This window comes from Salvelinus namaycush, chromosome 18 (genome assembly GCF_016432855.1).
Source record: "Salvelinus namaycush isolate Seneca chromosome 18, SaNama_1.0, whole genome shotgun sequence".
Taxonomy (NCBI): domain Eukaryota; kingdom Metazoa; phylum Chordata; class Actinopteri; order Salmoniformes; family Salmonidae; genus Salvelinus; species Salvelinus namaycush.
In genome coordinates, this window is record NC_052324.1 from 8,679,170 (window position 1) to 8,823,348 (window position 144,179).

The 144,179-nt window shown below is 42.2% G+C and overlaps 2 protein-coding genes and 1 long non-coding RNA gene across 6 annotated transcripts; 1 reads left to right on the forward strand and 2 right to left on the reverse strand.

Moving 5' to 3' along the window:
* Nucleotides 1-19,910: 19,910 nt before the first annotated feature.
* On the reverse strand, nucleotides 19,911-29,895 carry LOC120063056. 2 transcript variants are annotated; one of them, XR_005478456.1, is made up of 6 exons: nucleotides 29,500-29,895; nucleotides 28,621-28,658; nucleotides 26,247-26,321; nucleotides 25,616-25,740; nucleotides 21,001-21,368; nucleotides 19,911-20,715 (listed from the first exon to the last, which is right to left on the reverse strand). It is a non-coding gene; the product is annotated as an uncharacterized LOC120063056 (long non-coding RNA). The 2 variants fall into 2 exon arrangements; XR_005478457.1 differs by having other exon boundaries at nucleotides 29,332-29,895.
* rasa1a (RAS p21 protein activator (GTPase activating protein) 1a) lies at nucleotides 29,026-82,901 on the forward strand. 2 transcript variants are annotated; one of them, XM_039013178.1, is made up of 26 exons: nucleotides 29,026-30,396; nucleotides 65,655-65,807; nucleotides 71,157-71,292; nucleotides 71,595-71,665; nucleotides 72,241-72,358; nucleotides 72,652-72,683; nucleotides 75,136-75,188; nucleotides 76,210-76,360; nucleotides 76,681-76,759; nucleotides 76,885-77,008; nucleotides 77,256-77,412; nucleotides 77,647-77,734; nucleotides 77,827-77,907; nucleotides 78,302-78,459; nucleotides 78,638-78,714; nucleotides 78,854-79,026; nucleotides 79,275-79,434; nucleotides 79,609-79,751; nucleotides 80,252-80,367; nucleotides 80,558-80,662; nucleotides 81,029-81,115; nucleotides 81,245-81,312; nucleotides 81,428-81,516; nucleotides 81,710-81,787; nucleotides 81,875-82,009; nucleotides 82,138-82,901. In XM_039013178.1, the coding sequence occupies exons 1-26, from the start codon at nucleotides 29,867-29,869 to the stop codon at nucleotides 82,219-82,221; spliced, it is 3,246 nt and encodes a 1,081-aa protein (XP_038869106.1). In that variant the 5' UTR covers nucleotides 29,026-29,866; the 3' UTR covers nucleotides 82,222-82,901. The 2 variants fall into 2 exon arrangements, with proteins under 2 accessions (XP_038869106.1, XP_038869107.1); XM_039013179.1 differs by lacking the exon at nucleotides 80,558-80,662 and having other exon boundaries at nucleotides 29,029-30,396.
* Nucleotides 82,902-83,094: 193 nt separating this feature from the next.
* On the reverse strand, nucleotides 83,095-90,654 carry ccnh (cyclin H). Of its 2 annotated transcripts, XM_039013180.1 has the most exons (10): nucleotides 90,402-90,654; nucleotides 90,024-90,153; nucleotides 87,518-87,640; nucleotides 87,357-87,430; nucleotides 86,918-87,131; nucleotides 86,538-86,701; nucleotides 86,268-86,338; nucleotides 86,006-86,114; nucleotides 83,523-83,586; nucleotides 83,095-83,446 (listed from the first exon to the last, which is right to left on the reverse strand). In XM_039013180.1, exons 2-10 carry the CDS (start codon nucleotides 90,138-90,140, stop codon nucleotides 83,411-83,413), a joined length of 972 nt encoding a protein of 323 aa, XP_038869108.1. In that variant the 5' UTR covers nucleotides 90,141-90,153; nucleotides 90,402-90,654; the 3' UTR covers nucleotides 83,095-83,410. The 2 variants fall into 2 exon arrangements, with proteins under 2 accessions (XP_038869108.1, XP_038869109.1); XM_039013181.1 differs by lacking the exon at nucleotides 87,518-87,640.
* Nucleotides 90,655-144,179: the final 53,525 nt, after the last annotated feature.

Consider the following 144,179-nt stretch of genomic DNA (forward strand, 5'->3'; position numbering starts at 1 on the left):
GTGTTAGTCTCCACAATTCAGAAGTTAAATGCCTACTCTTCGCAGATGACCTATGCCTGCTGTCACCCACCCACGCACATGGCCTACAGCAGAGCCTGGACCTGCTAGAGCAGTACTACCAGACCTGGGCCCTGGCAGTAAACCCCAAAAAGACTAAAATAATGATTTTCCAGAGAAGATCCAGATCTCAGGAAATTAGACCAAAGTTCTCAATTGGTACAACATATAGAGAGTACTGCACACACTACACTTACTTAGGTTTTTGTCAACTGGACACCTTAATGAGGCAGTGAATGAACTGAGAGAGAAAGCACGCAGGGCATTCTACGCCATTAAAAAGCACATTCAAATTGAAATACCTATTCAAATTTGGCTAAAACGAATTGAATATGTCATTGAACCAATTGCACTTTATGGCAGTGAGGTGTGTGGTCCACTTGCAAAACAAGATTTCATCAAATGGGACAAACAACCCATTGAAACCCTGCATGCAGAGTTCTGTAAGATTATCCTACATGTCCAGAGGAAAACTACAAGAAATGGCCATAGATCAGTGTCTAGGTGCAACTTCACTCGACTCAGCAGCTGGCTGTCGCACAGTGTATGCCACCAGGCCAATCATATCCCACTGTGCGGATGAGAAAGGTAATCGGCGTAGTCTCGCACCTGGCCTGCTGTACCTGTCAAAATGTATCGCACTCTGCCTTTAATCTCCCCTGTGCCTCTACAGCTCTCTGGCTCTCTAAATGTAATATAATCAAACAGCCAAGTGTACAAAATATGGTGGGCTAGCCTCGATGAGGCTGAGGTGTTATTTGAAACAAAGCATAGTTCACAAATCATGCCATACACTGAGGACTGATAATGTGGTTTCTTAACCACGATAGCAGGGTTGGCAGGGTTTACAGTGTTTAAATAGGTCATGTCTTTGGCTGGGCGTTTTGCGACCACCTACTGTCCAGGCCAACACAATTAAGTGCATGACCTAAACCACATGGTACACAGACATTTAGCTAATGTGTATTGGTGAGATCATTAGGAGGAAACTAGAGGGGGAGTTTGCAGTGTTATCCGATCAAACACACCGGTGGAGAGGGATGACACACAGATGTACTCGTAGCAGCTCTCCGGTTCCCGTGACCACATTACGTTTATGGTTATTAGTCACATCGGGAAACATCCACTCAGGCATGGTCAAAGAGAAAGAGAAACTCACTGAGATGACTTTTGAATATATTATTCAGTATGTACAGTGCCATCAGAAAGTATTCAGACCCCTTAACTTTTCCCACGTTTTGTTGTGTTACAGCCTGAATTTAAAATGTTGTTTTTTTTGGCCTACACTGGCCTACCTACACACAATACCCCATAATGTCAAAGTGGAATTATGTTTTTGGAAATGTTTACAAATTAATAAAAAATTAAAAGCTGAAATGTCTTGCATCAATAAGTATGCAAACCCTAAAAAACTTCAGGAGTAGAAATTTGCTTAACAAGTCACATAATGATTTGCAAGCAAACAATAGTATTTAACATGATTTTAATTTGACTACCTCATCTCTGAACCTCACACATACAATTATATGTAAGGTCCCTCAGTCAAGCAGTGAACTTAAAACCACAAAGACCAGGGAGGTTTTCCAATGTCTCGCAAAGAAGGGCACCTATTGGTCGATGGGTAAAAATAAACAAAAGCAGATATTGAATATCCCTTTGAGCATGGTGAAGTTATTAATTACACTTTGGATGGTGTATCAATACACCCAGTCACTACAAAGATACAGGCATCCTTCCTAACTCAGTTGTTGGAGAGGAAGGACACCGCTCAGGGACTAGTGGCTTAGCCAGTCTCCAGACCTGAACCCAATAGAAAATCTTTGGAGGAAGCTGAAAGTCCGTATTGCCCAGCGACAGCCCCAAAACCTGAAGGATCTGGAGAAGGTCTGTATGGAGGAGTGGGCCAAAATCCCTGCTGCAGTGTGTGCAAACCTGGTCAAGAACTATAGGAAACGTATGATCTCTGTAATTGCAAACAAAGGTTTCTGTACCAAATATTAAGTTCTGCTTTTCTGATGTATCAAATACCGGTACTTATGTCATGCAATAAAATGCAAATTAATTACTTAAAAATCATACAATGTGATTTTCTGGATTTTTGTTTTAGATTCCGTCTCTCACAGTTGAAGTGTACCTATGATAGAAATTACAGACCTCTACATGCTTTGTAAGTAGGAAAACCTGCAAAACCGGCAGTATATCAAATACTTGTTCTCCCCACTGTATATGTTAATATTGTGTTTCCCTTTCTTTTAAAAAATGATGCTGTATATAAATAAATATATCGAAAGCATACTATCTGTCATAAAGCATGATAGCAATGTTATATGATTAATGTAAAAGCCATCATCACTCCTATAACATGAACCATATACTGTACATTGTACTAATCTTGGTCAGTGTAAGACAGCATTGTGTTTAATACAGCTGAAATTAATTTAATAGATTTTAAAGAATACTTCTGACAAAAAATGCCTGGGGCATAATTATTGAAAGACTAGATAGACTAAGCCTACATTTAATGTATATTATGAGAACAATAATAAACTATTCTAGATTAGAAATAGAATAGAATAGAGACCGCCAGGGTTAGATAGTACAGAAGTGTTGTGTGCCAAAGCAGTGAAGAGAGTAGAGGAAGATGGATATAGGGTGAGGGATACTGAGAGGATTCCTGTGAGTTGGCAGAGACCAAGAGAGAGTCATTGGAAGAATATGTGCTTCTTTGGTAGTCAGTGCTGTTTATGATGAGGGAGGACCATTTTTCTTCTCATGAGCATGGCCTTACTTCTATTACAGCATATTGGATCACTGTCATTCATATTCCATTCGCCCAGTTCAATGTAACATCGATAGGTTTAGGCTACTACATGATACTCGAATTTCCCCTATACCTATCATGAGGTTGCTACAAAGAGAACCATTTGAGGTGACAGACAGTGGACAGACAGTGACATATTCAATACCGCCTTGCACACTCTTGCCTGCATCTAGCTGTTATAGGTATAATCATTTGTCCAACCTTTGCAAACAAGAGTTTATATTGGTCAAACTCAGGTATGTTTATGCCTGTTTCGTTACATTTGCTTCAGTTTAAGAAAAGTTTTTCACCAGAATCGGCAGAATGAATACACCACTGAGCACACGTAAAAACAGTTCAATTTCATAGCAGCCACGTTGAATTCCTTCTCGCGTCTATGTGCTCTCCTCCTCTTCTCATCTTTTCCCTTTCGTTTGTGGACTTCAATGCACAACACATCAGCTGTATGTGACCAGGCGAAAAAAACATTCCAAGCAAACCATATCGTAACCGCTACACAAGGCATACATCGTTGCCACCATATTATCTAAAATAATGTCATAGACAACATAGCTAATAGAACTAACTCATTAGCAAACCCGCTACAATCATGCAGTAACGTTTCAGTGTATAGTCAGTAACCAGTTTAGCAGTTACACCGGTGGGCCCCAGTGGCAATAAATGAGTCAAACCAAAAGCTTACACTACCTTGACTTGGAAGATTTCCAGTGTTGTGTTGAATAGTCATAGCCAGCTAGCTAACATAGCATCCCTCTGTTTGAGCAGGGTGTTTGAGTAGGCTAAACTAGCTAGCGGCATTTGCTAGCTAAGTAAGTGAGACTGAAACTGAAAAAATCGATCGCTCTCTTGCTCTTGCTTCTCCTTCATTGTTGAAGAAAAGAATTTGATCAAAACTGTTCAACTATTGTCTTTCTCTCTCTTTGAGTCAACTACTCACCACATTTTATGCACTGCAGTGCTATCTAGCTGTAGCTTATGCTTTCTCTGATCCTTTGATTGGGTGGACAACATGTCAGTTCATGCTGCAAGAGCTCTGATGAGTTGGAGGACGTCCTCCGAAAGTTGTCATAATTACTGTGTAAGTCTATAGAAGGGGGCGAGAACCATGAGCCTCCTAAGTTTTGTATTGAAGTCAATGTACCCAGGGGAGGACGGAAGCTAGCTGTCCTCCGGCTACACCATGATGCTACCCTACATAGTGCTGTTGTTCATTGCAAAACAGTGTGTTTTAATCAATTCTTCGGGGGACGTGACTATATTTAGTTTTTATGAACTTCACTGAGGAGGATGGTCCTCCCCTTATTCCACTGATGTGCTTCAGTAAGGTGGGCTTTTTAGCATTTATAGACATGTTTGTCAATTGTACTGCAGAAATGGATCAGAATTTACTGAAGATAGAGGTTGTGGTGGCTGTGGTAGAGAAGTACTTGGGATGGCGAGGATTTAGCCTACTGCAGAACAGTTGCAGGGGGTGTTGAGTGGTATTGTTCTGTCCTCTCAAACTGTTGGTCTGGAGTAGGATTAGATAGGGATGAATAGTGGAATGGGTGGTGCTTTTTTTTTTATAGAAGGCCAATATTTGGCAAGGCAATTTTCCCTTTTCCCAATTTGTATTACTGTATAAATAATTTCATGTAGATAGGCCATGAATTTTCTCACACACCAGTACATTAGGTGGCGGCATATGCAACTAAAAGTTGGATGCGGTCTGCCAACCAAATCGTAAAGAAGATGAATAGAGTTACAGCTTTGAGACCCCCCGATTAGACTACAATCATCTCATTAAAAGGTGGAAATCATCATACCAATCACACCATTCATATGGGGAATGTGGTACCCCACACGGCACGTGTGGTAAGTGTTACCTTTGAATAGTGATTCAGATTGTACTGTGTGTACTGTGTGATACGCAACCCTTTCAATGGTGATTTTGGACAATTTCAACTAAGACTGAGTGTGCATGTTCATCAAAGAAGGCCAAAGTTCAAATTCGTGGGTTTTTCAAATTGTCCATTCTCACCAGCAGCAGCGTAGGGCAAGTGTGTGTTAGCTGCCCCCCCAACTTGTAAGGATCAACGCTGAAGACGAGAAGCAAGTACAGGGAGAGAACATTTACTGGAAAACGGACATCAAACCAAAACAAGAACAGCGTCTGGACAGGGGGAACAAAACGACATAATGACAATAATGCTGACACGGGCAGGCTGAGGCATGGGCGCTGGACAAGCTGGCTGAGGCGTAGAAGCCCAACGAGCCGGAAGAGGCGTGGCAGCCTGATGGGCCAGCTGAAGCATAACATGCGGTGGGCACCTGCCGACCTCTCGAGCCAGCTGTTCTTGACATAATATGGACTTGGTCTTTTACCAAATAGGGCTATCTTCTTTATACCACCCCTACCTTGTCACAACACAACTGATTGGCTCAAACTCATTAAGAAGGAAATACATTCCAGAAATGAACTTTTAACAAGGCACACCTGTTAATTGAAATGCATTCCAGGTGACTACCTCATGAAGGTTGAGGTAATGCCAAGAGTGTGCAAAGCTGTCATTTGTTTAACACTTTTTTGCTTACTACATGATTCCATATGTGTTATTTCATAGTTTTGATGTCTTCACTATTATTCTAAAATGTAGAAAATAGTATAGTAATAGACTGGTACTTTATATGTATTTTATCTGATTCTTCATAACTGTCTTTGTTTCAGAAATGAATACACCACTTTTGAAAAAAGAAAATGTTATCCTGGCAAAGGAAATTCAATTTAGAGGTAAGGCACTAAGGCGAAAGAGGTACATTGTCCCTCAGTGCTGACCTCCGGCTCAGAACCTCCTCAGGTCCAAAGGCAGGACCAAAGGGAAGACCATAGTCCAGCTACAAGTAATACCCAGAATAATAGTGCTCAGAGAAGGAAAGGGGAAACAGTGGCTGCCTGGAGAGAAATGAAGGAGTAGCTGCACAACATCCTTGTGGAGAACATGCCCCCCCAGTAAAATCCATCTGCTCCGTGTGTGGGATCGAGCCAGAGATAATATGGCGGTCCACTGACTGTGGGGCTGAGACAATATTTTGTCCTAACTGGTTGGTGGCCACCCATAAAGACAAAAACATTGTGCACTACTTGGAGATCTGGCAGGTAATTATCATTGACAATGTTTCAGCATGTGTCCAATTGACAAAGAAACTAATTTCTCAAACATAAGTTATGTGAAACGGTCAGTGTCTGAGGCCTTTGCAGTTGCACTTAAACTGATATTCTGTCTTTCTCTCTCTATCTGATACATATTTCCACCCACAACTTACTTATTTTCACCAGGTCATGCTTTTTAGCCATTGCTAAATCATTGAAACCAAGCCCAAACTCTTAACCAATACTTTTCCTCTTAAGGATGGTCAATTTATAAGGACCCTTCCGTTTGCTTTCGAATGGCATTGGAGGCGGAGAGAAGGCCATAAGTGCTCACTCTACCACAGTAGACTTCTGAGGGTATTTGATGACTTTGGTAAGTAATAAATAATTTGTAAGTAATATCAAATCAAAATGAAATCAAATGAAATTGTATTTGTCACATGCGCCGAATACAACAGGTGTAGAAATTCCAATGAAATGCTTACTTACAAGCCCTTAAAAAACAATGCAGTAAACAAAAATCATTCAACTTAATCTCTACATAAGCTTTTAAGTGTCTTTCAAGGCATTTTTGTTCAAGGCAATTTTGTTTGCATTTTTAAATGATATACACTGAGTATGCAAAACATTCCAGTTCTTTCCATGACATAGACTGACCAGGTGAATCCAGGTGAAATATATGACACCTTACTGATGTCACTTGTTAAATCCACTTCAATCAGTGTAGATGAAAGGGAGGAGACAGGTTAAAGAAGGATTTTTAAGCCTTCGGACAATTGAGACATGGATTGTGTATCTCTGCCATTCAGAAGGTGAATGGGCAAGACAAAAAAAAATGTAAGAGCCTTTCAATTGGTTATGTTAGTACATTCACCCAACTTGACACAACTGTGTTAGGCTGTTCTGAGGTGTTTTTAATGTTTGGTTGAATCAGTGTATACCCCTTGCTTATTGCTTGTGCCTTATTTGTAGTAGCGTAACTGTAACGGCTTTCGTCGGTGGAAGGAGAGGAGGACCAATGTGCAGCGTGGTACGTATCTGTCACGTTCCTGACCTGTTTTCCTTTGTCTTGTATTTATTTTAGTTGGTCAGGGCGTGAGTTGGGTGGGTTTGTCTATGGTTGATTTTCTATGTTGGGATTTTTGTGTTCGGCCTGGTATGATTCTCAATCAGAGGCAGCTGTCAATCGTTGTCCCTGATTGAGAATCATACTTAGGCAGCCTGGGTTTCACGTGTGTTTTGTGGGTGTTTGTTTCCGTGTTTGTGTTTTTCACCACACGGTACTGTATCTGTTTTCTGCACTTCGTTTATTTGTTTTGTATTTTCAGTGTTCAGTTTTTCCGTTATAATAAATCATTCATCATGAACACTAACCACTCCGCGTATTGGTCCGATCCTTCTCGCCTCTCCTCGTCCGAGGAGGAGGAATATGACGACTACCGTTACAGTATCCATATTTATTTGAATACTTTTCAATATTGAACAAAACAATAAACAGACGAAAACCAACAAAGCTACAGTCCCGAACTAGTGAACACAGACAAAACAGGAACACACGAACAGGAACAATCACCCACAAAACACACTACAAAACAGGCTACCTAAATACGTTTCCCAATCAGAGACAATGACTAACACCTGCCTCTGATTGAGAACCATATCAGGCCAAACAAGAAACCCCACATAGAAACAGAAAACATAGACTGCCCACCCCAACTCACGCCCTGACCATACTAAAACAAAGAAAAACCAAAAGAACTATGGTCAGAACGTGACAGTAACTGTGTTATGATATCATTGCTAGAACAATAAGAAACTATTACTGGATATAGTCATTGGGATAGTTGTTGTTGTCATGGGACACTTTAACTAAACTCAGCAAAAAAAGAAACGTCCCTTTTTCAGGACCCTGTCTTTCAAAGATAATACAAAAAATCCAAATAACTTCACAGATCTTCATTGCAACGGGTTTAAACACTGTTTCCCATGCTTGTTCAATGAACCATAAACAATTAATGAACATGCACCTGTGGAACGGTCGTTAAGACACTATCAGCTTACAGACGGTAGGCAATTAAGGTCACAGTTATGAAAACTTAGGACACTAAAGAGGCCTTTCTACTGACTCTGAAAATCACCAAAAGAAAGATGCCCAGGGTCCCTGCTCATCTGCGTGAATGTGCCTTAGGCATGCTGCAAAGAGGCATGAGGACTGCAGATGTGGCCAGGGCAATAAATTGCAATGTCCGTACTGTGAGACGCCTAAGACAGAGCTGCAGGGAGACAGGACAGACAGCTGATTGGCCTCGCAGTGGCAGACCACGTGTAACAACACCTACACAGGATCGGTACATCCGAACATCACACCTGCGGGACAGGTACAGGATGGCAACAACAACTGCCCGAGTTACACCAGGAACGCACAATTCCTCTATCAGTGCTCAGACTGTCCGCAATAGGCTGAGAGAGGCTGGACTGAGGGCTTGTAGGCCTGTTGTAAGGCAGGTCCTCACCAGACATCACCGGCAACAACCAGACAGGACTGGCAAAAAGTGCTCATCACTGACGAGTCGCAGTTTTGTCTCACCAGGGGTGATGGTCGGACTCGCGTTTATCATTGAAGGAATGAGCGTTACACCAAGGCCTGTACTCTGCAGTGGGATCAATTTGGAGGTGGAGGGTCCCTCATAGTCTGGGGCGGTGTGTTACAGCATCATCGGACTGAGCTTGTTGTCATTGCAGGCAATCTCAATGCTGTGCGTTACAGGGAAGACATCCTCCTCCCTCATGTGGTACCCTTCCTGCAGGCTCATCCTGACATGACCCTCCAGTATGACAATGCCACCAGCCATACTGATCATCCTATTTGTGATTTCCTGCAAGACAGGAATGTCAGTGTTCTGCCATGACCAGCGAAGAGCCCGGATCTCAATCCCATTGAGCACGTCTGGGACCTGTTGGATCGGAGGGTGAGGGCCATTCCCCCCAGAAATGTTCGGGAACTTGCTGGTGCCTTGGTGGAAGAGTGGGGTAACATCTCACAGCAAGAACTGGCAAATCTGGTGAAGTCCATGAGGAGGAGATGTACTGCAGTACTTAATGCAGCTGGTGGCCACACCAGATACTGACTGTTACTTTTGATTTTGACCCCCCTTTGTTCAGGGACACATTATTACAGTTCTGTTGGTCACATGTCTGTGGAACGTGTTCAGATTATGTCTCAGTTGTTGAATCTTGTCATGTTCATACAAATATTTACACATATTAAGTTTGCTGAAAATAAACGCAGTTGACAGTGAGAGGACATTTCTTTTTTTGCTGAGTTTAACTATGTGGTTGGCCACCCCTTTACAACTCGGAAGACAGGGTTTTGCAGATATTAAAAGTGAACATAACAGTTTCGGTAAGCTATTGCCCTCAAATCATTAAAGGAGAAAACATAAAACATCAGTTTGAGTTACAGCAGCGGATGTTTTTTATTTAATGCTGTTAGTGTCAGCCCTGAGATTGGAAGGTTGGGTTCGATCCCCAGTTTTGTCATACCAAATACTCTAAAAAGCGGGACCTAATGTATCTCTGCTTGGCACTCCACATTAAGCAGATGGATTCGGGGTAAGGCATTGCGGTAGACTAGCATCCTGTCCAAGGGGTATACTTGTATATCAAGTTGCCTCACACTACTGAACAGGAGATAGGCTTCTGCCCCATGGGCTGTTATGACTGGGACAATGCTAACGATAATGCACTCAGAGGTAACGTTATTTCTCCATATATTTTTCACCAACTAAACTTCTTAAGCTTGTTGGTTATGCAAAGTTTTCTACATTGTTGACCATGAATGATGGTAAAACTGAATTCCTGACCACGGATTGTGCCGTTACGCATCACAGATATGTCAAAGAAAACAATTTATATTTGCATTGGAAAATTTGTAATATTTGCTCCATTCTTTTTATTGGAACATTTCATGACTAACTATTTTTGTTCTTTCAGGCCGAGCGCATGATCTGCGAGTAGAGCTTTGCCAGTGTGAGCGTCATAGGTCAGGTACATGCTTTGGCATTGCACGTCTCGCCAGCCTCAGACAGCAGTGGTCTGCTCACTACTCAAGCGGATAACCAGCCTGCAGCTTAAGAGTGATGTTTAACAGAGGGCTATATGCCTGTCATAAAATGTTCCTCATAGGACAATAAGTCATCACTGATTCTATACTATGTCTACTTTGTCTGCAAAGTTCATAACCAAATTCCTGTTTTGATAAACAGATCTGTTATAGAAACCATGTGCTACTTGTATGTGAAGATGAATTTGCTGTATGTGTTGATGTCCTACTCTGATGGAACGCAGCAATGAGTGTTTTTAAGTGACTCTGTATATTCATTTCAGGGAAGGGACTTGTATGCTGCCCTGACAAATGAGACCTTTGAGGAGTTCCGACTTGCTATGTCGGCACTTGATATGTTGCACAGTCTGCCCCCAGAAACTGCAGATGGAACCCAGTGCCCGCGCTGTCTCAAGGTTTGTTGTATTTTTTGGGACTATTTAATTTTTTTATCACCCCAAAAAACACATTTAAGGCATAATATATCAATTGTGATGTCTCCCTGTCACGGTCGTCGTAATGAGCGGACCAAGGCGCAGCGTGATTGAAGTTCCACATCTTTATTTAGGTGAAACTTTAAACAAAAACAATAAACCAATAACGAAACGTGAAGAAGTGGTGCACAAACATAAAACAATATCCCACAAACACAGGTGGGAAAAAGGGCTACTCAAATATGATCCCCAATTAGAGGCAACGATTACCAGCTGCCTCTAATTGGGAACCATACATACACACCAACATAGAAAATTTAAACTAGAACACCCCCTAGTCACGCCCTGACCTATTACACCATAGAGAAACAAGGGCTCTCTATGGTCAGGGCATGACACTCCCTCTTTAATAAACAGAAATGATCTATTAGAAACATCTCTGTTCCATTTTTGTCAAACAATTATACAGACTAACAGACCTCTAGTTTTTCATTTTATTTGTTTATTGGGATCCCCATGGTCTGTTACAAAGCAGCAGCTACTCTTCCTAGGGTCCAAAAACTATAAAGCAAGTATATTTGACATCTCTTTACAGGACAATGGAACAGTGGTGGTAGCAGCGAAAGGGCTTTTAGGTTTGCCTAGGAAAGAATAGTCTGGATCAAGTTATCAGCCACCAAAACATAAGGAAAAGTACTTTGCAAACCAAGCTGATGTGGATCGATTCGTTTGTAAGCCCATATCACCAACAGGGGTATTGTCCGAACGTAATACGCACTGCATTTTAAGGATACCTTCCATTGTTACCTTATGCACGACTGGAAGAGAATGTGACAAAATCTAGAATTATTTGAACTCATGATATCAAAGCTCGCCACTAATTCATATTTAAATGAGGCAGTTATCCCTCCACTTCATCTGTTTGACTTAGTTGTCTTAAGGTTGGAGACAGTATTTTGATATTGTGTATGTTGAATGCAATATAATCGGTTGTCTCATGCGACATCTATTTAGGCACTGAACCTGGCACCACTGTGTGTGATCTGCTTCAGGCAACAGCCCCAGTGCGTTATACCTGTACTATACTTGATATTTAAAAAAAAAAAAATAATGTTTAGGGTTGCCATGGATTTCAAGCAGACAACGCCATCAGGTCCAAACCCAAAACAACAGAATTGGACGAGACAGGTGTATTGGGGGGTTTCCTGCGAGCATGAGCACCCGCTTCACTTCTTGAACATGAAAAAGGGTGAAAGGTGGGATGCAGTAATGAGTTTTTTAATTAAATTTTTTTGTATTTTTTTCAGTGTTTGATTTATTTAGCACGCAAATAGGATATATCTCTTCTGTAGTTTGTCAAATACAGTCTACCTGCTGCGAGTGATGAAGGAGTGGATGAGAGGCAAGAACATCAATCTCATCTTAATGTATGACATTGCATGCAACAAAAAAAGTATATTTCTAGATGAAATTCAACACTAGATATGTTGAAGGTGCTGGCCTGGCAGATGGGGAGCAGATGGAGAGGCTGTGGTCTGATCTGAGGCGCTTTGGGAAGGTCACCAAAGAAATGACGCCGTCCCATCGTATTGACCTCCTGACTGATGCACTTCTCCACCATGGGAAAAAGATACGCCAGAGGAAACGTTAGTACACCTGAAATTGTTATTCATTTACTTGATGCTGGTTGACTCTAGCGATGCTCCTAACATTTCCTATTTTCTTTGTTTTAGTGGACTCTGCCGCGAAGGCTTCCCCGAGCAACAGAAGTTGCAAAAGAGGCAGAATGGTAAACCATTATATTGACAATCTAAGAATATCATTTCATTATTGATTAGAAATGTTGTCACATCTGTCACTGTTGTGTTTTAGGAACAACACTGGACACCATTAGGAATTGGGGCAGGAATGTCAGTGTCAACCTTGAGGCAAAAACCTGCTCTGTGCTGGGAGGAGCGATATGTTGCAATGCTACAGCAAAATACAATTGCAATGTATGTAATTAATTTCAAATGATTAAACCAAGTTATTTTTAGGCATGCATTATTGTATGCCCTCTCTAATCAAATGTTTTTTTCAGTGTGAGCATGAAAGTGGAGATGGAACAGCTGTTTGTCAGCTTGTGCAGATCGAAAGGTAATTCCTCAGTTAACAGTGCAATTGTTAGATCAATGAATATAATTGATCTCCCTGCTCAAAGTATTTAGAACCAAAGTATTTAGAACCTTTCTGATTACAGAAAACTCAAGATGATGGAGAGGAAGAACAGCATCCTCCATCGATGGACCCTCACCAGCAGTCGCTTCCACGGACTGCAGAGTATCAGGGCACAAGGTGAGACCCAAATGCAGACACAGGAGGCAGATGGTTGGAGTCTTACAATGTTTATTAATCCTAAGGGGTAGGCAAGAGAATGGTCGTGGACAGGCAAAAAAGGTCAAAACCAGAACAGAGTCCAGGAGGTACAGAGTGGCAGACAGGCTCATGGTCAAGGCAGAATGGTCAGGCAGGTGGGCACAAAGTCCAGAAACAAGCAAGGGTCAAAACCGGGAGGACTCTAAAAAGGAGAATGCAAAAAGCAGGCAAACGGGAAAACCACTGGTTGACTTGGAAACATACAAGACGAACTGGCACAGAGAGACAGGAAACACAGGGATAAATATACTGGGGAAAACAAGCAACACCTGGAGGGGGTGGAGACAATCACAAGGACAGGTGAAACAGATCAGGGCGTGACAGCGGAGTAACAGATTGAGGATCAATCTGGAGGGAGCCTTCAGTCTGGTGCTAGAACGGAGGTTCCTCTGTGGCCTGATAAGAAAATATGCTGGTTATATACTGTATATATATATATATTTTCTTTTTTCAACAATATGACTTCTATTATATTTCTGGGTGGGCAAACACAATTCTAATTTTTTATTTTTGGCTGTTCTTGAACTTGGTTTCTGTTGCTTATGATCTATTGTTGGATGGTAACAGAGGAATTGTATAGCAGCTTTTGTCACTTTCAAATGTTTTATCGTTCAGATTGAATTACCTTCAACATATTTTGCCACGGGCGATAGTAAGAAAATTGTGAAGGACTACAACCTGAGGAGACAAGGTTCGTCCTCAGAGCTCCCACAGGCCCTGGTGTATGAGCATGCAGTGCAGGTGGACAGCACTGTTTGTTAATGGAGAGCAGGAGGAGCAGAGGATGATGGGGAGTTTCACCTCAAGCAAAGGCTCTTTGTGCTCAATTCCATCAGAAAGCGGGCGTATGAAGAGAAGCGGTACATTGAGGAGTGGAGAACTTTTTATAAATAGGTCATTAGGCTTTTAGCTAGGGTTGAATATACTCCTCAGTAAACTTGGGAAACAGCTTGATTGTACCACTAGAGACTTTTAATGATAAGAATAAGCATATATTTGATTGATCAGAGAGTTTATGTCCACATGCCAAGCCAACAGGCTTTAGGCGAGAGCTTAAAACGCATCAGTTTTCACTATCTGAACACCTGAATCACTTTTGGGCTAGGGTTAACTATACTCATCATATAGGCCAGGCTACACATATTCATATACAGCATACATAGGCCTACAAGTTGTTGAAATTGAAATGAAATGTTCCCGCTTTCGTGGAGACTGCATTCATGGTGAACGCTGCAATTTCAATCTGAAATTACCTTTACATTTCTATAGCCTATGTCTCAGCTGTGATTCTTTCAGAATTTTCTGATGAATCGATTCTTGTTGCTCTATCGTTCTTTCATTTGAATCACAACTACGTTTTCGTATATAACGTCGGATTGTTTTAAATAATGTATGTAACAAATAGGCTAACAACTGACATCGTTACAGAAACCAGAAGAGTTGTGAACTACAAATATGGTGCCATATTTTGTCGTTTTCTTCCTAACCCTAACCCTTGCTCGGTTGATCTCCTTTATCAATATCTTCACCAATATCATTCCAATTGACGTGTAACACGACATGTACCTTAATTAATACCTAAATAAAGCTGTATTACATCAGCACATGCCATTTCAATATTTTAAGTTGTCCACTTTTTTAAATGTGTTTTTCGGTTACTAAGATTCAAGCTTGAAATGTGGGGCTGACATGATTTAATAGGTGTCCCTTAGTGAACCTTCATGTTCAGCTACGTTATGATATGTCAATCTATTCATGATTTACAAATCATTAAAGCGTTAAAATTGACCTTTAGGGGGCACCACTGAGCCCCCCCATGTGCACCAGGGTTTTGGGGTAGGAGACAAGAAAATCTGAAACATCCCAAATACGTATTTGTGCCAAACCCCAAGTCTAAGCTACAAAAAAGACAAGAAAGTCTGTCTTTGCAAACATGACCAGATCTGGCATGATAAACACATGGGTTTTAGGACGTCAAAAGCTGAATAATAGGTCAAACAAGTATGTAAATGTATATATAAAACTGAAATTATATCGACATTAGAGCCTCAAAAAATACAAATAAATATATAATGTGTGGCCATTATCAAATCAAATCGTATTTGTCACATGCGCCGAATACAACAGCTGTAGACCTTACAGTGAAATGTTTACTTACAAGCCCATAACCAAAAATGCAGTTTGAAGAAAACTACCAAAAAAAAGTAAGAAATAAAAGTAAGAAATAATTCAAGAGTAGCAGTAAAATAACAACAGCGGCCCTATGTCTATTTAGGATATTGCTTGACAATGATGCACTGAATTCATTATCATGCAGATGGCAGGGCCATGATGCGTTTTAACTTTTGATGAAGTTTGCCAAGGACAAGTAGGGCTCCAGCAGATGGACACATCTTATCCATCCACATATATTGCCTATATGCTGCAGCACCACATGATGCAAGCAGCCTACCACCATACACGTTAGAACATACACTTATTTGCATGGTTTTAATATAGGCTATGTTGACATATAAAGACATAGGTCAATGTCAAGTAGTAGCCTATAGAGCCTAAGCAGATAGATGCACCTGTCACATCCTTAAGCCTATAATAAACTCCACTATAAAGACGTGCTTAATATTGCATAGGCCGATAGGCTATCGAGTAGGCGATTTGAAGGAAAGTCGGCCATATAACAACATCGACTGTTGTTCTCTCTTACGAATCGATTAAACATATTGGCCTTAGGTAGACTACAATTTCTACAAGTAGGCTAATATAATGGAAAGTGGACTACCAGTGTTTCATACTGTTGAGTAGCTGCATGTGTTGGATGTTAGGCCGATAATTTTTCTTTATCGTCCTTTTTTGACGTTGCTTACTTACTGTATATTTCTCTGACTTCTCGTCTGTCTGTCATACAAATTCACCAGGAGAAAGTAGACCCCTGTCGCCTAGGCGTAAATGGTGCAACATTCAGCCCCTCCAAAACTCCCTAATTAATTTGACACACCCCTCGCGCAGGTCCACTGATGTTAGGATCACTATTTCAATTTGCCTACAGATTCAATAGTATTTGCATTTCAAAAATGCAATATTCTCATACATTTTGATCATTTTTTCTGTTTTCTCAAGAGACATTTACTAAGAGACTATAAGTTGTTCAGACCAATGTGTTTCTCTAGCATATCAACATAGTGCCATGTGACTATAGCCTTTAGCCTACCACTATAGCCTACTGTAAAATCATATCCTGCTTTAGGCTAAAAACTATAGTTTTCTGTGTACTTCAATAGGACAAATGGAAAGAGTACCTACTGTATGTCCTACCATTCGAAATGGTGGTGTTGTGTACCTACAATGCACTGCTTAAATGTATATGTTGGGTAATATAGCCTGGTTCCTCTCTAGGTTTTGGCCTTTCTAGGGAGTTTTTCCTAGCCACCGTGCTTCTACACCTGCATTGCTTGCTGTTTGGGGTTTTAGGCTGGGTTACTGTACAGCACTTTGAGATATCAGCTGATGTAAGAAGGGCTATCTAAATAAATGTTATTTGAACATTCCACTCAACAGGAGTGAAAAGGTTGGATAGGCATTACTAGTGTTGGATCTGGAAAGTCACATTTTAGAAAGGTGTTATTGTAGTGTTGCAATGGGCAGAAATGTCTTTATACAGCAAAATAATTCACACACACTTGTGAATGATGTTTCCAGTCTAGGGCCGGAAACTACTTGGTGAGAGGCATTTTTTCCTATGAGCCGTTCTGGCTCGCACCATCCAAGGCTCCTGCAAGGCTTCTTCTTACTTACAAGGATGCATTGGAACCCTGAAGCACACTCCACCACTCCCTGTGCTTTATCTGGTGAGACGTGAGATATTGTAGATCATCATCTACAGCTCATAAGTTAACATCCTAAATCAGGGATCAGCAACTAGATTCAGCCGCTGCACAATTTTCTTCTTGAGTGTATGGTCAGGGGGCCCGGAACATAATTAAGCAATAAGGCCTGAGGGGTGTGGTATATGACCAATATACCATGGGTATGGGCTGTTCTTATGCAGGACGCAACGCGAAATGCCTGGATACAGCCCTTAGCCGTGGTATATTGGCCATATAACACAAACCCCCAAGGTGCCTTATTGCTATTATAAATTGGTTACCAATGTAATTAGAGCAGTAAAAATACATGTTTTGTCATACCCGTGGTATACGGACTGATATACCAAGGCTGTCAGCCAATCAACATTCAGGGCTCAAAACACCCAGTTTATAATTACAAATAATTTGTAGACTGCATATTGACTGCAAGAAGCCCAAAGAGATATGTTTGACTATAGCATACACTGCTCAAAAAAATAAAGGGAACACTTAAACAACACAATGTAACTCCAAGTCAATCACACTTCTGTGAAATCAAACTGTCCACTTAGGAAGCAACACTGATTGGCAATAAATGTCACATGCTGTTGTGCAAATGAAATAGACAAAAGGTGGAAATTATAGGCAATTAGCAAGACACCCCCAATAAAGGAGTGGTTCTGCAGGTGGTGACCACAGACCACTTCTCAGTTCCTATGCTTCCTGGCTGATGTTTTGGTCACTTTTGAATGCTGGCGGTGCTCTCACTCTAGTGGTAGCATGAGACGGAGTCTACAACCCACACAAGTGGCTCAGGTAGTGCAGCTCATCCAGGATGGCACATCAATGCGAGCTGTGGCAAGAAGGTTTGCTGTGTCTGTCAGCGTAGTGTCCAGAGCATGGAGGCGCTACCAGGAGACAGGCCAGTACATCAGGAGACGTGGAGGAGGCCGTAGGAGGGCAACAATCCAGCAGCAGGACCGCTACCTCCGAAAATCACATTGTATGATTTTTAAGTAATTAATTTAAACTAACATACTACCTCAACTAACCGGTGCCCCCGCACATTGACTCTGTTCCGGCACCTCCCTGTGTATATTGTTACTTTATTTTTTTACTGCTGCTCTTTAATTACTTGTTACTTTTATCTCTTATTCTTATCCGTATTTTTGAAACTGCACTGTTGGTTAAGGGCTCATAAGTAAGCATTTTACATGTGACTAATAAAATTTGATTTGATTATAGTCTTTTATGTCCAACAATGAAAATGTCAAAAAATAAAACTTGAGGGGTTGCCAGTTGAGGAACCCTGTCCTTAATCATTTCAGAAACTTGCAGTTTAAAGTCATTTGCCAATGGATTGGGAAAGGAAGGTGCTACATCCATCACAATAGATCAACACATGATTTGTATCTGGATTTTGTATCTTTAAATATATTGTGACATTTTCATTGCTTTCACAGCCCTTTAATTCATGACAATAACGACAGTGACCGGAGAAAAGGTAGCATGCATATCTGCTATGCCTACGGCTTCCAGAATGTATAAGATAAGAAACATTTACAATAAATGTAATTATATCCGAATCATGGATGACAGAGCAGACAGTTTTAAATATATGGCTCAGTTGGAATGAGCAATATGAATACTTACAGTTAGGATCACCACTTTATTTTAAGAATGTGACATGTCAGAATAATAGTAGAGAGAATGATTTATTTCAGCTTTTATTTCTTTCATCACATTCCTAGTGGGTCAGAAGTTTACATTCACTCAATTAGTATTTGGTAGCATTGCCTTTATATTGTTTAACTTGGGTCAAATGTTTCGGGTAGCCTTCCAAAAGCTTCCCACTAAGTTTGGTGAATTTTGGCCCATTGCTCCTGACAGAGCTGGTGTAACTGAGTCAGGTTTGTAGGCCTCCTTGCACGCACACTTTTTCAGTTCTGCCCACAAATTTTCTATAGGATTGAGGTCAGGACTTTGTGATGGCCACTCCAATACCTTGACTTTGTTGTCCTTAAGCCATTTTGCCACAACTTTGGAAGTATGCATGGGGTCGTTATTCATTTGGAAGAACCATTTGCGACCAAGCTTTAACTTCCTGACTGATGTCTTGAGATGTGGCTTCAATATATCCACATAATTTTCCTGTCTCATGATGCCATCTATCTTGTGACGTGCACCAGTCCCTCCTGCAGCAAAGCACACCCACAACACGATGCTGCCACCCCCGTGCTTCACGGTTGGGATGGTGTTCTTCGGCTTCCAAGCCTCTCCCCTTTTCCGCAAAACATAACAATGGTCATTATGGCCAAACGGTTCTATTTTTGTTTCATCAGACCAGAGGACATTTCTCCAAAAAGTACAATCTTTGTCCCCATGTGCAGTTGCAAACCTTTTTATGGAGGTTTTGGAGCAGTGGCTTCTTCCTTGCTGAGCGGCCTTTACGGTTATGTCGACATAGGACTCGTTTTACTGTGGATATACTTTTGTACCTGTTTCTTCCAGCATCTTCACAAGGTCCTTTGCTGTTGTTCTGGGATTGATTTGCCCTTTTCTCACCAAAGTACGTTCATCTCTAGGAGACAGAACACGTCTCCTTCCTGAGCGGTATGACGGCTGCGTGGTACCATGGTGTTTATACTTGCGTACTATTGTTTGTACAGATGAACGTGGTACCTTCAGGGGTTTGGAAATTGCTCCCAAGGATGAACCAGACTTGTGGAGGTCTACAAATTTTTTTTCTGAGGTCTTGGCAGATTTCTTTTGATTTTCCCATGATGTCATGCAAAGAGGCACTGAGTTTGAAGGTAGGCCTTGAAATACATCCACAGGTACACCTCTGATTGACTCAAATGATGTCAATTAGCCTATCAGAAGCTTCTAAAGCCATGACATAATTTCCGGAATTTTCCAAGCTGTTTAAAGGCACAGTCAACTTAGTGTATGTAAACTTCTGATCCACTGGAATTGTGATACTGTGAATTATGAGTGAAACAATCTGTAACACAAACATATGTATTAGGACTCATTAAAACCAACTGCATATTTAATGTAGAGTTATGAAATTGACTAAAATGTACAGCCATGCAGTTAAATACTATCATACAGATAAACAAAACTATTTATTTTACTTTCATTCATCTTTCTGTCTCACAACTTATCCTCATGAGATGGAAGCATTTCATTTCAATATACTGGACACTTAATTTCAACATATTTTTGTGACTCAATCCGCACCATTATGAAACAAAGCAAACAACCACATTTTTACCACTCACATCCGACACCAGCATGGCCAAGAGTGTCAGTTATGGGTCCCACTGACCCAGCACCTGCGGGACCTGGGGGCCCGGGGGGGTACAGGTAGAGACCCTACCCCACAAAAAACATCTTGATTTTTGTACACTTCATTTTGGCCCATTCTACCCCTCACCTTCCCATGCATGCAAATTGTCCCAAGTTTGTTGCTGTAAAACAGTTTGGGTTCTCAGTCAACTTGCTTGGTAAAAGAAGGGCCAATAAAGAAATATAAACTTCTGAAAGATGTCGTAAAGGACAAAATAGCTAGAAAGGAACATGTCAATTCCTAGGTTAGACAAAATACAGCTAGGAATGTGATCAGCTCGACATTAGCAAATTCTTTACACGCAAATGGACTTCAAGTGCAAATTGCGCTCCACTTGGCGATTCGGACGCTGTGGGCAACTTCAGTCAAGGTTTGGTCTTGAATACAAACATCTGTAATGGGTTCAGGGTTTTTTATACGAGTGACAGGTGTAGTGGACTACTAGCTGAACCAGCAAGGATGATGAGGAAATATATAGAATTTTGGTTTTCAGTGGAGTGAAGAGAAGTGGACCCACCAGAAAAGTCTCCAAGGCAGGATACCCAGAAAAAAACACAAAGGTCTGAAACAAAGAATGTAAAATTGCTAATTATACATCATACCAGTAATATGACCCATAGCCTTTCCCCTGCATTCACAAACAGGTAGAGGCTACTACTTTGTAGTTCAGCCCCCACAACACCTCCCCTACAGTAATGTAGCTGAAATATGATTGGTCTCAACTGAACATTTTGGTGTTAACAACCCTATTTTTGTTGTTGCTTCAGGGTCTTCGCTAGTTGCAATGAATGTGGTTGCAGAAGCATATTTTGGACAGACTTTTGAAAATGGAAGAATGTAGACCCACCGGCTGATCAGGTGACGATGCAACAAGGGGTCTGGGGGGCCCCGGAGGTCCGCTGAGGCCAGTCTGTTCCTCACCACGTCTGAGGGGCACTGGAGGTTCACTGGAGCCCGACTGGCCCTCGCCATGTCTGGATGGGAGTGGAGTTCCACTGGGGCCAGGCTGGACCTCGCCGTTTCTTGGGAGGACTGGAGGTCCACTGTGGCTCGGCTGGCCCTCGCCATGTCTGGATGGGAGTGGAGTTCCACTGGGGCCAGGCTGGACCTCGCCGTTTCTTGGGGGGACTGGAGGTCCACTGTGGCCCATGCCACTTCTTGGGGGGACTGGAGCTGCACTGGGGCCCGGCCGACCCTCGCCACGTCTGGGGGTGACTGGAGCAATGTGCAAAAGGACTATTGTTAAGTTACACTAATAGACTATCAAGAAAGATCTGAAAGATTAATATCAAGGAAAAACCATAAGCTACAGAACATGAACTGCCATTAATAAGGCATTATTCTACACATGATCAGAGAGGGAGAAACATTAACCCCTTTACCAAAAGAGCAACTTGATCTACAAAAATATATTATGGTGCAGCGCTTCCCTTACTTTTCACACAATAAACCATTTGCATACAGTTGTTAAGAGTAATTTCGGGGGCTGTCCTACACTATCTATTCAGTTATGTCAAGTATAAATTTCATTGGAAAATTGAACAAAAACAAGATAGAATGAGACAAAAATTATTTCAAATTTGAGGTCCCCTGCCTTCGCCAGTATGTCTTCCAGCGGTTTCTTTCCAAAAGATGACGGTCGCTTGATGGTTAACTCATGCCCCAGACATCGAATTACGATGGTCCTATCCTCAAAAGAGCAATAGGGGAACCAACCTTTTTCACCACATTCATCTAACAGGGAAGACACAGAGAGCTTGGCGTGGATAACATACACTACCGTTCAAAAGTTTGGGGTCACTTGGAAATGTCCTTGTTTTTGAAAGAAAAGCAAATTTTTTGTAGATTAAATTGATCAGAAATACGTTGTTAATGTTGAAATTACTATTGTAGCTGGAAACGACTGATTTTTAATGGAGTATCTACACACAGGCGTACAGAGGTCCATTTTCAGAAACCATCACTACTCTGTTCCAATGGCATGTTGTGTTAGCAAATGCAAGTTTATCATTTTAAAAGGCTAATTGATCATTAGAAAATCATTTTGCAATTATGTTAGCACAGCTGAAAACTGTTGTTCTGATTAAAGAAGCAATAAAACTGTCTTTCTTTAGACTAGTTGAGTATCTGGAGCTTCTGTGGGTTCGATTACAGGCTCAAAATGGCCAGAAACAAAGACCTTTCTTCTGAAACTCGTCAGTCTATTGTTGTTCTGAGAAATGAAAGCTATTCCATGTGAGAAATTGCCAAGAAACTGAAGACTACTCCCTTCACGGAACAGCGCAAACTGTCTCTAACCAGAATAGAATGAGGAGTGCTGAGGCCCCGGTGCACAACTGAGCAAGAGGACAAGTACATTAGAGTGTCTAGTTTGAGAAACAGACGCCTCACAAGTTCTCAACTGGCAGCGTCATTAAATAGTACCCACAAAACACCAGTCTCAACGTCAACAGTGAAGAGGCAACTCCGGGATGCTGGCCTTCTAGGCAGAGTTCCTATGTCCAGTGTCTGTGTTCTTTTGCCCATCTTAACCTTGTATTTTTATTGGCCAGTCTGAGATATGGCTTTTTCTTTGCAACTCTGCCTAGAAGGCCAGTTGAGGACTTGTGAGGCGTCTGTTTCTCAAACTAGACACTCCAATGTACTTGTCCTCTTGCTCAGTTGTGCACCGTGGTCATCAACTCTTCTTGCCCTAACGTCTTCAGTCATCTGTCCTTTATCCCTTGACTCCCTGAGCTCCTCAGCCATCTTCTGGAATTTCCTCCTCTCCATCTCACCTAAACTCCCCCACCTGCCACTGAGGGTTGTCGGGTCACCTGAGATGACAATATTGTATACTGATGTCAACTATAACAGAGGATATTGTCGTGGTGAAAGTGTTGTGAGCTATTGGCTTACTTGACCAATACAGGATCACCTTCAAACTGCTAATGCTCACCTACAAAGCACCCAATGGACTGGCGCCCTCATACGTTACTGACCTTCTGCACCCCTACATTCCGACCTGCTCACTGCACTCCTCTAACAATGGCCTCCTCATAATTCCTTGCACCAGGCTCCGCACCATAGGAGACGTTGCATTTAGCAGTGCAGCCCCTCAAAATAGCACACAAAAACGTACAAAAACTGTCACAAATCTCCGGTTTATTGTACCGATGCGGTGGTACAAGACAATGGGCGCTTTTGCTCCAGTGCCACGGGACACAGTTCTACCGTGACAAAGCTAAGGCGAGCACACCTTGTTCTTTCACTATTTAATCAGATATTCAACTGATTAACAGGCCAGATACAGTAGGTTATAAACACACAATAACACACGTGACCCATGATGTATCAATATTATAAAGCTATTATAGTCCCCACATAATATACGCCATTAAGCAGACACTTGTAAGCGACTTAGTCATGCAACTTAGGCATGTGTAGCTTAACCTCTTTCTAAATATGTTGGAAAACAAATTGCTTTATGTAATGAAGAGCACAAGTGTAATGAAACAATTCACTTTTAAATTGTTCTCTAATTGAACATCACGGAATACCCAAGTCGAATGTTTCATTGGTGTGACATGCGTCACCTAATTGTGATTGCGCCTACTTGCGTCTCGTTATTGGTGGGTGGGGTTTTCCCTATACATTTCCAGTGTTTCCCAGTGGCTAGAAGATTCCCATTAATTGTAAATGTTGGAGTGCCTTCAGAGGACAAGAAAGGTGAAGGTGACTTAGACCAAATTTCCAGTAATGGCAGGCTGGTAGTATGACCTCCAGCACTTGGAAATGAATTAAGAAACTTGGCATCACTTTGTACTTACTGCTATGTAATTACAGTCAAGCAGTATTGGTTGTTAGATAACAGCACAACTCCAGCCAACCTGTTTCAGAACAATGTTGATACTGCATAAATTATTGTGTACTAGTTATATAGGATTGAGGGCAGCTTGATGTAGCGTGAATAGATACAACGTCATTACCACTTATTGTAGGCATCCCATCTCACAACTGCTGAATTATTATGGATTGACAAGTGATTTGTAGTGAGCCACATAGTTTTAAGTAATAGATTTCTGAATACATTTCACTTGTGATTCAAACCATGGACCTCATTCCTGTAAATCACTCATTAATGTGCAAAAATCTTCCTCAACCATGAACGCTTATTGTCAGAAGAATCCATATTCCTCCTACCCCTGGGCAAGATCATGCAACATCACAAAGTTCACTTCCACTGCTATGCTGATGACACCCAGCTCTACCTCTCCACCAAACCCACCACTCCCCTGCCTTCACAACATCCAGAGCTGGATGAGCATGAACCTTTTCAAACTCAACAGCAACAAAAGAGGTCATGCTCATCAGCGCCAAATCCACTCTTTCAAAGCATCACCAAAGATGGTTTCCTGGTCCCTCTCTAAAACACAAGTCAAAAGCCTCGGTCCCTCCCTGGATAGTTCCTTCTTCCCACATAAAAACCAGCACCCGGACAGCATTCCTCCACCTCCGCCACTACAGCACCGAAACCCTCATCTATGCCTTCGTTACTTCCCGACTAGACTACTGTAACACTCTCCTCACCAGATCCCCACCAAACTCATCAATAGACTCCAACTGGTTCTGAACTGCTGACAGAACTCACACCAGCACCAGATCAACTGAACACGTCAAACCAATCCTGGCTCCCTGTGGTATCCTGTATTAACTTTAAAATCCTCCTCCTCACCTACAAAGCCCTCCACAACCTACCTCTCTGATCTTCTCCCAGTCTATGCCCCCTCCCGCTCCATCCGCTCCTCCTCTGCTGGTCTCCTTGTCTCCCCCCATTCCACCATGTGTGCCCGGGCCTTTAGCTCCTATTCCAAACTCTACCACCTTAAACCAAACCTTTACCCTAAACTGGGTACCCTACCACCGTAAACCAAACCCTTACTCTAAACCTGGTAACCCACCACCTTAAACCAAATCCTTACCCTAAACTGGGTAATCTACCACCTTAAACCAAACCCTTACCCTAAACTGGGTTTGTATCCTCTTCCCACCCACTCCCTCCTCTTTTTATCTGTCCTATTTTGTCTGGTCCTTTGATTTTAGATTGTTTCTATTTTAAATTGCACTGTTGATTGACGCACTTCATTTTATGACTTTACGTACCGCATTTCATTTTATGTAGGCCTACTTTTAATGTAAGATGTCTTTGAGTGTCCCGAAAGGCGTCCGCCAAATTAAAATGAATTAATACCATTGTTTAAATAAAACTCTTACTTAAAACCCCCTTTAAAAACATCCAGCAGGAAACAGTCTTATTTGAAATGAGGAATATATCATATTTTTCTGACTAAAATAGGACTACTGTGGAAAGACGCATTATGGAATGGAGAAGTGAAAGTGATAGAGCAAATCTCAACATTTCACATCAGAATGTAGGACTAGATGTTTTATGTTGGAATAAACATTAATCTGAGAATACATACATTTCCCCTTCAGCAGCTCTGCGCAAAACAAGTTATAGGCAGACACCGCGCTTATAACCAGCAGCTTTGCGACGCCGGGTGTTGCAGGAGGTATTAAGTGAACACCCATAGTTACCAATCCAGTTCTGTAATTTCAAAAGGAAAGCATTGTCGTTAGATGTAAGTCAACTAAAAACATTCAAGCATAACACTGTATAACTTCTATGTTGATAAAATGCTGTTTACAGTACAGTAATTAAACATGATTTTACACTGTTGCCTGATCCTGCCTAATCTGCAGTGTTTTAGGTAGTGGATTGTTCTTTTTTTCACAATATTCTAATAATACAGGGGGTTAGGAAAGAAAAGAACTTGGCCTGGGGTCAGTCAGTAATTTTGTGCTATGGTGGAATGTCTCCCCATTATGCTCGTACCAATCCAATGCTTTTAGATGCAGTGGGTGAAATGAAAGTGTGAACACTTCTGGATGCAGGGTGTCAGAACACAGCCTATTTCTTTACCCACTCTCCCCGAAATCAATGTGTACCCAATCCCCTCTTGCCACTAACCCCTCAAAATCCACCAACCCTAGTCACGTCTCTAATTCCACCTCCCTTCCTCTCTTGCGCCACCTCTTCCCTCCATTTCATACCTTAACTAAAGACACAGGTAGTCCTGTACCTGCAGCAGCCTTCGTCACCAGGGCTAAGGACCTCCTTTTCATACCCTGTTCATGATAATACACAAGGATGCCCCTGATGTTAGCTAACAACAACAACAAACAACAACAACAAAGATATATGAAATATTAAATTGTAACATGGCTATATATAAGTGTTTCCTAGTCTTTGAATAAGAGCCTTCAAGCCATTTGGTCTAACTGACAGGGGATTAGCCTTTGCCAGCAAGACCAACAGCCCTTGGTCAGGGTAGTTGGAACCAGTATTTTCATTGTACTTCACTCACATAGATAGCCTACTGCAGGTTACAATATGAAGCAAATGAAAACCACTAAAGCTGCGATTAAGTTTCTTCCATGTCTCTGTTTTGGTAAAAAAAATATACACTGCTCAAAAAAATAAAGGGAACACTTAAACAACACAATGTAACTCCAAGTCAATCACACTTCTGTGAAATCAAACTGTCCACTTAGGAAGCAACACTGATTGACAATAAATTTCACATGCTGTTGTGCAAATGGAATAAACAACAGGTGGAAATTATAGGCAATTAGCAAGACACCCCCAATAAAGGAGTGGTTCTGCATGTGGTGACCACAGACCACTTCTCAGTTCCTATGCTTCCTGGCTGATGTTTTGGTCACTTTTGAATGCTGGCGGTGCTTTCACTCTAGTGGTAGCATGAGACGGAGTCTACAACCCACACAAGTGGCTCAGGTAGTGCAGCTCATCCAGGATGGCACATCAATGCGAGCTGTGGCAAGAAGGTTTGCTGTGTCTGTCAGCGTAGTGTCCAGAGCATGGAGGCGCTACCAGGAGACAGGCCAGTACATCAGGAGACGTGGAGGAGGCCGTAGGAGGGCAACAACCCAGCAGCAGGACCGCTACCTCCGCCTTTGAGCAGGAGGAGCACTGCCAGAGCCCTGCAAAATGACCTCCAGCAGGCCACAAATGTGCATGTGTCTGCTCAAACGGTCAGAAACAGACTCCATGAGGGTGGTATGAGGGCCCGACGTCCACAGGTGGGGGTTGTGCTTACAGCCCAACACCATGCAGGACGTTTGGCATTTGCCAGAGAACACCAAGATTGGCAAATTCGCCACTGGCGCCCTGTGCTCTTCACAGATGAAAGCAGGTTCACACTGAGCACGTGACAGACGTGACAGAGTCTGGAGACGCCGTGGAGAACGTTCTACTGCCTGCAACATCCTCCAGCATGACCGGTTTGGTGGTGGGTCAGTCATGGTGTGGGGTGGCATTTCTTTGGGGGGCCGCACAGCCCTCCATGTGCTCGCCAGAGGTAGCCCATTAGGTACCGAGATGAGATCCTCAGACCCCTTGTGAGACCATATGCTGGTGCGGTTGGCCCTGGGTTCCTCCTAATGCAAGACAATACTAGACCTCATGTGGCTGGAGTGTGTCAGCAGTTCCTGCAAGAGGAAGGCATTGATGCTATGGACTGGCCCGCCCGTTCCCCAGACCTGAATCCAATTGAGCACATCTGGGACATCATGTCTCGCTCCATCCACCAACGCCACGTTGCACCACAGACTGTCCAGGAGTTGGCGGATGCTTTAGTCCAGGTCTGGGAGGAGATGCCTCAGGAGACCATCCACCACCTCATCAGGAGCATGCCCAGGTGTTGTAGGGAGGTCATACAGGCACGTGGAGGCCACACACACTACTGAGCCTCATTTTGACTTGTTTTAAGGACATTACATCAAAGTTGGATCAGCCTGTAGTGTGGTTTTCCACTTTAATTTTGAGTGTGACTCCAAATCCAGACCTCCATGGGTTGATAAATTTGATTTCCATTGATCATTTTTGTGTGATTTTGTTGTCAGCACATTCAACTATGTAAAGAAAAAAGTATTTAATAAGAATATTTCATTCATTCAGATCTAGGATGTGTTATTTTAGTGTTCCCTTTATTTTTTTGAGCACTGTATATATATTGGACAGGGCTGGAGAAATGTTTCCACTCTCAAATTCTTAGACAGAGCTATGGAAGCAAGGACTGACCATCCATGATATAGCTTGAGGCTATACAGTGTTTGTTTTTCATTTATTTTGTTTACAAACATTGGAGTAAAACAATCTTATATTTGGGGTTCTGGTGGGGTATGACAGTTGAACTAAGCTCATAAGGCATGTATAAGTTATATTCTTCAAGAATCAAATGGGTACATATAATTCATTTATAAGTCCAAAGATGTATGTAGAAACTGCTGATTTCCCAATTAAAAGCCTAATGACAAGTAGCTAGCTAATCTGATTATATATTTCACCTGTCAGTGTTTTACTTATTATTTTCAGACAAACATTGAAAGGAATTGTTGAACACACCTGAGTGATTGGAGAAGTCATCATTGAGTGGGAACAGACTAGAGTGGAACAGAGAAATTACATGTAACGTTAGCTACACAACGTGACGAGAATCCGTTAGCTAGCTAATCTTTTTTTAAATTATAGCTAGCTGCTGTAACTAACATTATTTTGTCAATACTTGCCAACTTGGCTAGCTCAGAGACTACGCAACTATTAAAATCAGGGTCTAAACAGCTCACCAATTTATAAATCAAGCATGCTTTTATAAGAATCATGCTTAATCTAAATATGAAAACCCAGGAAGTTGACAAAAAAATCCCGGGAAATGTTTTGGCTTCTATGGTGAACATGCGCACGCGGTCTCAGTTAAAATCACCATTGAAAGGGTCCAGTATCAGACAGTACTATGTGTGGTTCTGAATTACTATTCAAAGGTAACGCGTGTCATACATGTGGCGTGCCACATTCATCATATGAATGGTATGACAATTCCCTCCTTTTAATGGAGTGATTGTAGTGTAATCCGGTGTTGACACTGCTTTTCACTTCCTCACCGATAGCAGATATAATGGATGCAGCTCGCGCAGTGAATTTACTCGGTACTCTCTTGGCTGGGCCTGCGCGTTAGCGAGCAGAGTGGGGAGAGGGAGGGAGCGAATAGCGGCGGCAGCAAGCCTCCAGCCCCGTAATCGAGAAAGAAACGCGAATTTACGCAAGAGCTGTAATTACCTCAGTTGGTGGGCTACATCGGTTAAACGAAGTCCACCAGGGGTTCAGGCGACAGAGGGGGCCGTTTGTGGTGGCATACTAAGACATTTGGGATCTCCGTAGGAGCAAAACAACAACAGCACAATACAGGATTTCACACACAGGCAGTGACAATAAAACAATACTTACCGACAAGTAGACTGGTGGCTGCCGAGGGAGCAGGCAGGACTAGGGAAAAAAAGGAATAAAATACGTCATCTGCCTCTCCCTTCAGGTATTTAAACGTTATTTTCAAAACCGCAATTCTAGCAGAACTTTAAACTCATGAAAACTCGTGTCTTCATAGCTAGCTAATGTAGGTAACTAGCTTTGGCTAGAGTTTAGCTAACGAGTTTGCGTTATTAGCTAAGCGCTAACTGGCTACCGTAAACGTGTTGTTTTCCAATAAACTTTTGGTGTTGTTTTTACCAACCCAAACAGTGAGGGGGTGCTGCAAGACTAGAGGGGAAGGGCAGGTTCCCTTCTCGACTTATTCCCCTCTACGTATTTAACGAAAATGATGGCTGCGGAGGTCAGTAGCGAGGATACGGGCTCTGTCTCGGCAGGGAAAGGGGTGGCGGGCGGCGGAGGCCCAGAGACGGCCCATTTTCCGTTTTATCCCAACCCGACCAGAGTGCGGGTCACTGATTTGGGCCAGGGAGCTGCAACAAACCTCCGCCACCCGTTGAACACCTCCCCAGACTCCCCCCCTGATATAAGTATGATTTACCCCGTGTCTGGAGGAGATATTGCCAGACCTGCCTTGTCCGCTACAGGGAGTGGCGGACATGCAATTATTCTAGGAACAAGTTCAGGGACCATTGGCAGTGTGTGTTACTCCCCCACCTCGGAGGGACCCGGCATCCGGATGTCACCCACATCGGTGGGTCCCGACGGGTCAAGTGTCTTCCCACCTCTGCCACCACCTCCCCCACCGCCCCCAGGCTACGGGGGACTCGGAACTGTGGATGAAAGCGACATGCAGGATGGACCTGAATACGAGGAAGAGGAGGTGGTCTTCCCCCTCTCAGCGCCGCCCACGAACCAGTAAGGATTTGTTTTATATACACTCAAATTGTTCTGTGTATTGTTCATTGACACTTAGTTAGAAAACCAAAATAGTATTTTAAAACGACCGGGGTATATTTCCTTCCTGCTGCGGCCATCACCAGTGCTCAAGTTTCTATTATACTTGTTGCAGCTGATGTCGCTAATGGCAGCAAGTCAAATTAAGAAGGTAGATGTCAGGGTGTTCCAAGTAACCTAGGTTGTTGTTAATCATAAATCTAGTGAAGTAATGAATAATGTGTATATACCTGAGAACAATTACCATTAATCTCTCAATGTAGAGAAATATTTGCATACTGGTTGCCTTATTTTCCCAACTCAGCCAGTTCACTTGCTTACAATTATGAATGCAATATCATTCCCGGAATAATTGTAATGCATTTCTTTCAAGGCCACACTAAAGTTATTTGGCCAGCGTGTGGCAGGTGTAGCAGATGTGAAACCTATCTAGCACCTGTCAAAAATCATTTTGCTTCATCATTCTGAGCACCAATTAGGATCTTCTTTTAATCCACAGAATCATGTGGTCATAATTTATTTTATTTTAAATTGACTTTGGTTTTCTAATTGGTGTTCTCAGGAAATAATGAATCTCATATGTCCCTCCTAAATAAGGCTAGCCCATGCCTAGCCAAGAACTCCACAATGATTTCATCCACAGAGTTGGGCTCAGACTACACTAAAAATTATATTTGGATCGACAATAACATTTTAGGACAGTAGTTTACACCTAATGGAAACAGATCATTTAATGTAAAAATATCTACTTTTTTAAATTCTGTTATTGAAATACAAACAATTGAGAAATAATAATTTGAAATGATTGTCCGATTGATTAAATGTATTCAGGTAATCATGTTTCAACTCAATTAGAACCAGTACCTCCCAAATGAATGTTGTCAGTTTTAGCACTGAGTTGTTTGTCCTAACTACTAAATGAAAAATGCACTTTACATTCAAAAGTTTTATTTCCAAATAACTGGTATAGTGAAGGGAGCTTTGTACACCCATCTGCTTCTTTCTCTTCTATGAGCTTCTCTGCCAACTCCTAAGCCAGCAGTAAACAGCGTAGTACAGGGAACAGACCAGTTTAACTACAGTGACGGTTATATAAACTTTCAACTTTTTACATGTGGTTGTTTATTTAACTTAGTTGAATGCATGTTTTTATTGAACAACTTCAGTGTCTGCTAAATGACACATGTCAATGTACAAATGTACGGTTGCAAAGCATGCTCTTTGAGCTCTCTAATGAGCCCCCCCCCTCCCCCCCCCAAATATATGTTTTTGACAGAAGGAAATTTGAATAGTTAATTTCTACATGAATTAATCTTTCTGCACATCAAGTTCCACTGAGTTAAAGGGATAATCCACAGCCAGAAATAAGTCATTACATTTTTTTACGCCTAGGTTCTATCCCTATGATTTCACTTCTAAGTGGTCCATTTGTGAAATCAGGAAATTGTGTAGGAACGCGTCATAGCTACATGGTTCTCGTCACTGGAGATAGGGGATAACACACTATCACATTTCAAAATGCTTTTAAAACAATTACCTGCGCTACAGATCGCCAAATCATCCAATAGATGGTATGGGCGTACTTGTCTTAAAACATCTATCTGTCTATATCATCTTGACAAAGTATATATTTCGCTTAGATGTGCTCAATCTAAACGGTGTCTAAACGGTTTCTCCTTCAAGTACCATATCGCACAGCACCCTGTGGGAAACCTGGGAAAGGGCCATTGTTGCATTAGCTGCATATTCTGCACTTGCTCTGGGCAGAGGCGAACTGCAGTTGAACTCTGTGAGATAGACGCCTAAATGGATAGTCCAGTTTGTTTAGGCGATTTTACAGCTCGATAGCTAGCTACTTCACATGCTGATATTGACTATGGTATTATTGTGCGTAGCTACGTTTGGTTGCCAGCTAGCCATCCAGCACAGAGAGAGCATTGCATTTTGTAGTTGAGCTGCAACAGATTTCCACTGATTTTCACATGTTGCTACCAACTTTATATAAAGACAAAATGAAGAATTTCTTCACAAATAATTATTTTCACATATTAGTGCTCTTTACCTGTTAATCATAGGAATTAGTGGTTTGTGGTGGATTATCCCCTTAAGTAAATTCTACCACAGACAATATAATTCCGCCATGAAACATAAATTGATCGTGTAAAGTAACAAAATATGATGGAGCAAAAGTAACTTTTTTGTGTGTAGAGTTTAAAATTAAAATAAACTCTGACTCCTTTGAGTCGATATGCAGTCGATACTTAAAATGTAAATTCTTTAAATTTACTGTGTACCTATGTTTGTTCTCTGTTGCGTGTCTTTGTTTGAAATCCACATTTCTTAAATAAAACGTTAATCAAGTAAAACCACGGACTGTTTCCTTCTTGTAATTGAATTGGCATATTCGCTGAGTTGCTGTCTTAGAGCAACAGCAATAAGGAAACAGTCGGTGGTTGTATTTGATTAACGTTTTATTACATTTCAGCAAACAAAAAAGCACGCTACAACAGAGGACAAACATTGGTAGGCCTACATGGTAAATGTTTAAGAATTTTAAATGTTTAAGTCTGAGGTAATTTCAAAAACTCTAGTCTGTGCTTCAACTCCGTGGAGAAATCATCATGGAGTTGAGGTATTTGGCTAGCCTATGCCCTCCTACTGTAGGCTTTTGTGTCCGTGTGCTGCAGTAGGACTATCCATTGTGGGAGATGGAACTTATTGGGTTTCCCTACACAATCATATAGGCCTATGTATATTTTCTTTGTAGTGTGTGTGCTTGTGGCACTCGCGTTTGTCACAGTCTCATTAGAGAAGTGCTGAGCTTTTATCATTTCTGGCCTCACGCTGTGAGATATGGAAGTGACTGGGGCTGAAGTGTGGAATCAGCTCTTATTTTAGGAGCTACATATCTCCCTGTCAGATTGCAGAGGAAGGGGGAAGGCCAGCTTTTTAGCTCCCATTCGTTTCTACATTTGTGATGAACAACGCTTTGGAAGCAGCCCAACTGGAAATCCACTGCTTACAAGCAGTGAAAATAAATGTTTAGCCCAACGTCAGTGGTTTCACCACGATTTCCTTTATATCCCTTTCTGTAGGGGCGCCAGGCAGTGACACAGATGTCACATGTGTAATGAATGGGACACATTTTTTTACACTTGTTATTTTTCCCACAATGAGAGATGTCAGAATTTTTTTTTTGAATGTATTTTTTAATCAACTATAGGGACATTTCACACAACTGGAATCTGCTGCAACACAAGTCCTCTTTATCTGGTCTCCTGGTCTGTGGGTTGAGTTGTGGTGACCTGGCCACTGTAAACTAGCATGTTCAGACTTAGTGCCTGGTGTGACGTGCTGTGCCAAAGGTTACAAATTACCCTACCGTACGCACACAATGTTGTCAGACAAAACAAAGTGCGTTGCAATTCAACATCAAGACTCAAAACTATTTTGTATGAAGCATTATGGCTTCTTTGGCTGATTTCATATTTATTGTTGTCAATGTAGCATAGCACTACAGATCTGCTACAGTCAGCAATTTTACATCATCACTTATTGTTGACACATTATAGTTGAGGCCCTAACACATTTTTGCTCATGACTTAAAAGTCTCAAACAGTTATTCTGATAAAACATTATATGCTACATGACCAAATGTATGTATACACCTGCTCGTCGGACATCTCATTCCAAAATCATGGGCATTAATTTGGAGTTGGTCTCCCCCCTTTGCTGCTATAACAGCCTCCTGGGAAAGCTTTCCACTAGATTTTGGAACATTGCTGCGGGGACTTGCTTCCATTCAGCCACGAGCATAAGTGAGGTCGGGTACTGATGTTGGGCGATTAGGCCTGGCTCTGAGTCAGCGTTCCAATTCATCCCAAAGGTGTTCAATGGGGTTGAGGTCAGAGCTCTGTGCAGGCCAGTGAAGTTCTTCCACACCAATCTTAACAAACAATTTCTATATGGACCTCACTTTATGCAGAGGGGCATTGTCATGCTGAAACAGGAAAGGGCGTTCCCCAAACCGTTGCCACAAAATTGGAAGCACAGAATTGTCTAGAATGTCATTGTTTGCTGTAGCGTTAAGATTTCCCTTTACTGGAACTAAGGGGCCTAGCCCAAATCAAGAAACAACCCAGACCATTATTCCTCCTCCACCAAACTTTACAGTTGGTACTATGCTTTCGGGCAGGTAGCGTTCTCCTGGCATCCATATTTGTCCGTCGGACTACCACACGGTGAAGAGTGATCAATCACTCCACGGAATGCATTTCCACTGTCTAGAGTCTCTAGTTACGGTGAGGTTTACACCACTCCAGCCGACGCCAGACATTTTGCATGGTGATCTTAGGTTTGTGTGCGTCTGCTCGGCCATGGAAACCCATTTCATTAAGCTCCTGACTAACAGTTCTTGTGCTGATGTTGCTTCCAGAGGTAGTTTGGGACTTGGTAGTGAGTGTTGCAACCGAGGACAGACAATTTTTACGAGCAACCTTCATCAGCACTGTCCCGTTCTGTGAGCTTGAGTGGGCTTACCGCTTTGCGGCGCTCCTGTTTTTAATTTAAATGTGTCATTATGAGGAGGGGGGACTATTTAATCAATTTTAGAATAAGGCTGTAACATAATAAAATGTGATAAAAAGTCAAGGGGTCTGAATACATTCCGAAATCACTGTATAGTGTGTTTTTCCCCCCTAAAATTTAAACTGGTTTTTCTCATGTTCAACTACCAGGAAGTCTGAAAAGACAGACTTGAGTTGGTGGTGAGCTAGTAGGCTGAGTGGATGGGGAGCTCGCCTTGACTGGCGGTTCTTTGAAGCAACATGGATGCAGTGTTGCAGTGACATTTTCTCAAGCAATTTTGCCGATACACAAAGCAACTCGAACAACATTGAAATTGCATGCAACATCCAATCCTGTCATACATCGCATCATGGTTTCACCAAATATTTGTTTCCAACTGTTTTGTTATTGTAACAGCATTAATATTGACAACATGTTGTCTGTAGGCTAATTTAGCTATCTAGCCCAGGTGGAATTGTCAGCACTCTTTATCAAGCTAGCAAGCTTGGACAATTTCAGTTGACTTTACAGGGTGAGTTCTGGGTATTTTTCCTTAAATATATATATTGTCTGACAATGTTCATATATCATGACTATGTCAAGAAGTTTATGAATTGTCCATTTGGCATGTATCTTGATGTAATGATTGACAACTAAATCAGAGTTTTGGGCAACCCTTTCCCCACTTCTGTTCTATTCTGACTGAAGACTTAGCTAGCCAGTTACTAGCTAACAATGGAAGCGGAAACTTATCTTTGCCTTAGATGAACAGGGCAAACCTAGTTATATTTGCTGTTATGCTGCAGTCAAATTTTGGCACTAGTAGACTAGCTACCAAGCTAAGTAAACCACGGCCATTTGCGATGTTGGTTACAAGGTGGTACTTATTTTAAATTAGGTACGAGAACATGACTTCACCATTAGTGTATTAAAATTTGACTTTTTGTGATGTCACAAAAAGCCCTTAATAATTCCGCCTGCTGAATCAGTGTTTGACATGCGGGAGGGGACCAGTAACTTTATGATCGAACTTTATCAATGTAGAAGCAACCATCTTTTTTTCATTCTTTGAACGTCATACTTTGATCTGGTTTCATCCAAATATCATCACATTTCCTGAAAAATATGATTGACTTGGGACCTTCGCTGATTGAAGTGCACACACTGTCGACCAGGGCCTTAGAGTGGTGACACACCATCCGTCCATAGGCGACGCCTTACAATGTCACTCTCAGGGCTGGACATCCTAACATCCCTGGCAGCGTAATGGACGCCTCTTGAGGACAGTGTAGTTGAGAGGATTCCGCCCTTGCCACGAAATGATGACCCAGTTAACCTCTCTAGGGTATGTGGGACGGTAGCGTCTAACTTCGTCAACAGCCAGTGAAACTGCAGGGTGCCAAATTCAAAACAACAGAAATCCCATAATTAAAATTCCTCAAACATAACAAGTATTTTACACCATTTTAAAGATACACTTGTTGTAAATCCAGCCACAGTGTGCGATTTCAAAAAGGCTTTGCGACGAAAGCACACTGATTGTTAGGTCAGTACATAGTTACAGAAAAACAGACATTTTTCCAGGCAAAGAGAGGAGTCACAAAAAGCAGAAATAAAGAGAAAATTAATCACTAACCTTTGATCTTCATCAGATGACACTCATAGGACTTCATGTTACACAATACATGTATGTTTTGTTCGGTAAAGTTCATATTTATATACAAAAATCAGAGTTTACATTGGCGCGTTATGTTCAGTAGTTCCAAAACATCCGGTGATTTTGCAGAGAGCCACATGAATTTCCAGAAATACTCATAATAAACATTGCTAAAAGATACAACTGTTATGCATGGAATTTTAGATGCACTTCTCCTTAAAGCAACCGCTGTGTCAGATTACAAAATAACTTTACGGAAAAAGCACACAATGCAATAATCTGAGTACAGCGCTCAGAGACCAACACAACCCAAAGAGATATCCGCCATGTTGTGTAGTCAGCAGATGTCAGAATAGCATTATAAATATTCACTTACTTTTGATGATCTTCATCAGAATGCACTCCCAGGAATCCCAGTTCCACAATAAATGTTTGTTTTGTTCGATGAAGTCCATAATTTATGATCAAATACATCCTTTTTGTTCACGCGTTTAACCCAGTAATTAAAATTCATGACGCGCGATCACTAGCTGCAGACAAAGTCAAAGTTCCGTTACAGTCCGTAGAAACATGTTAAACGATGTATAGAATCAATCTTTAGGATGTTTTTAACATAAATCTTCAATAATGTTCCAACCGGAGAATTCCTTTGTCTTGAGAAATGCAATGGAACGCGATCTAACTCTCTCACGTGAACACGCCTGGTCAGCTCGTGGCTCTCTGGCAGACCTCTGACTCATTCCCCTTTCATTCGCCCCCACTTCACAGTAGAAGCCTCAAACAAGGTTCTAAAGACTGTTGACATCTAGTGGAAGCCTTAGGAAGTGCAATATGACCTCATTTCCACTGTATCTTGGATAAGCAAAGAGTTGAAAAACTACAAACCTCAGATTTCCCCGTTCCTGGTTGGATTTTTTTCTCAGGTTTTTGCCTGCCATATGAGCTCTGTTATACTCACAGACATCATTCAAACAGTTTTAGAAACTGCAGAGTGTTTTCTATCCAAATCTACGAATATGCATATCCTAGCATCTGGGCCTGAGTAGCAGGACGCTTTCCATCCGGACGTGAAAATACTGCCCCCTACCCAAGAGGGATTAAGACGCGGGTCTTATCCGCATGTGCCACTAATCCACTGTGGAGAGGTGACTGTCTGAAGCAGTGGTGCCGTCCCATGGATGATGCATCATCTGATAAACAGGCAGACAAGTGCACATTTAAGATCCTATAAAATCGCTTATTCTGTTTTCTCTGTTTTTAGTTTTTCCAGGTTAACGTTCGTCCCAGTTTTTTTTTTACAGGTTTTCGCGCTCAAAATGTATATTTTTTGGGGGAAAAACTAAATTGTTCTATTAAGTCCACAACTATGCTTAAACCACATCAGCAGACCAATTTTGAGCCCTGGGAAAATATAATGTTGGTTGTAGTTACCCTTTTAATGCAAGTGTGCACCAGCAAGAAACCGTTGTTTCTGTAGTGTCATTGATGCAAAATTCATGATATAATTCTGCCAAGCAGGCATAGACTACTTTGTAGTTACCATATTAATTGAGAAGGTTTTTGGTAGAGCCTGACAAATATGGGATTTTTGGGTCCTATGCCGATTATATCTGAAGCTATATTGTGGAATGAAAAACACACTTTTAACACATTATGCTCCAAAGGGTTAACAAATACTCATGCAGGAAAATGCTTTCTGCTCTCGTTTTAGTTACACACATTGTTTTTAGCAAGCTAGCTAAATTAGAATCTTATCTCATCATGAACACAATCACATGGTCCCAATGATAGATCTGCCCCAACTGTCTTGCAGATTGCATATTTTGGAAAACTAAAGAAATAAGTCCACTAACATAATAGGCCCAGATAGCAATGGTGTCTTTGTATCAAGTACGCGTGTTCACTTTGGCACCAGTTCAGTGTTCGCACATAGCACTGGCTAGATGGAGACTAACTACATTCCTATACCGCCTTATGCGGTGGGCTCTGATTGTACAAGGATACAATGTACAGATTCACTATGTGAAGGGTTTGGCGAATGTGGTTGCCGATGCTCTATCACAGGTTTAGTAAACTGAGGATACGTGTTGGGTTTTGTTATTGCAAACTGTAAGTTTGCAGGTTTTGGGGTGGGCGTGTTAGGTTCCCCAGTTTCTGTGTTGTTGGTTTGTATTTGTGTATATGTATTTCAGGAAATGGCTTCCTGAAAGCTGATTGGTCGGCCCCATTGCAGATTGGAGCTGACCCCGCCCTCTCGTCAGGGGATACAGCTGTCTGCAATTACAGAGTCTTTCTCCAGCTGTATAAAAGCCAGTGTTGCTTTGCTCAGAGAAATAGCTTATTAGTATGTCCTGTGTTGGTTGTTGCTCAGAGCTTATTTGATGTCATGTGTTGGTTGTTGCTCAGACAGTTTTTGTAAAGTATTTTGTAGCCGGTCCTGCTGAGGTATGTTTTTGTAATAAGGACTGTGTTTTGATTATTGAAATTGTTCACGTTAAGTTACTATTATTCTGTTTTTATTCCCAGGGGGGAAGGGGAAGGCCCCTTGGGAGTGTTTAGGCAAGAGGCCTGCAGGCATACATATACCCGTAGTATGTACTCTGTCTATGCACCCTAGGTAAGACCTGGGCGGACCATCCCCTGTATTTTGGTTAGTGCGCCAGGTGGTGCTAGTTAGGTAAGTTGTGGGTAGGTAGGAGAGGGGGCTCTAACTTCTACTTTCTTTGCTTTGGTTCCGTCCAGCCCCTTTTCCCCCAAATTACTGTGTGAAGGAATAAATTCCCTGTTAATGGTAAAATTCTCTCTGTCATCCTTACCCGCAACTACAGTCGCATACCTCTTTCACTCCATGGGGAGTTGCGTGTAGCAGGGTGTTGCGTTCCCTCCAAGAGGCGTGCATAACACTGATATTGACTTTGGTATTATTGTGTGTCGCTACGTTTTGGTTGCTAGCTAGCCATCCAGCCCAGAGAGAGCATTGCATTTTGTAGTTGACTTGAGCTGCAACAGATTTCCACAATGATTTCCACATGTTGCTACCAACCTTTTATAATGACAAAATGAACAATTTCATCACAAATATTGTTTACGAAGTAAGAACGTGATGAGGACAGGGCTGCTTGCTTGGTGATGTGTACTTTTGATTATTTACTTATTCAAATACACTGTCTGTCATGCCTACTCTCTTCAACGTTGTGACTTAGGGCTGAATGATGTTCAATGAACAGCTCGTAGAGCACCCTCTTAAGGCAACCTTAATAAAAAATATAAAAAATAAATGACCGCAACTGAGCAGATGTATTTGTTCACTCTACGTATATAATGGTGCTTTACCTGTGGAATAAAAAGTATTTCTGTGAAAGGCTATCGGTCAACTGATTTATCGGTTGGGCTCTAGATTTTGGGAAAGCCTTTCCATCTCTACCAGAAGAAGGTTATCATTGGCATCAACGTGTAGACATATGCACGTGCGCACACAGACGGGCATTCCTGTGCCGTTGCAGGAAAATACAAACGTTTAAATCAACACATTGTGTGATATCTTAAGCCTCAAGCACGAAGAGGCAGTGCCTTAGACCGCTGTGCCACTCGGGAGCCCCCAGTGCCACTCGGGAGTCCCCAGTGCTTTCTCTCTATATGCAGTAGGCTTGGGCGATAAACCGTATACTGGAGTATTTCAGAATACCCACGGTATGATTTTCAAATAAATTATAACCAGCCCAGGGCTCCAGCTATGCATTTGTCAGTGGCGCAAAGTACTTAAGTAGTACTTTAAAATATTTTTACTTAAGTATGTTTTTTGGGGGCTATCTTGACTATTTAATATTTTTGACAATTTATACATTTCTAAAGAAAATGATGTACTTTTTACTCCACACATTTTCCTTGACACCCAAAATACTTAGCAGAACAGGAAAATTTGTCATTCACACTTTTCAAAATAACATCCCTGGTTGTCCCTACTGCCACTGATCTGGCGGACTCAAACACAAATGCTTAGTTTGTAAAGATGCCTGAGTGTTGGTGTGGCCCTGGCTATTTGTAAATTTAGAAGAAAAAAAAAGAAAATGGTGCCATCTGGTTTGCCTAATATAAGGGAAATTATTTATTTTTACTCTTGATATTTTAGCAATTACATACACTTTTGATTCTTAAGTATATTTAAAACTAAATACTTTTACTCAAGTAGTATTTTACTGGGTGACTTTCACTTTTACTTGAGTCATTTTCTATTAAGGTATCTTTACTTTTACTCAAGCATGACAATTGGGTACTTTTTCCACCACTGGCATTTGGTTTGCTAACTAAGTTGCTAGATATCAAGCTTCTAGGTTACAACAGAGACATTCAATCCCCTCCTGGATCAAGAGCCCTGTTGCCTAAAATAGTTTTCCATAACAAAAAAAAATATTCTTAATTCTTTTGTAGGATTTTGAAAATCATACCGTTGGCATTTTGAAGTACGCTGGTAAACGGTATATCACCCAAGCCTAGTCTGGCCGGTAAAACAGTAGATCACCCAAGCCTAGTATGGCCATGACCAGATTTAAATCCTTTGAGTCCCCCCCCTTCCGTCCACAATATGGCTGAACCAATCAACGTCCTCTGATAATCAACGAGAAGCACCTGTACTGGGCACTGAAGTCAAATTATAACAATGGCTGCTATAGGAGCAGTTAATGCAAACATGTTTCTATTGGACAAATTCAAGTAAGTCCCTCCCTGTTTTGTTCCATTTGGTTCTTAAACGGTTTTCATAATGAATACGCCCCGGGTCTAGTGAGGGGGACCACAAAAACAAGACCCCTTCTTCCTGTCCAACATGCAGGATGCAGTAAAGGGGGGAGATCGGGAGATGTTGAGGTTATACGCTGTAGCTCTGTTCTACAAGGCCTATGGTCAAAGCCATTATGCCTACAGTACCCTTCTACTGACCTTGCAAGTCTTTGCCCTTGGTTGGCACAGTCTTACCTGGTTCTAGAATGGGAAGGGAAAGAATATCACTCTTGACTTACACCTGGAACACCCCAACAACTTTTTTAAAGTCAATTTTGAAGAGCCTGGGTCTAAACATGACTGAGCAAGCAGCAGACAGGATTAGCAAGTCCATCGGTGTACTCAAGGACTTGATGGACAACAGATGTTGAGTTAGTCATTCATGTCTAGTGGCATCCATTACAATTGTACATTTTAGTAAATTAACAATTAGGGTTAAGTGCCTTGCTCAAGGGCACATACAGATTTTTCACCTAGTCTGCTCAGGGATTTGAACCAGAGACCTTTTGGTTAATGGCCCAACACACTTAACCATTAGGCTACCTGCTGTCCATCATGCTGCTTGACAGACCAGGGACATTTTAGCTTTTGTGGAGGTTGTCAGGGAGGCAGAGCTGTTCAAAACCAAGCCAGGCAGAGTTCACAGCATTTCCTGGTTTTAACAGAAACATTCTCTCAGTGAAGTACATTGTGGATGTGGTCCAACTTGGAGTGGAGAAATGCTCCCGTTTTTGATTTGAAACAGCTTAGGTGCCAGGCTAGCTTGGGATGTGGTTGGCTTAGTCTGACCGTCAAACCCTGTCAGGAGTGAACTCAATCAACTGTTGTCACTAAATATTTCTTATTCTGTTTGTATTTATCAGTACAACTTTTTATCTGTATAACTTCCATGTATCATTGTTCTACTGTAACAAAGTAAAAATACAACTTTTATTTTTGCTTCTTGATGAACTAATAATTTGAAACACTCCATAATGTTAATAACAATTGAAATTAAACACCACTGACCTATTTTTTTTTTTTATTCTGTTGCATTTGGACATGTAACAAATATACAGATAGTAATAGCCTAATTTCTGAGCAGTCATTCTTTCATGTCCCTCACACGGCGATTAACCCAGCAAGACATAGAGATATTGTCCTGTTACATGATGGGAAATCAGCTGGCTAGGCTTCTTCTTGAATTTGCTTGCTTCAGGATAGGGTTAAGAATGAAGTGAAAATTACCACAGCCCATATTTAGGAAGTTACAAACAGGGGGGGGGGGGTCTGATTCTTGATCAGCACTCCTACGTTAAGACGCTTTAGGAATATGTATCCAGGAGATGAGCTGGCAATGATTTCATTCAGTGACAATGTTTACTCATCGTCGTTGGAAAGCTCTCTTTGGAGACTGGCTCTCCCCTGGTTGAAATAAAATAAGATCCAACATAAGTCTATAAAAGAAAGTACAACAATATCCATATTTATGGACTTGCAAAACAAAGTAAGCATACTGTCCATTACTGTCTGTAACATTGTAACGTTAGAGTAAGGCTTATAGCTAGCTAAGGTTAGCTAGCTAGTTGAGAAGGTCTGTTACTTATGCACTATTGGCTAGCAACGTGGCCCTTAGTTCTGCACTGCCTGTCGTCAAGCTTTCCAATTCTGAGGTGACCTGCTATTTGCAGCTTATCTACTGTTCCGTGGTCTGTCACATTCTACGATTCTTAGCCTCCCCCCTCTCTGAGTCCTGTGATCAGGCTCCATGACTGGACATGTAGGCTATTCCTCTGTGTCATGTTAGCTGGCACCAACAAGCAGGCCGTGAGTGAGGTGGTAATCATTCAGAGTTGAACATGGTTCCGTACTCTTTCTTCCAGAGTGTGAGTCTGCTAAACATAGCACTTTGTAGTACGCCATGGAGAGGGCGACACAACCAGCGGCAGTCAGACCCAATCACACCTCTGTACAACAGAGGCTTATTCATTAACAATGGTGGGATCAGTGTTTCACGCTAACAACTGCTTAACGAAGAAGGCAAGGAAGGCGTCAGGAGCCCTAATGCTGCACTCCCCACCTCCGAGAACACCGTCCATGTGCCTGAACTAAAACAAATAGGGCACTAGGAAACAAGCCGTTGATTTTCAGTTTCCATGAAGATTAAAGGGGATTTTGAGTCGGAAACTGTTTCCCTGGGGGGGTTGTACAGTGCCTTCAGAAAAGTATTGGTACGACTTGACTTATTCCACGTTTTGTGTTACAGCCTGAATTCAAAATGGAATTCAATTTCTCTAAACCATCAACACACAATACACCATAATGATGAAGTGAAAACCATGTTTTTGAAAATGTTTACAGATGAAATGCAGAAATATATATTACCTAAGTATTCACAACCCTGAGTTAATACTTTGTAGAAGCACCTTTGGCAGCGACTATAGCCGTGAGTCATTCTGGGTAAGTCTCTAAGAACTTTCCACACCTTGATTGTGCAACATCTGCCCATTTTATTATTTTTAAAATTCTTCAAGGTCTGTCAAATTTGTTGTTGATCGTTGCTAGACAACCATTTTCAAGTCTTGCCATAGATTTTCAAGCAAATTCAAGTCAAAACTGCAACTCGACCACTCAGGAATATTCACTGTCTTCTTGGTAAGCACCTCCAGTGTAGATTTGGCATTGTGTTGTAGATTATTGTCCTGCTGAAAGGTGAATTCTTCTCACAGTTTCTGGTGGAAAGCAGACTAAACCAGGTTTTCCTCTAGAATTTGCTTGTGTATTCTTTTATCCTGAAAATCTCCTGAGTCCTTAACGATTACAAGCAAACCCATAACATGATGCAGCCACCATTATGCTTGAACATATGGAGAGTGGTACTCAGTAATGTGTTGTATTGGATTTGCCCCAAGCATAACTTTGTTTTAAGGACAAAATAATTTTTTTGTCACATTTTTTGCTGTATTACTTTACTGCCTTACATGATGCATGTTTTGGAATATGTTTCACTCTGTCAATTAGGTTAGTATTGTGGAGTAACTACAATATTGTCGATCCATCCTCAGTTTTCTCCTAGCACAGCAATTAAATTGTAACTGTTTTAAAGTCACCATTGGCCTCTTGGTGTAATCTCTGAGCAGTTTCCTTCCACTCAGGCAACTGAGTTAGGAAGCACACCTGCATCTTTGTAGTGACTGGGTGTATTGAGACTAGAGGTCGACCGATTATGATTTTTCAACGCCGATAGCGATTATTGGAGGACCAAAAAAAGCCGATACCAATTAATCGGCCGATTTATTAAAAAGAAAAAAAGTGTGAAAATATATATATATAATAAAAATTTAAGCAAAAAATAATTTATAATAAAAATTGAAAAAATTTGTATTTGTAATAATGACAATTACAACAATACTGAATGAACACTTATTTTAACTTAATATAATACATCAATAAAATCCATTTAGCCTCAAATAAATAATGAAACATGTTTAAATAATGCAAAAACAAAGTGTTGGAGAAGAAAGTAAAAGTGCAATATGTGCCATGTAAAAAAGCTAACGTTTAAGTCCCTTGCTCAGAACATGAGAAAGCTGGTGGTTCCTTTTAACGAGTCTTCAATATTCCCAGGTAAGAAGTTGTAGTTGTTATAGGAATTATAGGATTATTTCTCTCTATACGATTTGTATTTCATATACCTTTGACTATTGGCTGTTCTTATAGGCACTTTAGTATTGCCAGTGTAACAGTATAGCTTCCGTCCCTCTCCTCGCTCCTACCTGGGCTCGAACCAGGAACACATCAACAACAGCCACCCTCGAAGCAGCGTTACCCATGCAGAGCAAGGGGAACAACCACTCCAAGTCTCAGAGCGAGTGACGTTTGAAACGCTATTAGCGCGCACCCCGCTAACTAGCTAGCCATTTCACATCGTTTACACCAGTCTAATCTCGGGAGTTGATAGGCTTGAAGTAATAAACAGCTCAATGCTTGAAGCACAGCGAAGAGCTGCTTGCAGAATGCATGAAAGTGCTGTTTGAATGAATGCAGACTGCTCTATCAAATCATAGACTTAATTATAACATAATAACACACAGAAATACGAGCCTTAGGTCATTAATATGGTCGAATCCGGAAACTATCATCTCGAAAACAAGACGTTTATTCCTTCAGTGAAATACGGAACTGTTCCGTGTTTTATCTAACGGGTGGCATCCCTAAGTCTAAATATTCCTGTTACATTGCACAACCTTATAATTCTGGCAAATTATGCGGCCCAAACTGTTGCATATACACTGACTCTGCGTGCAATGAACGCAAGAGAAGTGACACAATTTAACCTGGTTAATATTGCCTGCTAACCTGGATTTCTTTTAGCTAAATATGCAGGTTTTAAAAATATATACTTCTGTGTATTGATTTGAAGAAATTAATTGATGTTTATGGTTAGGTACAGTCGTGCAACGATTGTGCTTTTTTCGCAAATGCGCTTTTGTTAAATCATCCCCCGTTTGGCGAAGTTGGCTGTCTTTGTTAGGAAGAAATAGTCTTCACAGTTCGCAACGAGTCATGTTAGCAGGCAATATTAACTAAATATGCAGGTTTAAAAAATATATACTTGTGTACTGATTTTAAGAAAGGCATTGATGTTTATGGTTAGGTACACATTGGAGTAACGACAGTCCTTTTTCGCGAATACTCACCGCATCGATTTTATATGCAACGCAGGACACGCTAGATAAACTAGTAATATCATCACCAATGTGTAGGTAACTAGTGTTTATGATTGATTGATTGTTTTTTATAAGATAAGTTTAATGCTAGCTAGCAACTTACCTTGGCTTCTTACTGCATTTGCGTAACAGGCAGTTTCCTCGGAGTGCAATGTAATCAGGTGGTTAGAGCGTTGGACTAGTTAACTGTAAGGTTGCAAGATTGAGTCTCTGAGCTGACAAGGTAAAAATCTGTCATTCTGCCCCTGAACAAGGCAGTTAACCCACCGTTCCTAGGCCATCATTAAAAATAAGAATGTGGTCTTAACTGACTTGCCTAGTTAAATAAAGGTGTAAAACTTAAATAAAAAATCGGCCAAATCGGTGTCCAAAAATACCGATTTCCGATTGTTATGAAAACTTGAAGTCGACCCTAATTAATCGGCCATTCCGATTTAATCGGTCTACCTCTAATTGAGACACCATCCAAAGTGTAATTCTTAACTTCACCATGTTCAAAGGCATATTCTGCGTCTGCTTTTTTTTAGAAATAGGCGCCCTTCTTTGCAACACGTTGGAAAACCTCCCAGGTTTTTGTGGTTGAATCTGTTGTTTTTTTTTATTCACTGCATACAAATATCTGTGTGTGTAGGGTACAGAGACGAGCTAGTCATTCAGAAATCATGTGAAACCCTATTGCACACAGTTATGTGTGACTTATTATGTGACTTGTTAAGCACATTTTTACTCCTGATCTTATTTAGGCTTGCAATAACAAAGCGGTTGAATACTTATTCACACAAGACATTTCAGCTTTTAATTTTTTATTATTTTGTAAAAATGTCGATCATTTCCTATTTGACATTGAGGTATTGTGTGTAAACCAGTGACATTTAAAAATGTATCCATTTTAAATCCAGGCTGTAACACAAAATGTGGGAAAAAATCAAGAGTGTGAATACTTTCTGAAGGCATTGTAGATCAGCGGGTGTGTGAATGAGTTTGCCAGATAAGCAGTTGGTCATGAAAACGTTGCTTGCTGAAGGGCTAATTGAGCACCGACACTCTCTAATTGCCTTTTTGACACGTGGTGCCAGTGGAATTCCTCACGGCGCGAGGATCCAGTCACATACCTATCCCCTTGTTGAGACAGTCCTTTATAGCAATTCACTTTTTTATTGTCTGTCGTTGCAAAGATTTGGTGACTGGTAATCCCAACCATTAGAATTAGTGTAGGCCTTGGAGAGCCTTATTAAGAATGTAGCCTAATTTCCTGGGCCTTAGCGTTTTGAAATTTCTGCAATGCCACAACTGAAAAGCCACAAGCCGCCACTCTAAAACTAAATGCAGCTTGTATTGCAGTGTACAGCTTTATCTGGTTTTGCCTGGATGCTGGTTGAAAGTTCTTTAGTTGTTGCTAAATTAAATTTGTCGTCTTACTGCAATGATGTATGCATTAGTTTGTAACGGTAACATTCATATTAGATCACATGCTCTGTTCTGTGCATTGGTAAGGCATACGGTTTCCAAGCATTTTCTGCATGATACGCAATGTCCTGTCATGACTCTCCAGTACCCACACGGCCCTGCCTTGTTCTCCTGCATCCTGTTAACAAGACTTATGAGCTGCTCATTGTGGCCTCCATAGGATCTTCTACAATAGTTTGGGATTTTATCTATACTGAACAAAAATGTAAACGCAACATTGAAAGTGTTGGTCCCATGTTTCATGAACTGAAATAAAAAGATTCCAGAAATCTACCGTACGCCCAAAAAGTGTATTTCTCTTAAATGTTTTGCATAAATGTGTTTACATTCCTGTTAGTGAGCATCTACCTGACAGCTGTGGCATATCAAGAAGCTGAATAAACGGCATGCTCATTACACAGGTGCACCTTGTGCTGGGAAAAATAAAAGGCCACTCTAAAATGTGCAGTTATGTCACACAACACAATTCCACAGATGTCTCAAGTTGAGGGAGCATGCAATTGGCATGCTGACTGCAGGAATGTCCACTAGAGCTGTTGCTAGAAAATGTCATTCTCCTTTATCTACCATAAGCCACTTACAACGTTCTGTTAGAGAATTTGGCAGTACGTCCAACCGGCCCCACAACCGCTGACCACGTATAACCACGCCAGCCCAAGATCTCCAGATCCGGCATCTTCACCTGCGGGATCGTCTGAGACCAGCCACCCAGACAGCTAATGAACAGTCAACAGCCTGATAAACTCTATGCGAAGGAGAGACAGTGCATTCGGAAAGTATTCAGACCCCTTGACTTTTTCCACCTTTTTGTTAACTTACAGCCTTATTCTTAAAATGGAATTAAAAAAAAAAAAATTGTCTTCCCTAATCAACACAATACCCCATAATGACAAAGAGAAAACAGGTTTTTAGAATCTATATACAGTACCAATCAAACGTTTGGACACCTCATTCCAGGGTTTTAATTTATTTTGACTATTTTCTACGTTGTAGAATGATAGTGAAGACCAACTATGGAATCATGTAGTAACAAAAAAAAGTTAAAACAAATATATTTGAGATTCTTCAAAGTAGCCACCTTTTGCCTTGACAGCTTTGCACACTCTTGGCATTCTCTCAATCAGCTTCAAGGGGTAAGTCAACTGGAATGCATTTCAATTAACTTGTAACAAGGCACACTTATTAATTTGTGGATTGGTAAAAGACCAAGCCCATATTATGGCAAGAACAGCTCAAATAAGCAAAGAGAAACAATAGTCCATTACTTTAAGACAGTCAATCTGGAAAATGTAAAGAACTTTGCAAAAACCATCAAGCGCTATGATGAAACTGACTCTCAGGACCGACACAGGAAAGGAAGACCCAGAGTTACCTCTGCTGCAGAGGATACGTTCATTAGAGTTACCAGCTTGAGAAATTGCATCCCAAGTAAATGCTTCAGAGTTCAAGTAACAGACACATCAACTGTTCAGAGGAGACTGCGGGACGAATTAGAGACTTGCTTGGGCTAAGAAACACAAGCAATGGACATTAGACCGGTGGAAATCTGTCCTTTTGGCCTGATGTGTCCAAATTTGAGATTTTTGGTTACAACTGCTATATTTACATATGTTTTCAGACCCTTTGCTATGAGACTGGAAATTGAGCTCAGGTGCATCCTTTTTCCATTGATCATACTTGATGTTTCTACAATTTGATTGAAGTCCACCTTTTTGTACATTTAAATTGATTGGTCATGATTTCGAAAGGCAGACACCTGTCTATATAAGGTCCCACAGTTGACAGTGCATGTCAGAGCATGAGGATGAGCATGAGCCATGAGGTCGAAGGAATTGTCCGTAGCACTCTGAGACAGGATAGTGTCGTAGCACAGATCAGGGGAAGGGTACCAAAACATTTCTGCAGCATTTGAAGGTCCGAAGAACACATTGGCCTCCTCCATTCTTAAATGGAAGAAGTTTGGAACCACCAAGACTCTTCGTGGAGCTGGTCGCTCGGCCAAACGCAGCAATCGGGGGAGAAGGGCCTTGATCAGGGAGGCGACAAAGAACCCGTTGGTCACTTTGACAGAGCTCCAGTTCCTCTGTGGAGATGGGAGAAACTTCCAGAAGAACATCCATTTCTGCTGCACTCCACCAATCAGGCCTTTATGGTAGTGGCCAGATGGAAGCCACTCCTCCAGTAAAAGGCACATGACAGCTGCTTGGAGTTTTCCAAAGGCACCTAAAGGACTCTCAGACCATGAGAAACTAGGTTCTCTGGTCTGATGAAACCAAGATTGCATTCTTTGGCCTGAATGCCAAGCGTCACATCTGTAGGAAACCTGGCACTATCCCTACGGTGAAGCGTGGTGGCAGCATCATGCTGTGGGGATGTCTTTCAGCGGCAGGGACTGGGAGACTAGTCAGGCTCGAGGGAGCAAAGTACAGCGCGATCCTTGATGAAAACCTGCTCAGGACCTCAGACTGGAGCGATGGTTTACCTTCCAACAGGACAACGACTCTAAGCACACAGCCAAGACAACGCAGGAGTGGCTTCGGGACAAGTCTCTGAATGTTGTTAAGTAGCCCAGCTAGAGCCTGGACTTGAACTTGATCGAATATCTCTGGAGAGACCTGAAAATAGCTGCGCAGCGATGCTCCCCATCCAACTTGACATGTCAAGCTTGAGAGGATTTGCAGAGAAGAATGGGAGAAACTCCCCAAATACAGGTGTGCCAGACTTGTAGCGTCATACCCAAGAAGACTTGAGGCTGTTTTCGCTGCCAAAGGTGTTTTCAACAAAGTGCTGAGTAAAGGGTCTGAATACTTGTGTAAATGTGCTATTTCAGTTTTGATTTTGAATGAATTTGCGTGTGTGTGTGTGTGTGTGTGTGTGTGTGTATATATATGACACACACACAGTTGAAGTCAGAAGTTTACATACACCTTAGCCAAATACATTTAAACTCAGTTTTTCACAATTCCTGACATTTAATCCTAGTAAAAATTCCCTGTTTTAGGTATGTTAGGATCACCAATTTATTTTAAGAATGTGAAATGTCAGAATAATAGCAGAGAGAATTAATGATTTATTTCAGCTTTTATTTCTTTCATCACATTCCCAGTGGGTCAGAAGTTTACATACACTCAATTGGTATTTGATAGCATTGTCTTTAAATTGTTTAACTTGGGTCAAATGTTTCGGGTAGCCTTCCACAACCTTCCAACAATAAGTTTGGTGAATTTTGGCCCATTGCTCCTGACAGAGCTGGTGTAACTGAGTCAGGTTTGTATGCCTCCTTGCTCGCACACGCCTTTTCAGTTCTGCCCACAAATGTTCTATGTGATTTAGGTCAGGGCTTTGTGATGGCCACTCCAATACCTTGACTTTGTTGCCCTTAAGCCAATTTGCCACAACTTTGGAAGTATGCTTGAGGTCATTGTCCATTTGGAAGACCCATTTGCAACCAAGCTTTAAACCGGTGTATAACACTTGTATGATTTATGAATTATTATTATTATATAGTATTTCTGGTTTTGAATTTGGCGCGCTGCTATTTCACTGGGTGTTGTCGCGCCAAGGGATCACTAAGAGGTTTTAACTTCCTGACTGCTATCTTGAGATTTTGCTGCAATATATCCACATAATTTTCCTTCCTCGTGAAGCCATCTGTTTTGTGAAGTGCACCAGTCCCTCCTGCAGCAAAGAAGCCCCACAACATGATGCTGCCACCCCCGTGCTTCACGGTTGGGATGGTGTTCTTCGGCTTGCAAGCGTTGCCCTTTTTCCTCCAAACATAAGGATGATCATTATGGCCGAACAGTTCTATTTTTGTTTCATCAGACCAGAGGACATTTCTCCAAAAAGTACGATCTTTGTCCCCATGTGCAGTTGCAAACCGTAGTCTGGATTTTTTATGGTGGTTTTGGAGCGGTGGCTTCTTCCTTGCTGAGCGGCCTTTCAGGTTATGTCAATATAGGACTCGTTTTACTGTGGATATAGATACTTTTGTACCTGTTTTCTCCAGCATCTTCACAATGTCCTTTGCTGTTGTTCTGGGATTGATTTGCACTTTTCGCACCAAGTACGTTCATCTCTAGGAGACAGAACGCGTCTCCTTCCTGAGCGGTATGACGGCTGCGTGGTCCCATGGTGTATATACTTGCGTACTATTGTTTGTACAGATGAACGTGATACCTTCAGGTGTTTGGAAATTGCTCCCAAGGATGAACCAGACTTGTGGAGGTCTACAATTTCTTTTCTGAGGTCTTGGCTGATTTCTTTAGATTTTCCCATGATGTCAAGCAAAGAGGCACTGAGTTTGAAGGTAGGCCTTGAAATACATCTACAGGTACACCTCCAATTGACTCAAATTATGTCAATTAGCCTATCAGAAGCTTCTAAAGCCATGATATCATTTATGGAATTTTCCAAGCTGTTAAACGGCACAGTCAACTTAGTGTATACCTAGGATAGGATAAAGTAATCCTTCTAACCCCCCCCCCCCCCCCCCCCCTTAAAAGATTTAGATGCACTATTGTAAAGTGGTTGTTCCACTGGATATCATAAGGTGAATGCACCAATTTGTAAGTCGCTCTGGATAAGAGCGTCTGCTAAATGACTTAAATGTGTATGTAAACTTCTGACCCACTGGAATTGTGATACAGTGGAATAATCTGTTAACAATTGTTGTAAAAATTATTTATGTCATGCACAAAGTAGATGTCCTAACCGACTTGCCAAAACTATAGTTTGTTAACAAGATCTTTGGATTGGTTGAAACACTAGGTTGGAGTCATTAAAACTAGTTTATGTAAACTTCCAACTTCAACTGTATATCTCTGTCACACACACGCACACAAATTCAATGACGTGATTCTCTGGCAATAATTCGATTTAGAGGATTGGAGGATTTTTTATTAATTTTAAATTATTGGCGGAGAGTCACGCCATTGAAATATATATATATATATATATATATATATATTTCGATATACTATAGGCCTACCGTATGCGACATGAGTCTCACTAGTGTTGAATAATGGGTCTTATTTATTTAAAAAGCATATTTAAGTTATTATTATTTATTAACCTTTATTTAACCAAGTTAGAAGGAATATGATTTGAAGCAATAGCCTACCTGCTGTGGTCAACTATTTCAGCACCGTTTCGTGCTGCTCTGAGACAAGCATGGGGACTGGTCTTGATAAATCAATGAGATTTTTATTTTCCCTCAGTCTCCGTTTGGGTATTGGTTGGACTTCAATTAGGGTGTGGAAATGTTTGGATTATTTTGCTCTTACTGTAGTACTGTAGCCTACTCCTGATTGGTCACGTTGTACAGTGCCATTATGGGCTATTAGCAGGACAATAGATAATTTGCAAGGCAGTTAATCAGCATTAACTTTGGATGGGGCCTCTTGAGTGTGCGTTGCTACAGATGCTGGTTCGATACCCTTGACGGCTGCGACCGGGAGACCCATGAGGCGATGGTGGGTTTTTGTTTCTCTCCCTCTAAAAACAGAAATAATTAATTCTAAATGTTAAACTGGCTTTATTTTCAAATTTAGTAAATGTCTCACCCCATTTTCAAGAATGGCCTTTTCTTCCTTACTTTAGGTTATTTGAAAACGAAATCTAAAAATATTATTATTTTTAAGCAAAGTGATTATTATTACTGTGGGACTTTATCATAGTCCTTTATCATAGTCCCACAGTTCCTTCCTTTTCTAACAGTACTAAGCAGGTATTGGTAGGACTTGTAGGTTTGAAACCGAAATATACTTTGAGGGTAGTATACAATATTCTGCGTTGTTTAGAAAATGCCATCAAAGTGGGTCAGAGTTTAACCTGTCTCGCCCAGGCGTTCCGCTAGCGGAACTCCTCCCACATTCCACTGAAAAGGCAGAGCGCGAAATTCAATTTTTTTTTTTTTTGAAATATTTAACTTTCACACATTAACAAGTCCAATACAGCAAATGAAAGATACACATCTTGTGAATCCAGTCAACATGTCCGATTTTTTAAGTGTTTTACAGCGAAAACACAATATAGCATTATATTAGCTTACTACAATAGCCAAACACACAACCGCATTCATTCATCAAGGCACGTTAGCGATAGCAATAGGCACGTTAGCGTTAGAGAATAAACCAGCAAAAGATATTAATTTTCACTAACCTTCATAAACCTTCCTCAGATGACAGTCCTATAACATCAGGTTATACATACACTTATGTTTTGTTCGAAAATGTGCATATTTAGAGCTGAAATCAGTGGTTATCCATTATGCTAACGTAGCATCTTTTTCCCAGAATGTGCGGATATTTCTATTAGACTCTCACCTATTCTGACCAAATAGCTATTCATAAACATTACAAAAAAATACATGTTGTATAGGAAATGATAGATCCACTAGTTCTTAATGCAATCGCCGTGTTAGAATTCTAAAAATAACTTCATTACCACATAAGGCTTACGTTATGTCGACCGAGTGCCCAAAACCTGGGCGCAAAACTACTAGTACACAGTTCGACAGATATATGAAATAGCATCATAAAATGTTTCTTACTTTTGCTGATCTTCCATCAGAATGTTGGACAAGGGGTCCTTTGTCCAGAACAGTTTGGATTTAGAACATCGTTTTTCCCTCTTGAATTAGCAAGCACACTGGCTAAGTGGCTCGAAGCTCTCCTTTCTGAACAAAGGCACACAACGCAACACGCCTAACGTCCCGAAAAAATTTCAATATTCTAATAAAACTATATTGAAAAAACATACTTTACGATGATATTGTGACATGTATCAAATAAAATCAAAGCCGGAGATAGTAGTCGCCCATAACGACGGCTTTTCAAAAGGCAATTCCAGGTCCATCTGCGCGCTCTCCAGAAAACAGGAAATTGATGACTCGTCGTGCCAAGATGATATATTCCACCTCAGACCAAGATAAACACTTCATTTTTTCTCTCACTTCATCTTGACATCTAGGGGAAGGTGTATGACGTGCATGTATACTCATATGTGTCATGCCCATTTATAGGCAGGCCCTTGAACAGAGCATAATTTTCAGACTTTCCACTTCCTGGTCAGAAAGTGTGCTGCCAAATGAGTTCTGTTTTACTCACAGACAAAATTCAAACGGTTTTAGAAACTAGAGAGTGTTTTCTATCCAATAGTAATAATAATATGCATATTGTACGAGCAAGAATAGAGTACGAGGCCGTTTAAATTGGGCACGTTTTTTCCCCATAGTGTAAATAGCGCCCTCTATCCTCATCTGGTTAACAGGTTAAATCCGATGGAACATGATTGCTAGTCATTTTGGAGGAGCAAAGCAGTCAGAACTCCCATAATGGCCCTCTGATTAAATGGGTCAAAAGCTTTGAGTAGCTTTGTAGGGAACCTGATTGGCAACCATAAGGTTGGAGATTTGTTCTCCGTGTGGGCACTGTGATGGAGATGGGGCAACATTCTGACTGGGCTCTAAAGTCTTGGATGATGCCCTTAGCCCTCCATCTGTGTGCGTCAAGCTAGTCCCTGTGTGCTGTCACTCTCTCCCTGACTGAGGGTAACAAGCTGTGACACTCCATCTGTGAATAAAAATAGAGCAGTAATAAAGCCTTTGCTTATTCTAAATGTTTTGTATGTGAAGTGGTTGAAAAATGTATATGCCTTAATTTCTAAAAAGTATAGACTCTTAGCTTTCATTTGACACTCAATGTGACATGCTCCTTTAAACTTCTCATGTTGGTGCACATGGGTCATTTTAGATGGAAATACTAATATCAAAATTTGCATAATGATCCGGTTGGTACATAAACCCATGTAGTGTTTACATTTTGAAGCTGTGGTGTTTTTGTACTTTTACCAAAATAATCCTGGAGTTTGTAACCAATATGGAATTTCAGGGTGAGTGTGTCTTGAACCACGCACACAGCTAGTTACAGGTGACATGTGGTTGTATGTAAGACCCCCACAGAAGCCCCCCCAGAGGTTATGGCAGCATGTTCAGGGCTCGACATACAGGGCTGCCCACCGTGCCAGTGGAGGTTTTGGAATCCCTCTGAGCCAGTCAATCATCCACATCAGTGGCCCACTTGGGCCAGTGAAAAACAATATTATAATAATGCTATTTTTAATCTGGGCTATATCATTTATTTAAAAAAATATAAATGAATTCCCAAAGCTGTTCGTTATGTAGATTATTTATCACATGCGCACACACCCTAGTTTGAGAGGAATAAGTTTAGTCTTAAGTCATCATGCGCCGTTTGAATGAAACTTTTTATAGGCTTTCCCTGAAAACCTTAACAATTTAAAATTGTTAACTGCAAAGTAGGCCTACCTGGCGGAGTGATATCATGTGGATTTGTATCAATTTGTTTTGCAAACTACCATCACACTAAGCCTACGCTGTACATTGTACAGAAACGCTGCTTGCCAAACCCAATTGTCTCTTGGTAAGTGCGCAAATTAATTAAAGGGCAACTTTTTTCAGACCTCATAAGTGGTCTCCTGATGTGGTATAAGTATTGTTGTGAACTTAGAACATCAAATGTGTATTTAAAAAATATATATATATATAAACAAAAAGTGTGAGAGTGAACTTGAAAAAACAAGAAACTCGGAAACCTGGAAAATAAAAACCGTAAAAATTGAATTTGGCAAAAATCTAACTGACTTTATAGGGCCCTAAAATATAGACGGCTGATTTGTTGAAAATCGCTAACAATAACACCCTTTTTTTAGATTGTTTGAGGGGGGGAAATAAAACCTTTGATGGTGCAATGTAAATTATAATATTGTCAAGTTAAAATGTTATTATTTGAGAATGGAGGCTAGGTCATTATAGGCTACGGGCTACTTGCTCAGCCTGCAAAAAGAAGCATTGAAATTATGTGTGCGTCACCAGCTTTCTTGGGCCAGTATTTTCATTCTGGCCAGTAGCATTGTTGGCACAGGCCCAGTGTGCAACTGGCAAATTTACCTGGATGTCAAGCCCTGATGTGTTGTTGCTTTCCAACCTCACTCGTGTGACGTTACTCCCTATCCACACTGCCCCACTTCTCCTAAAGCCAATTGGCTGCGTGATCATGATGCGTGGCTTTATTTTAGACTCCAGAGAAAGAGAGGGAAAGAGACATTCTTTCTGCTTGGCTTTAAGATGGAGACTGACTCAACCTCCTCATCCTGTAAGAAAAAAACTTTCCCTCAAACCTTCTGGACGATAACAAAACTGGACAATTTATCAGAATATTTTCAAATCGCTTGGCAAGGATTCCAGCATATGTGAGGTCTGGTCCAGTCCAGCAGCCCCCTTCGGTTGCTGCTCACTAACCCTAGAGTGCGGACTGACTTTATCGGGACAGCAGGTTTATAGCATCATGGCACAGACGGATTTAGAGTTGTGTTTGCGTTGCTTTCCGTGCCGGAGCATTCAGACCCTAGTCACTCCGACTCAACATTCTCCTCAGCAGCAGAATAAGTAGCATCAGTGGAGTGGGCACACCTTGTGAGAGAGCGGGACAAACGACAAGATGCAGCAGAGAGCCAACTCGGCGTAAGTGGGGCACCTAGCCAGCCAGCCCTCCTTTTACTCTCTTAACAGGCTAGTAGGACAGGATACATAGAACATGCAAATCCTATCTCTTTATCTCTCTCTGTTTATTAATCTCTCCCAGACCATTGGGTTTTGGAATTACCCATACCTTTTTTCCATAAATATATTTTCGTAAGGCTTTGCTTTTGTTTGGAGCTGTGTTTGGGTGAGTTATTGCTTTGATTCTAGTTTACATTCATATACTTGTTGTTTGAGTCCACATTAATTGGCTCCATTGATATAGATTAAAAAGCTGGTGTGTGTGTATATAATGGTGTAGAAATGTGTTCCCAATGTTTTCCTCCTGTAGTTACAACTAGATGTTCCTTTAGAATTTTTGTAGGCCAGTGTCAATAAATATTAGGACAAGCTTCATTATCTCCAATTTAGGGCTATTTGAATATGGCAAAAAATATCACAGCTTTTTACAAAATTGCACATGAAAAACTTCAGGTTTTGCTTGATTCCCCTTGATTCCTCTAAGTAAAACAATTAAGACTCAAATTCATGACCACCTGAGGAAAAAAACGATTGATGTGGAATATACATTTAAATATGGACTGTTAGGCTAAACATTGTTAGTGACAGAGGGCAGTCCTATCCGTGCAGAGAAGACACGATGAGCTTCGTTTCCCCTCTGACAGCTGGCAGCTCCGCCGAGGCATATTGCTAATGTAAAGTGGTGGTGCAGTTTCATTACTTGTTGACGTTGATGAGCAGTGACTGGACGACTTTGGAGATGTTTTCGCATGGCGGGGGGGGGGGGGGGGGAAACAGCAGAGGCAAATGCACAAGGGAGAACTAGTGAGCGAGAGAATAAGACTCAGTCCTCATTCAAGCAACAACAAGCCAAGTGCCCTCTAAGCCCTAGAGACGTAGCCCTTGCAAGTCGAGAGGTCTCGGTCCCGCTCTCTCCCTCCATCCCTGCTCGCCAGCCGTCCAGGTCTAACCAGAGGTCACGTCCTGAATACTCAAATACAGAAGCATTTCTGCTTCATCTCAGGTCAGGAGGGGGGGGGGGGGGGGGCAGTACATAGTATATAGATCTCCGCATGTGAGATGGTTTGGGAAGAGTTGGACCGCAGAGTGAAGGAAAACCAGCCAACAAGTGTTCAGCATATGTGGGAAATCCTTCAAGACTGTTGGAAAAGCATTCCTCGTGAAGCTGGTTGAGAGAATGACAAGAGTGTGCAAAGCTGTCATCAAGGCAAAGGGTGGCTACTTTGAAGAATCTCAAATATAAAATGTTTTGATTTGCTGAACAGTTTGTTTTTTTGGTTACTACATGATTCCATTTGTGTTTTTGCGTAGTTTTAAAGTTTTCACTTTTGTTCTTCAATGTAGAAAGTAGTAAAAATAAAGAAAAACCCTTGCATGAGTAGGTGTCAACTTTTTGTGTGTGTCTACAGAACATTAAGAACACCTTCCTAATATAGAGTTGCACCCCACTATTTGCCCTCAGAACTGCCTTTATTTGTCGTGGCAAGGACTACGAGGTGTCGAAAGCGTTCACAGGGATGCTGGCCAATGTTGACACCAATGCTTCCCACAGTTGTCAAGTTGGCTTGATGTCCTTCGGGTGGTGGACCATTCTTGATGCAAATGGGAAACTGCTGAGCGTGAAACGCAGCGTTGCAGTTTTTGACACACACAAGCCGGTGCACCTAGCACCTACTATCATACCCTGTTCAAAGGCACTTAAGTCCTGTCTTGCCCATTTACCCTCATTCATCTACACTAATTGAAAAATGGAGGCCCTCTTCTCTCATGTTGTTGTAGTGATTGTGTCTCGGTTGCCTTCTGTCATGGGGTGAATCTTGGTCCATTCCTCCTGACAGAGCTGGTGTAACTGAGTCAGGTTTGTAGGCCTCCTTCCTCGCAAACGCTTTTTCACTTCTGCCCACATATTTTCTATAGGATTGAGGTCACGGCTTTGTGATGGCCATTCCAATACCTTGACTTTGTTGACCATTAGCCATTTTGCCACAACTTTGGAAGCATGCTTGGGGTCATTGTCCATTTGGAAGACCCATTTGCGACCAAGCTTTAACTTCCTGACTGATTTCTTGAGATGTTGCTTCAATATTTCCACTTAATTTTCCATTCCTTGTGATGCCATCTATTTTGTGAAGTGCACCAGTCCCTCCTCCAGCAAAGCACCCCCACAACATGATGCTGCCACCCCCGTGCTTCACTGTTGGGATGGTGGTGTTCGGCTTGCAAGCGTTCCCCTTTTTCCTCCAAACATAACTATGGTCATTATGGCCAAACAGTTCTATTTTTGTTTCATCAGACCAGAGGACATTTCTCCAAAAAGTACAATCTTTGTCCCCATGTGCAGTTGCAAACCATAGTCTGGCTTTTTTATGGCGGTTTTGGAGCGGTGGCTTCTTCCTTCCTTATCGGCCTTTCAGGTTATGTCGATATAGGACTCGTTTTACTGTGGATATAGATACTTTTGTACCGGTTTCCTCCAGCATTTTCAAAATGTCCTTTGCTGTTGTTCTGGGATTGATTTGCACTTTTTGCACCAAGTACGTTCATCTCTAGGAGACAGAACACGTCTCCTTCCTGAGTGGTATGACGGCTGCATAGTCCCATGGTGTTTATACTTTCATACTATTGTTTGTACAGCTGAACGTGGTACCTTCAGGCGTTTGTAAATTGCGCCCAAGGAGGAACCAGACTTGTGGAGGACCACATTTTTTTTTAAATCTGAGGTCTTGGCGGATTTGTTTTGATTTTCCCCTTGACGTCAAGCAAAGAAACTTCTAAAGCCATGGCATAATTTTCTGGAATTGTCCAAGCTGTTTAAAGGCACAGTCAACTTTGTGTATGTAAACTTCTGACCCACTGGAATTGTGATACAGTGAATTATAAGTGAAATAATCTGTAAACAATTGTTTGAAAAATTATTTGTCCATGCACAAGTAGATGTCCTAACCGACTTGCCAAAACCATAGTTTAACAAGAAATTTGTGGAGTGGTTGAAAAATGAGTTTTAATGACTCCAACCTAAGTGTATGTAAACTTCCGACTTCAACTGTGTGTGTGTGTGTGTGTGTGTGTGTATCTATCTATCTCTATCGTTTTTCAACCACTCCACAAATTTCTTGACCAAACTATGGTTTTGGCAAGTCAGTTAGGACCTCAATTTACTATATATATATATATATTTCACACATACACACACGCGTGTGTATGTTAGTGCGATTGCTGTAGCCTATGTTTACCATGTTGAAGCAATGCAATTAGAACAATGTTGACTGCAAACAAAATATTTAGCTAATATGGTGCAGGCTATTTAACGAACTAGGCCATAACGGACTAAAATTATATTTTTAGTTGATGATAGCACACTACATTAAAGACCGTAAATACACAACTTGAAGCAACCACCTATTTAGCCATGGAGCACATTCTGATTTGCCAGTGAGGGGCTCCAGACACACCCACAACTTGTTTATTCAACAAAACCCAGCTCTTTCGCGCTACTCCACCCATTATTACGGTTGTGAAAATGGCACAAATATTGTGGACACCCCCGAACCTGTAACGCTACTGCCAGGGCTAAGATTTAACATTGCGTTAGGGCTTTATTTTAACAAACCTACGTCAGATCACGTCTGCATTGTATGTTTGTGCAGAAGTTTGCTTTGGTTTTTAACTAGCCTATTGAATGAAATATGTTTTTTTGCAGCATGACCAATCAGTTTTATTGTTGACAAGTTTCGGTTGTTGCTCTTTTGAAGTGCACACGGCACAGTATGCAGGATACAGAGGGAGCATCCTTATTTCAGAGTAGTGCTTGAGGGTTATTAAACTAGTAGCAGAGCAGAATAGAGCGTCACTGCTGCTCTAGGTTCATGCACCGACACGACATTCCTCAGACTGATAAAACCAGCGTGTCCTATCGCTGCTGTCGTGGGTTATGGTCATACTGCACATATCACAACACCCTGGCTAACCCCTCCACCCATCCTCCAAAATGTATTGAAAATAAGCTTGTACATTAGTGAGGACTGCGTTGCTCGTAGCCTTCAACTTCTTTTAACATCTTGTTTGGTTGCCATGTTTTTGTTGCTTTTAAAGTTATTGTGTGCAGTAGCTTGTTGAGTAACCTTTAGCTGGTTAGGGATATTGCACATAGGTCGGTGGAATGTTTATAGACGTTTAGAATTTTAAGTATCGGAAATAGAAAGTGTTTCTATGCACTCATCTCACTGCAATTCATTAACTTGCACACACAAGCGTTTTCAGACATGGTGGGGTTGGAACGCTTATGACGGGTGGTGCAATTAAATATGACAAACATCTCAAATTATTCAGTAAAATCACATCTGCAGGAGTTGCAGTTTTTGAATGTATGCAAGAATACAGTATGAGCCAAGAAACGTTCACAGCCAGACTCAGCTAGACTCACACATCCTCTATCAGACACCATAGTGACCAACAGCTATAGACAGTTCTGATCTAGGCTAATTCAATTCACTCGGATGCAGTTGCAATATGATTTAGCCCATCAGTTGATACTGTAGCCTATACCTGGACATCTGTACAACCTATAGCAGGCCAGTACACCTGAGCTCCGGAAGACAAACACAGCCGGGGGGAGTTTCTCTGTATGGAACTCATCTTCTGCTGCCTTAGCGTTTCCACTCTACTCACTGTAAATCTGCACACCGTTTACTGTGGACCTTCTATAGAACTGGGCTTTGACCCCCAACCTTACTGGAAGGTTTAATAGGGAAGCCCATAAGTGCACAGCGCTCTCTCTGCTGCCTCAGGATGGACCCCCACTGTCTAAGTAGCCTAGGCCTACTATGCACACATCTCATGGTGCAGCTAATGTGTGAGTTCCCTGTACAGGCTGGTGTAGGATATTTGCTGCAAGCAAAAGTTGGGTGAATGTAGCCTAATATGGTTCTCTATACTGGATAGATGTATTTGATGCAATTTCTGCAGTACTTTCAGAGTTCAAAATTGCAGTAGGCCTAGGCTACCACTTGACAAACCCGACTTTTCAATCAGGCACATAGTGTATGTTCCAAAACAACCAAAATACCCCTTTACATGAGGCAGAAGTGTTGGGAAGCAAAACTCTGACTGACGGCTGTGACGGCTGCCTCGTTCTCTCGGCTGTTTGGAGCGTCTCGTTAATGAGCCTGAACTCCAGGAAAACCTGAACCTCCAATTCAGCAGCAACACTGTTGGTTCTGGCCAACCTGGTTTGTATGCGAGGCACTCCACTCCGCTGTACTACATTCCGTCTCATGTTTTGTCCATGCTGACAGATATAGCTGAGGACTGAGAAGGTGGGAGGAGAGGCCCCCTTCCGCCTGTGCCCTCCCCCAACCCCTTGCCCATTAACCTCTCTTGGGTACGTGAGACGTTAGCGTCCCACCTCTTCAACAGCCATTGAAACTGCTGGGCGCCAAATTCAAATACAGAAATACTCATTATAAAAATTCTGAAAACAAAACATTTTACATAGGTTTAAAGATGAACTTCTTGTTAATCCAACCACGGTGTCAGATTTAAAAAATGCTTTACGGCGAAAGCATACCTTACGATTATTTGAGAACATAGCCCACTAGACAAATCATTACAAAATGTAACCAGCCAAGTAGAACAGTTACACAAGTCAGAAATAGAGATAAAATGAATCCCTTACCTTTGATGATCTTCATATGGTTGCACTCAGCAGACATTCATTTACTCAATAAATGTTCCTTTTGTTCGATAGTCTCTTTATATCCAAAAATCTCAGTTTTGTTCGCGTTTTCTTTAGTAATCCACAGGCTCAAACGCAGTCAAAACAGGAAGACAAAAAAATCCTAATTGTATCCGTAAAGTTCATAGAAACATGTCAAACGATGTTTATATTCAATCCTCAGGTTGTTTTTAGCCTAAATAATCGATAATATTTCAACCGGACAATAACATCGTCAATTTAAAAGGTAAACAAGAAACGCACTCTCTCCGTCTCTCGCATGAAAAAGCTCTGTGACACTTTAGGGTCCACTCATTCAGACTGCTCTTACTTCCTCATTTTTATCAGGATACAAGCCTGAAACAATTTCTAAAGACTGTTGACATCTAGTGGACGGCATAGAAACTGCAATTTGAGTCCTAAGTCAATGGATACTATAATAGCATTGAATAGAAAACTACAAAACCCCAAAAAATAACTACTTCCGGAATGGATTTTTCGTAGGTTTTTGCCTGCCAAATCAGTTCTGTTATACTCAGACACTATTTTAACAGTTTTGGAAGCTTTAGAGTGTTTTCTATCCAAATCTACCAGTTATATGCATATCATATCTTCTAGGCCCGAGAAGCAGGCAGTTTAATTTGGGCATGCATTTCATCCAAAATTCCAAATGCTGCCCCCTACCCTACAGAAGTTAAGGCCTATGCCACCGGGATGTCTGCTTTGCATATCAGTAACTGGGAGCCGGCCCTGCCAGCAGTAGTCTAGGCCAAAATGTTCAATGTTTTAAATGTCAACTTCCTTGATTTTACATGGAATTGAACCACATCCTGACCGGCATATCCATTTCACTAACACCATCAGTACCTCTGACAGCCACTGATTGACCTCTCATCTTCTCTTATAGCTACTACACTCTGGACCTTAACCCCTCACATAAGCCTACTGCTGAAAACTGCTTTGAAATGGCCCTGGCTTGGATGTCACGTGTACACCATTAGCCTATTCTCACTTCACACACCTAGTTTATTCACATGCACTCCACCCGTAAGCTACATATTAAGCGTAGTCCACACACAGACACACTTGCACTCACTGCTCTCAATCATTCCTTAAGTCATAGGCCCTACTCCTTAGCGCTTCTCTCAATCACACACTCACTTCTCACGTCTGTCCTCCTCAATACTCTCTCCATCACACAAATCCTTTAGCCAGTCCCCTAACCCCCTCCCAGGAGCTCCACTGGCCCATTTCCTCCTTCACAGCACAGACTTCACATTCTCATAATTTTTTTACAAGTGCAGACCCTTGCTCTTCTAAGCCAGACGGGAGCCCTTAACGTCCTGTGTGAAAAGAGCTACTGCAGCACCTCATGCATCTCGCCTCCCCAGGCCCCCTGTTCTGAGGTCGCTAGCCCAAATCTGGGCCAGCGTGTACATTCCCCCCCCCCCATCTGTCAGGAGTGTCAAGTCAGTAACCTGTTAAAATTTTAACCAGTGTTGTTCGAAAAGCTACTGTTTCATTAAAAAATCAGCCTGGTTTTAATGGTGAGGCGGAAGCTTAAAAAGCTTTTAGCATTTGCTCTCCGTTCCACTCTCCTCTCGCCTGTTTTAGAGTGACTGCTCTCTAGGTATACTAGAGGGTAAAATCTTAGTGCGGTTTCTTACTGGCTTAGTATTTCAGAAGATATCAATGTAATGTTTTTCTCACACCCGCAGTTTTTATTTAAAGTCAAGCCCACAGCACTCCCAGTCAAGACCCTGCCTACTAGGACTACAGCGTAACTTTTTAGCAGTAGGCTATTTGAATCCGTCCCAGCAGATCTGTGTATTATTATGAATGAGTGTTAAATATGCACTATGCAGAAATTGCTCCGCCATTTCCTGGTTGCTAAAATTAGAATAGTTTGCCTAATTTCAGTATAGTGTAGAGAATCGTTGTACCATCTAAACCGCTGTGAATTTGTTGTTTTTTACAAAAATATTGTATTTCAGCTGTTTGAAGCTTGTGTACAAAACCCAAAAGTAAGACTCAAACAAAACTTAAGACCAGGAAGCATAGAAATATTGCACATACAACAGATCTACTGCTTCTTAGACTCGCTTTCAATGAGCACGACAGATCTATAACTCACATTTCTATTCGAATTTAGTCAGGTCACCCAGAAAGTTACATATTGCAGCTTGAATGAATGAATGAATGAACAAACGAGTTGAATGTTCATTGAATATGTGACTCCATTGAGTCTATGCATGTGAGAGAACGAGTATGACAAACTGAGTGGTTGATTTGAGAACTAGTGAATAGTCGAGTAGTGAAAGAGTTAATGTGACTGACTGGAGTAGCCTAAGATAATGGGTGAACAAGGGAGTGAGAGTTTGGGTGAATGAGGTAAGTAGGCTATTTTATTTATGACCCCAACATATTTATTCATCAATTCAGTGACTTTAATTATTCATAGTGTTTACGATGTGAACCAAATTTGAACTTGCACGGCTATGAGGCTGAAGTATGTTTGAATAATGTCACGCCGTGTAACAAGCCTACATGAAGACCTTGTTTGTGTGTTACTGTGCATATGTCACTCCCTCCTGGAATCCTTTCAGATGGTACGCTAAATAGAGCACATAGCCTTCGTGTTGACAACGTTTTCCCGAGAGAAAAACCAACACTGAGTCCAACATAATGTAAATGCAGGTCTAGTCACCCGAGGCTGACTGTAGCTTTCCCTCCCTGTCTGTGTGTCAGGTGGTACCATGGGAAGCTGGACCGGACCATTGCTGAGGAGCGGTTGCGGCAGGCCAGGACCCCCGGCAGCTACCTCATCAGGGAGAGTGACCGCCGGCCCGGCTCCTTTGTCCTGTCCTTTCTCAGCATGACCAGTGTGGTCAACCACTTCAGGTCAGTACCCACACAGACCGAGAGAGACACTGAGCATATAAACACTTGATCATGACTAGGGCTGTTGCGGTGACCGTATTACCTCCACACCGGCGGTCATGAGTCATAAAGGCAGTCAAATTCCACATGACCGTTTAGTCACGGCAATTAGGCTTCTCCAAGCTCTGATGCGGCTGATTTTGTCTTTAGTAGACTACCAAACTTGCTAACTGCCTAGTACTCAGCACACTATTGTTCCTCTAATCAATCTGACATCAATGCAAATGTAATCAAACAGTTCACGAAAGCCCATGAGCTCATTTGGCGCAACATTTCTATAGGCTATGCAATTGCAGAAGAAAACATAGTGATGGCCGCTAATAAAAAGACTAGGGCTACTATATTTATTTCTCAACATTCCAAATATTAAGCAAATTGCTTATATTTAAAACAGGAGTATAGCCTACCTGGCTGGCATGACAATAAACCGTGGGGAAAAGCGTCCTCCATTTGCTATTTAAGTGCCCCTGTTTCGATACAGGTGCATGATAATGGTCCATTTCTAAATTGAAACAAATGTCACACATTATTTAGTATATGTAAAGACCAGATTTAAATCAAGAATAGTCTAATGGGTGACAATATTAGCCTTTCACTTGTGAATGATATATTATCACTTGTGAATGATGCCCAGCACATGAAACAATGCCTTTTTTTGCAACTTTTTCGAATCATAGTTGCATACCTCGTAAAAAAATCTTGTCTGCTAAATGAACTAGTGCAGCCCACAGCCATTTGGCATAGCCACATAAGGACAACTCGGAGTATGCTATTAATTTCTTCTGAAATAGACTACATTTTCTTTATCTTCTTTAGACCTGTCTATAATGGATTTATTGGGAAGGTGTAGGCTATATTACATGGATTTATTAGGCTTTTTAAAATTGATTTATTAGGCTTTTTAAAATGACTTGTAGGCTATGTGTGGAAGCTAGGAGATGCTAAATATGTTTATGTTAATTAACGGTCAATTGCCGTGAGACTGACCAGTTATTTGCTTAACAATCACTGGCTGACAATTCCGTGACCACAACAGCCCTAATCACGACTCAGTTCCATTACATTACACATTAAGTCATTGGACAAAGGCGTCTTCTGTAAGGGGCAGTTTTGTTAAGATCCCCTGACACTCTGTCTGAACATTAACATGCATGGCTTGCATGTACGGTTTTGGAAGCATAAGGATCTTATCTTTCCTTTCAGTAAGAAATTAAATTGATACACACCTTAAAACAGTTAGGGTTAGTGTTCCCACACGGCCATATCTCCATGTTACAGCACTTGTTTATGGAAAACAGACGAAAGACGAGCCAACCACCTGTGCTAATTTGAGAACAAGGCTACCTAAATTCTACCAGCACATTGACTGTGGTACCCGCTCAAGCAAAACACTGGACCACTGCTCCTCTAACTTCTGCAATGCATACAATGCCCTCCCTTCGGCAAATCCGACCATGACTCCATCTTGCTCGTACTGTTCTATAGGCAGAAACTCAAACAGGATGTACCCGTGACTAGAACTATTCAACGCTGGTCTGACCAATCGCAATCTACGCTTCAAGATTCTTTTGATCACTTGGACTGGAAAATGTTCCGGGAAGCCTCAGACAATAACATCGATTTATATGCTGACTCTGTGAGTGAGTTTATTAGGAAGTGCATTGGAGATGTTGTACCAATTGTGACTATTAAAACCTACCCCAACCAGAAACTGTGGATAGAGGCGGCATTCACGCAAAACTGAAAGTGTGAACCACCGCATTCAACCATTGAAAGAGGTTGGGGAATATGGCCGAATATGAACCGTGCAGTTATTTCCTCTAAGGCAATCAAACAAGCGAAATGTCGGTATAGAAACAAAATGGAGTCGCAATTCAACGGCCCAGACACGAGACGTATGTGGCAGGGTCTACAGGGAATTACAGACTACAAAAAGAAAACCAGCCACATCACGGACACCGATGTCTTGCTTCCAGACAAGCTAAACACCTTTGCCCGCTTTGAAGATAATACAGTGCCACCGATGTGGCCCGCTACCAAGGACTGCGGGCCCCTCCCTCTCCTCCTCCGTGGCCGACGTAAGTAAGACATTTAAACATGTTAACCTTTGCAAGGCTGCTGGCCCAGACAGCATCCATAGCCGCGTCATCAGAGAATGCGCAGACTAGCTGACTGGTGTGTTTTACGGACATATTCAATCAGTCACTATCCAAGTCTGGTGTCGCTAAATTCAAGATTGCCACCATTGTTCCTGTACCAAAGAAGGCAAAGATACCTGAACTAAATGACTATCGCTCCGTAGCACTCACTTCTGTCATCATGAAGTGCTTTGAGAGATTAGTCAAGGATCATATCACCTCCACCTTACCTGCCACCCTAGACCCACTTCATTTTACATACCGCCCCAACAGGTCCACAGACGATGCAATCGCCATCACACTGCCCGGTCCAATGTGGACAAGAGGAATACCTACGTAAGAATGCTGTTCATTGACTACAGCTCCGCATTCAACACCATAGTACCCTCCAAGCTCATCATTAACTTTAGGCCCTGGGTCTCAACCCTGCCCTGTGCAATTGGGTTCTGGACTTTCTGATGGGCAGCCCCCAGGTGGTGAAGGTAGGAAACATCTCCACTTCGCTGATCCTCAACACTGGGGCCCTACAAGGGTGCATGCTCAGCCCCCTCCTGTACTCCCTGTTCACCCATGACTGTGTGGCCATGCACGCCTCCAACTCAATCATCAAGTTTCCAGACGACACAACAGTAGTGGGCTTGATTACCAACAGACAGCCTACAGGTAGGAGGTGAGGGCACTCGGAGTGTGGTGCCAGGAAAACAACCTCTCTAAACGTCAACAAAACAAAGGAGATAATTGTGGACTTCAGGAAACAGCAGAGGGAGCATCCCCATATCCACATCGACAGGACAGCAGTGGAGATGGTGGACAGTTTCAAGTTCCTCGGCGTACACATCACGGACAAACTGAAATGGTCCACCCACACAGACAGCGTGGTGAAGGCGTAACAGCGCCTCTTCAACCTCAGGAGGCTGAAGAAATTTGGCTTGTCACCTAAAACCCTCACAAAATTTTACAGATGCACAGTTGAGAGCATCCTGTCGAGCTGTATCGCCGCCTGGTACGGCAACTGCTCCGCCCACAATCGTAAGGCTCTCCAGAGGGTAGTGAGGTCTGCACAACGCATCACCGGAAGCAAACTACTTGCCCTCCAGGACACCTACACCACCCGATGTCACAGGAAGGCCAAAAAGATCATCAAGGACAACAACCACCCGAGCCACTGCCTGTTCACCCCGCTATCATCCAGAAGGCGAGGTCAGTACAGGTGCATCAAAGCTGGGACCAAGAGACTGAAAAACAGCTTCTATCTCAAGGCCATCAGACTGTTAAACAGCAATCACTAACATAGAGAGCCTGCTGCCAACATACAGACCCAATTCACTGGACACCTTTTATTTTTTTTATATATTTTTTTTTTATAAATACATTGACTTTAATGTATCACTAATCACTTTAAATAACGCCACTTTAATGTTTACATATCCTACATTACTCATCTCATGTGTATATACTGTATTTCATACCATCTATTGCATCTTGCCTATGCCACATCCATATGTTTATATGTACATATTCCTATTCCGTCCCCTTATATTTAGTGTATAATGTAGTTGTTGAGAGTTTGCTAGATTACTTGTTAGATATTACTGCACTGTCGGAACTAGAAGCACAATTTTGCTACACTCACATAAACATCTGCTAACCATGTGTATGTGACAAATAAAATGTAGATTTGATATAGCGTGCTCCGAACACATGTGTTTAAACGTAACCCGGGAAATGGAGCGGAACATTAGTTTTGTCGGATGGAGGCATCCATAGCTGTGTGGATTGGTGCAAAACTGCTACAGTAAGTGCATATAATTGACAGAGTGTAAAGAAGGAATCCTGGACAGAATAAAAATATTCCAAAACATGCATCCTGTTTGTAACAAGGCGCTGAAGTAATACTGCAAAAAATGTGGCAAAGCAATTCACTTTTTTTTCCGAATGCAAAGTGTTATGTTTGGGGCAAATCCAATACAACATATTACTGAGTACCACTCTCCATATTTTCAGCATAGTGGTGGCTGCATCATGTTATGGGTATTGCTATAAATTTTAAGGACTGGAGTTTTTTTCAGGATAAAAAAGAAACAGAATGGAGCTAAGCGCAGGAAAAATCCTAGAGTAAAATCTGGTTCAGACATGGTTCAGAGATTGATTCACCTTTCAGCAGGACAATAACCTAAAACACATGGCCAAATCTACACTGGAGTTGCTTACCAAGAAGACACCGAGTGGCATTTTTGACTTAAATCTACTTGAAAGTCTTTGACAACACCTGAAAATGGTTGTCTACCAATGATCAACAACCAATTTGACAGAGCTTGAAGAATTTTGAAAATGATCATGGGAAAATGTTGCACAATCCAGGTGTGGAAAGCACTTAGACTTACCCAGAAAGACTCACAGCTGTATCGTGAAAGTCACAGTACATATCGTATCGGCACCTAAGTATCGTGATAATATTGTATCGTGAGGTCCCTGGCAATTCCCAGCCCTAGTGCATACTGTTTTAAACTTTTTTATTTTATTGAACTGTATTTGTTCCAATGCGTTTGATAGACCTGTCAATTAGGCCCAATCTTCATTGATGACCAATAGCTCCTAGACCTGATCAACACCAGGCACTTCAGTAGACGATTGATAACGTACTAGGAAATGATGACATCTCATTCACAACATTGCTTTATAGGAACCCTTGTGGATTGGTATTAGGAAGGCAAGGTTAAACATGTAGCCTAACCATAAGAAGATGTATTTGAATGGTGTCTAGTCTACATTACCGCATAGTCAGACTGAGATGTGCTCCCCTCTGTTCGCTGCTTCGCCAAGACTTTAATCATGTCATTTTCATCATTACTCGAGCAATTTCACACGACTATTATCTGATGAGTCATGGTGGTTTAATGCATGTCTTTTCCTTTTGTTTCATGAATCCCAGGGCAACTGGGCCTAATTTTAGTACTGTGCTGCTCTGCTCTTGTACTCTTTGATGTTTTAGGTCATTGTGGAAAATGTAGACCAGTTGTCTGCTGATAAATTGTTCAAACTGTCAATTTAGCTTTGGCCTATTTGTATTTTCATACATTCTGCAGACTGTGCATGCATTGTGTTTAACAAATAATCATTCTTAGTGTTGTGTGTGTGTGTGTGTGTGTGTGTGGTCTGTGTGTGTTTACAGAATAATCGCCATGTGTGGAGACTATTACATAGGCGGGCGGCGGTTCTCGTCCCTGTCGGACCTGATTGGTTATTACAGCTACGTGTCTTGCCTGCTGAAAGGTGAAAAGCTGCTATCGCCCGTGGCACCCCCAGAGGTAAGATTTCATTGCACTCGAGTAGAAATGGAAGTTAGACTTTCTTAGACACATACTCAATATATCTGGGAAATATCTACTTCCCCCTACACCCCAGGCCATATATCATAACCACTCTCAGGAGAGAAGCCAGGCAAAATACTAATGAGTGGTGTGAGGCTGTGAAATCATCATCCCGGAGGGTGTCTGGTGGAATACTTTTAATTTAGAATTCTGTGGGGGGTTGAAGATGTGAAGATTTTGGTGGAAGCATGGGTTAATGTGCAGTTCTGTGTTTTTATTGTCTGTGCTCGTGTGTGTAGCCTGTAGAGGACAGGAGGAGAGTGAGAGCCATTCTTCCATACACCAAAGTGCCAGAGACCGATGAGATCAGGTAATCCCTACAAGAAACATAAGACATTTGTGGAAGGTGAAAGTGTGTGTTTGCCCTGTTGGAGATCACATTATCTGAATAGGACAAAAACAGACCTCTCCCTTTCATTTAGCAAATCCCAGCACGCGAACAGATGAGCCTGGCTATTCTTCATGTTGTCAGATTTGAGAAACTGTCTGAACCCTTAACACAGACACACTGCTAGCACAGACTTAGCTGGCTGGAAAGAACCACGCTATAGTTCTTCACAAAGGTGTTTGGTAGCTTACATGCGACACCTTGTGGAGAATGCCTGGTACGACACCCAAAGACTACCATATGTAAGAAATAGTTCAGTCGGCAATAAGCTGTAAAGCCTCAAGCGTCCGCACTGCCTTTAGATTTCATAACTAAATAGTTAATTGTAATTGAAAAGAACAAAGACTGTTTCTAGTGCATTATAGTGGGTTTTTGTGAAACAGGAGATGCAGGTGTGAGTTCATGCGTAGCAGCACATTAAGATGGTAACACATATTTTTTGCCCCCTGAACGTTGACCAGTTTTTATTTTTCTTCCCTCCTCTCCATGTCTGTTAGCTTCCTGAAAGGGGACATGTTTATCGTTCACAATGAACTGGATGACGGCTGGATGTGGGTGACCAACGTGAGGACGGAGGAGCAGGGCCTCATTGTGGAGGACCTGGTGGAGGAGGTGGTGAGTTGAGTACAGCACAATTTCTGCTCTGCACAGGTCTGGGATCAGCCCTAACCTGTAACCATTCACTTGGCTGTGTCCCAAATGGCACTATTCCCTATGTAGGGCACTACTATACACAGGAAATAGGGTGCATTTTGGGACATAGTCATGGTTTGCCATTTAAAAATGTATTTTCTCAACCTTTTCTACTCAGCTGGCAATTGGAGTCTTTTGGGTCTTTTCTGATGTTTTCTTTTTCATTCGTTATTACGTCTCCACTGATTTGTTGAACTGTTCGTGCTTATTTTCAGGGACGGGAGGAGGACCCACACGAGGGCAAAGTGTAAGTTCTGATTTGGCTTTTTCTCTTAGGTTGCCATAATGTCTATGTACAGTATATGTTATTTCGTATGTAAACCTTTGTCAAAACAGATCATTTCATCAATACTTTTGTCAATACCTACCATTATCCAACCCCCCCAAAAACATTGACTCAATAGGTGATATTAATTCATGAAAATGGCTGTTTAGATCATATTTTTAGACAGCCTATCATTTGAGGTTCATTACGTCCCTGCCTTCTGGCTGCCTCGACACACGCTAACCCATGTTTACCCTATCCTCTAGCCAAATTATGTTTTCATGTTGCGCAAGAATGGGCAGGGAAGCTTGAGTGAGAGCGTACTGTATACAGTATGCGTCGTTAGTGACTTTGACATAATCCATGTTTGCATCTACACGGCTCAATGAATCTCTTACAATGATGGTGTGACTCTGACCCAACACACAGTAAGGCTGTAAATGTGTGTTCATTTTGTTTGCCGGCCTCCCAAAGACAGACGTACAGTTGAAGTCTAAAGTTTACATACACCTTAGCCAAATACTAAATGTACTCAGTTTTTCACAATTCCTGACATTTAATCCCAGTAAAAACTCCCTGTGTTAGGTCAGTTAGGATCACCACTTTATTTTAAGAATGTGAAATGTCAGAATAATAGTAGAGAGAGTGATTTCTTTCATCACATTCCCAGTGGGTCAGAAGTTTACATACACTCAATTAGTATTTGGTAGCATTGCTTTTCAATTGTTGAACTTGGGTCAAATGTTTTGGGTAGCCTTCCACAAGCTTCTCACAATAAGTTGGGTGAATTTTGGGCCATTCCTCCTGACAGAGCTGGTGTAACTGAGTCAGATTTGTAGGCCTCCTTGCTCGCACATGCTTTTTCAGTTCTGCCCACAAATTTTCTATGAGATTGAGGTCAGGGCTTTGTGATGGCCTCTCCAATACCTTGACTTTGTTGTCCTTAAGCAATTTTGCCACAACTTTGGAAGTATGCTTGGGGTCATGGTCTATTTGGAAGATCCATTTGCGACCAAGCTTTAACTTCCTGACTGATGTCTTGAGGTGTTGCTTCAGTATAGCCACATCATTTTCCATTCCTCATGACGCCATCTATTTTGTGAAGTGCACCAGTCCCTCCTGCAGCAAAGCACTCCCACAACATGAAGCTGCCACCCCCGTGCTTCACGGTTGGGATGGTGTTCTTCAGCACGCAAGCCTCCCCCTTTTTCCTCCAAACATAACGATGGTCATTATGTATGGCCAAAAAGTATTTTTTTTGTTTCATCAGACCAGAGGACATTTCTCCAAAAAGTACAATCTTTGTCCCCATGTGCAGTTGCAAACCGTAGTCTAGATTTTTTTATGGCGGTTTTGGAGCAGTGGCTTCTTCCTTGCTGAGCGGCCTTTCAGGTTATGTCGATATAGGACTCGTTTTACTGTGGATATAGATACTTTTGTACCTGTTTCCTCCAGCATCTTCACAATGTCCTTTGCTGTTGTTCTGATATTGAAAGTACGTTCATCTCTAGGAGACCGAGCACGTCTCCTTCCTGAGCGGTATGATGGCTGCGTGGTCCCATGGTGTTTATACTTGCGTACTATTGTTTGTACAGATGAACATGGTACCTTCAAGCGTTTGTAAATTGCACCCAAGGATGAACCAGACTTGTGGAGGTCTACAATTTTTTGATTTCTGATTTCTTTTGATTTTCCAATGATGTCAAGCAAAGAGGCACTGAGTTTGAAGGTAGGCCTTGAAATACATCCACAGGTACACCTCCAATTGACTCAAATGATGTCAATTAGGCTATCAGAAGCTTCTAAAGCCATGACATCATGTTCTGGAATTTTCCAAGCAGTTTAAAGGCACAGTCAACTTTGTGTATGTAAACTTCAGACCCACTGGAATTGTGTTACAGTGAATTATAAGTGAAATAATCTGTTTGTAAACAATTGTTGGAAAAATTACTTGTGTCATGCACAAAGTAGATGTCCTAACCGACTTGCCAAAACTATAGTTTGTTAACAAGAAATTTGTGGAGTGGTTGAAGAACAAGTTTTAATGTCTCCAACCTAAGTGTATGTAAACGTCTGACTTCAACAGTATGTACAATGTGAGAAAGGCATTTTACAAATCCAACATTAAAGAAATTGTATTGTATCCGTTAACTAACTAAAGTTTTTTTTTTTTGTACGAGTAGTTGAGTATTTGGAGTGAGATGTCGTTAGAATGACTGACATTGGCCCATGTATGAGAGTTGACTTGCTGATGGGAGTTCACCAATAGGATCTATCAGGTTGTGCATCATCATCCTAGACTCTGATCTGACCCTTCTAAAACCCCTCACCCCTTACTGCCCCTTTAAACCCAGCACATTATTGATCTGTCGGTTTTCTTTTCCCTCCTCTCTCCCTTTTTATCTCTAATGGTCCATCCTCATCCTCTCTGTAGTTGGTATCACGGCAAGATCAGCAAACAAGAGGCCTACAACTTGCTGATGACAGGTAGCAAGCACTATATTCTCTGTCTTTAGATTTTATATTCTCCTCACGATTAATGTAGTACAATGGGATTATGCTCCCATTTCTATTATCTTGTTATCAACAAACCTTTCTGTTGCTAAAATATACAGTACCAGTCAAAAGTTTGGACATGCCTACTCATTCAAGGGTTTTCTTTATTTGTACTATTTTATACATTGTAGAATAATAGTGAAGACCTCAAAACTATGAAATAACACATATGGAATCATATAGTAACCAAAAAAGTGTTTCTTCAAAGTAGCCACCCTTTGCCTTGACAGATTTGCACACTCTTGGCATTCTCTCAACCAGCTTCATGAGGTAGTCACCTGGAATGCTTTTCCAACAGTCTTGAAGGAGATCCCACATATGCTGAGCACCTGTTGGCTGCTTTTCCGTCACTGCAGTCCAACTCATCCCAAACCATCTCAATTGGATTGAGATCAGGTGATTGTAGAGGCCAGGCCATCTGATACAGCACTCCATCACTCTCCTTGGCCAAATATCCCTTACACTGCCTGAATGTGGGTTTTGGGTCATTGTCTTGTTGAATAACAAATGATAGTCCCACTAAGCGCAAACCAGTGGTAGCCATGCTTGTTAAGTGTGCCTTGAATTCTAAATAAATCACTGACAGTGTCACCAGCAAAGCACTCCCACACCATCACAGCTCCTCCCATGCTTCACGGTGGGAACCACACATGCGGAGATAATCCATTCACCTACTTTGAAGGCACAGGAGGTACTTTGAAGAATCTCAAATGTAAAATATATTTAGATTCGTTTAACTTTTTGTTTTGGTTACTACATGATTCCATGTGTTATTTCATAGTTTTGATGTCTTCACTATTATTCTACAATGTAGAAAATGGTAAAATAAAAACCCTGGAATGTGTAGATGTGTCCAAACTTTTGACTGGTACTCTATGTTCCAATTTATTGGTGGTGAGCATCAATACTGTCAATGTCAACAATCAATGTGATTTCTCTCTCCCTTATTTAGTTGGCCAAGTGTCCAGCTTCCTGGTCCGGCCGTCAGACAACACACCCGGGGACTACTCCCTGTTTTTTCGCACCAATGAGAACATTCAAAGGTTTAAGATATGCCCCACCCCCAACAATCAGTACATGATGGGGGGGAGATACTACAACAGGTATGTGTAGCAGGGGCGTGTACTGTCTCCCAGTGCAGTAGTGATGAACCAAAAGATTAATAGAATCAGAAAATAACCTGGCCTATAAATAGTGCCTGGAGATTTTCCTGGTCATGGGATGTGGTCAGGAAATCCCTTTCGGCCTTACCTGTAATCATACTGTATAAAGATGTGGTGATATCCAGGTATACAGTTCCACATAGAAGTGGAGGTTATATAAAAATGACTATATAAAAGTCTGATGCGTTAGGAACAAGTATGGTGGTTAGTGCTGGTCATTAGAAATAACTGCTGTGTTCTGTCTCTTCTCTCTCTGGTAGTGTTGATGACATTATTGAGCATTATAAGAAAGAGCAGATCGTGGAGGGCTACAACCTGAAAGATGCTGTCTCAGTGCAGGTAAGCCTGAGTCCACTAACCTCCGTTGTGGTGCTACTCCTGTCCATAACAGTTTGAGACGGCTATAGATGTGCAGGTATTTAATGGTGTTGATGTGGTGTTTTATTGACGTTTGTGTATTTCAGCAACAGGAACAAGTGCTTTCAGACTTGGTGGACGGCAAGGAGATCTATAACACTATCAGACGGAAAACGAAAGACGCCTTCTACAAAAACATTGTCAAGAAAGGCTACCTCCTATTCAACAAAGGTACCCATATGTTTTTACGCTCAAATGCCTGTAAATGTAATCTTCCAGACCGTAGCCCATTTCTCTCTCTCCCACTTCTCCCTGAAGTGGTCACTAGTATACTACCCCTCGTGGATTTAAAAGGCACGGATTGGTGTAATAAATATGATGTAACTCCCCCCTGAACTTGAGAGGGAGTGAACAAGTGCAGGCAGAGGGGAGGGGAATTGGCCTCATGTCTTCTCCCCTCTCCTCTCCCTACCCCCAGGCAAAGGCAAGCGGTGGAAGAACCTCTACTTCATCTTGGAGGGGAACGACGCCCAGCTCATCTACTTTGAGAGTGAGAAGAGAGCCACTAAACCCAAAGGCCTGATTGACCTGAGCGTGTGCTCGGTGTACGGCGTGCACGACAGTCTGTTTGGCAGGTGAGACATTTCACCCATTTACTATTTATCCTAGATCTGCGTGAACATTGAATGGGACAAGATCGAATCAGTGCAACAGAACATAAGCCTATGGTTGTTTATGAATTTTTTTTGTTGCCATGTTGAGCTGAGTCTTTTCTTTAGTTCTTCTGTCTGAGTTTGATAGGAGTGCATACATTCGATTGGGCACGTGCTTGTTCAGAAATAACTACCTGCTCCTGTTTTTGTTTGCAGGCCAAACTGTTTCCAAGTTGTGATCCAGCACTTTAGTGAGGAACAGTACATATTCTACTTTGCTGGCGAGACCCCTGAACAGGCACAGGTTTGTACTGATCTGTCTCTCACACTCTTTCTCTCTTTGGGACATTCTCCAATCACACCTTTCTTTAATCAGTGTTTTTTTCCTCTCTGTAGGACTGGATGAAATGTCTGCAGACGTTCTGCAGTAACCTTAGGAAACCCACCCAGCCCACTCCCAACAAGAGGCTCCGACAGGTACAAACACACTGTCAAGTGCTATTTTTATTGTGCTTTATCATTTAATTTTTTATTTTTTTTTACAAATATATGCACAATATGTGCATTTCTCTTTTTTATTTTTTATAAACTGCACCAAATCACATTCCTAACTTTGTTTGATATGGCAAACAAGTATTGAATCTTAAAATGCAAGTTGGGCCTTCACTCCCCAAAGAACAACCCCAATTCATCACTCCTTTCTTCAAAAAAAGGTTTAATTACAGATTTGGTCATTTTAGCAGATGCTATTATCCAAAGCGTCTTACAGCGAACACATGTAGGTGGCCCATGCGGGATTCAAACCCACTACTTTGTAGTTCCAAGCAGCTGAGTGACTGCTTGACTGTTGACGTGGTATGTGTACCATCAGGTGAGCAGTCTGGTCCTGTACGTGGAGGAGGCCCACAAGCTGCCGGTGAAGCACTTCACCAACCCCTACTGCAACATCTACCTGAACAGTGTGCAGGTGGCCAAGACCCACCCTCGAGAGGGCCAGAACCCAGTCTTCACTGAGGAGTTCATCTTTGAGTGAGTCCCAATTCCATCTTCATTCAAAGTGTTATTGGCAATTTAGGGGCAATTGGGACATTTTTATTTGGCTTCCATACTGCACTTACTGATGTAATCATTGCCATCAGCTGTCCAATCATGTTTGGGTTCACTAAATTGACAGACAATATCTTTCTATTTTTTTCCCCCCCTTCAGTGACTTGTCGAGTGAAATCAACAGGTTTGAAATCAGCCTGAGTAACAAGACAAAGAAGAGCAAGGAAAGTGACATCTGTGAGTCTCTGTTCTACTTAGACTAGAGCTATGTCACGAAATCGAACACTCTTTTATAATCTCATTCCATATGGATATGCGAAAAACAGCGTTTTATTGTCTCTGTGTTCCACTAAATGTCTCTCTCCCTCTGCCTCAGTGTTCATGCGTTGCCAGCTGAGCCGACTGCAGAAGGGCCAGATGATAGACGAGTGGTTCCCTCTGAGCTCCCACGTGCCTCTGAAAGGCATCGAGCCGGGCTCCCTGAGGGTGCGAGCCCGCTACTCCATGGAGAAGATCATGCCTGAGGAGGAGTACAGCGAATTCAAAGAGGTCACACACACACTTATTGATGAAGTCATTCATTAATTAAGGATTATCAATAGTCAATGTACAAAGACCAGCACTCGGTTGCAATAAGTGAGACACCAAAACATGGATCAGCAGTTAGTAACAAATACTGTATTACGTGTGAGGTACATAGCATGTGTCCTGGAAAAATACATGTCAAAATGATGGCCGCTTGTTTGACCATAGGTCACTGACATTGACTCTGTCTGATTGTCTGTGTGGCCCCACAGCTAATCCTGCTGAAAGAGTTCCATGTGATCTATGCTCTGGCCCATGTGTGTGGGCAGGACCGCACCCTGCTGGCCAGCATCCTGCTGCGCATCTTCAGACACGAGAAGACAGAGGCCCCCTTACTCAGGACACTCAATGACCGAGAGATCAACATGGAGGGTAAGACAAAGACACACACCTCTGCATGTTGTAGCGCCATTGTGAAAGCCCACTTCACAATGATTAAAAAAAACAATCTCCACTTTTAGATGCTTTGTGTTTGATTCCAACATGAAAGCTATGACACACACACACTTGGCTGATGAGAAGTCCCTTCTCTCTGGTGGTTCCCAGATGAGGCGACGACCCTGTTCCGAGCGACCACGCTGGCCAGCACGCTGATGGAGCAGTACATGAAGGCCACGGCCACACCCTTCGTCCACCACGCCCTCAAAGACACCATCCTTAAGATCATGGAGAGCAAGCAGTCCTGCGAGGTAAACACACAACACGCACACATTTTCTGACATGCAGAAAGGCTTTAACCTTATTTTGTTTAGCCCAAGCTCTACCTACTGTATCAGTTTGGCAACATCTTACGTCTGTAAAGTTACTTTAGTCAACTCTTTCGGTAGAGAAGTGTGTAGGCAACAACCCAGCTATTCTTCACTTTATCTCCCGAGTGGAGTGGAACACTTGGCATTTATAACATCATATCAGTACTTTGGCTACCCAGAATACAAAACAGTAACTCATGTCACAATGACACAGATTCACAGTGCTGTGATCTCACAGGACTCTTCAGACTGACTGTCTCCTCCAGTGGAACAGAGGGCATTACACATTATCTTCCACAGTTGCTTTCAACAGTAAATCCTACTCTAGTGAAATAATCTTATGTAGCCCATCTTGTTTTTGTTCATGAGCACACTTCTATCTGTATAATGAAACATCTCTCTTTTTCCTGTCCTCTGTTTTTCTGTGTCCCCCTCACTAGCTGAATCCCTCAAAACTGGAGAAGAACGAGGATGTGAATTTGAACCTAGCCCACCTCCTCAACATCCTGTCTGAGCTGGTGGAGAAGATCTTCATGGCTGCCGAGATCCTGCCCCCGTAAGCACACACCAATCCACGTTGCACATACTAACACGGGAACCATCCACATAGGGTTGGGGCGATGTATGAACTTTTGGCATATCGTCGATCGGGACTCATTGATTTGGACTAACAAAAAGACGAATCAATCCGTTAATTTGACTAGAATTCTGAAATGTCACTGTCTGTATTGTTCTGCTTTGTCAAGTGTAAATAGGCTATCATCTGTCATCGACGATGACGTCCCCATCGACGATGGCTGTCAATCATTATCGTCACCCGATGACATCATTCATCGGCCCAACCCTAATAAGTAAGGAAGTGTATATCCGACCGGCAGAACGAAAACTTAAGTTTAGGCATAGGGATCGAAATTGAGGTTAAGGTTAGGAATAGTTTCAGTGAGGCATAAAAGTAACATTGGGGTTAGCGTAACGCCGCCATTCATTTTCTGCCGGTTAAATATACACTGCCATTTTAAGTAACCATCTCCACAGTTTGAACCCTGTATATCATGACATTCTCCTGTAGTACAATCAATCTATTATGTCATCAGACAAACCAACAAATGAACTGAACACATTAAATACGTCCATAGGCTAGCTTGATGTTCATAAAGTCTATTTTAAGTCATGTTCCAGTACATTCAGTCTCACTCTCTCTTCCATGACCCTTCCAGGACTCTAAGGTATATCTATGGGTGTCTGCAGAAATCAGTGCAGCAGAAATGGCCGACCAACACCACCATGAGAACCAGAGTCGTAAGGTAACTAACTGTACACACTATGGATCTACTTTGCCATTCTAGTGTTATGGTGCCTTTGGTCAAGGGGAGGCCTATATCAGGAATGTTTGGGAAGCACTGATCTAACAGATACTTGTTTCACTCTTCCAGTGGCTTTGTGTTCCTGAGACTGATCTGTCCTGCCATCCTCAACCCAAGAATGTTCAACATCATTGCTGGTGAGCCTATACCCTTCTTTGTATTTGGTATTGCATAAATTGATTATTTCTTAGCATGGAATGAACAGTGTGTCCATACATTACTTAATTTACTTGTTCATCTTTTTTTTTGAAGACCCTCCCTCTGCAACAGCAGGCCGTACCCTCACATTGATTGCCAAGTCTGTCCAGAACCTGGCTAACCTGGTGGAGTTTGGTGCTAAGGTACGACCACCTTAAAGCTCCTACACTGTTCTGTGTAGGGACGTTTGTATCCCTGTTGTCGTCTAAGCGCAGGCAAACCAAAAAGTGTAAGCCTCCATAGCTGTGCGTTGTACCTTGTTTCCATCCTTCAGGGAACAGTATCTTTACTTTCTGACATAGATGTTAATGCCGTGTGTTCCTCTTTTCAATCCAGGAGCCCTACATGGAGGGTGTGAACCCCTTCATCAAAAACAACAAACACAGGATGATCATGTTTCTGGATGAGTTGGGGGTAGGTTACTTGTTTCCATTTCCGTTAGACACGTGGCAGTTCTGTTCCAATGTCTAGGTCAGACGTTAACATGTGTGTCCTTCACAGAATGTCCCTGACCTCCCTGAAACTACAGAGCACTTTAGGACAGACCTGTCCCGTGACCTCGCAGCCCTGCATGAGATCTGTGTCTCTCACTCAGACGACCTCCGCACCCTGAGCAATGAGAGGGGAGCACAGCAGGTGTGTGTGGCAAGTGCATTCAACCAGTGATTGAAAGGCCAAAAAGTATTTTTGAATCTGTTAATGATATGGTACCAAACATGCCATGATGATTGTAAACCATGGCTGTCTCCTGTTTCTCTTTGTAGCACGTGCTGAAAAAGCTGCTGGCCATCACTGAGCTCCTTCAGCAGAAACAGGTTCACTATGCCATGTCCAACAGCAACAGGTAGTACAGCACTCCTCCCCTCTCCATCCATCCCGCCTTTTCCTCGCACGGAGTCGCACACGGGAACCGACCAAGCATGCTCCACTCATCACCATGGCAACCCACCCCTCATCTCCGACAGCCCCGCCCACCATCCCATGCCACGAGAACAGCAGCAAACAGAACCAGTACCTAAAAAAAACTAAACTTGCACCAGTGACTTCTGATAAACTGTTCATGATTCTGTATGTATCGCACCCCTTTTATTACAAGGGTCAAAGATTTTATTTCAATGCAAAGCGTCACATACCCAAGACATGTTTGTCCACACATCATAGGTTGCCATCTTCAATATGAGGAAAGTCAACTGACATGAAGCTACAGTCAAACCTGTTTCTTATAACTGGATTATGAGCGATAATGCTTTTTATACTGTAATTTGACTTTCTTTTATGGTTGTGACAATGTGCTGAAACTAGTGTTTCGTTTTTTTTGTTCTGTTTTAGTTTGAAAATGTTAATGCAGAAAGTGTCAAATTCTCTTGCTGGAATCATGAGTATATAATTGAGACAAACTGAATTGTTTTGTTTTCCAACTGTATCATGTTTAGTTCAGTCTCAATGCCAGACAAGATACATAATCAAAGAAACACCAGTACAGATTGTATCAGACATGCATGCACTTATTAAACTTTTTTGTAAAGTAGATAGTGGAACCTTTTCTTCCCCAGGTAACTGGTGTATTTCTCCTGAAAACACATGTTTGAGAAGTGCAGCTCTGTATCATAGCCTAGTACACAGGATGCCCGCCTAAACTCTTTCCATGGAATATTCTTGCATACATTTATACCACGTTATCACAAGAGAAACACATTTGGTATTTAAAGGTTGACACCATAAAACGTGTACAAAAATAGGTTTATTATATTACAGGAATAAGTGACAAGACCATAATGTATGGCCTGATAAGAACAAAGAAACACAAATGGTGGACTTTTCCCCCACACTGGGTAGACCACCTGTGAGACCATATTGCTGATCCTTCAGTGGCAAAAGGGGTTGGGTGATATTTGGCTCAAACTAAGGGGATCTATTCAATCCGTATGGCAGAAGTTCAGCATTAGTAATTTAAAGGCAATGTTAGCAGAGCGTAGACTGCAAACGCTGAATTGGAAATGCAGGGATACAGACTGAATAAAGCACTAATTGTTTTCTTCATAAGTCATCCAAATCTTCATCTGTCCACTCCTCCTAGAAAACACAGCAAGCTATTAATGACCTGAAAGGTAGAGGCACTGGTAGCCAAAATGTATGTGGTTTCACTCACTTCTTCTGTCATGCGGGGCTCTTTCGCTACATGATCGTCATCCTCATATCCTCGTTTTCTTTTCCTGTAAAACAGATTAAGATTTAACTGTCAGATGAAAGAGTGCACAATCTTTTGTTTGGGTGGTATATGAAGTATTGGTGACCGGTAGGCTAAAACTGACTGGATTTATGGAAGGTAAAGAATCATGGAGATCGGTCTGCTGGAAGCTGTTTTAGCAGGCCACATTTGTTAAACATGTTCATCCCTTCAAGTCATGCACATCTCCAGTCCCATGTCATTAGGTAGAGTACCACGGTGAACGCCCTGCAAAGTGACTCTCCGGAGTTCATATCAGATTGTATGAATATAGAAGGGGTAGGGTCTTAAATAAGTGGCATTAAGATGTAACTGATCAATGAGGCCTTTTCAACAGCGTACACTTTGTCTTGCAGGACCGAGTGCACCATCATGGCATTGGCTGCCACCATCCAGGTAATGTGAATTCTACAGAGACTGGATGGGTTGGTCAGTCAACCAAACCGCCATCAAGCCCTGGCACGGAGACTAGGTGAATTTGTATTGAGCATGTAGCTTTCTGGACGTGTCGGTCCACTATAGCTGACTGTGGATCTGGGAATCTCTTGCCAGTCCCAAAGCCCTGGAACAGACACCGGTGAAATAAGGAAGAACTCTTTACCCAATGCTAGGTTGAACTATATTCAAGCTGAGAGGGCCAGACTGACATGAACAGGACACTGTTAGCCTATTTTGGCAGTTATATTATAGCTTACAGACAGCTAAAGAAAACTGAACTGGATCACCTATATGTTGATTGGCTTGGCCTTTGTCCTGAAATTGGGAGGGGGCCTGACTTGAACCCTAGGAGGTACTTACACACTGCCTTTTCAACAGTGGAACCTTCCCAGAGGGCCTCGGGGCAGCGGCGAGCCAAAGCATCGTAGCGATAACAACGATCTTCAGGGAAATCTAACATAGCACCTCCAAGACACAAGCCTTAACTCACTTTACACACCACGATTTCACAACCCTAACTCCAAAATGGCAGTTTACAATTCACACTAGCTTCTTACAGGTAACTGACAAAATAGTGGAAACCCCTGGGTAAATGAGGGTTCTGGAGGCTCTTACGGTGTGGGGTGCATTTTCCTGGCATGGTTTAGGTCCACTCAACCCCTTAAGAGTAGATGACAATGCCCACATCCACAGAGTATGAGTGGTCACAATGGTTTGATGAGCTTGTAAACGATGTAAGCCATGGCCGTCTGTCACCAGATCTCAACCAAATTGAACACTTATGGGAGATTCTGGAGCGGCGCCTGAGACGGCGTTTCTACCACCAACAAAACACCAAATGATGGAATATCTCATGGAAGAATGGTGTTGCCACCCTCCAATAGAGTTCCAGACACTTGTAGAATCTATGCCAAGGCATTGAAGCTGGCGGCTTGTGGTGGCCCAACGTCCTATTAAAGACACTGTGTCGGGGTTATCTTTATTTTTTCAGTTACCTGTATATAGCACTGAAGCTACTAGCTATATCTTTTGTATGCTGCTTTGCCTGTTATATGACAAAACCAGTGTTTATGTATGATAAGCTATCATACAAATGTTAACCTAACAGTTTGTAAGAACTATTTGTAACATGTGCATGTATAACCCTATGGAAACTGCCCTGATGTCTGGGCCTACATACAGTATGTGCTGCTCTGAGAAACTAAAGGAACTGAGAAATCCTCCCTTTAAGCCTGGGCTCATCAACTGAAGCTTTCATATATTTGCAACTTCAAATGTAACCCTCACTAACCCACTTTCCTTGGCCATAAGCCAACACCACACTGACCAAGATAAGAGATTCATTTTGTGCAGGCCATGCCCAGATTTACCTCTGTCGTTTGGATGAGAACTGGCTGACTTAGTACTGCTCATACAAACCACTAAAAAAGTCTGACTCAATTTAGATGCACTGAAGAGTACACAGACTTTGCAAACCTCACCCGAGTGTTCATAGACTTGAGATTAAACTCCACTCTTCAAATATATAAAATGTCAGCTGTGCTTCATGGAGCGTGAAACGGTTCTGCTTCCTCTTTATTTCATATAGCTGATATGTTTATTTTTCTATCTGATCGGCAGAACGGTGAATCTTTTGCATCTTAGATACACTTGATCGACCTGGCTAAATAAAAACGGTTAGTATGTATGGAGAAATGTATTGCTTCATTGCTGCTAGACTATTTACTATGACGGGAGTTTGGAGGAGTCCTGATTGTTATAGTAGTCTCAGAAGCCGGAATATCCTCTCGTTACCGGTCAGCCATTCCTATCACACAATATTAACCTGTTACTCAAGTCAGCTGATAATTTCTACCTTGAAATTCACTCCCTAGTTGTGCAGTAGTGCACCATGTAACCATATACAATGTAACAATTGCATGTGTTTGTAACTGACAGATGCATGCACTCAAGAAGGCTATACTTACGTGTTGGAGTTTGTGACAAAGTCAGCATGGACCCTCTCCAGTTTCACTTTGTAAGCGTTCACCTCGTCTGGTTTCGGAAGTTCATACTTTTTCATGAGACTTTTTATCCCTGTGTCAAAAGGAAAAACACATGTTGATGTTTGTCACTGAAACAACATGTTAATGTTGCTTTGTAGAATGTCGATGTGCTGTCAAACAGATCAAACTTGCCACCAAGTGGTTGTAATTGGTAAATGCAACGATGCAGGCAAAAACTACTCACGTCTCATCGCATCGTACATCTTTAAGAGAGTTTCTTTGTCCTCCTTCAGTCCCATACATTCGGTCAGATAGCTATAACAAAAGGGACAAAACTAGTTCAATGCTAAATTGATCATAATTCATGAAAACAGATTGTGAGAATACTACCCTGTCTACAATACACTATGGAAGAATGTTTGTTTTCACTTGCTGTTCTCTAGGCCATGTTCAGCCCATGTCCCCTGGAACATGGCCTTGCTCTAGTCTACACAGAGCCCAGTTAGTGGCCTACCTCTCCATGCTGAGGCCGGCCCGCGACGCACTGTTCAGGATGGCTGTCATGGCTATCTGAGATGGGGGAAACAGCAGCCCACTGTCCGTCAGGGTGACCCGCGTCAGGAAGTCATCAACACTCTTCCTCAGAGACTCTGGGTTCTCCAGAAGAGGGTACCTTGTCTGTGGTAAAGGTCCCCAATAGACAGAGCTGTTGACTGAAGCCGTAGTTGGCACATAACCTGCTGGGTTTTCTATTCTTACAGAATCAACAAAGTCCACAACATGGCTCTTTCAATCTCAGCAGCATATTCTTGCACTACACTCCTTTGGGTTTATGTTCATCTGCTGTATCTCTACTGCGCATCATTGACCCAGTAAGTATTTCCATCTACCCACCTTGATGTCTATGAGCAGGCCCTCCATAGGTCTGTAGGGGGTGTGCACCACCAGGTGGAAGTTGAGCTGCTGAATGAGAAGGAGCTCATACTCTAAAATCTGTTCAAGTGCCCTCTCCTGCCCGGCCGCACTCTCCTGCACAAGATTCCCCACAAACTGGGTGCTGGACACATTAAACTCATCCACCTTACAGGACAGGTAGGCACAGATCAGCCTGAAAGAAAATAAAAGAAAGCAAGAAGCCAGGGCAGAGGTGGGACAAAAAGGGATGATAAGGGTGGCAAGGAGATTGGGAGAAGGAAAAGACGCGAAGAGAGAATGAGGGTGAGAGAGGTTATGCACAGTGTGTTCAGAAATCAAGTTTATCTGTATCTAAATAGGAGTTTCTCAACATATGGCTCTGGGACTACTGGTCAAAGACGAGCCCTTTACTACTCACATGATTGTTCTGGGGTGGTATTCCATCAGTGAGTTGTTCAGGTAAAATCTCCGGAAATACATGATAGCTGTACCCTGTTGAGATGATTGCACTGTTAAGCCCCCTAGATAAATCCAGTTAGTCTAAGTCTGATTTACGGTGTACCCTTACAAAACACATACCACAACAGACTTGGGCATCACAGGCTTGAAAGCATTACAGAAGTCAAGGAGTCTCTTCTCATAGTGTCTGAAAAGGACATTCTCCTCGTGAGCCTCCAGCAGCACGGCGTCACTAACCCCAGGCTTTATCAAGGCAGGGTCAAAGGAAAGGAGGAGAGGGGGAACAACAAGGGCATTAACAAACTCAATGTTGGACGCAGGTGACAACTATAATCAAAGTTAAAGATCCAATGAGGCCATTTAAAAAAAAATCTAAGTAACAAGTACCAAGCAAGAATTTTACTGGGAGTGGTCTGAGTGGGGAGTGGAAAATTTTAAATGAGCTGTTATTGGCAGAGAGGTTTGGAACTCTTTCTTATTGGTCTATTAACTAGGCCTAATTCACCAGGCAGTCCAAAGCCAACACAGCCTGTTGTTTTACAATAGGAGCAAATGAATCCGTGTGCAAAACAAGCAAGGAGGTGGGCAGAGCCAAGCACGAGATCCTATTGTCGCATTCTAGCATCTATTTGCATATTTCCGTTAGGGAACGCATACTCTGAAGTGTGCAATAACTCAATTTGCCATTGCACTCCTAAACAGACTTTTTTCAAACATTGGCAAGGGGTAAAGTCTACAAAACCTAGTCCATTCTGTTCGTAAAAGATTTGTTTTGGGAACAGAAAAATGCATTGAGATCGATGAGAAAAATGTGCAGAATTTTGGCCAGAATCCATCTTTTCCCACTGGCTTTCTCACATCTGAGTGTGCAAACGTCAACCGGATGATTAGGATGTATACACCATTATTTTCACAGTATTATTCCAACCTCAGTGTAGAAATACAGTTGAAGTTGGACGTTTACTTACACTTAGGTTGGAGTCATTAAAACTAGTTTTTCAACCACTCCTTGTTAACAAACTACAGTTTTGGCAAGTCGGTTAGGACATCTACTTTGTGCATGACAATACATTTTTCCAACAATTGTATACAGAAATTATTTCACTTATAATTCACTGTATCACAATTCCAGTGGGTCAGAGGTTTTAGTCCACTAAGTTGACTGTGCCTTTAAACAGCTTGGAAAATTCCAGAAAATTCTGTCATGGCTTTAGAAGCTTCTGATAGGCTAATTGACATAATTTGAGTCAATTGGAGGTGTACCAGTGGATGTATTTCAAGGCCTACCTTCAAACTCAGTGCCTCTTTGCTTGACATCATGGGAAAATCAAAAGAAATCAGCCAAGACCTCAGAAAAAAAAATGTAGACCTCCACAGGTTTGATTCATCCTTGGGAGTAATTTTCAAGCGCCTGAAGGTACCACGTTCATCTGTACAAACAATTGTACACAAGTATAAACACCATGGGACCACGCAGCCGTCATACCGCTCGGGAAGGAGACGCGTTCTGTCTCCTAGAGATGAACGTACTTGGTGCGAAAAGTGCAAATCAATCCCAGAACAACAGCAAAGGACATTGTGAAGATGCTGGAGGAAACAGGTACAAAAGTAGCTATATCCACAGTAAAACAAGTCCTATATCGACATAACCTGAAAGGCCGCTCAGTAAGGAAGAAGCCACTGTTCAAAAACTGCCCATAAAAAAGCCAGACTACGGTTTGCAACTGCACATGGGGACAAAGATCATACTTTTGAGAAATGTCCTCTGGTCAGATGAAACAAAAATAGAACTGTTTGGCCATGATGACCATTGTTATGTTTGGAGGAAAAAGGGGGAGGCTTGCTTGTGAAGAACACCATCCCAACCGTGAAGCACGGGGGTGGCAGCATCATGTTGTGGGGGTGCTTTGCTGCAGTTCACAAAATAGATGGCATCATGAGGAATGGAAATGTATGTGGATATATTGAAGCAACATCTCAAGACATCAGTCAGGAAGTTAAAGCTTTTTTTTCGCAAATGGGTCTTCCAAATGGACAATGACCCCAAGCATACTTCCAAAGTTGTGGAAAATGGCTTAAGGACAACAAAGTCAAGGTATTGGAGTGGCCATCACAAAGCCCTGACCTCAATTCCATAGAACATTTGTGAGCAGAACTGAAAAAGCATGTGTGAGCAAGGAGGCCTACAAACCGGACTCAGTTACACCAGCTGTGTCAGGAGAAATGGGCCAAAAATCACCAAACTTTGTGGGAAGCTTGTGGAAGGCTACCTGAAACGTTTGACCCGAGTTAAACAATTTAAAGGCAATGCTACCAAATACTAATTGAGTGTATGGTAACTTTTGACCCATGGGGAATGTGATTAAGTAAAAGCTGAAATAAATAATTCTCTACTATTATCCTGACATTTCACATTCTTAAAATAGTGGTGATCCTAACTGACCTAAGACAGGGAATTATACTAGGATTAAATGTCAGGAATTGTGAAAAACTGAGTTTAAATGTATTTGGCTAAGGTGTATGTAAACTTCCGACTTCAACTGTATATATAAAACACAGGAAATCACGTTGTCTGCACTGGGCCTTTTAACATTAGCCTAATGTAAAATGTTTTTAATAATTTTACCTTCCCACTGGCAAGCATTTTGTTGCGATATTTCTGGTTGGCTTCATATCTCAGTTGTTCCAGACTTTCTTCATTGTCGAATGTCCAGTACTTTTTCTGTGAGCTAATGTGAAACATGGTGAAGCTCTGACTGCACATAACAGAAAATTGATTGTCAAATACTGTCACTTGAATAACAGTTACACAACATCACATGTGCAAGCTACGTTAGCAAGCCAACAAACGGATTAGCCTATGCTATAGCATTTGATAGTTCGTTGCCTGTCCAATAGGAAATATTATAGCTAGTTTAAAGAAGCAAGTGACGTTAAGTGGTAGCTAGTATTAAGCAAGCTGGTTGGCAGCATTGAAGAGGAAGAGGCCCCATTCTTTCCTTACCTTTTAGCTAGCCGATGGTAGCTAAGGCGTTAGCTACAGCAACAGCCGGCTAGCACTATCTAGTCGGTCGTTGCTGTTCGACTTGTTAGCGAAGCTTCAACTAGCTGTCTAATCAAACTCCAGATGATCCGTACAAACGTTATGATATCACTAACTTGCTAGCTCGATAAACTTAATATCTTTATGATTTTGAAAGTAACTAGCTATCTTAGCAAGTAGCTTTCACATTCATGTCAACAGCATGTCCATTGCGTAGTTGTACCGTAATATATGGTAAAGTGCGCAAATTGATATGCGCATGTAGGTGGGCAGGTGGCATTTATTGTCATGATGCTTGACCCAGAGCCAGCTCTGAAGAGTGGTGAGTAGCTAGAACAGCCACAAAGTAATACAAACAATGTAAAACTGAACCTTAACCACACTGCTAACCCAAATGACTAAACCGAACCTTAAATTAAGACCAAAAAGCAAATTTTTGTTTTCATGAATTTTATCATATAGACAATTTTGACTCAGCAGCTGGCACATCAAATGGAAATTGCTCAGTGCGGCCTCCAGGGCAAGATTCATGACAATAAACGTCAACCTGCTGTACTGTACAGTGGGGCGCACGTATGGGTTCAAGTCAAGATCAACTAGGATGAACAATTAGACTACACGTTTATATGATTATTATTATCATCACAGCTGGGGCTCTTTTGTTCAGGGCATAAAGCTGTGGTAGTGTGATTTTGATAACTGATTATATCAAAGGCAAACAGCTCTTCAACATAACTCTCCATATCTATCTATCACACACACACACACGCACACACACACACACACACACACATACATACATACATACATACATACACAGAGAGAGAGAGAGAGCAGCAATTAAGTAAAATTATGGGTAGGGCTTTATGCTGAGAAGAATGTCAGAAAGATCAAGGTTGGTGTGGATACACAAGCTGGCCTTTTGGCCATAGGAGAACATAACCTATAATCAGTGGTAGCTTATTACATTTAGCAAAATTTGGACATCAACTGAGATGATTGTTTAGTTGTTGTTATAGGCACTGTCAGCACATAGTGATGAGTTTTTATTATTCAAATAAATGTCCATTTAACAACCAGTTGAGTTCCATTTTCTCTTGACATTTGAAATAACAAGTATGCAGAGGCTTGCTACAAGCTAAAGGCAAGACATTTCTTTGGAATCACTGAAACCCCCACATCTATTCACCAAACTAAAAGCCATGTCATCTCCCGGACAATTTTATTTGTCTATTTGTCAGATCCGTCCCATCGAAATCATAGGCTATGGCCAAAACATAAAAGGGATATTAATTAGCCTTTAGCCAATCAAGGGCAAATGTACTGTTTCTGAGAAAGGTGACTCATTTAAATATGAAAACCAGCAACTGAATCAAATGTTTACTATAACAGACTAAAAGGTTTACTCAACCCCCACCCTACCCAGTGGTTCCGTATTGCCTTATTTGCATAAACATTAGTAATTTATGAATAATAAATGTTCTTGCGTTCAGTGGGAGCCATTCATTTGAATATCACCATAGCACTACAGTTGTATGTCCTGTGTGCGGTGTTATCACGAAGCCCTTAAAGCCTGCATATTGAACCAAAAACAAAGGAAATGCTATAACAGGTATGTGAGACTTTTCAATATTTTTATGTCTTGCACGCGCTGTCAATCGGCAGTACATTTTCAGTCTGAGCGTTTTAACAGATATGGTTTTATTATGGCATGCTATGTACAGGGAGCTTGTATCTAGCCTACAATACCGACCGCTCGTTCTTTGCCCTGTGAATTGCATAAACATGAAGCGTCAATGCATTATTGATGAGACCATAGCAACGTATATAGCTATGGTTTGTGTGTGTACGCGCGCCATGTGTGCATATGTGCGTGTATGTGGGTGTGTTCGTGTTCACTTCTAGGTGGTTTCACCCTGCCTTTGCTAACATGCAGCTAGGCATGTATATAGCATAAATCTACACTTTCCTGTTGTTGTCAACAAGATGTAGCCTAGTTTCCCTATTTGCATTATTTTCCCCCTGTGTATGGGATGTGTGTGTGTGTGAGAGAGAGAGAGAGAGAGAGAGAGAGAGAGAGAGAGAGAGAGAGAGAGAGAGAGAGAGAGAGAGAGAGAGAGAGAGAGAGAGAGAGAGAGAGAGAGAGAGAGAGAGAGAGAGAGAGAGAGAGAGAGAGAGAGAGAGAGAGAGAGAGAGAGAGAGAGTGTCTTGATACATATTGCTATCTGTGTGACTAAGGGCTGTGTTTATGCATTCTGACAGAATGTGAGTGGTGGGAAATCACGCAGGGTTGCTTTGGCATCAGCAGATCAACCAAATGATCTGAGCAACACCCTGATCGAGTTACTCTTATTTAGTCTAAAATGAACTGCATTCGCACTAGCCTGTGCAGCATGATGCAAAAATATTGCTTCATCTGAAAAGCTTCAGGCATTGACACATTAATGCTAGTTCCAGAGACTGTCTTTGAGCAGCAATTTGAATATGAAATAGGAATGATAGTGTGGAATGGGGATTGCCTTGTTGGCTGTACTTTACTGCGATGATGCTTTTTGTGATGTTGTCATCATGATCTGATTGTAGTGCATATTGCTATCTGAGTGATTGATTGACACCTTTTTCACAAGCATTATACTGTACCACATACTGAACACCAGACACGAAAGGATTTCCATTCAAATTGAATATATGTTTTATACAATTAAAGTTAGCGGGTCCAATACTAGCCTACTGTTTATTATTCCTTATGAATCTAGAAGCTCTAAATGTTCTCTAAACACACTACACACCTGTCATCTGTAAGGTGGTTACCATGATGAGGGACAAGACAGGCCAAAGGGAAGGCTACTTGCTCTACCAATCATCCTTATATGTTGTGGACCCAGTCAGTATGATTAGGATTATGATGAAGAAAACTGATTGGAGCCATGATGACCATGGAACAATGATGATGATGATGGTTATGATGATGATTATGAGGGTGTTGACCAGGTTGATGATGATAATGATGGGTTCCTATCTTTGTTTTTTTTTCTAATTTACATGGTTGTTCTTAATTTTTTGTCAGAATCATGTGATGGCATTCAGGTATTGGCAGTGGTCATTGACAGAACATTACATAACATTTGGTTTAAGATTGGAGTTGAATGATGTTTATTTGTACAGATGTGTGTATCAATTCTTAATGATGCATGTTATTTTTATGGCCCGTTCTTCCTTACCGGCATGTTAGTCTATATTACATGTGACAATCAGTGTCACATTTTTTTTTATCAATGTGTACTCTGGCTTAGACACACTCAGTGAATTCCTTATTTACATCCCCATCATGCCAATATTAATTATTGCTCTCCACAATACCCACCCCTTTTAATTTCCATACCCACCCTTGATGCAGTGGTTGCCATGGTGACCAGGAGTTGCTGTGGTAATTTCAGTAGCTCCCCCAAGGACATGCATTGGGTCAGGTGAGTACTGACATAGAGCTCCCTCAAGAGCACATCTCGCCACCACTAGAGTGTGTGAATGGAATTACACTGGTACAGAATCGACTCCTGTGCTCAGTAATGAAACCAAGTTTGTTTTTTTGAGTGTTTAATTTAGTCTTTTTTTTTATATGGATATATCCCACATACATTATGTCGCCAAGCTTGTTGATCTGACAATGTAAGTGCTCTCTGTTGAATCAGATTAACTTGTGAGTATGCCCGTGTGTGTATGTATGTATGTGTGTATGTGTGTGTGTTTGTCTGAGTGTGAATGGGTTTCTCCAGCCAGCCAGGTTGGCATTAAACCTCCTCCCTCCCCTCCCCCTCTCCCTCAGACAGCTAGCGCTCCCCTTCCACCCCTTTCCCTAATTGAGCTTTGTGTCTACCTTCTCTCCATTCAAATCCAGACACATTTGCATACGCTGTGCGCCAACTCCCCAGCTGTACAGTAGCGCACTAAATGAGGAACACGGACCTGCTTTACGTGATGTGCATTCTAAACAGGCAGGGAACCAGCTCTACTCCTCTCCCCTGGAAACACATCCATTCATCCATCTATCCATCCACACTGGGAGGAGCAAAGAAAGAGGGGGAAAAGGGCAGAAATAAATTGCTGGCTGTTTATTTCCATAAATGTATGGCGATATATCACACACACACACACACACACACACACACACACACACACACACACACACACACACACACACACACACACACACACACACACACACACACACACACAGAGCGAAGTAAGGAATTCTGACAGAAGTAAGTGTTTCTATTAGTACAATATTACTTATCTGGTCTGAGTTACAACCCCAATGTACCTTCCAAGCTACATTAAAGATGCATGCACATCCTTAAGGGGAATGTTAAGACCCCAAGGCCAATCTTTTATTCACCTATTGGCTGGATCTTGCTCACATTTCAACTCATTTCTGGATTCAATCAAAAGACTGACTTGAAGGTTCGCTGAAATCAGATGCTCCACAGTCTAATAGAAGTCTAACAGCGATGTCCTTGGTAGACAATGGTTGGGCTGCACTCAAGAATCCCTCCTCGGATATGCCAATGGACAAGTTATTGGATCAAATTTATCAACACATTCACCAGGAATACAAATCTGCTATGGCAATGTTTCTGCTTTTGTTGTTTTATGGATCCATTAGTGTGTGAATGTTAGCTGTAAGTGTAGACCTACTACAAAAGTTTGGGTAAGAGGCCGTGTTTCAAGGTTGGTACTGAATGTCTTTGTAAATATTGGTACATGTGGACACAGGCTGAAGACCCATATTGTGCTCTGTCACTCAGACTGTCTCCATCCCGAGTGAAAAGGGGAGAGAGATGTGAAAGTGCAGGCATTCATGTGAAAATCCAATCCTTCACAGTACACAGCCCCTGCAAAGTCTTCCAAATGACCCTTTATATCAATGTGCCATGTCCGCACCTTTCCAAATAGCCAGCCCATTTCACCGACATGGATACATGTAGGCTGCTGCTTGAGTAATGTATGACCTGTCTGTGCAATGTGTTCTCTGTCTGCCCCTCGTGTGTGTGTGTGTGTGTGTGTGTGTGTGTGTGTGTGTGTGTGTGTGTGTGTGCGTGTGTGCGTGTGTGCGTGTGTGCGTGTGTGCGTGCGTGCGTGCGTGCGTGCGTGCGTGCGTGCGTGCGTGCGTGCGTGCGTGCCCGTGTGTGTGAGAACGAGAGAACGAGAGAACGAGAGAGAGAGATCAAATAGAGAGAAGAGAGAGAGAGCATGTGAGAATGAACATTTCCATGGACAGCAGTGTAAAGTATGGAGAAATACATGAGAGGCTCCAATGGAAAGATGCACAAGGTTGACTGAATGAAGATAGGTTGTATAACCTACCTTTACAGTATGTCCTACTACTTGTGGTTTGGTGCGGAGGTTTTCCTCTGATTCTCTTGTAAGCTAGTAGCTACTGGAATTGAGATGGGAACGGCATATAGGCTATACATAGCTTGCGCCGTTGAGAATATATCCAAGTCATGATGGGCATATCCCAAATCAAATCAATTAGTAGCTTAAATATCTGAAAACCTCACAGTATGCTAGTGGTGGATGTAGATGTTTCCCTGTTGGGAGATTGTTTGTTTGTTTGAAAAATGAACACATTAGCCTGTTAATAACGCACGGCGAAAAGATTTTTGTTCCATTTTGTTTACCTTGTTTGTATTGTCATGAGAATAATATAGCCTATTGCATAATGAAATAGCAATGCTTCAGTGCTTCAAATAACCGGTGATAAACAAGCCATATTTGTTACATGTTTCCATAGGCTTTCTGTCTGATATTGTAATAGTTGTGCATTCCATCAATTAGCCTACATTGTGGTGAAGCTTAGATTTATTTTAGCTAAATAAATAGATCGAAAAAAGACTAGAAGGCCTATTAGGGATGTCCTGTCATTTTTAAATAGGCTAATCTAAGACATGACATAGGCTGTACAAAAAAAATTGGCAATATTTGAGTTTATGGAGGCTGTTGCTGTTTTAGTTTTTTTACTGATTGGAAATTCGAGGGTTAGACGCTGGGTGTTGATTGGCTGAAGTGCTGCACTATAATCACGTGGTGCCCCTATGATCTATCCCGTCTTTAATTGCTTTTCCTCACATGAAAAGCATTAAATGGCCAGTGATGATTCACCGCTGAACATGTCAAGCCTTCCAGGGACTTCAACAAAAAGCATGGCAGGTGGATCAGGCATCACAGTCACAAGTTCCCTGTTTTCCCTGACAAATGTGCAGTTTAAATCACACTCAAATAATTTTAAAACACTCTAGTAGTTTGGCAATTACAAGCATTTTATTCCATAAATATTGCAAATGGAAGTCCTAACCTTTTAGTGAACACCTAAAAAGATTGGAGTTTGACATGAGACTGAGACAAGTTAAACAATAGCATCCCTCTGGGCACAGACGTTAATTCAATGTCTATTCCACGTCGGTTCAATGTAATTTCCTTGAAATGATGTGGAAACAACGTCGATTCAACCAGTGTGTATCCAGTGGGATATGGTATACTGGGAACAAGTTAACAACTGGCATATTATACAACATATATTTGCATTAGATCTGTTTTTAATTGAACGCTTTCTAACTGAGGCATTTTGATCACGCTGCTCATGCAGGGATTTTAGAATTTAGAATTAAGCTATATTAATTTCCAAAAGTGCACAGCATATTGCTCATCATTTTTGTTCCTCTTATTTTTAGAACAAATTAATTTCTTAATTCAGTATTTAGAGAATAGACAATAAAATTGGGTATGTGCATGTTGCATTTTTATTGTAGGCTATATAAAGCATCCCTTTTGCTAACTATAAAGACAATTTGATTAAGCCCATAATACCAATGGGTCCATGAATTCTCTTTAATTTTCCCTCACAGTTCAATTCAACAGCACTCTAGTTATTGATTTGATTCAAGCAATTTCCAAGGTATGGATGTCTTGAATCATGTGCACGGTCAATAGCAAAGGCTTTGTGTTTCTGTGTAGGAAGTGCCTACATCTTAAATGGTATGCTATTTGATTCTGAATAATGCATTTTAAGGATATCTCTATCTCTCTCCCTGTGTGTGTGTGTGTGTGTGTGTGTGTGTGTGTGTGTGTGTGTGTGTGTGTGTGTGTGTGTGTGTGTGTGTGTGTGTGTGTGTGTGTGTGTGTGTGTGTGTGTGTGTGTGTGTGTGTGTGTGTGTGTGTGTGTGTGTGTGTCTATGTTGCACTTACAAAAAGACCAATGTCACCCAGCTTGAGTGATAACTATAGTAAATATAATATCCACTAGATGGTGCCACGGTACTATCGTGTGGGTTTCTGATGCTTTGGACAATACTCTTGGTAAAGGAATTCAAGGATGCATTTGTTAACTTTCATGGGAAATGTCTTCAGTGTGGTGTATATTTAAATCATATGGTTATTGTTCACATAGAAGTTAATAAGGACCGCCCAGAAAAGTAATGTTCTTACTGTTTAATTTATAGTTTAGATCATCACTATGCGTTATTAACAGGCTAATGGGTTCATTTTTCAACCAAACAATCTCCCAACACAGAAACTGCTCTACATCAACCACTAGCATACCGTGGGTTTTTTATAATATTTACGATATTAATTGATTTGTGATGGGATATGCCCATCCCGATTTGGCAATATTCTTAATGGCGCAAGCTATGTGTAGCCTATATCCCATTCCCTCTTTCTCGCTCTCTTTTTTTCGCTCTCTTTTCCACACACACAAATTAGAGCAGAGTATTATTAGCTCATAGTTGTTTTATGGGCCACCCTGTTTGTCTTGTCTCAGGTTCTCTGTGGGTCTGAATAGCCATGGTAAAGAGAGGGGGGAAGCACTGTAGACGTACAAACCGCCAGCACTGTGAGACACTATGGAGATTACAGGTAGCCCTTCATTAAACCATAGTCCAGTCTAACGGACCCTTTTGCCTGTGTCCTTTATTCATTTCCCCAGTCCCTTTCTCTCTGAAAGAGACCCAATAGAGCCCAGCAGGTGAATGTAAAGAAACACCAAAGGACTCCCCTCCGACCAGCCTTTCACATGTGGACAATACCCTGCCCACCTCTTGTACCACCACATTAAAAACATGATTAAAACTCTGCCTGTTAGGTATTGATTGAGGGTGCAAAACTAAAACCAACAAAAATCCTGCGCCAGAATCCCCCAAAAGAGAATAAGCCCCCCCCCCCCCCCAAAGGCTGGGGATGAAATGCTTTGTGAGGTTTGTGTTTTCTGTGTGTGTGTGTGTGTGTGTGTGTGTGTGTGTGTGTGTGTGTGTGTGTGTGTGTGTGTGTGTGTGTGTGTGTGTGTGTGTGTGTGTGTGTGTGTGTGTGTGTGTGTGTCAGGGGTGTATAGAGGAGAAGGCTATAATTAATTTGGAGGTTGCTCAGGAAACAAGGAAAGAAAGATCTCACTGTACATTCTTTCTCACAAGTACAATGTCAGACACAATGACTCTAAAGACAACCGTGTGTGTATAGCTTGATGTGTTTCCCATGCCCTGTTCAATTTGCTATTTTTGATTGCATTAAAAGCAATAATATCTAATTCACAATTAAGTCGTTAATTTTTCTGTGTTTCAGCTCAGTTAGTATTTTTGTAAACCTATCTTTCAATGCAATATGAGCAAATGCACAGTTTCTTTGTATACTGTATGCCAAAAGAAACTGTCTCTGTTGTCTTGAAGGGATTTGCATTGAAGGAAATTGGGATGAATAAGTGAAGTCAAGTGTTAACCCACTAAGCAAAAACTGGTTGAATCAACGTTGTTTCCACGTCATTTTAACCAAAAAATTCCATGTGATGATGTTGAATCAACATGGAAAACTGATTGGATTTGATATCATTTATCAATATAACTAAAACTTTTAACCTAAATCCAATGACTGTGAAATGTTTTGTTGATTTCAAATCAATTCAAGTTTTTTGGTAGAATTTCACGTTGATATCACGTTAGTTGATAACTCAACCACATGTAAATCAAAACTACAGTGCCATGCAAAAGTAATCACCCCCCTTGGCATTTTCCCTATTTTGTTGCATTACAACCTGTAATTTAAATAGATTTTTATTTGGATTTCATGTAATGGACATACACAAAATAGTACAAATTGGTGAAGTAAAATGAAAAAAATTACTTGTTTCAAAAAATGCAAAAATACGAAAAGTGGTCTGTGCATATGTATTCACCCCCTTTGCTATGAAACCCCTAAATAAGATCTGGTGCAACCAATTACCTTCAGAAGTCACATAATTAGTTAAATAAAGTCCACCTGGGTGCAATCTAAGTGTCACATAATCTGTCACGGGATCTCAGAATATATATACACCTGTTCTGAAAGGCACCAGAGTCTGCAACACCAAGCAAGGGGCACCACCAAGCAAGCGGCACCATGAAGACCAAGGAGATCTCCAAACAGGTCAGGGACAAAGTTGTGGAGAAGTACAGATCAGTGTTGGGTTATAAAAAAAATATCAGAAACTTTGAACATCCCATGGAGCACCATTAAATCCATTATTAAAAAACTGAAAGAATATGGCACCACAACAAACTTGCCAAGAGAGGGCCGCCCACCAAAACTCACAGACCAGGCAAGGAGGGTATTAATCAGAGAGGCAACAAAGAGACCAAAAATAACCCTGAAGGAGCTGCAAAGCTCCACGGAGGAGATTGGAGTATCTGGGACCACTTTAAGCCGTACACTCCACAGAGCTGGGCTTTACGGAAGAGTGGCCAGAAAAAAGCCATTGCTTAAAGAAAAAAATAAGCAAACACGTTTGGTGTTCACCAAAAGGCATGTGGGAGACTCCCCAAACATATGGAAGAAGGTACTCTGGTTAGATGAGACTAAAATGTTGCTTTTTGGCCATAAAGGAAAACGCTATGTCTGGTGCAAACCCAACACCTCTCATCACCCCGAGAACACCATCCCCAGAGTGAAGCATGGTGGTGGCAGCATCATGCTGTGGGTATGTTTTTCATCGGCAAGGACTGGAAAACTGGTCAGAATTGAAGGAATGATGCATGGCGCTAAATACAGGGAAATTCTTAAGGGAAACCTGTTTCAGTATTCAATAGATTTGAGACTGGGACGGAGGTTCATCTTCCTGCAGGACAATGAACCTAAGCATACCGATAAAGCAACACTCGAGTGTTTTAAGGGAACATTTAAATGTCTTGGAATGGCCTAGTCAAAGCCCAGACCTCAATCCAATTGAGAATCTGTGGTATGACTTAAAGATTTCTGTACACTAGCAGAACCCATCCAACTTGAAGGAGCTGGAGCAGTTTGCGCGCTCAAGTTTTCAGTTTTTTTTGTCACATTTCTATTTTGTTTTACAATTAAAAAATATTTTTAATCTTCAAAGTGGTAGGCGTGTTGTGTTAATCAAATTATACAAACCCCCCAAAAAATCTATTTTAATTCCATGTTATAAGGCAGCAAAATAGGAAAAATGCCAAGTGGGGTGAATACTTTCACAAGCCACTGTAGATGTTGAACTGACATCTGTGCACAATGGGTAAGAATGCTGAGCTATAATTTGCGGTTTATCATAAGTTGTCATTGGTTGCAATATATCACCATATACTGTATCTATAAAGTGATTTTCAATTTAATTGATACCATTCAATCAGCTTCTGTAAAATGCATCATTAATGCGTATTAAATTGTCATTCATCTAACTCAACTGAGGACTGTTACTGTTTCTGGTGTGTCTTTCTCTCTTTGCCTCTAAAAAGAAGTAGAGAAGGATTTAACTCAGAATACATTCTTTTGGTTTTATTCAGTCTATGCATCCTTTCAGTATACTTTCTGTGAGAGTTTTGATATTTTGCATTTGCCTCCATTAATAACATAATTAGGATGATCTTCCACACTGTATGGTGTTCCCTTGTTGAAAGGACTCTAAACAAGCTTTTTTGCCTGTATGACGACATAGGAAATGCTTTTGATTAGAAAGGAAAAAGCGGGAAAATTAGCTTTTTGCATATCTGTGAATATGTGTGTGTATGTGTCTAGAGAGAGAGTCCCAAAAACACCATAAATATCGTATTTCTTTGTTTGGCGTTTATTCATGTTTCCCCAACAAATACCAGTGTCATATTTTTCCTTTGTAAGTCACCTTCCAAACAGTGAATCCTGACAATTATCCAGGGGAAATTCCTGATCAAAACCATCCTTTTTCTGTCTACAGCTCACTTCCATCACGTTCTGTGCTATAGCAGACCTCTCCCTATATTTTAATTTGGTTTTTGAAGTTTGTGTTGCATCACTCATAATATGAAATGCTAAAATCGCTTTTACGAAACGATTAAGTCATACAATAGATATCATGCGTTACAATATTGTGTCGTTTTATTGATAATATACAGAGTTAAAAAGATATTATGAAAACTTGGTAATTTGTGCTGTAGCCTACCACTGAACATTTTCAATAATTAAACAGCTTGTTCCCTATTCGAACAACAGAGGGCAATGTGCATTGTACTAAATAATATAAATAATGTGAGTTGTAACAAACATGTAAAGGGACTATGGTTTGTCTGTGTATGCTTTTGTAATAGTTTGATGGTCACATCATTGCTAATTCTAAATCAACATCTTAATCATGCTGGTGGGAATCTAAGTTGTCCTCATTCCATTAGAAATAATTTGGATAGGCAATAACTAGTTTTACCTTTGGTGTAAGAAAATAAAAAGACAACCCGTAAATCAAAATGTGTCTTGATTCAGAGAATTCATGTATTCTTCACAATGACACTAGGTTGCAATGGAATGCAATACATTGCAACAAAAATAGCGAGGAAAAGAAAGAGCTTACATGTACCATTCAAAGAGGTTAGAAATCCTCATTCAGAGGAAATTGACATGTTTGAAAATGAGGTGAAGGAGGGAGAGAGGGGGGGGGGGGACCAGAGAAAGAGGCCCCTCAGGCTATCTCCTATGGTAAAGTGGCTCTAGGCTGTGGCTGAAGTGTATTTAACACAGCCTACGCAGTATTCAGAGAAGGGTTAGGGTACCACGCCTACACCAAGACCCTGCAGCCCCCTTGATTCAGTGAACTCTATCTCACACACACACACACACACTCACATCCCTCCTGTCAGTCAATGTGTCTGAATGAATGACTTTATGTTGTTTTTTTGTCATACAAACAAATTACATGTGGGGGTAAAAAATACAAATAGAGAAACTAGGCTACATCTTGATGTTGACAACAATAGGAGATTTATACTATATAAATAGCTTTAAGCAAAACAAAGAATACTATTTTTTTTGTTACTAGAATGTTTTAAGAATATAATCAGTGGTGCAAAGAACTTAAATAAAAAATATTTTAAGTACTACTTAAGAACTTTACTTTACTATTTATAGTTTTGACAACTTTTACTTTTGCTTCACTACATTCCTAAAGAAAATAATGTACTTTTTCTCCATACGCTTTCCCTGACACCTAAAAGTACTCGTTACATTTTGAATGCTTGGAAGGACAGGAAAATGGTCAAATGCACACACTTATCAAGAGAACATCCTTGGTCATCCCTACTGCCTCTGATCTGGCGCACTCACTAAACACACATGCTTTGTTTGTAAGTGATGTCTGCGTTTTAGAGTGTGCCCCTGGCTATCCATAAGTAAAAAATAAAATAAATAAAAACATTAAATGGTGCGGTCTGGTTTGCTTAATAAAAGGAATTTGAAATTATTTATACTTTTACTTTTGATACGTAAGTATATTTAATAAATCCAAATACTTGACTACTGACTCAAGTAGTATTTTACTGGGTGACTTTCACTTTTACTTGAATCATTTTCTATTAAGGTTGCCTCTCTGCATGCATGACTCACACTTGCAGACTCAGTAGCCTCAAGTTATTTTACACGCGCTTGTACACATACTGTAGGTATTAGACAAATATCCACCCACATGGTATTTATAAAGAAGATCAGAGCGATACGTACATTCAGAGATGTACACTGAGTATACCAAACATTAGAAACACCTTCCTAATATTGAGTTGCACCCCCCCGTTTAGCCCAAAGAACAGCTTCAATTCGTTGGCCTATGGACTCTTCAAGGTGTCGAAAGTGTACCAAATTGATGCTGGCCCATGTTGACATTGCAGGCAATCTCAACGCTGTGCGTTACAGGGAAGACATCCTCCCTCATGTGGTACCTTTCTTGCAGGCTCATCCTGACATGACCCTCCAGCATGACAATGCCACCAGCCATACTGCTCGTTCTGTGCGTGATTTCCTGCAAGACAGGAATGTCAGTGTTCTGCCATGGCCAGCGAAGAGCCCGGATCTCAATCCCATTGAGCACGTCTGGGACCTGTTGGATCGGAGGGTGAGGGCTAGGGCCATTCCCCCCAGAAATGTCCGGGAACTTGCTGGTGCCTTGGTGGAAGAGTGGGGTAACATCTCACAGCAAGAACTGGCAAATCTGGTGCAGTCCATGAGGAGGAGATGCACTGCAGTACTTAATGCAGCTGGTGGCCACACCAGATACTGTTACTTTTGATTTTGTCCCCCCCTTTGTTCAGGGACACATTATTCAATTTCTGTTAGTCACATGTCTGTGGAACTTGTTCAGTTCATGTCTCAGTTGTTGAATCTTGTTATTTTCGTACAAATATTTACACGTTAAGTTTGCTGAAAATAAACACAGTTGACAGTGAGAGGACATTTCTTTCTTTGCAGAGTTTTACAATCCATGTCTCAATTGTCTCAAGGCTCAAAAATCCTTCTTTAACCCTGGCTCATCCCCTTCATCTACACTGATTGAGGTGGATGTTACAAGTGTCATCATAGCATAAGGGATCCTAGCTTTCACCTGGTCAGTCTACGTCATGGAAAGAGCAGATGTCCTTAATGTTTTGTATATTCAGTGTATATTGCCGTGTCTGTGTCTTTATTGCTGTGATTTGCAAAATATGAAGCAGGAAAATCCAGACAAATGAGAAATACATGCATTTCCGCTCCCTAATAGAGTCTAAATAAAGCTAAATAAATCTTATATGAGTCATGCCTAAAAATGATTTACATAACGCAGAGGCAAGATATTTTTCTTAAATCTAAAACCATTGTGGTTGATGTAGAGTTTATTTTCTATACATAGACTGTATTGAAGCCATGTCTGTATCAGAACAATGTTGTATGAGTTGTAGGCTGAAGGTTTAGCAGTTGTTGTGGTTGTTGTGTGTGTCATGGTGGGTGACACAGTGCTTAATGCATGTTTAAGTCCCATTATTCCTTGATTTTGCAAAGACGGTCAGACTCTTGCTATTAGTCCCTGCTGAGGTTAAGGTGCCCTAAGGCAACAGTAGAGAGAGTATCAACATCAGAATAAAGGACTATCTCTCCTCGATGTGCTCCCTGAATGTATCTCACTCTATGGCAGTTTTCTCCAATGGAAATGGACTGGTGCATTAGCCGACAGGGTTTTGGTGGAATAACAGTTAGTGTGTGTGTGTGTGTGTGTGTGTGTGTGTGTGTGTGTGTGTGTGTGTGTGTGTGTGTGTGTGTGTGTGTGTGTGTGTGTGTGTGTGTGTGTGTGTGTGTGTGTGTGTGTGTGTGTGTGTGTGTGTGTGATAGATGCGTACGTGTGTGTGTGCGCAAGTGCGTGAGCGTGTTTGTGTGTACATGCGTCGCTCCGTTTTTGTTTGTGTCTTTGGGCACGTGTCTGGGAATGCACAATTTTGGTCACCAACTGAGGTGGACTTTGAGTAAAGGGAGAGCCAGAGAGTAGGCCTATCCATGAGTGACTGGGGGCAGGAGGGAAGGTGGTGAAGAGTGGATGATATGGTGGAGGTGGGGACTGTGTGTGTTTCCACCAGGCCCAACCCTGTGTGGAGTGACTGGCAGCCAGGACATGGCCCCTGCCACCCCCTCCAACCCCACTCCATGGGAGCACAAACAGGGACACACTGTCACACACTCAACCCCCAGTGACAGCCGACAGGGCACAGAGAGGGACGACAAGGTGTGTGGAGACCTCTGAACACACGTCACAGTGAAGGAGAGTCAGAAGTGTCAGTAACTCCTCTCCTCCTCACACAACCGCATCCTATGGCCCAAAAACTGGACCTGTATCCTGATCCGGTTCTCCGGTCAGGAACGTCGGTGTTGGCATGCTGACACTCGGGGGCATGGTGCTGATGAAGTGATGCGCTGAATTAAAAGTGTAGTTCGACGCTAAAGAGGGTCTAACCTGATTTGACTTGCTAACTCGATTTGACTGGGCTCTGATAGTGAGCGAGAGGGAGAGCGCTATGACAAGAGAGATGGACTCTTGCCAGGTTTGCATCTCTTTCAGCCTTTAATGGCAGCAAATGAGCCAAATGAGCCAAAGGGTTAGCATTAGGTTAATCTGAAATGTTAACGTTTGCGCATGTATTCAAACTCTGCAGAGGTTGATCATTTTGATAATCTAATACACTACGGCATGCCAAAGGTTTCGCATTGCAATCATCAAAAGTCTATCCCAGGCCATTCTCAGTCATGTCTGGATGGCTCTCCTAACCATCAATGCCAATGAGGAACACAATATCTGGCCTACATTTTGAATTTAAAGATAACTTTGAAAGGTCCAATGCAGCCATTTTATCTGAATATCAAATAGTTTCTGGCTAACAATCAAGTACTTTAAAGTGATTTGTTTTCAATTAAAATGGTCAGTAAAGAAAGCAAAATTTCTCAAGCAAGAATTTTGCTGGGACTGTTTGGGAGGGGCAGTGGCATAGGAAGAAATCCGTTGATGGCAGAGCCAGCAAAAATGTATGTGGGCCAAAATGCGAGCAAATAAAAACATTAACCTTTTCACGTGTGAGTTCCAAATATCTCTAACTGTCCCCCCAGCGTGAGTTTTTATATGTGTGTGATATGAGAATGCGCTCACTGTTCCAAAATGTGATTGTTACTCAACAGAACAGTTAACTCTTCACTGCCCTTAAACCAAGGCACGCTGCCTGCTAATTCTCAATAGGCTATGTAGGCTATAGGCTATGTAATTCTCTATAGGCTATGTTTCAACTTGTCAATTATTTTCGAAAAAAGTTTATTTTCAAACAGCAGTTTTAAATTAGGTGTGTTCTGCCTCCTCATTAATTCACGTAGAAGTAGCCCATTTCACTGTGGCAGACCAATTTATGTTTGAGGCATGCTACCCTAAATTTGGGCCGGACAAACTTCTCTCTTCGATGAGAGCCCAAGTACTCCCCCAGTAATTCCCCAAGTCAAGTATGCAGAAGTATTAGTTTGTGTTGCTTCCTTTGAAGCTGCCCTGGCCTTATCATGACCATGGCCTGTGTATCCATGTGGCCTGTTTAGCATAGCTCTGCTCTCAGCTGCCCTGCCCCCTGGTGGAGCCCTTGTGGAGCTCTTCAGTTACTGTTTCTTACTGTGTCTTATATCATTCATAGTTGTGATTTTGTCAATGCAGCTTATTTTTTTATAGCAGTGTTATTATGTTACTTCACTGTAATATTGTTTTATTGCTGTATCCTGACATTGTATTCTAATTACTAATAAATCCTCTTTATTCTGTACTTTCGAAAATCACATCCACAAACCATATTGAACATTATTTGCCAACATCATGACTGGAGCTGGACATCTTTCTTGCTGAAGATTGAGGCCGGCTTTTGTATGCTAGCAACATGATGTTTGAACGTACACTCCTTTACGGTTTTACTTGAGGAAAAAACTGCAAGAAAAGACATAGGCAATATGTAATGGTTGTCTATTTTATTGAAGTATCAGTAGTTGTTGAACAACAAAAACAAAAGCTAGTTTTACTAGAGGAATAAAAAATGCAAGAAAAGACTGATGACTTATTAATACGCATAACCCAGATTTCAATATTCATGTAGTGATTGAACAACAAAAACTTAATTCCCATCCCCGAATCCTAAAGGCATAGTATCATGGCAGGTCATTATTCCCATGAGAAGGGCTGTCACCAAGAGTATACATTTCACTATTTTTGGTTGTCACCCATTTAGCGAGCTTCCCCCTCACTCCGGGCTCTCTCTTCTCCTGTAGCCCCAAGGCATATTGATTGGTCTTCTCCACAATGTCTCCCACCAGCTCCTCTGTCAGAAACAGCTTGAAGCATTCTGCTTCAGAGGGAGATGGCAAGGGGCTTTTCACTCCAGACTGGAACTCATCAAAGCCTGGAGGGGTGAAATGGCTGGAGGCCTTACAGCTACCGCAGATCTCCCATCCTTCACCAACTGTTGGTCTGCCTTCATAACCACCAGCATTTTCAGCGGAACCTGGGACTTCATTGGTGGACAAGGGGTCTTCATATTCAGGGTTCTCAATGGCCAGAAGGTTGTTGGCAGCTCCTCACTGTCACGGTCAGAATCTGATTCCTCACTTTCATACTCAGACTCATTGTCATAAATAACAAAAATCTTCTGAATTTCCACATTTATGAGTTGTCTCCTTTCGAAAGACATTGCTAATGCTACAGCTTAGTCCACTAACAACATACATAAACAACAACACTGAATGGTTCCGAGTGGGTGTCAGAGGTTACGTGATTGACTTCCGGCACGCGCCACTAGTATTAATAAATCATTATCAGAAAATGGTTTGTGTGGTAATAATTTATTTATATACTGTTTTATTCACTTTTTCAAGTACTGGTGACAGATCATGCATTCCGATTATTGCACAGATAGTAATGGACATAGATACAGTTGAAGTCGGAAGTTTACAAACACTTAGGTTGGAGTCATTAAAACTTGTTTTTCAACCACTCCACACATTTCTTGTTAACAAACTATAGTTTTGGCAAGTCGGTTAGGACATCTACTTTGTGCATGACGCAAGTAATTTCTCCAACAATTGTTTACAGACAGATTATTTCACTTAATCACAATTCCAGTGGGTCAGAAGTTTACATACACTAAGTTGACTGTGCCTTTGACTGTGCTCGGAAAATTCCAGAAAATGATGTCATGGCTTTAGAAGCTTCTGATAGGCTAATTGACATAATTTGAGTCAATTGGAGGTGTACCTGTGGATGTATTTCAAGGCCTACCTTCAAACTCAGTGCCTCTTTGCTTGACATCATGGGAAAATCAAAAGAAATCAGCCAAGACCTCAGAAAAAAAAGTTGGGTTCATCCTTGGGAGCAATTTCCAAACGCCTGAAGGTACCATGTTCATCTGTACAAACAATAGTATGCAAGTATAAACACCATGGGACCACGCTGCCATCATACCGCTCAAGAAGGAGACGCGTTCTGTCTCCTAGAACTGAACGTACTTTGATGCGAAAAGTGCAATCCCAGAACAACAGCAAAGGACATTGTATACGGTACAAAAGTATCTATATCTACAGTAAAACGAGTCCTATATCGACATAACCTGAAAGGCCGCTCAGCAAGGAAGAAGCCACTGCTCCAAAACCGCCATAAAAAGCCAGACTACGGTTTGCAACTGCACATGGGGGCAAAGACCGTACTTTTTGGAGAAATCAGTCCTCTGGTCTGATGAAACAAAAATATAACTGTTTGGCCATAATGACAATTGTTATGTTTGGAGGAAAAAGGGGGAGCCTTGCAAGCCGAAGAACACCATCCCAACCGTGAAGCACGGGGGTGGCAGCATCATGTTGTGGGTGTGCTTTGCTGGAGGAGGAACTGGTGCACTTCACAAAATAGATGGCATCATGAGGGAGGAAAATTATGTGGATATATTGAAGCAACACCTCAAGACATCAGTCAGGAAGTTAAAGCTTGGTCGCAAATGGGTCTTACAAATGGACCATGACCCCAAGCATACTTCCAAAGTTGTGGCAAAATGGCTTAAGGACAACAAAGTCAAGGTATTGGAGTTGCCATCACAAAGCCCTGACCTCAATCCCATAGAAAACTTGTGGGCAGAACTGAAATGCGTGTGGGAGCAAGGAGGCCTACAAACCTGACTCAGTTACACCAGCTCTGTCAGGAGGAAAGGGCCAAAATTCACGCAACTTATTGTGGGAAGCTTGTGGAAGGCTACCCAAAACATTTGACCGAAGTTAAACAATTTAAAGGCAGTGCTACCAAATACTAATTGAGTGTATGTTAACTTCTGACCCACTGGGAATGTGATGAAAGAAATAAAAGCTGAAATAAATAGTTTTCTCTGCTATTATTCTGCCATTTCACATTCTTAAAATGAAGTGGTGATCCTAACTGACCTAAGACAGGGAATCTTTACTAGGATTAAATGTCAGGAATTGTGAAAAACTGAGTTTAAATGTATTTGGCTAAGGTGTATGTAAAGTTCCGACTTCAAATGTATGATGTGTGTGAAATACTTTTTTAAAGGTTGTACTAATTATGATGAGCTAATGCTAAGCTAATTGCCAGCTATGTGTGGAGCTATGTTTGTTGACATCATACTTTACATTCTGGTTGTCAGACCAAAGATGTTATAACAAAACGAGGTAAAGGGATGGTTCACTCGTCTTTTGAGTAAATTTCCAGAAGTGAGTGATGGTAGACGACACACCCCCTTCAACATGCATACTGCAATCAGACCCAACTTGTCTTGTCAACTCTTCTTATCTTTGGTTGACGCAGAAAAACAAACATTGCGGCGCGCAAAAAACTCTACCCACAGTCGGATTACTTTACGGATTACGGATTACTATACTTTTACAAAGTGTTTTACTAAATGATTTCAATCTCAGGTGAGCTCACCCGGGATTTGATGAATTGTAAATAGTAGCTGCTATTAGCTAATTCATATTCTGATTTCTATCAACTGAGATTTAGCTAAATATGACCGCTTGTGTTAGCTCACTCTTTCCTCGATAAGCGTTGGGACTAATGTAGACTACATATTCCGATTTGGATGAGCATTTTGTCATGCTGTTGCTACTTCTGTGAATGGCTGAACATTACATTTGGAAATAAACTGCTCAAATTGAGGACATATCATTGTAAAGACTGTTTTTGCTTAATGTTTCTGTGAAAAAACTGGCCAGCTCAAACGCTGACTGTTGTGTCAATCTTAACTACACGGTCTAATTAAGTGTTCTAATCACACCGGTTTGAGCGTATGCTGCAGTGACCACTGTAGAATGATCACACGTGCGAGTTCTTATGCATCAAAGGATGCATACAGAAACTATTCAGACCCCTTGACTTTTTCCACATTTTGTTACGTTATAGCCTTATTTTAAAGGGATTAAATAAAACAATTGCCTCATCAATCTACACACAATACCCCATAATGACAAAGTGAAAACAGTTTTTTTTTTCCCAAATGTATTAAAAATAAAAACAGAAATACCTTTTTTTACATAAGTAGTCAGACCCTTTGCTATGAGACTCAAAATTGAGCTCCGGTGGATCCTGTTTCCATTGATCATTTTTGAGATGCTTCTACAACTTTGAGTCCATCTGTGGTAAATTCAATTGATTGGACATGATTTGGAAAGGCACACACCTGTCTATATAAGGTCCCACAGTTGACAGTGCATGTCAGAGCAAAACCAAGCCACGAGGTTGAAGGAATTGTCCTTCGAGCTCTGAGACAGGATTGTGTCGAGGCACAGATCTGGGGAAGGGTACCAAAATATTTCTACAGCATTGAAGGTCCCCAAGAACACAGTGGCCTCCATAATTCATAAATGGAAGAAGGTTGGAACCACCAAGACTCTTCCTAGAACTGACCGCCCAGCCAAACTGAGCAATCGGGGGAGAAGGGCCTTGGTCAGTGAGGTGACCAAGAACCCATTGGTCAGTCTGACAGAGCTTCAGAGTTCTTCTGTGGAGATGGGAGAACCTTCCAAAAAGACAACCATCTCTGCAGCACTCCACCAATCAGGCCTTTATGGTAGTGGCCAGATGGAAGCCACTCCTCAGTAAAAGGCACATGACAGCTGACTTGGAGTTTGCTAAAAGTCCCCTAAAGTACTCTCTGGTCTGATGAAACCAAGATTGAAGTCTTTGGCCTGAATGCCAAGCGTCACTTCTGGAGGAAACCTGGCACATCCCTATGATGAAGCATGGCTATGGCAGCATCATGCTGTCGGGATGTTTTTCAGCGGCAGAGACTGGGAGACTAGTCAGGATGGAGGGAGAGATGAATGGACAAAAGTACAGAGATATCCTTGATGAAAACCTGCTCCAGAGCACTCAGGACCTCAGACTGGGGTGAAGGTTCACCTTCCAACAGGCCTTCCAACGACCCTAAGCACACATCCAAGACAACGCCTTCGGAACAAGTCTCTAAATGTCCTTGAGTGGCCCAGCCAGTTCTGAGACTTGAACCCGATCAAACATCTCTGGAGAGACATAAAAATAGCTGTGCAGCATCTCTCCCCATCCAACCATACAGAGCTTGAGTGGATCTGCAGAGAAGAATGGGAGGAACTCCCCAAATACAGGTGTGTCAAGCTTGTAGCGTCTGAATACTTTCTGAATGCACTGGATACCCTACTGCAGGGTTAGGCAACCCTGGTCCTGGAGTGCTGCAGGTATGTGATGTCTTTGATTTAACCAACCTGGAAGACCAGGTGTATTGAATTTGGGCAATCACTGAACTGGTCAATTAGCTTAGTTGGTCAGGTGTGGTGCCTAGTTGGAACAAAATCCTGCAGTACCTGTGGCACTCCAGGAACAGGTTTGCTTACCCCTGCCCTACTGTAATTGATTGCACACAATAAACCATCTAACATGTGATTTCACATTACAGACCAAAGTGTTGTAGGCCTACCTAAATCCTTGACTTGCATTTAACTTGTAATTCACATAGACCTACACATAATAAACCCTAGGCCTATACTTAATAAACTATGATACTAGAACATAATCCCCTGATATAACAGTAATAATCACAATAACCAACCATAGCCTAAATAGACTAGAATAGTTGTCACTAAACTTTTCCTAGTCAAGATCACTTTAGGAGTCAAAATGCAGTTCAATTCTCTGCTGGGCGCAAGCTATCAAGTGTGCCTGCAATTATCATGTTTAAGGTAAGACCCAAATGCAGACTGTGCTGAAGTAGCAGTGTTTATTACAGCAACAGGGGCAGGCAAATGACAGGTCAAGGCAGGCAGGGGTCGATAATCCAGAGTTTGCGGCAAAGGTACAGGACGGCAGGCAGGGTCAGGGTCAGGCAGAGTGGTCAGGCAGGCAGGTTCAGAGTGAAGACAGGCAAGGGTCAAAACCAGGAGTGCGAGAAAAAGAGAGACTGGGGAAAAGCAGGAGCTGAGACAAACATTACAAACTGGCAACAGACAAACAGAGAACACAAGTATAAGTACCCAGGGGATAATGGGGAAGATGGGTGACACCTGGAGGAGGGTGGAGACAAGCACAAGGACGGGTGAAACAGATCAGGGCGTGACAACAATGTATTGTGTGATATCAATTAAATGATCAATAGCCTATAGGGCCTAACTGTAGTGCATGGGCAAAAAAACACAGGGCAAAGTTATATTTCCAATGAAATGTAGTTTCTAAAATGTATAGGCTATTTACGTTGATTGGAAATAAATATTGTTTCATGAATTTGCCTATTTTCATATATAATAAGAGAGGTTTGATTTTCTCCATGTAGGCCTACCCTTTATTATAAATAATGTATAATAATTTCTCCATGTAGTCCCATTATATATCAAAACTAGAGTCTCAAGCTAGAATATATGATAACACTGGTAAGAGGGTAGTTTGTGTAGCCTATTACTTGCAAGGCACATCGGAGCATAAATTGAAATATCAGATTTTTTTATTACACAGGACTGATAGTCATGTCTCAGTGGAGGTGTGAGTCGAAGTGGAGAAGCGTGTTTCACGATTTCTCAAAGTGTTAAATAAAACATTGTTGTAGTGCTGATCATTGTCTCTGAATGTACTGAAACTGACATTAAGGCCATCGATTAGATCAATCTAATCAGTGATTTATTTGGAGGGGGATTTATTTGGAGGGTGATTATCATAACCCATACGGTGGCTAATTTTGTCACGATAAATAATTTTAATGATACTGGATTACCAAAGTGTTTGGAAAAGTGAGGTAGTGTCAAGAAAGCCAGCGGTGAGATACAAAACACAGAAGCAGCTGCTGGAGCCCATGTGAGGGGAAGCGATCTGGAGAGAAAAAGACTCGACCATTAGGCGGCCATTTACCTACATTAATATGAAGTGCCAGCAAGGGCTGTATATTTCTGCTTTTCATTTTCCTCCGTGGCATTACTGTTTGTGTAGAAAACAGGGTCTCTTTGCTTTGTATGTAAAATAAGGGAGGTGTTGTTGCCTCTCGCCTGTCCTCAAAGAGCATTAATCAGTGGTGCTCAAAGACAGAAGCCTCTCTGAGGAGCAACCGCTCACCTTGCAACGACAAGCCACATGAAAGCCAGCGAGGGGTTTTAAAGATAAGGTATAGAGAGAGAGCCCGTGCAGCAAAAGGGGGCAGGGGGGAAGAGCAATTCCCCTTTCATTAAAGATCAACCGCTCAGCGCCCGACTAACGAGCCTTTCTCCCTGGAAGAAAACAAACAAACACTCGGAGCTAACCGTAAGACACAGGCACATGATTCTAGACATTAGCAGAGACGGACCCAAAATGGATGCTTTGAAAGAGATGTGACTGGCTGTCAATCTTGTAGGGCTGTGGTGCGTAGTCTGTAGTGTATTAGAGGTCAGAGGTCACAGGTGGTCTCAGGAGAGGGGGAAGATGGCTGAGCACGTCTGTCCATTCTTAAGGTCCTATCTGTAGTCTTCTGTATGGTCTCTCTGTGGTCTCCGGCATGAGTCCAGGCTCCTGAAGACCCACCCCTGCTGGGCCTGTAATCCTATTTTAAGAATGAGGAGGATGGACTCCTCTGCTCTGCCTTGACCTTTGGGTCTGCTCTGTGTGAGTGGATTAGCAGAGAAGGCCCCAAGAATCCCCACCGTTGCAGTCTGGAGCTGACCGAGTGACCCTGCACCCTGTGAGGCCAGGTGGAGCTTTACTATGGGTGGGAACCGGAGGCTGCATTAGCCCTTCTGTTCCCCTGTAAATGAGGTATGCTGATAGACACCAGGTAAGGGAGGTCACTTGGGTAGATGGACCCCCACAGTGCTACACAAAATGAGCCAGGATCACCTGCCACTCTCTAGGTCAAATGAGGGCTTAGAGAGGCTCCCCTCTCTTCAAATCTCCCCATGAATACTTAGACAGGCCAGACAGGTGTTACTGGGTGAACTCCCTCAGCTACAGCTCCTGTCCAAGACGCAGGTTGACATTTATTGTCCTGGATGGGGAACTGAGAGATTTCCCATTATATAGGCCAGGTGCAATGTTAAAATTGCCTTTATTGTAAATATTAATGAAAACAAAATTAATTTAAGGTTATGGTTAGGTATTGGTGTTAGCAGTGTGGTTGAGGTCATGGTTTAACGCTTAGGGTTAGGTTTAAAATCAGATTTTCTAACTTTGTGACTGTGCCAGCTTGTGACCACTTTGCAGAGCGACCTCCAGAACAAGATTCATGACGAAAAGGATTAGGGTTAGGCTATTGCCATCAAGTAGGCTTGGGTTTTGCTAGGGCGTTGTGGATGGGGGAAGCGGATGTGCGCAATCCCATGACTCCGAATCCGAATGTTTGATGTTCACGCCTAAATGGAATGTTTTAACCTTATCCAAAACCTTAACCCTTAACCTCAAAATTATACGAGCAGGATTAGCAACTGAGGGTGTCAAAAACACTTGAAATTTGATATTTGGAGCAACTTCAAAATTGTGTGTTTGTAGAAACGTCAGACTCTGAAGTCAAACTAGTAATACCGTGAGATTATGTCGACACCCCTAGACCCACACTCCACCACCAAGCCCCTCTCGGTTCCCATACATTTCTACTCTTAGCCAGTCACTAATTACAATGGTGCGTACTGGACCTTTAATCAAACCCATGGCCAATAGGCCTTTTCTCTGCCTGTAGTCCTCATGTTGAGCAGGCCTGGTGAGTAGCAACGATTGTTAGATCTGTGGGCACATTCAAGTGCACTTCGTCTATTCAATATGAAATCTCTAGGTACAACATGTTTTTTTATATATAAAAAAAAAAAATACAGTAGAAACTGTGTTAGGTAGTTTTGGAATTAAGAAATTCAACATTTTGAACACAGAACAAAGTCCCCAGACAAGCGTGTTGACAGATGTAGCTGGTTGTTCAGAACCAGGTTTCTCCTCTAAATAACCCCATCAAACAGGAGAGGATGACAGGGTAAGTAAGGGGTGTGACGAGCTGGGTACCTCACACAATGTCCATTGTCAGTCAACCCTACTCCTGGGGGTGAGGAGGGGGGCGGACAGTGGCCCTTAGGTCTCTGCAATTGCCCTTAATCCGGCAGTTAATAAGTTCAGAGCGGGGCCATATGCTCCTATGCCGTGTGTGAGGAGGGGAGTGTTGCCCCATGCTACTTACACCAGGCCGGTGCTTTCTCAGGTACCGCCCCCCTATGGCCAGACCCTTTGTACTGGAGGATCAGCCCTCTCCATACTGTGAATGGGCCGAATTGATTAAACCCCACCGTATAATTGTCAGCAAATCCCACCGAATCATTTCCCATCCATTTGAAAAGCACAATGCACGTTTCTCCTTTTCTCCCCTTTCTCTCTCCTCCTCCTCTTTCCACGGCGCCAGGTTTGTCCCTGCGCGCCTCAGCTCTCTATCCCCCCTGTGTGAGGAAAGGTAGAGGGAGGATGAGGTGGAGGAGGAGGGGGAGAGAGAGAAAAGAGAGAAAGCGGATCCGTCTCTTGTCTGTGCTCTGCTGGGGAGCTGGCCGTGGATGAAAGCGGGTGGCGGGGGGACGTGTTCTAATCTGTAGGCCTGGTGAGAGAGCGACGCGCTGTACTGGCCTGGCCTGAGCCCCTACCTGCTTGGACACAGCCAGTGCCTGGCCACAGCACCAGCACCGGCATTAATCTGGGCCAACAAGATTTAGTGAGGGGAGTGGCTACAAAACAGGGATTATTCTGTTTTTAATACATATTGTTGGGGTATCTGGAATTTGTAAATTCAGAATAACCACTCTATAATTAGGACTTCCATCAAATGCAGGTTTAATTAGCACTACAATTGTACATGCTTACAGTTTAGCCAATAGCCAATCCCCCCCCCCAAAAACATACACTTGTCTCTATCTCCCAATCTAAGTACACATGTTCAATACCCTCTCAGTGATCTAAGGGTTCCCCACACAGAGGGCCATTACCCCCTGACATCAACCATTTAACCCTTGACATCAGCCATTTAACCCTTGGCCACGTCTGTGTACATCCCGCCCCAAGCAGACACCAAAAATGCTCTCAACTGGAGATCGCATACCCGCATACCCAGAGGCAGAGTACTTTAACAAAGATAATTAGAGGTCCGTCTCCCAAATGATTACCAACAAATTAACTTCCATACTCGTGGAAATTCTAAGCTTGTTCACTGCTACAGTACACGCCTTTTAGACACAGGTAAATCTGATCACGACGCCATTTTGCTTATCCCCGTCTACAAACAAAGTCTTGAGGGAAGTTCCAGGGGTCAGGTCTGTACAGCGCTGGTCCGAAAAATCAGAATCCAAGCTCTAAGACTGTTTTGATCACTGGACTGGAATATGTTCCGGGTCGCCTCTGTGGATAACATCAATGAATATGTTGATTCAGTCACCGGTTTCATAAAAACATGCATAGATGATGTGATACCGATAGTGATCAAAACGTACCTGAATCAAAACCGTAGATTGACGGCATCCTTGTAGGGAACCTGAAGGAGAGAGATGCTGCTTATGAACACGGCAAGGTGACCGGGGACAATAGTTTGTTTAAACAGTAAAATTACTACTTACGCAGATCGATCAAGATGGTGAAACACAAGTATAGGTATTAAAGTGGAGGAGCATTTCAGCAGGTCAGACACGAGGCGTATGTGGCAGGGGCTCCTAATGATCCAGGAGTACAAAAAGAAAGCCAGCCACGTTGTGGACATCAACGCTGCCCTACCAAACGAGCTAAACACCCTGCTCACACTTCAAGCACAACGAAGACTCTGAGCTGCCTAGGAGAGCCCCAGAGGACAACTAGGGCTATGTACGTACGGTATCCATGGAGGACGTATGTAGGTAATTCAAACGTGTTAACTTCTTATGGGGTAGGGTGCAGTATTTTCACGTCCGGATGAAAAGCATGCCCAGAGTAAACGGCCTGCTACAAAGCCATGAAAGCTATAATATGCATGTTATCAGTAGATTTGGATAGAAAACACTCTGAAGTTTCAAAAAATATTTGAATGATGTCTGTGAGTATAACAGAACTCATCAGGCAGGCAAAAACCTGAGAAAAAAATCCAACCAGGAAGTGGGAAATCTGAGGTTGGTCAATTTTCAACTCAGCTCCTATTGAAGATACAGTGGAATATTGGTAATGTTGCACTTCCTAAGGCTTCCACTAGATGTCAACAGTCGTTAGAACCTTGTCTGATGCCTCTACTGTTTAGTGGGGCCGAAGGAGAGAGGAATGAGTCAGGTCTGCCATGAGGTGACCATGCTCTGACCATGAGCGTTCACGTGAGAGCGAGCTCTGTTCCATCGCAATTCTGAAGACAATGGAATACTCCGGTTGGAACATTATTGAATAATTATGTTAAAAACATCCTAAAGATTGATTCAATACTTCTTTTGTCATGTTTTTACGGACTGTAATATAACTTTTAAAATTTTTGTCTGTACTTTCCGCTGGACCTGCTCGCGCGTCGTGAGTTTGGAAAGTGTACTGAGCGCTAGAACAACAAGGAGGAATTTGGACATAAATGATGGACATTATCGAAAAAAACAAACATTTATTGTGGAACTGGGATTCCTGGGAGTGCATTCTGATGAAGATCATCAAAGGTAAGTGAATGTTTAGAATGTTACTTCTGACTTCTGTTGACTGCATAATATGGCGGATATATTTGTGTCTTGATTGGGCTCTGAGCGCCGACTCAGATTATTGCATGGTTTGCTTTTTTCGTAAAGCTTTTTTGAAATCTGACACAGCGGTTGCATTAAGGAGAAGTGCATCTAAAATTACATGCATAACAGTTGTATCTTTTAGCAATGTTTATTATGAGTATTCCTGTAAATTGATGTGGCTCTGCAAAATCAAAGGATGTTTTGGAACTTCTCAATGTAAGGCGCCAATGTAAACTCAGATTTTTGGATATAAATATGAACTTTACCGAACAAAACATACATGTATTGTGTAACATGAAGTCCTATGAGTGTCATCTGATGAAGATCATCAAAGGTTAGTGATTAATTTAATCTATATTTCTGCTTTTTGTGAATCCTCCTTTTGGCTGGAAAAATGGTTATTCTGTGAATAGGCACTCACCTAACATAATCGTTTGGTTTGCTTTCGTCGTAAAGCCTTTTTGAAATCGGACACTGTGGCTGGATTTACAACAAGTGTATCTTTAAAATGGTGTAAAATACATGTATGTTTGAGGAATTTTAATTATGGGATTTCTGTTGTTTTGAATTTGGCGCCCTGCAGTTTCACTGGCTGTTGAAGAGGAGGGACGCTACCGTCTCACGTACCCTAGAGAGGTTAACCCTCGCAAGGCTCCCTAGCCGCGCTCTCAGCATACAGTATGTGCAGACCAGCTCGCTGTTGTGTTCTCTGACATTTTCAATCTCTTTCTAGCTCAGGCCGCTACCCCCACCTGCTTCAAGATGTCCACTATCATCCCTGAGACTAAGAAAAACAATTATCTGAACTGAATGACTACCGTCCCGTAGCACTCACCTCCGTTATCATGAAGTACTTCGAGACGCTAGTCAAAGACCACATCACCTCCTCCCGCCCCGAAACACTTGACCCTCTCTAATTCGCCTACCGCCCCGACAGATCCACAGACGACGCAATCGCCATTGCACTGAATACTGCTCTTACCCACCTGGACAAAAGTAAGGCATATGTTAGGATGCTGTTTACCGACAACAGCTCGGCCTTCAGTACCATAGTGCCCTCTAAGCTCACCGCAACTCTCACAGCCCTGGGACTGAACTCCTCCCTTTGCAATTGGGTCCTGGTCTTCCTGACGGGTCACCCCCAGGTGGTGAAGGTAGACAACGTTAACAAGGGTGCATCCTCAGTCTCCTCCTGTACTCCCTGTAAACCCATGACTGAGTGGCCACACACAGTTCCAACTCCATCATCAAGTTTGCTGACGACATGACAGTAGTAGGCTGTCATGCCCTGGCCATAGAGAGGCTTTTATTCTCTATTTTGGTTAGGCCAGGGTGTGACTAGGGTGGGCATTCTAGTTTCTTTATTTCTATGTTTTCTGTTTCTATGTTTTGGCTGGGTATAGTTCTCAATCAGGGACAGCTGTCTATCGTTGTCTCTGATTGGGAATCATACTTAGGAAGCCTGTTTTTCCCTGACAACGTTCGTGACAGTAGGCCTGATTACCAACAACAACGAGATGGCCTACAGGGAGGAGGTAGGTACTCTGATGGTGTTGTGCCAGGTAAGCAATCACTCCATCAACGTCAGCAAAACAAAGGAGCTGATTGTGGACAAGTTCCTTTGCATGCATATCAGGAGAAGCTGAAATGGTAAAACTACACGGACACCGTGGTGAAGAAGGCACATCAGTGACTCTTCAACCTCAGGATGCTGAAGAAATTCATCCCGTCCCAGAGGGCATTACAGTGTTCTACAGGAGCAACATTGAGAGCATACTGTCGGGCTGCATCACGACCTAGTACGGTAACTCCATCGCCACAGACGACAAGGAGCTACAGAGGGTGGTGCGCTCAGCCGAACGCCCCTTTGGGTGCACACTGCCTGCCCTTCAGGACACCTACAACACCAGGTGTTGCAGGAAGGCCAAGAAGATTATTGGGGACCCCAGCCACCCGAGCCATGGCTTTTTCTCCACGCTTCCTTCACTCAGAAGGGGGTAGTACTGGAGCTTCAGGGCGATAACTGGAATACTGGCCAATAACTTCTATAGGCTTCTGAATAGCCACTAGGCATCTACCTGACCCCCCCGCTGGAATGCATTTCAGTTAACAGGTGTGCCTTATTAAAAGTTTATTTCCCTCTCAATGCACTTCAGCCAATCAGTTGTGTTGTGACAAGGTAGGGTTGGTATAAAGAAGATAGCCCTGTTCGGGAAAAGACAGAGTCCATATTATGACAAGAACAGCTCAAATAAGCAAAGAGAAATGGCAGTCCATCATTACTTTAAGACATGAAGGTCAGTCAATACGGAACATTTCAAGAACTTTCAAAGTTTCTTCAAGTGCAGTCGCAAAACACATCAAGCGTTATGATGAAGCTGGCTCTCATGAGGACCACCACAGGTGATGGTACAGGTCGCAGTGGTGGGTAGTATATGGGGCTTTGGTGACAAAACGGATGGCACTGTGATAAACTGCATCCAATTTGTTGAGTAGAGTGTTGGAGGAGGATATTTTATAAAAGACATCGCCGAAGTCGAGGATCGGTAGGATGGTCAGTTTTACGAGGGTATGTTTGGCAGCATGAGTGAAGGATGCTTTGTTGTGAAATAGGAAGCCGATTCTAGATTTAATTTTGGATTGGAGATGCTTAATGTGAGTCTGGAAGGAGAGTTTACAGTCTAGCCAGACACCTAGGTATTTGTAGTTGTCCACATATTCTAAGTCAGAACCGTCCAGAGTAGTGATGCTGGACGGGCGGGCAGGTGTGGGCAGTGATCGGTTGAAGAGCATGCATTTAGTTTTACTTGCATTTAAAAGCAGTTGGAGGCCACGGAAGGAGATATGTATGGCATTGAAGCTCGTCTGGAGGTTAGTTAACACAGTGTCCAAAGAAGGGCCAGAGGTATACAGAATGGTGTCGTCTGCGTAGAGGTGGATCAGAGAATCACCAGCAGCGAGAGCGACATCATTGATGTATGCAGAGACGAGAGTCGGCCCGAGAATTGAACCCTGTGGCACCCCCATAGAGACTGCCAGAGGCCCGGACAACAGGCCCTCCGATTTGACACACTGAACTCTATCAGAGAAGTAGTTGGTGAACCAGGCGAGGCAATCATTTGAGAAACCAAGGTTGTTCAGTCTGCCAATAAGAATGCGGTGATTGACAGAGTCGAAAGCCTTGGCCAGGTCGATGAAGACGGCTGCACAGTAATGTCTCTTATCGATGGCGATATCATTTAGGACCTTGAGCGTGGCTGAGGTGCACCCATGACCAGCTCTGAAACCAGATTGCATAGCGGAGAGGGTACGGTGGGATTCGAAATGGTCGGTAATCTGTTTGTTAACTTGGCTTTCAAAGACCTTAGAAAGGCAGGGTAGGATAGATATAGGTCTGTAGCAGTTTGAGTCTAGAGTGTCTCCCCCTTTGAAGAGGGGGATGACCGCGGCAGCTTTCCAATCTTTGGGAATCTCAGACGATACAAAAGAGAGGTTGATCAGGCCTTCATGGTCGAATTGTTGCAAAGAAACCACTACTAAAGGACACCAATAATAATTTGAGACTTGCTTGGGCCAAGAAACATGAGCAATGGACATTAGGCCTGTGGAAATCTGTCCTTTGGTCTGATGACTCCAAATTTGATATCTTTGGTTACAACTGCTGCGTCTTTTTGAGACGCAGAGTAGGTGAACGGATGATCTCTGCATGTGTAGTTCCCACCATGAAGCATTGAGGAGGGGTGATGGTGTGGGGGTGCTTTGCTGGTGATACTGTCTGTGATTTATTTAGAATTTAAGGCACACTTTACCAGCATGGCAACCACAGCATACGCCATCCCATCTGGTTTACGCTTAGTGGGACTATCATTTGTTTTTCATCAGGATAATGACCCAACACACCTCCAGGATGTGTAAGGGCTATTTGACCAAGAAGGAGAGTGATGGAGTGTTGCATCAGATGACATGGCCTCCACAATCACCCAACCTCAACCCAATTGAGATGGTTTGGGATGAGTTGAACCGCAGAGGGAAGGAAAAGCAGCCAACAAGTGCTCAGCATATGTGGGAAATCCTTCAAGACGGTTGGAAAAGCATTCCACGTGAAGTTGGTTGAGAGATTGCCAAGAGTGTGCAAAGCTGTCATCAAGGCAAAGGGTGGCTACTTTAAAGAATATAAAATATATTTTGATTTGTTTAACACTTTTTTGTTTACTGTATGATTCCATATGTGTCATTTCATAGTTTTGATGTCTTCATTGTCATTCTACAATGTAGAAAATAGTAAAAATTAAGAAAGACCCTTGAATGAGTAGGTGTGTACAAACTTTTGACTGGTACTGTATGTCTCACACTTCTCATGCTTCTCTTTCATATGGGATAAATGCATGGTACCTGAAGTCTATTCTAGTTGTGTCCATGGCCTCTCTCCATTGTTTGCTATTGTCATGTCATTGATTCACTGGGCTCTCATCCCCTGAATATAATTATTTACTGCTACTTCCCTAGACCAAAAACATGGTTCATGTCTCATAACATTCATGATGTTGACAACAGGTAGTTTGTAAGTACACGCACAACAACCCACCCACCTCATCGTCAGTACCTAGCACATTTTACTTTTTCCCTGACTGTCGTCTCAATCGTTTGAACATCTACTTTAAAGGGTTCAATGTGTGCCCCAGATACTGTAGAAGCCGGGCTCTGACATCACACTGACATTGGTCTTTAACCTGAACACTTAGGTTTGGTGACTGGATGAAGGGCGTTGTTTGCGAGAGGGATCTTCATCTGAACTGCTTATAAAGTCCTAGAGGCCATAAAGATAGATTTACGTTCATGGAGGTTCTAAAGAGACATGGGACGACAAAACCATCTTTGCTCAAGTCACTTCAACTGGGCATATCTCAAGGGATGTGATGATGAGGATCTCTACAGTTGGATGAATAGAACACGATTTAGTTAGTTGAACATGATGCTGTGAGATGGTGCTACACTTAATTCAACTGATATCAAATATTTGCGTATCCAATTTGGTACTGTAGGGTTCCTGACAATACCTGGTCTGAAATGTAGTGCCCTCGGCCCCTATTTACACGTGGCATCGTTAACCTTGAGATTAAAGTGTCAGACTTCAAAGAGCTCATTATTATCCCCAAATAACACATCGTCATTTGCCCTCTACATACCCTTCCACGGAGGATTTTCATGTTCACGTTATAGTGGAATTATACTACCAGCCATCAGCAATGCATTGGAGCGGATTTCTCCTCATCCCTGTCCGGCCTGAGTTGTTTAAAAATGATGTCCACTTACTGAACATGAAGTCAATAGCCATGATCCCCCTGGGAACCAGGTCTCAGCCTCTGACCCCGAGCCACCACAGTGACCTGACCCAGACATGTGTTGGTGTCCAGATGAGGTCACCAATGGGATGTTGTCAGGGATCGTGAGCAAGCAGATAAGGCCATTGAGTGTGAATGGGATGGCCAACCATCACGCTGTCCAACACCATCATGGGCTGACCTCTGAACCTGGATAACTGGCACGTGGCCTGCTTTATGAAGGGCTCAGGCCACGCTACTGGTGATAATACCACTATTAAGGGTCAATGGTTAAGATGCCTGTTCGTCAAATGCTCAACAAGAGGTTGGATTCCGTTGATTCATTGGTTGACCATAACCACAATTGTTTTGAGTACACACATTTTTTTTATTGAAAGATTCCAATTAACAGCACAAGTAATTGCCAGATTTATTTTCCATTGAGTTATAATAAATGATTTACAGATATTTTATTTTTTATATAATGAAGGCTCCAACACAATGACAACCATTAAAACCACTATACAAATTACCCAACATGAAGCGCTCTCTTGGGGTAACCCCATCAACAACACATAAGGTCAGAGGTCAATGTGGGAAGTGACCAGCACACCTTCCATTGACTGGTCAACCATCCCACACCACAGTGGAGTGTCTATATCCTTTACATATCCCTCCTCTTCCTCCTCCTATGCCTCCTCCCCAACCGACTGTCCTGCCATCCCCATTTGACCTGCATCTCTATCTCCCATATGGAAAGACCAGCGGTCTGAATTAGTGGAGACATACCACAAGGTCAAAGGTTAAATGACCAGGACTGTTAACAAGGAGATGAGATTGTAAACACCACACCACTTTTGAGCTATTGTTCTCCCTCTTTGTTGATGACTATGAAATAGTGGAGTCTCTTCAATATTGTCGTTTGAATCCTTTCTGTTGGCTGATGCCTTGTTTAGCCCCAATGAATATAAGTTAAGACTTTTGATTCCTTTTTGTTGTAAATTAATGTGTATTACTTTTTGGTGTAGACAAGAAAAGTTTGCCAAGATTAGGATGGTATCAATAAATGATCTGCAATTAGTGGAGCCTCTTCCACAGACCGGTAAAAGGGCATTTTCTGCCACATTTAGGACAGCTCCATCATGAGCTGGTCAGCAGTCCATACACAGCCTCACTCACCTCCTCAGCTCTATAGCTCCTCATAAGGGTTATGAATCTAATTAACACGGAGGCTTGCTTTGTTTGGCCAACCTCTGTTTACATAAAGGACCCTCATGGGACCAGGCCTGGGGGTCAAGGGGTCGCATTGTCGCTGTCAGAGAGCCTTATGACATTTCTTTCCCACGTTCTCCAGCCCCCATTGTCCTGGGCGGGGAGCCTGCTTTAGCGTTTGGCCCTAGGAGGTGGTGTGGCGTGAGAGGAGGGCCTGGGGGAGCTGGCCCCTTAGCGGATCCCTGGGAAACAGGCGGAACCAGGCGGGGCCGAGCCGAGCGGGGACAGCATGGGGTCATTTTACGGCTTGCTGCCCCTCTAAAGGGGTCTGGAGCACAGAATAGGCCCCCAGAGGAGTGCTGGTGTGGGAGAGAGCACAAAAGGCTGTGTGTGTGTGTGTGTGTGTGTGTGTGTGTGTGTGCGTTTGTGGAGTGGGGGGATTGGGAGTTTGTGGATTGAGAGTATTCGTGTGTGTTTTAACCGGATGATTATTTCATTTGTACGTGGGTGTTTGTGGCTCTACAAACATATGAGTGTAAATAAATAAGTGTAGGCATGAGATAATAATGGGAGAGAGAGAGAGAGACCAATAGACCGACAAACTGAGAGAGAGAGAGAGAGAGAGAGAGAGAGAGAGGGGAGAGAGAGAGAGAGAGAGAGAGAGAGAGAGAGAGAGAGAGAGAGAGAGAGAGAGAGAGAGAGAGAGAGAGAGAGAGAGAGAGAGAGAGAGAGAGAGAGAGAGAGAGAGAGAGAGAGAGAGAGAGAGAGAGAGAGAGAGAGAGAGAGAGGTGGCCAGGGGAGAAACCGTTGAAGAAACGTGGAATAACTGCCAAGGCCCGAGAGATATGTGCTGATGACACTGCTGTGATGTTGTGCTGTTGTGAGGCATGGATCAGGATTGGTCTTCTACATCTCCAAGTAGACAATGGAAAACTTAGGGTCATGTTCATAGCAGAATCCATTTGAGGGGAATCTTACCAATATGTTAAAAAACAAGGGTTTTTAAATCTTATTTTAAAATCTTATTTAAATGTTTTATTTGGGAAATAATGAATCACTCAGGACGAAACTACACCTGCATTGCTTGCTGTTTGGGGTTTTAGGCTGGGTTTCTGTACAGCACTTTGAGATATCAGCTGATGTAAGAAGGGCTATATAAATACATTTGATTTGATTAGATATGCTGTAGATTAAAACTTAAAATTTGGTGGAAGTAATACAATGTTTTATTATGTATGGTTCTTCTTTGAAAAGAGGAACATGACTGAGGCACGTTAACTTTTTCAGCTGATAATGTTGAGGTGTATTATCTGAAATTGTTTTTCACAAGGCTCGGGACATAGCCGTATGACTCTAGTGAAACCACAAACCAAAAGAGTACATTGTTAGATTATTTTCATATTAATATTCTATTCTGTTATTTTCTATGGAGTTATATTTATGTAAATATTATGCAATATATTGATTGCTACTATACAGGGGAACATGATATTGCAATATTTATATTGTTAGTTGCTTCTTTGTTATATTCATCCCTGCTAAGTAGATGGGCATTTGCATTATACCGCTTGTAGTCTTACGACGTCATTTGCAGCTTACACAGTGAGCTATTGAATTATGAATAGACGTCAACAAATGAATAAATAAAACATTTGATCCTGCCATTACTACCTTTACTCTGTCTACATACCAGAAAAATATAACCTGTTTTTCTACCTCATAAAAAGGTCATCCTTTTTTAATGTACCCGTATCTTTCGGGTCTCTGACAGGTTTGCAGAGCCGCGTAGAGCCGACACATTATATGTGACTGGGGCTTTGTTGATCTGAGAGCAGAGCACACTCGCTAGCATTGAGAGATGACAGGGGAGAAAACCTCCCTCATGCCTGCCTTCCACCCTCTCTCGCATTCCCATGGAGAGGGAAAGGGGAAAAGGAATAACGTTACAGTACTTGAGGGTGAAACACATTCCCATGTGTGTGAGGAGAGGTTCCTTGGCACTCCATCAGCCCTTTCCCTTTAGAGCAGTAGTGCTTATTTCTATTGAAGAATGGAAGCCATTTTGTTTGTATGCATTAAAGATCCCCAGTATCTCACAACTCCCCCAAGTAAAAACAATAATCTGAATTTGCCCTGGAATACTACAAGTAAGCATAGCTCTGTATTTCAAGACGCTCGTAGTTTATAACTTTTTGCATGGTTCCTATACTATTTCATTTGTAACATTAGACATCTTTATCAGGCTACTGTATTAGTTAATTATAGAAAGTTTGGAGGGTTGGGGAAATTGGGAATCTTTATTTTGATGACTGGACTATGAAACTGCAGTATCTGGTTCGAATCCAGGCTGCGTCACATCCGGCCGTGATTGGGAGTCCCATAGGGCTGTGCACAATTGTCCCAGCGTCGTCCGGGTTTGGCCGTCATTGTAAATAAGAATTTGTTCTTAACTGACTTGCCTAGTTAAATCAAATAAAACATTAAAAAAATATATATCAGACTGAAGTTTGATGAAACTTTCAATGTTCTGCTTGTTAATATCCAGTTGACCATGCTGAGTGCTCTGTGTTACTTATAAACCCTTAAGCAAAATGTGTTTTTACTCTAAAATAGATTAATCTACACTGTCCTTGTTTTTGAAAGAAAATCACATTTTTTGTCCATTAAAATAACATCAAATTGATCAGAAATACAGTGTAGACATTGTTAATGTTGTAAATTACTATTGTAGCTGGAAACGGCTGATTTTTAATGGAATATCTACATAGGTGTACAGTACAGAGGCCCATTGTCAGCAACCATCACTCCTGTGTTCCAATGGCACATTGTGTTTGCTAATCCAAGTTTATAATTTCAAAGGCTAATTGATCATTAGAAAACCCTTTTTCAATTATGTTAGCACAGCTGAAAACTGTTGTTCTGTTTAAGATGCAATAAAAGTGGCCTTCTTTAGACTAGTTGAGTATCTGGAGCATCAGCATTTGTGGGTTCGATTACAGGCTCAAAATGGACAGAAACAAAGACCTTTCTTCTGAAACTCGTCAGTCTATTCTTGTTCTGAGAAATGAAGGCTATTCCATGCAAGAAATTGCTAAGAAATTGAAGATCTCATACAACGATGTGTACTACTCCCTTCACAGAACAGTGCAAACTGTCTCTAACCAGAATGGAAAGAGGAGTGGGAGGCACAACTGAGCAATAGGACAAGTACATTAGAGTGTCTAGTTTGAGAAACAGATGCCTCACAAGTCCTCAACTGGCAGCTTCATTAAATATTACCCGCAAAACACCAGTCTCAATGTCAACAGTGAAGAGGTGACTCCGGGATGCTGGCCTTCTAGGCAGAGTTCCTCTGTCCAGTCTCTGTGTTATTTTGCCCATCTTGATCTTTTCTTTTTATTGGCCAGTCTGAGATGTGGCTTTTTCTTTGCAACTGGAGATGTAACTGGGGAACCAAATTGGAGATTGCCTCAATGGCGCTGCCCGTGCGCATACCATCGACATAATGGAAAGTACATAGGGATGCTCTCTCTATCATTTTCTATGTGTTAGCCTCAAGGCCCATTCAGGGTCAGTTAATTAGGGGATAGCTCCAGCTGATGATCTCCCGCTCACTAGCGTCAGTGAGTGAGATACGGGTCGCTATCCAATGTGTAATATAGTGTAACCAGCACAGGTTAATAAAAATAACAGATCTCCACTGTGTTGTCTATTCAGATTTATTTTTTACAGCTGGTAATTAAATGCTACTGTTTCCAAATAACGAGCTTTCATGTTATGTGTCTTACGATTCAGTACTCTCACGTACTGCATTGCCATGTGGTAGCAGAGAAAACAGTCTATGACTTGGGTGAGCGGAGTCCTTGACAATTTTTTGGTCCTTCCTCTGACACCGCCTGGTATATAGTTCCTGGATGGCAGGAAGCTTGGCCCCAGTGATGTACTGCACCGTACGCACTACTCGGTCAGGATCCTCTGCAGCTGTATAACTTTTTGAGGATCTGGGTACCCATGCTAGATCTTTTCAGTCTCCTGAGGGAAAAAGGTGTTGTTGTGCCCTCTTTATGACTGTCTTGGTGTTTTTATTGATAGTTTATTGGTGATGTGGACACCAAGGAACTTGAAACTCTCAACCCGCTCCACTACAGCCCCGTCAACGTGAATGGGGGTGTGTTCGGCCCTCCTTTTCCTGTAGTCCACGATCAGCTCCTTTGTCTTGCTCACGTTGAGGGGAAGGTTGTTGTCCTGGCACCACACTGCCAGGTGTCTGACCTCCTCCCTATAGGCTGGCTTACAGTCGTGGGCGAACAGGGAGTAGAGGAGGGGACTAAGCACGCACCCTTGAGGGGCCCCCGTGTTGTTGCCTACATTTACCACCTGGGACCGGTCCATCAGGAAGTCCAGGATCCAGTTGCAGAGGGAGGTGTTTAGTCCCAGGGTCCTTAACTTAGTGATGAGCTGTGTGGGCTCTATGGTGTTGAACGCTGAGCTGTAGTCAATGAAAAGCATTCTCACATAGGTGTTCCTTTTGTCCAGGTGGGAAAGGGCAGTGTGAAGTGCGATTGAGATTGCATCATCTGTGGATCTGTTGGGGCAGTATGCGAATTGGAGTGGGTCTAGGGTTTCCGGGATGATGGTGTTGATGTGAGCCATTACTATCCTTTCAAAGCACTTCATGGCTAACGTCATGAGTGCTACGGGGCAGTATTCATTTTGGCAGGTTGCCTTCGGCTTCTTGGACACAGGGACTATGGTGGTCTGCTTGAAACATAGGTATTACAGACTCAGTCAGGGAGAGGTTGAAAATGTCAGTGAAGACACTTGCCAGTTGATCAGCACATGCTCTGAGTACACATCCTGGTAATCCATCTGGCCCCGCGGCCTTGTGAATGTTGACCTGTTTAAAGGTTTTTCTCACATCGGATACGCAGATCGTTATCACACAGTCGTCCAGAACAGCTGATGCTCACATGCATGCTTCAATTTTGCTTGCCTCGAAGCAAGCGTGAAAGGCATTTAGTTCGTCTGGTAGGCTCGCATCACTAGGTAGCTCGCGGCAGGGTAGTACGTAATAGGAGCAAGCCCTGCCACATCCGTCGAGCGTCAGAGCCGGCGTAGTAGGATTCAATCTTAGTCCTGTATTGACACTTTGCCTGTTTGATGGTTCGTCTGAGGGCATAGCGGGATTTCTTGTAAGCGTCCGGATTAGAGTCCTGCTCCTTGAAAGCGGCAGCTCTAGCCTTTAGCTCGGTAGAGACGTTGCCTGTAATCCATGGCTTCTGGTAGGGATAATCGTACGGTCACTTTGGGGACGACGTCGTCGATGCACTTATTGATGAAGCCGGTGACTGGAACATCTTCCAGTCTGTGCTAGAAAAAACAGTCCTGTAGCGTAGCACCCGCGTCATCTGACCACTTCCGTATTGAGCGAGTCACTGGTACTTCCTGTTTTAGTTTTTGCTTGTAAGCAGGAATCAGGAGGAGAGAAGATTTGCCCAATGGAGGGCGAGGGAGAGCTTTGTATGCGTCTCTGTGTGTGGAGTAAAGGTGGTCTAGAGATGTTTTCCCCTCTGGTTGCACAGGTGACATGCTGGTAGAAATTAGGTTAAACGGTTTTAAACAGTTTTTGCCTGCATTAATGTCCCCAGCCACTAGGAGGGCTGCTTTGGATGAGCTTTTCTTGTTTGCTTATGGCCATATACAGCTCGTTGAGTGCGGTCTTAGTGCCAGCATCGGCTTGTGGTGGTAAATAGATGGCTATGAAATATATAGATGAAAACTCTCTTGGTAGATGGTGTGGTCTACAGTTTATCATGAAAGGAAAGGAAAGGGGGATACCTAGTCAGTTGTACAACTGAATGCCTTCAACTGAAATGTGTCTTCCGCATTTAACCCAACCCCTCTGAATCAGAGGTACTCTATCTCAGGCGAGCAATACCTTAATATTAGACATCGCAGACCAGCTGTTATTGATGTAGGATAGTCTCGAACAGAGATCATCCAGTTTATTCTCCAGTGTTTGCAAGTTGGCCAATAGAACGGATGGTAGAGGTAGGATACCCACTCGCAGATTAATTTTCACAAGGCACCCCGATCTCCGCCCCATGTACTTCCACCTTTTCTTCACGCAAATTACGGGGATTTTGGCCTGGTCTCAGAGAAGCAGTATATCCTTTGCGTCGGACTCATTAAAAAAAAAAATCTTTGTCCTGTTCGAGGTGGGTAATCGCTGTTCTGATATCCAGAAGCTCTTTTCGGTCATAAGAGACGGTAGCAGCAACATTATGTAAAAAAAATGGTGTTTAGTTTCATAGTATAGTAGAAATTGTCTAAAACAGATCTTTAAAAACTCTTACTCTCTTTTTATAGGATTTTGTGGGTCTGAAAAGCAATCTTATCATTGTGTTTCCCCCATTGGTGCTCCCTCCTACACCCATATACCTGGCTGTGCATCTCTGAGTAATCTCTCCTCCATAGACGGCCTTTGCCAATTCATCATTTCCCCCAGCATCCCTCCTCTCCTCTCCTCTTCCTTCATAAAGCCTGATCCTGAGCCTCCAAACCTGGGTAGAGATTTATATGCATGCTCCTCCTTTGATGAAAGGGTAAATATTCACACAGACAACCAAGGTTCCCCCACCATTACTGGAACGCTCTGTGTTTGCCCGCCAGTTAAATTCTTAGGAGGGTGGTTTGGCGAGATGAATGGGGCCAAAGTGTTGAAGGACGTCTCAGAGTTCGTGCCAACAACACTTCCCCTGATTGGCTCAGCAACGGCTCGGTCCAATGAGCAAGTTGGGGGAGAGTGTTAGGCTGTGCGCACTGTCTCTCTGCCCCCTTTCTTCCGTTCACCTCGAATAGGAAAGATCCTGTCAATATTAATCTATTTAATAACCCTGAATGCACTTCTCAGTGTGCCTTTTGAAGACTGTGGGGTCTGCATCTCCCTTTGATGTATGTTCATTGTCAGCCTCTCTCTGAGATATTCGGGTATGGACTTGGTGACATTTTCTTTTTTCCTTCATTCAATCCAACCTCAAAGCTATCCAACTGTATTTCTCTTGCCCAAGATGCTTTGTTATTAGCTAGATTGGGCCGTTCAAGTTGTATGTAGTTACCCAGTAGGATGTCTATCACACAGTAATGGAACACCAGGAGAACTGAGTAATGATCTAACAATAAAAATATACTTTTTTACCCCCATTTTTGCGCACTACAACCCGATATCTACAGTGTAGTTTTGACACTTATTTCTAATACTTTATTTCCATCCACAGTCAAGCGTGAAGGTGCAAATGTACTTCAAAGGTTTTACAAATACTGATTCTTCAACAGATGAGCTAGCACAAACAGGCACGCAGGAACACACACACACACACACACACACACACACACAAGTTAACCTCCTTTGTGGAAAAAGTATTGGAAGTCCTAGGCTTTATTTACGAGGGCACATAAAGTTGTTCAGATGGCCATTTCATTTCCACTCTGAATATAAATGAGGGCCTTAATTATAGCCCTACAAAGGGCCCATGGGTGTGCCTGACTTTCACCAAGGGTCACCACAAGGTTGTTCACATAGATGCTCACCAATCCTCACCCTTTAGGACACCAATCATATAACACAATCTAAATTTGAACAGGTATAGTTCATACTCCAACTGAAATATACTGGTTTCAATACAGCAGGGATGGGCAGCTTTGATGGTAATCATGATGGGCCACAGTGGCTCGCGGGTCTGCATACCCACATCAATACCCACACATGCAGTCAAAGCTGGCCATAGACTTTCGGGGGTCCTAAGAAAACATTTGGGCCCCCGCAGCTCCCGCCTTGACAGCGAAGAAAACAAATTACGTTTTACAGTCTATTTCCTGCAATTATATCCATTTTGCCATGGGGCATAGAGAAAATGTTTCAGTTATAAAGCACATTTACTGCAATTCTACACATTTTGCAATGGGGCGGAGAGAAGATTTAGCAATTTTATATCTAATTTCCTGCAATTCTACAAATGTTTCCATGGGGCAGATACTTTTTTGGGCAGTTTTAACATCTAATTTCCTGCAATTCTACACATTTGGCCATAGGGTGGAGAGAAATGTTGGCAGTGTTTAATATGATATTTGAGTAAAAATGACTAACAAAATCAATGGGGGCCCCCCGGTCGGTAATTTGACCATGATTACTACAAGTTTAGATAGCTGGCCGCTAGACTAACTTACCAACCTAAAACATGTTAGCTGACATGGGCTAATTGAGTGACTGTCAATGACTGACATAACAAGAGAAAAATTGATGATGCACAACCACATTTCTAAAATGCACCTTGTGTATTCTACTATTCTAACTTGCAACAGTAAGTTGGGACCCAGACAGAGTTCCAATATCAATTGGAAAAGTTGCCCATCCCTTCACTACAGTTACTAACATTCTAAAGTGCCTGTACAGGTCTGAGGAAGGAAGAACACAGACAGAGACAGGTAGAACTGTACACTCCTCACCAAGCACAGAGCTGTGTAGCTATGTAGGCTTCTAACAACTCCCTAGAATTCTCCTACCTCATATTCAGCTAATTCAGCCAACTTCCCCCGTATCCACGTGTACATGCAATTAGTGCTGAAAAATTCCAGGAACGTTCAATAAATTCCCTGGTTTTCACGAAATCCCGGTTGGAAGATTCAGGAGTAAATAAGCAGGAGATCCAGAATCCTCCAACCAGGATTTCTGGGAAACCAGGGAATTTATTGAAAGTTCCTGGAATTTTGCAACCCTACATGCAATACATCCTCGCCCATCATTCCTTTACATCTTCCCTTGCACTCTGGAGGACCTACACAGTGGCAGATAAGAGGAGATGGAGTCTCGTCGGCTTGATTTGAAGCACTGCTTTGAAGCAGGATATGGAATAAAAGCGGCCGCTGGAATAGGGACCCTCTCATAAAAAGCACTTTACCTGTGCTCTCGCTGTGGATCATTGCACTCATTAAAGAGATTCTGGGTTAAGTTCAAATCACAGCCCCTGACTGTTAATGGGCAGAACAGTTGAAAGAGAGAGAGAGAGAGAGTAATTGTCTGCCATTTATTTTTATATCTCTCTTTGAATAAGAGTGATGACACATCGGGAGGTGTAAAGCGAAGCATAAACTAAGCAAAAGTTTGAATTAAGCATTGAAATAGTGCATCGTACCACATTATTGAAAAATACATGACTTACTGTAAATGTTAATCTTACTGTAAGGCTATACAGTTTAGGTCCCTCTTCGAGTATTAACTCCAACTCTACCATAACGATGTCACAACCCGATACATTTCCCTGTGAGGGAATTTCATAGTTATTACATGGCTACCTGAAAACTAGAATAAACTAGCACATAGTGCACTGATGTGACCTTTGTGGATTCTTTGAAAGGCAGGCTGTGGTATAGAAGGTCGTTTTGCATGTGTGTTTGTGTGTCAGGGAGCTGACCAAGAACCCGATGGTCACTCTGACACAGCTCCAGAGTTCCTCTGTGGAGATGGAAGAACCTTACCGAATGAAACCATCGCTGCAGCACTCCACCAATCAGGCCCTTATGGTAAGGTGGCTAGACGGAAGCCACTCCTCAGTAAAAGGCACATGACAGCCCGCCTGGAGTTTTCCAAAAGGCACCTAAAGGACTCAGACCATGAAAAACAAGATTATCTGTTCTGATGAAACCAAGATTACATTCTTTAGCCTGAATGCCAAGCGTCACGTCTGGAGGAAACCTGGCACCATCCCTACGGTGAAGCATGGTGGTGGCAGCATCATGCTGTGGGGATGTTTTTCAGCGGCAGGGACTGGGAGACTAGTCAGGATGGAGGGAAAGATGAACAGAGCAAAGTACAGAGAGATCCTTGATGAAAACCTGCTCCAGATCACTCAGGACCTCAGACTGGGGAGAAGGTTCACCTTCCAACAGGACCTTTATTTAATTAGGCAGGTCAGTTAAGAACAAATTCTTATTTACAATGACAGCCTAGGAACAGTGGATTAACTGCCTTGTTCAGGAACAGAACAACAATGTTTACCTTGTGAGCTCGGGGATTTGAACTAGCAACCTTTTGGTTACTGGCCCAACACTCAGGCAATGAGCGTGGCAGAACGGGCTCCAGCCCATTATGGCACCAGCAGACCAGTCAATAAGGGGATTGTGTTGCTGGAGCCAAGAGAATCCCAATAACACAGGAACATGAGGAGACTTAATGAGCAGCAATTTGATCGTCTCACTGTGGTTCCCTGACACTCGTAGGTTGATGGAAGTGGTAGTGTGGGTGACCCAGCATATAGAGCGCCCATTCAGTGCTCTAACATCCATGGGAATGGATTCATAAAGCTCTCGTCGGCCCCAGAGTCGATGAGTACCCGGAGAGATTTAGACTGGTTCCCCCACAGCAAAATGGCTTGAAAAGGGGTGCAAGTAAAGGGAGCGGAAAAGTTCTCCGTATGGCCCACTAGAGTACTCGCTCCTACCAGTGAGCCTGGTCTTTTAGTGGACAAAATGGCCAGTAATCCCGCAATACAGGCAACTCTTAGTGTGAACCCTGTATAGCAGTTCGGCTGGAGACAGACTAGCTCTGCTTAGTTGCTTTGGCTGGGGAAGAGGTGAATCGGCAGACTTCGGGGACTCTCGGAGGAAATCGGGTAGCCTCGAGTTTTCCCGGCATTGCAGCCATCGGGGACTTCCAGGATGCCTCGGAGGAGAGGTGGGATCCTCGGGCAGGTGAGTGAAATCGAATCTCCTCTCCTTCCTTCGTTCCCGTAGTCACCCATCGATCCAAATGGTTAAGGCGATGAGCGAGTCGAGATCCGTCGGTAGTTCCCGGGCTGCAAGCTCGTCCTTTACATCCTCCAATACTCCGTGCAGGAACATGTCAAACGCTTCCGGGTTCCAGGCACTCTCAGCTGCCAACTTGCGGAAATCCACCGCATAATCTGTCACACTGCGGGAGTCTTGCAGAAGCTGGCATCCTCTCTCCCGGCAATGGAGCATCGAAAACGTTCTTTACCTTTGCCACGAACTCCTCCACACTGAAGCATACGGCCGACTGTTGTTCCCATACTGCCGTAGCCCAGGCGAGAGCCCTCCCTGACATCAGCGTGATGAGGTACACTATCTTAGAGCGGTCCGAAGAGAAGGAGGAGGGCTGCAGCTCTATGACGAGGGAACACTGAGCGAGAAAAGCCCGATAGGTCCCCAACTCTCCATCGAAGCATTCCGGGGGAGATAAGCGGGGTTCCCAGGAAACCAGGTGGTGCTGCAAACACCCGGGTTACTGAGGGGCTGGGAGGTTACAGTTGTGATGTCAAATCAAATCCATTTTTATTGGTCACATACACATGGTTAGCAGATGTTAATGTGAGTGTAGCGAAATGCTTGTGCTTCTAGTTCCGACTATGCAGTAATATCTAACAAGTAATCTAACAAATTCACAAAAACTACCTTATTCATACAAATGTAAAGGGACAGAATAAGAATATGTACATATACATATATGGATGAGCGATGGCGTGCGGCATAGGCAAGATGCAGTAGATGGTATGGAATACAGTATATACATAAGAGATGAGTAATGAAGGACATGTAAACATTATTTAAAGTGACTAGTGATACCTTTATTAAGTCTATTTATTTAAGTGGCCAGAGATTTGTATGTTGGCAGCAGCCTATCTATGTTAGTGATGGCTTTTTAACAGTCTGATGGCCTTGAGATAGAAGTTGTTTTTCAGTCTCTCGGTCCCAGCTTTGATGCACCTGCACTGACCTCGCCTTCTGGATGATAGAGGGGTGAACAGGCAATGTCTCGGGTGGTTGTTGTCCTTGGTTATCTTTTTGGCCTTCCTGTGACATCGGGTGCTGTATGTGTACTGGAGGGCAGGTAGTTTGCCCCCTGTGATGCATTGTGCAGACCTCATCACCCTCTGGAGAGCCTTGCGGTTGAGGGCGGTGCAATTGCCGTACCAGGCGATGATACAGTGAGTGTTTAGATGACAAGCCAAATTTCTTCAGCCTCCTGAGGTTGAAGAGGCACTGTTGTGCCTTCTTCACCACGCTGTCTGTGTGGGTGGACCATTTCCGTTTGTCCGTGATGTGTACGCCAAGGAACTTAAAACTTTCCACCTCCTCCACTACTGTCCCATCAATGTGGAAGGGGGCTGCTCCCTTTGCTGTTTCCTGAAGTCCACGATCATCTCCTTTGTTTTGTTGACATTGAGTGAGAGGTTGTTTTCCTGAGACCACACTCCGAGGGCCCTCACCTCCTCCCTTTAGGCCGTCTCGTCGTTGTTGGTAATTAGGCCTACCACTGTAGTGTTGTCTGCAAACTTGATGATTGAGTTGGAAGCGTGCATGGCCACGCAGTCATGGGTGAACAGGGAGTACAGGAAAGGGCTGAGAACGCACCCTTGTGGGGCCCTAGTGTTGAGGATCAGCGGGGTGGAGGTTAAAGCTTAAACCTGTTTGGGATAGCCCCCCCCTTTTCTCAATTTCCGCCTGAAAACATACCCTAATCTAACTGCTTGTAGCTCAGGCCTAGAAGGAGGGATATGCATATTCTTGGTATCATTTGAAAGGAAACATTCTGAAGTTTGTGTAAATGTGAATTGAATGTAGGAGAATATAACATAATAGATCTGGTAGAAGAAAATACAAGGAAATCAACAGACGTTTTTTGTTCTTTTACTGTTGTTGCATCTTTAAAAATCAACAAGAAAGGCCAAACATTCAGTTATGATACTGGGGATCATTTCAAATCAGAACATAAGTAGGCAACAGTATTTGACCAAAGTTTCAGATGGATACCTTCAGGAATGAGTGAGGTACATGCCATTGAGCATGAAGTCAACCAGGTGTCCCTCACAAGTTTCCCAAATGTACCCAAGTGGCCGAATTGGTACAATGATACAATGATACAAATAACTATATACAAAATACAAACAATTATTCTAACATACCCCAAAAAATATATATTAGAAAAATTCAAGAAAAAAAAAATGAATATTTAAAAAAAAAATTTTTTTAACAAGGGTAACTATTTACACTTCAATGTTCAATCATGTGAAGACTCTCAGTCCTCTACACAATGTTGCGCTCCTGATGCCATATCCCATAGCAGTCTCTCTCTGGTGTGAAACAGAGGGTCACAGCACAGGTGGTGCAGGTGACAGGGGACTTCTTATGGCACAGGGCACAACGAAGCCACCCTACTGAGCCCCTTTTTCCCTGAGGCACATTCCTGCCTGCAATGATGAATTTCAGCATGTGCGTACCACTGGTTGGAGCAGAAGGGACAGAGGTAGAGGGGACAGAAGGTGCTACAGTGTTCTTGCTGTAGTTAGCAAGCTCCTGGATGAGCAGCTCCCTAAAGGCTAGCTGTGAGATTGGGGGCTGTCCACAGTTCTTGGCCATTTCCTTCTGGAGGATGAAGGAATTCACCACAGCAATGTCAATAAAATGATAAAACAAAGTCTTGTACCATTTCATGGTTTTGTGAAGAACATTGTAGTATCCTATCAGCGCATCCGATAGGTCTACACCTCCCATGCTCTTATTGTAATCCTTCACAGCAGCTGGAATGGGGACATTTCTGGCGGTCCAAGCGCCTGTAGGACATTTCAAACGTTGAACAACGTGATCCCCACCGAAGGACTTGTGAGTAGTGGAGCACATGACTACCTCTCGAGTGTCCATCCACTTCACAAAGAGCAGGCCATCTTCACGGATCCATCTCATGGTACCCCGCTCAGCCCGCTTAGGCATGTCGTTCACCCTGGTTTTTGGAAAGCCCACTCTGTTGGTCCGAATGGTGCCACAGGCCCACATCTCCAGCTTCCTCAGGTCTGTGAACAGGGTAGGGCTTGTGTAGAAGTTGTCTACAAATAGTTTGTAGCCCTTCCCCAGCAGCTGGAAATCTAATAACTGCATCACAGAGTCATAACTGAGTCCCTTACCGCTCGCACAAGTGTTCTTCCCCTCATAGACAAAACAATTGCACGTGTATGCACACGCAGAATCGGCCAAAACAAACAGCTTGTAACCCCATTTTGTCGGTTTGTTGCGCATGTACTGTTTTAGGCCAATTCTGGCCTTTGAGGCTACCATTCTCTCATCTATGGAAAGGTTCTGGGCGGGCTGAAAATAAGTCTTGCATGCCTCAACGATATCGTGGTAGAGAGGTTTGATCTTGCAGAGCTTATCAAACCCTGCCGTGCCTCGTTTCGTCTCGTTGTCCTTATCAACTTCTGGGTCACTAATGTGAAGCGCCCGTGAAATTGTCAGAAACCTTTTGCAAGACATGACCGTTGAGGGGAAAGGCAGTTGATAGAGGGGTGCAGTTTTCCAGTAGTCTTTCAGGGTTTTCAACTTCACCACCCCCATGTAGATGACCATAGAAAGGTAGCAAAACAGATCTGAAATGGAAATGGCCTTCCATGTCTCTGTCTTGCCTTCCTGTTTCTTAGCGCCATATTTATTTGTGTTCATCACCAGGGTATCAACAACTGCCGAGGTGAAAAACAACTGGAAAAGTTGCATGGGGGTGTATTTGGAAGTCAGGTCCAATTGAGGGCCTACTGGGCGTTTTGGTTGGAAAAGTGGAGATGGTGGGGCCATATCCTCCTCCAGAACAGAGTGCCAACGGTCCTCCTCCGCTCTGGCAGGTTCCACGCTGGACGCTCTGGACGGTTCCACGCTGCCCTTCCTCCGCTTCTTTGCCGCTGGCTTACCACCCCTTGATGGCCGGGCGGGGGTAGGTGTGGTGCCGGAAACAGCAGGGGTCCAGCTGGATGGACCAGCTTCAGTGGGGGATTTGCAGATTGGCTCCCAATCAGAATCACTGGGACTGTGAAATAAAGACACAGACACACAGACACATATTATATATACAATTAGTGCCTATGGTGAGGTTTTGTACATTCCATTTTAGATATAAAATACATGTAAACAATTAGGTAATAATTATACAGACACAGACACACATATTATATATACAATTAGTGCCTATGGTGAGGTTTTGTCCATTCCATTTTAGATATAAAATACATGTAAACAATTAGGTAATAATTATACAGACACAGACACACAGACATACACCCACAATATGTACTTTCTACATTTCAATATACTTGTGTACTTTATATTTCATGTCCTAGTCCTATTTTTATATAAGGCAAATAAAATACAAATATCTCAAACAACTCAAATGAATAATATTTGATATTATTAATTTCAAACAACGTTACTTACCGATCCAAAACTGCGTCTTCCCCGTAGAGGAACATCTCCTCAAATTCAGAATCAAAAGATTGATTAGACTCACTAGATTCATTTTGGTGTTCACTTCCACTATCTCTATCTATTTCGTCAATTATATCGTGTAGGTCCGTGTACTTGGTCTTCGTCTTCGATTTGACTGATTTATTTGCCATTATTATGTCTTGAAAATGCTCTAAAATAAACTGTTGCGGTGCGTAAACGGCGTGGCTGCTTCTTGTAGAATTTTCAATGGCGAATGGCTGTGTGTACGCATGAGTTTACAACAAAGGATATTCTTCCCGGGTCGAACCATTACATGTTCCCATTTACCTCAGTTCATTGGCTATCTATCCAGCTAGATTTCAAGAAGATCAGTGGTCATTGGTCCGAAATACAGTCAATCAACCAAGGACAGGTCATTTGATTGGCGCGTAATGAGGTCGTTGTTGGGTGTGTTCAAATCAGTTCCTTTCGGTCAATATGTCCCGGGAAAAGAACCATGATGTTTGGTTGTTTTACTAACAAACAGAGGATTGTAATGAAACTGAACATGACTGGATAAACGTCCGTTTAGAGTGAGTAATTACAATGAATGTTACGTCCAAAGTTGAAGGACGCTGAATTTTCCACACAAGCCGTTTACAAAATGTTTCGTGTTAGGCTATAAAAATGGATTATATCGAACAAAACGCCACTTTATTGTTTCGTCGTGACCTTTAGGATTGCCAAAAGAAGAACATTTCCTAAGGTAATTGATGAATATTATTGCAATTTCTGACTTTCGTGACTAATCTACTTTGCTGTAACTGTACCTAATGTGTTGTTTACTGATCGATAATCGCTTTTGCAGTGAAGCTTTTCGAAATCGGAATGGTGGCTAGATTAACAAGAGGTATAGCTTTGATTTGGTGTATAACACTTCTGATTTAATTGAAGTTAAATATTTATAATAATGTCATTTCGCCAATTTTTGTGAAACGTTCCGCTAGCGGAACCCCAGTCCTAGACAGGTTAATGATGAGTTTGGAGGGTACTATGGTGATAAATGCTGAGCTGTAATCAATGAACAGCATTCTTAGTAGGTTTTCCTCTTGTCCAGATGGGATAGGGCAGTGTGCAGTATGATGGCGATTGCATCGTCAGTGGACCTATTGGGGCAGCAAGCAAATTGGAGTGGGTCTAGGGTATCAGGTAGGGTGGAGGTGATCCTTGACTGGTCTCTCAAAGCACTTGATGATGACAGAAATGAGTGCAATGGGGCGATAGTCATTTAGTTCAGTTACCTTAGCTTTTTTGACAACAGGAACAATGGTGGCCATCTTGAAGCATGTGGGGACAACAGACTTGGATAGGGATTGGTTGAATATGTCCGTAAACACACCAGCCATCTGGTCTGCGCATGCTCTGAGGAAGCGGCTAGGGATGCCATCTGGGCCGGCAGCCTTGCGAGGGTGAACACATTTAAATGTTTTTCTCATGTTGGCCACGGAGATGGAAGTGGGCCGTGTCAGTGGCACTGTATTGTTCTCAAAGCAAGCAAAGAAGTTGTTTAATTTGTCTGGGAACAAGACGTCGATGTCCGAAATGGGGATGATTTTCTTTTTGGAATCCGTGATTGACTGTAGACCCTGCCACGTACGTCTCGTGTTTGAGCTGTTGAATTGCGACTCTACTATATCTCTATACTTACGCTTTGCTTGTTTGATTGCCTTGTGGAGGGAATAGTTGCACTGTTTGTATTCGGTCATGTTTCCGGTCGCCTTGCCATGATTAAAAGCGATGGTTCACGCTTTCAGTTTGGCCGAATGCTGCCATTAATCCACAGTTTCTGGTTAGGGAAGGTTTTAACCTGTTTGGCGTGCAAGCCCGACGTCGGTACACTTATGACAACAGCCACTTCAAGTGCAGGGCGCGAAATTCAAAAGATATTTTTTTTAAATATTTAACTTTCACACATTAACAAGTCCAATACAGCATATGAAAGGTACACATCTCGTGAATCCAGCCAACATGTCCGATTTTTAAAATGTTTTACAGGGAAGACAAAATATGTAAATCTATTAGCTAACCACGTTAGCAAAAGACTCCACTTTTATTACTCCATCAGTTTTTGACTCCATCAGTAGCTATCACAAATTCGGCCAAATAAAGATATAAATAGCCACTAACCAAGAAACAACCTCATCAGATGACAGTCTGATAACATATTTATTGTATAGCATATGTTTTTTTCGAAAAATGTGCATATTTCAGGTATAAATCATAGTTTACATTGCAGCTACATTCAGAAATTGCACCGAAAGCAGCCATAATATTTACAGACACCAACGTCAAATACCTAATTACTCATCATAAAACATTTCTGAAAAATACATAGTGTACAGCAAATGAAAGACAGGCATCTTGTGATGCCAGACAATATTTCCGATTTATTAAGTGTTTTACAGCGAAAACAAAATGTAGCGTTATATTAGCTTAGCACAATAGCCAGAAACACTTGGGCGCCGGCGACTACGACAGATATATGAAACAACATCATAAAATGGGTCTTACTTTTGCTGATCTTTCATCAGAATGTTGAACAAGGTGTCCTTTGTCCAGATGAGTCGTTGTTTGGATTCAGAATGGCAACTTTCTCTCTCCATTTAGCAAGCGCGCTAGCCGGGTTGCACGGATCTCTCCATGTAAACAAACGGAAGAGAACGGAACATGGCAAAACTCCCGAAAAAATTTCAATAATCTGATGAAACTATATTGAAAAAACATACTTTACGATGATATGGTGACATGTATCAAATAAAATCAAAGCCGGAAATAATAGTCGCCTATAACGTCAGCAAAACAAAAGGCAACCCCACTGTCCAAATCGCGTTCTTCAGAGTACCGGAAATGGGGTACACGTCATTCCAAGAGGATTTATTGCATCCCAGATGGAGATAATCACCTCATTTCTTCTCTCACAACCTTCTTGACACCCAGAGGAAGGTGTATGACGTGCATGTATACTAATAGCTCTTGTGCCCATTTATAGGCAGGAAGAGGAAGAGAGCATCGATTTCAGACTTTGAACTTCCGGGTCAGGAAAAGTGCTGCAGAATGAGTTCTGTTTCACTCAGAGAAATAATTCAAACGGTTTTAGAAACTAGAGAGTGTTTTCTATCCAATAGTAATAATAATATGCATATTGTACGAGCAAGAATTGAGTACGAGGCCGTTTGAAATGGACACATTTTATCAGGCTACTCAATACTGCCCCTTGCAGCCATAAGAAGTTAATAGTCACAGCGGGTATGACATCTCCGATGCACTTGCTAATAAACTCGCTCACCGAGTCAGCGTATACATCAATGTTGTTGTCTGAGGCTATCCGGAACATATCCCAGTCCACACGATCGAAGCAATCTTGAAGCATGGAATCCGATTGGTCAGACCTGCGTTGTATTGACCTGAGCATGGGCTTTTCCTGTTTTAGTTTCTGCCTATAGGCTGGGGGCAACATGGATTCATGGTCAGATTTGCCGAAGCCAGGGCGCGGGAGGGCTTTGTAGGCACCCCGGAAGTTCAAGTAGCAATGATCCAGAATTCTTCCAACTCGTGTCGTGCATTCGACATGCTGATAGAGTATTGATAGGTTAGCTTAGTCAAAATCCCCAGCTACAATAAATGCATCCTTCGGATGTATGGTTTCCAGTTAACACAGAGGCCAGTGAAGTTCTTTCAGGGCCGATAAGGTATCTGGTTGGGGGGGGATATACACGGCTGTGACTATAATCGAAGAGAATTCTCTTGGAAGATAATGCGGTCTGCATTTGATTGTAAGAAATTCTAGGTCAGGTGAACAAAAGGACTTGAGTTCCTGTAGGTTGTTATGATTACACCATGAGTTGTTAATCATAAGGTGTACACCCCCGCCCTTCTTCTTACCAAAGAGATGTTTGTTTCTGTCGGCGCGATGTGTGAA

Bases quoted from the DNA above. Each gene is read 5' to 3' on its own strand.
- rasa1a (XM_039013178.1), top strand. From the start codon at position 29,867: ATGATGGCTGCGGAGGTCAGTAGCGAGGATACGGGCTCTGTCTCGGCA. The intron at 65,808-71,156 runs GTCAGTACCCAC...GTGTGTTTACAG, and splicing joins AGTGTGGTCAACCACTTCAG to AATAATCGCCATGTGTGGAG. The intron at 77,009-77,255 runs GTACCCATATGT...CCCTACCCCCAG, and splicing joins CTACCTCCTATTCAACAAAG to GCAAAGGCAAGCGGTGGAAG.
- ccnh (XM_039013180.1), bottom strand. From the start codon at position 90,140: ATGTTTCACATTAGCTCACAGAAAAAGTACTGGACATTCGACAATGAA. The intron at 86,339-86,537 runs GTAGGCCACTAA...CTTTTGTTATAG, and splicing joins GCCGGCCTCAGCATGGAGAG to CTATCTGACCGAATGTATGG. The intron at 83,587-86,005 runs GTAAGTATAGCC...TCTGTTTTACAG, and splicing joins TTTGTCACAAACTCCAACAC to GAAAAGAAAACGAGGATATG.